Source organism: Onychomys torridus, chromosome 3 (genome assembly GCF_903995425.1).
Source record: "Onychomys torridus chromosome 3, mOncTor1.1, whole genome shotgun sequence".
Taxonomy (NCBI): Eukaryota; Metazoa; Chordata; class Mammalia; order Rodentia; family Cricetidae; genus Onychomys; species Onychomys torridus.
This window is the reverse complement of record NC_050445.1, coordinates 137,218,563-137,350,095: the sequence shown is the minus strand read 5'-3', so window position 1 is coordinate 137,350,095 and position 131,533 is coordinate 137,218,563. Positions and strand designations below refer to the sequence as shown.

The 131,533-nt window shown below is 42.8% G+C and overlaps 2 protein-coding genes, 1 long non-coding RNA gene, 1 other non-coding gene and 1 pseudogene across 5 annotated transcripts; 3 read left to right on the top strand and 2 right to left on the bottom strand.

The window, feature by feature from the left end:
* Window positions 1-11,715: 11,715 nt before the first annotated feature.
* Window positions 11,716-27,195, bottom strand: Mfap5 (microfibril associated protein 5). The gene is made up of 10 exons (XM_036182271.1): window positions 27,012-27,195; window positions 26,371-26,430; window positions 25,437-25,472; window positions 19,665-19,697; window positions 19,357-19,389; window positions 18,096-18,131; window positions 15,507-15,536; window positions 13,996-14,083; window positions 13,379-13,452; window positions 11,716-12,029 (listed from the first exon to the last, which is right to left on the bottom strand). The coding sequence occupies exons 2-10, from the start codon at window positions 26,426-26,428 to the stop codon at window positions 11,917-11,919; spliced, it is 501 nt and encodes a 166-aa protein (XP_036038164.1). The 5' UTR covers window positions 26,429-26,430; window positions 27,012-27,195; the 3' UTR covers window positions 11,716-11,916.
* Window positions 27,196-43,396: 16,201 nt separating this feature from the next.
* Window positions 43,397-43,503, bottom strand: LOC118581008. Its single transcript, XR_004944648.1, has one exon. It is a non-coding gene; the product is annotated as a U6 spliceosomal RNA (small nuclear RNA).
* A 19,010-nt stretch (window positions 43,504-62,513) lies between these two features.
* Window positions 62,514-95,397, top strand: Rimklb (ribosomal modification protein rimK like family member B). Of its 2 annotated transcripts, XM_036180833.1 has the most exons (7): window positions 62,514-62,832; window positions 75,044-75,100; window positions 77,799-78,024; window positions 84,758-84,988; window positions 86,134-86,220; window positions 89,241-89,444; window positions 93,055-95,397. In XM_036180833.1, exons 3-7 carry the CDS (start codon window positions 77,850-77,852, stop codon window positions 93,519-93,521), a joined length of 1,164 nt encoding a protein of 387 aa, XP_036036726.1. In that variant the 5' UTR covers window positions 62,514-62,832; window positions 75,044-75,100; window positions 77,799-77,849; the 3' UTR covers window positions 93,522-95,397. The 2 variants fall into 2 exon arrangements, with proteins under 2 accessions (XP_036036726.1, XP_036036725.1); XM_036180832.1 differs by lacking the exon at window positions 75,044-75,100 and having other exon boundaries at window positions 62,515-62,832.
* A 1,991-nt stretch (window positions 95,398-97,388) lies between these two features.
* On the top strand, window positions 97,389-104,549 carry LOC118579526. Its single transcript, XR_004944476.1, has 2 exons — window positions 97,389-100,111; window positions 104,393-104,549. It is a non-coding gene; the product is annotated as an uncharacterized LOC118579526 (long non-coding RNA).
* A 1,945-nt stretch (window positions 104,550-106,494) lies between these two features.
* LOC118580273 lies at window positions 106,495-123,469 on the top strand (annotated as a pseudogene).
* The last annotated feature ends 8,064 nt before the right edge of the window (window positions 123,470-131,533 follow it).

The following is a 131,533-nucleotide window of genomic DNA, read 5'->3' as shown; positions in this document are numbered from 1 at the left end:
ACATCAACTGGTGTGGTCTTTGTAGATCTGGTGCAGGAAGCCATATTGTTATGAGTTCATGAATGCAACAGGTCCCGTCCTGTCCAAGACACCATCTTGCAGCAGTCATCCTGGTCCTTAGGCTCTTACAATCTTTCTAGAATGTTCCCTGAATGTTAGGCACAGGGGTTTGTTGCAAATGTCCCATCTGGGGCTGGACTGTATAACTGTGGAGGCCAGTAAAGCAGAACGGGACTGTTAGAGGAGGGGGAGGTGCTGGGGTGGGGGAGGTGTTGGGGAGGGGGAGGTGCTGGGGTGGGGGAGCAGGTTCTATGAAGGGGAAAAGAGGAAATGGAGGGAGGGTTTAACTGGGGGGGGGGGAGGGAGGGTGGTATGGAGGAAGGAGAGAGGGATAAATAACATTCAGGGTGTTTGCAAAGGCCATAGAGACCTATTATTTTATAATTTTAAAATACACTATATACATATTATAAACCATAAAATTATAAAAAATTTAAAATGCACTGTATATGTGTACACACATGTACATATGCATATAGTGTATTTAAAATTATAATATGTTTATGTATGCATAAATGTATGTCTATGTATATATATTTGAAGTTACCCCACATAGTAACTTCAGGAGCCACAAATTATCTAACAAAAACCTCAGTGCCAGGCAAGGGAAGCCTTCCTTCAAGTTGTTGGTCTGGGAGAATCCAAAGAACCCTAAACAGTACAGGCTACTGCCATTGCTCTTGGCAATGAAAGTGAGACCCCATTGCTGAAGGCACCACACCCTTGACACAAGACTTGAAGCAATCAAGCTGGCACTGACCTGGAAGCCTCCTCCCTGAGGTCTAGCTCTCTCAATGTCAGGAGGTGCTGTGCAGGCTCCCAAGGGGTGGGGGAAAGTTATCAACAGTCCTACCCAGCTGTAAAGCCTGAAAACCACAACAATGACCAGACCACTGAGATAGCCCCAAAGGTGCATTAGTGGTCCTGCTGTCTTGGAGGTAACCAACAGCTTTCCGATTGAACACAAGCCCACTCAATTGGAAAGAACTCATATCTGGCATTGTAAATTTGGCCTGGGAAGGTCAAAAGCTGAAGAGGAGAACCTACTACTACCATATTACCGAGACAGTGTAGTTTCAACTGCCATTCAAACAAATGCTTATACCCACAGGTAAATGTGGTTCTCACCACACAAAAAAGAAGCTTCTTTTTGCTGAAGACAGAGGCAGATAGGCCTATATATAAATTAAAATTTGTTATTATTATTTTTAAACTTTGTGTGTATGTCTGGGTTTGTGTATGTGAGTACAGTATCATTTGAGGCCAGAACAGGGTATAGGATCCCCTAGAGCTGAAGTTGGAGGCAGCTGTGAGACATCCAATATGGGAACTAGACTCAGGTCCTCTTCAAGATCTGTATGTGCTCTTTACCTCCCTCCATTCCCCAAATCTAACTTAATGGGTGATATATTTAGGAGACAATATATTCAAAAACAAAAAACAAAAACCTAAATCACACTGGCACACTGGCAACATACCTGTAATCACTCAGAGGCAGGGAATTCTCAGATTTGAGGCCAGCTGGAGATTACACACCAAGACCCTGTTTTGTTTTGTTGGTTTTTTGGGGGAAGAGGTTTCTCTGTGTAGCCCTGGCTGTCACTGTGTAGACCAGGCTGTCCTCAAACTCAGAGATCTGTCCGCCTCTGTCTCCCAAGGGCTGGGATTAAAGGGATGCATCACCAGCACCTGACTAATTCAGTGAGTCTTTAATGTGTCCCAAACCCCACCTTTCTGACAATGAACTATTTCTACAAGTAATCATGTTAGAATGGAAGTTTGGTAAGTATTTGCTGGTAAGACTGCAAAGTCTCTCTCTGCTCTAGAAGTCCATGATTATCTTATCAAATATTTATTTAAGAAATCCTTGCAGTTACTGGTGTATTCTTTTTCTTTCTTAAATTATAAGTCATTGTATGTGGCAGTGTGGTATTCATGCAGGTTTCTTTCCTTGGAAACCAGGGCTTCAAATCCTCTGGAGCTAGGGTTACATATGTTTGTGAGCAGCTAAACACAGGTACTGGAAACCCAGCTCAGGTCCTCTGGAAGAGCAGTACATGCTCTTGACTGCTTAGCCATCCCTCCAGCCCTGGGGAGCTTTTACACTGGCTGAAATGTCAGGGGAAACTAGAGATGCTCCATATGTTCTGGGGTTTCCACAGGCCTTTGTTCTCTGTGTGGACAAGCGCAGGTCAACAGGCTCACTCTGTGCAGTGGTGTAGTGTAAAGGATAGTGGAATGACCGACTGACATAGTTTGGACAAAAATAGCTCCAGTGGAGATAAAGAGTGCTCCCTAGAGAAAGCATTGCATGGGAGAAATGTGTGGAGTTTCAGCCTGCACTCTAGGGATGTTGTTGCTTCAATTGTCCCCAACTGTCATTGAAATCAGGCCACCATCTGCCCAGGGAAGCTCACACTACATTGCAAATTCTTTTGCTGGGATTCTCTTTTCTAGACTCTGTGATGACCTCAGCCGTTCTTTTATGATAATCCACTCAATCACTGCTCATTAAAGCCACCGCTCTTACGTTTATTAATATCCAGTTTCCCTGGAGGGATTCGAGAAACAGCTGGTCAGTAACAGCAGTTTTAAATTCTCTTTCACAAGCTTGACCCTGGTTTCTCCTTTCTTCCCCTACAGCAGTCACTGAAAGCACCAAGGGGTTTTTAAACCTTTAACGTGTTACTGGAGCAGGAAGGAGCATCAGGAACCACAGCTTTAAAAAAAAAAAAAAGACACCACTAGCCCTTTTCAGCACATGCTAGCATCTTGCTATTTCACTCAAATGGGCCCACCCGTTCATATATACAAGTTATTTTATGCTTAAAGGGAGTAGAGCTGCATCATTAAAAAGAAATAAAAGCCAAATTCTCCTACTTGAAAGACTTGCCCCATAATCATTGCTTTTGTTTCAATCATTGCTTTTTTTTTTGGGGGGGGGGTGTTAGGATATTTCAAGACAGGGTTTCTCTGTGTAGCTTTGCGCCTTTGCTAGATCTCACTCTGTAGACCAGGCTGGCCTTGAACTCCCACCTGGCTCCCGAGTGCTGGGATTACAGGACTGCGCCACCACTGCCCGTCTTCAAATGGATAATCCTTAGAGTGTGGTTGAAGAGGCACCAAAAAGCATATATGAAACACAGAATTACATTGATATGACGTATGCAGAGCAGTCCACAGAGCCAGGAAGGAGGTTAGGTTTACCCAGGAGGGCAAGAAAGGCAAGGCTAGGGAGTAACTGCTTAATTGGTATGAGGTTTTCTTTTGGGATAAAGAAACTGTTTTCTTTAGCTCAAGGTGGTAGCTACACATTAATGTGTATTTACTTGTAGTGGTTAGTTTGAGTCACTGTAACCAAAATGCTTGGTAGAAACAACTTAGGAAGGAAGATGTTTTGGGTCATGATTTCAGAGATCAGTCTGTCCTGGCAATGAAGGCGTGGTGGAGCGTTTCAGTTCATAGTGGCTGGATGGTGCGGAGGGTGTAATGCTGTGACTAACCCTTCTGTGCACTGTAATTATGTATTACTCTCATTGGTTAAGAAAAAGCTGCTGGGCAGTGGTGGCGCACGCTTGTAATCCCAGCACTCAGGAGGCAGAGGCAGGTGGATCTCTGTGAGCTCGAGGCCAGCCTGGTCTACAGAGCTAGTCCAGGACAGGCTCCAAAGCTACAGAGAAACCCTGTCTTGAAAAACAAAAAAACAAAAAGAAAAAGAAAGAAAGAAAGAAAGAAAGAAAGAAAGAAAGAAAGAAAGAAAGAAAGAAAGAAAAAGCTGACAGGCCAGTAGCCAGGCAGGAAGTATAGGTGGGACAGCCAGACACAGAGGACTCTGGGAGGAGGAAGGGTGGAGTCAGGGAGATGCCAGCCGAAGATGCAGAACATGAACAAAATGAGTTAACAAGCCATAGCCATGTGGTAGTACATAGATTAATAGAAATGGGTTAATTTAAGTTTTAAGAGCTAGCTAAAAACAAGCCTGAGCTACTGGTCGAGCATTTATAAATAACATTAAGCCTCTCTGTCTATTATTTGGACAGGACAACTCTGCCTACAGTTTGTGGCCCAGGAGGTTCACATCACAAGTCAATCAGGATCAGAGAACAAGACAGGAAGTGGGCAGGGATAACACCCTCAAAGACCTACCCCTTCAATCCACCTCCTCTGGCTAAGCTCCACCTCCCAACATTCCAACACCTCCCCAAATAGCAGCATTGGCTGGAGACATGAGCTTGTGAGGGATATTCCAGGTTCAAGCCACTGCATTATGAGTTTCAAAATGTTTCATTTTGCTAAGCATGTGGCACGCTCCTATAATCCTAACCCTCAGAAGTCTAAAGCAGGTCCACTGCAAATTTGAAGCCTGGGTTATACCATCAGACTTTATAACTCCCTCTCCACAAAGAGATTTATTATAGATTATGTGAATAAATAATAACTTTTTTTTTTTATTAAAAGGGATGGGAAATCCGTGGTGGAGCACCTGCCTAGCATTCACAAGGCTCAGAGTCCATTCCAGGCACTGCGTTAGGCACATGGTATTCAAAGACTGTTTGTTGTCAAGTGTGGGGTACACACCTATAATTACAATACTCATGTACTATATATACTTTCTGAAGGGACCAGTCAAAGTATTCAGTACTGGGGATTGAACTCAGGACTTCACATACACTCGCCAATTACTATACTGACCAGACTCTCCCTCTAGATTCTTCCTTTATGTAAGGTAGGCTGGCCTCAAAGAATCCCCTCCACCTCAGACTTCCAAGGGCTGGGGTTATAGGCATGAGCTGCCACGAAAAGACAGGTCATAACTTTTCAACCTCAGCTACTTCACACTGTGACAACACACACAAGCACTTGTTTGATTTTATCCAAACAGAAATTACCTTCTGACAAACTAGTTGCTCTTTTTTGAGGGGGAGGGAAGGAGTTAAGACTGGGTTTCTCTGTGTAGCCCTGGCTGTCCTAGAACTCGCTCTGTGTACCAGGCTGGCCTCAAACTCAGAGATCCAGCCGCCTCTGCCTCCCTGGTGCTGGGATTTAAGATGTGCCAGTTGCTCTTTCTTAAAAAACAAAACAAAATAAAACACCTTTTTCCTCCATTTGTGATTTATTAATTTTTACGTCTGTGGGTGTTTGGCCTGCATGTACGTGTCTGTGCACCACATGCTTTCAGTGCCCACAGAATCCCGAAGAATGCACTGGATCCCTTGGAACTGGAGTTACAGTGAGTTAGTTGTGAGGCACTGTATGGGGTGGTACTGGGACTTGAACCAAGGTCCTCTGGAAGAGCAGGCGGTGCACCTAACCACAGTTGTCTTTCCAGCACAAACTATTTGCTCTTCAAGTTAAACTGCTGCCAAACATGATTTCATTTTTTTCTCCCTTTCTAAAATACACTCTGGATCATACATGAATCCTTCATACTTTTATATGAACATTTAGAAAAGTCTTTGTTTTCCATAAAATATTGATTTGATGCTAATATTGTATGTTATTTCATAAGTTTTATTTGCATTAATTCTACTTTATTTACTTTCCCCTCTAACATCTTGTGCTGTTTTTCTTTTTTTTAAAGATGTATTTATTTATTATGGCTACAGTGTTCTGCCTGCATGTATGTCTGCAGGCCAGAAGAGGGCGCCAGATCTCATTGCAGATGGTTATGAGCCACTATGTAGTTGAAGGGATTTGAACTCAGGACTCCTGGAAGGACAGTGCTCTTAACTGCTGAGCCATCACTTCAGCCTCCCTATCTTGTGCATTTTTAAGAACAAATGAGCAGCTGGGGAGACACTTAGTGAGGAAAGTGCCCTCTGCAGGCATGGGTTCAGATCCCCAGCACCCATGTGAAAGCCGGCTGTGGCAACACATACCTGTGGCCTAGTGCTGGCAGATCAGAACTAGGTGGGTCCCTGGAGCTCACTGACCAGCCAGTCTAGGTCACACGGTGAGCTCCAGGCTCAGAGAGAGACCCTGCCTCAAAAACTAATGTGGAGAAAGACAGAGAATAACACCCAAAGTTGATCTTTGACCTCTACACATGGACAGGCAAGTGTGTACACACACACACACACACACACACACACACACACACACACACACACACACACAAAAGCATAATATGTATGTGTGTAACTTTATATAAATAGAGGAAACAATGTTTTGTGCTGTCCTCACCGTAAGTCCTTATGTTTGTCTATTGAGACAGAAACATAGTATTAGGATATGGTCTATAATGGTGCACTCAATACCTTAATACCAACAATCTTTTAAGTTTAACTCAGGTTAATTTTTTAATTTGGAGGATGGTGGTAAGACAGGAGCTTATGTAGCCCAGGCTTGCCTCAAACTCAAGGATAACCTTGGACTTATGCATGACCCTTCTCTTCCACCTCCTAAACACTGGGGTTACAGGCCTGCACCTCTATGCTCAGTTCAACCCAGGCTGTTTAGCATGAGGGGTTGTTTAGGAATGTCAAAGATAGGGAAACTGCAGGACCTAGGCCAGACTCTAACTCAAAGTGATTGGCCAAATTGAAAAAAAGCACATCCCATCATGAGCCACTTATAAAAGAACGTGAGGGCTTGAGGTAAAGTGAGGCTCAATTTGTTAACAGGAAGCTATGGGGCCTGCACGTCTATTTATATAAACAACATTTGCTTCTTCCTTCTTGCTTTCTGCCCAGAAGTCGTCGTCCGAGTGCCACGTTGGCTATGCTTGACTGGTTTTTAAAAAGGAAGCGGGGGCGGGAGGGGGGGGCAAAAGGAGGGGTAAGAGACTCAAAACTACCATGGCCACCTGTCACTCTCTCACAGAGAAACTTAACGTGACACTTTCCCTGATGTTTGCTTAGTGAAAATACAAGGTATCCGTTTTTACCGAGATGTTCTTTTTCGATCCCAGGGCATTCCATTTACTGTGTCCCTAGGTCTCTTTTTACTTTTTTTTTTTTTTTTAAGTATAAATTTCGAGGTGGTTTGACTAAGTTGCCCAGACAAACCTTAAGCTGGTGGTCCTCCTGTCTCAGCTCCCTGAGGAGCTGGGATTACAGGCTATGCCACCAGCCCTAGCTAAATGGCTGAACCTTCTGCCAGTGGTGCCACTGGGCTGCCTAAACCACACAGACAGGCCTGCCTCCTCTCGCCCGCGCTTCTGATCGCTCCCCATTTCGCCCTAAGTTTCCCGGTCTCTCAGGGAAACTCGGTATGCTTTCTCTGAGGCTACCATCACTCTGAAGTCAAGTGGGGAGGAGCTGGTGGTTAACAGCATGCACAGCTTGAGTCATCACAAGTTAAGTGGCATGGCAGGGAAACCAGCTGGCTTTGAACCAGCTTCCTCTGAGACAAAAAAACACCCAGGGAAAGTGTGCACAGAGCTCCAGTGAACAGAGTCCTCACTTGAGTTTCGAGACCGTGAACATTCGAGAGGAAAAGAGAATGTTCTTGAATCTCAGGCATGACAATGAGAAAGTTGTTAGGCACAGAGAAGGATCAGCTCAATTTGGGATGAGGAAGTAAGAGGGAACTGTATGGGAGCCGGAGGAGGCTGTCTCTAGTCACCAGGAAGCATCCCACCTCTAAAGGACATTTTTGGCAATCCTTTTAATTCCAACATTCATGTCCCGGATGAAAGTAAGAGTTCAGGGCTGGAGATGTAGCTCAGAGGTAGAGTGCTCTCCCAACATGCATAAGGCCATGGATTCCATCTTCATGACCACCAAAATGTGTAGAGAGCACTGGAGAGATGGCTCAGTGGTAAGAGCCCTTGCTGTACAAGCCTGGGGACCTGAGTGCAGATCCTCAGTACCCACACACAACGATGGGTGTTGTCACCCTTACGCTTGCAACCCCAGTGCTGTTAGGGTTCAGAGTCACGATGGCCAAGCCTGGCTCCAGGTGCAGGATACAGTGATAGAGAAGGACATCTCATGTTCTCTTCTGGCCTTTGTATGAGCCCACAGGTGCATTCCTTCACCCAAGTGTGTGCACAAACCACACAGAGACATCACATGTTCAATGCACACATACTCACAGAAAGCATAGAGAACACAAGAACACTAAGAAATGACAAAACACAGGCATTTGGTCATGCAAAAGGAAAATGAGAGGAAAGTGTGGAACTTTACAGACTGTTGGACCCAAAGACTGCCAAAGAGAAAAGGGCCTATCTGGAGGCAAGCTAGGGAATTTGGAATGTTGAAGGTGTGGAGTGAAGGGGAGGACAGACGGGCAGAATGGAGACATTTGATCAGTACTGAATCTGTGTCTTCCTCCTCCTCCTCCTCCTCCTCCTCCACTTCGACTTCTTCTCCCCCCCCCCCCCCCACAGAGTTTCTCTGTGTAGCCCTGGCTATCCTGGAACTCACTATGGACCAGGCTGGCCTCACAAAGATTCTCCTGCCTCTGCCTCCAGAGTGCTGGGATTCAAGTCGTGTACTACCTCCAACCAAACAGCTAGAATCTGTTTTCGAAGAGTGACAAAGGAACTTCTTTTGTTGTTTTTTGTTTGTTTGTTTGTTTTTGTTTTTTTCTGTTTGCTTTGTGTTTTTCAAACACAGGAGAAAAGATAAAAATCAGTTGCCAGGGGTTGGAGGTGTAGCTCAGCTGGTAGAGTGCTTGTCTAGTGTGAAGGAACTCCTGGCTTTGATCTCTGGAGGAGCATAAAATAGGGCACGGTCACACATGAATTAGTTCCAGATGGAAGCATCCATGAGAACTTACCTCAAAAATAAAACAAACAAAACAGGGGCTGGAGAGATGGCTAGAGGTTAAGAGCACTGGCTGCTCTTCCAGAGATCCTGAGTTCAATTCCCAGCAACCACATGGTGGCTCACAACCATCTGTAATGAAGTCTAGTGCTCTCTTCCAGCCTGTAGGGATGCAGGCAGAACACTGTATGCATAATAAATAAATATTTGGTCGGGCGGTGGTGGCGCACGCCTTTAATCCCAGCACTCGGGAGGCAGAGCCAGGCGGATCTTTGTGAGTTCGAAGCCAGCCTGGGCTACCAAGTGAGTTCCAGGAAAGGTGCAAAGCTACACAGAGAAACCCTGTCTCGAAAAACAAACAAACAAACAAATAAATATTTGAAAATAAACAACAAAAATCTTCCACGTATTCAAGGGTAGCCCAGTCTTACACAGTGAGTCCCGGCCAAGACTACACAGTGAGACCCTGTATCAAATAAATAAAAAGAAATAAAGAAAAGTAAACAAAGCAATAACCAGATCAAAACCAAACCCACTTTATTCTGAGAAATTCGATAAAAATTTATTTTTAAAATGCTTAGTTTGCAATAGATACAACACTGGGATGGAGGAGCCGACAGGCGGGGGAGGGCACAGCTCTTGAAGAGACCCCCCCAAAAAGACATTTCCAAAATCCCAGGAGCAAGATGAATTTTTGAATGTCTTCTAAACTAAAGACTAAATATTGACCCTTTGTATTATTACTTATACGCATTTGTGGAGTATAACATGGTAACTGATTCAGAAGTGCAGTGTGAGTGACATACCAAACAGTTGGTACAGCCCTGTCTTCAAACATGCTTCTAAAAGTTTCCGGCAAAAATATAGTAATTGTACACATTTATGAAGAACAAGTGATATTTCCTTCTAAAAATATTTGTTTATTTATTGTGTGTGTGCATGCACACACACGCACCCCAGTTGGAGGCCAGGGTATGACTTGAGGAAGTCAGTTCTCTCTCTCCAGCATATGAGCTCTGGGGATTGAACTCAGGTCTTCAGGCTAGGCAGCAAACTCCTTTACTGGCTGAGCCATCTCACCGGCCCACATCTGATATTTCAATACATGTACACAATATGCACCGATCAAACCAGTGTAACGGTAACTAGCTGGGCAGTGGTGGCCCATACCTTTAATTCCAGCACTCGGGAGGCAGAGGCAGGTAGATTTCTGTGAGTTTGAGGCCAGCCTGTTCTATAGAGTGAGTTCTAGGATAACCAAAGCTATACAGAGACATCCTGTCTCAAAAAACCAAACCAACCAACCAACCAAACAAACAAACAAAAAACCAAAACAGGATAATGGCTGTACCATAACTTTGTATTTAAAAGCCTTATGAAAAGATTCTAATGTTTAAGAATTATTTTATTTATGTGTATGCCAAGTGTGTCCAGGTGCCTGCAGTGGCCACAAGAGGGTGTCAGGAGCTGGAACTGAACTCAGAGAGGAAGAAGTGCCCTTGACCCTGCACTTGTTTTATTATTTTATGTGTATAAATGTTTACCTGTACACCATGTGAGTGGTTGGTGCCTGCAGAGGCCAGAGGAGGGCGCTGGATCACCTGGAACTGGAGTTACAAATGGTTGCGAGCCCCCGTGGTGGAAGCTGGAAATTGAACCTGGAGCCTTGGGAGGAACAGCCAGTGCTCTTAACCAGTCCCAGGAAGAGATACTTAAGAGGCCCAGTTGAATCTCTGAGCTTGTGAGGTTTCCATTGTGGCTGCAATGGGCTTTTTGTTTATCTATCCGCACATCAGTGTATTGAACTCTAGAGGAGGAGGGGAAGAATGTGAATGTTTTGGGGTCCCCCCCCCAGCTCTTCTCTTGAATCAGTTTTGCAGATCCCATTGGCGTCTATTGTTTCCTAATAGCAAGCACCTGGCCCCACTTAGCTGCTTTCCCAGCGTCTTGTGAGGAATCCAGCCCCTGTGGTGATGCGTATTGACATTGCCTGACTCTCACTAGAACTCTGTTGGGTCTTGCAGAAAGGAGTTGAGTTTTTCAGACAAAAGTGTTCGTGATACACAATTAGTCGCTTATTTAAGATGGAATGGGGGAGGCTATGGCCCGGTAGTACAGGTTGTGCCCAGCCAGCAGGGGGCTGTGCTAGCAGATATCCAAGGGGAAAGGGGTGCATTTTGGTCTGGTGTGACTGTGGCCACAGTGTCACATTAGGGTGTGTAGTTCGCTTTGTGGAGATGGGCTGGCCCCCATGCTGCCAGAGATGGGTGAGAAAATGAGGTTTGCTTTCCAGCTCTACTTCCGGATTAGACAGCTTGCCCGAGAAATGATATAGGAAATTATGGGTCAAGTTCCGTACCTGATAGAGCTCTCTCATTTCTTCCCCAGACTCTGAGCTTAGCAGAAGACAACATTTTACATATGTAAATGATGAGGCATTAATCTAGGAAACACCTAGAAGGCTACTGAGTGAAGCTCTGTGGCTAGCCAAAACTGAGGAGCCTGTTCCATGCTCCTATCACCGACATATTTAATAATTACAATTACTAACTTAGGGGGTAGCAGTGTAACTTAATGGTAGAGCACTTGACTAGCATGTACAAGGCCCCGAGTTTGATCCATAGCACCATTAAAAAACAAAAACAAAGAATATTAACCTAAAGTTATCTTCTGAGATGTGGGCCTCACGTAGCCCAGGCTGCCCTCAAACTTGATATGTAGCCCAAGATGACCTTAAAATTCTGATCTTCCTGCACGACGGTGCCCAGCTTTATACCATCAGACCTAGGGCTTCTCACATGTTAGGGAAATTCTCTGCCAACTGAGTTATGCTCCCCAGAACCCTTTCTTCTGTGAGGGCGGAATGCAGAATGTACCTAAATTGTGTGGTCATCATTGCTCTACCTTGTCTACGATACTAGAAATCAGCAAAACCACACAACAATATAGACACTGTATTGCCAGTACTGCAAAATGAGACGAAGTTGCTGGTGCCAGTGGAAAGTAGAGAGCAGGGTCAAAGTCTGGACATTGCAAAGGGCAAAGGGCTTAGTTTAAGAAATACATGTCTACGGGACAGATGACGTTGGGTGGAGGAGAAGGAATGTCTGATTCCTCTCACCCATACTTTCTTCCTTGATGATCACAGGCCATTGGGTCTCTGCAAACTCATGTTTTCACAGGGAGGAAGTCGGAAGTAGCTGGAGCGACGGAGTCGTCTTGGAGGCAGGCCTGCCAGCTGCCGGCAAAGCTCATCTAGAGGAAAAGCAGAGCATTATGGGAGGATGCCGGGCTGCAACAAGGGCTCTTGTTTTAAGGGAAAGAGAAAATGCTTCCACGTGGGATAATAAAAACACAAAGGAGGAGACGATCCAGATTAGGGCATTCAGCTTTGCCACTTCTGGAGACTTGTAACTTACTAGGAAGTTTCTAACTGTAATATGAACCTCAGATCCTTTCTGGAAGTAAGCATTAATACCTGCCTCGACGGTGTATTTGTGAGGACTGAATAGAAACGATGTGTACAAAATTAGTTTCCTTTATCCTCCCAACTCCCAGTTCTCATGATGGACCTACTAAATAGAAAAACGAAGTCCAGTCCTTCAGCCCACATTTAGGTGTTTACTAACTGCAGTAAATCCCCCGAGGTACTTGAAAGCCTTGAGTTCCAAAAGCTCATAGTCAGTGTCAAGGTGTTTCCCTTGCAGGTGGCTTGCACAGAGCCAGTGGGGGCAAGCAGTGAGTTTCCTTCTGCGAAGTCAACTACAGCTCTTACTCACCAACCCAGGGCAAAGCTGGCTGCTGAGTCAAAAGGGACCGTGTCTGGTGTTGACACCAACCACAGCCACTGTTTGGGACTGTCCATGGGGAAGGTGAGAAGTGTGTTTGTTCCCATCATGCATGATCTACAGCCACGTATTTTGGAGCCTCAAAAATTATTCTTTTAACATCTTCCCACCTTCTTCTACTTTGGCAATTTCATAATATGCAACACAAACGGTTTCTTGAATTGGCGGAATGTTTATAATGTAGCCACCCTCGAAATATCGTGCCTATTTTTTAGGGTTCCTATCTAAACCCTACTGTCTCCAAACATGTGTGCTTGTGTCTGTGTTCTTGTTAGAGCTGTGAACATGGCTGGTGATCAACCTGGCCTCTGAATCTATTATTTGCAGTGATGACTTGGCTATTCCCCAGAACTTCTAAAAGATCACTTAGAACAGCCCAAGAAAGGCTGGAGAGACAGCTCAGCAGTTAAGAGCACTGGCTGCTCAGAGAACCCAGATTCAGTTCCCAGCATCCACCTGGTAGCTTCCAACCATTAGGAACTTTCAGGGTCCCTAATGCCTGCCTCTGACTCCCACAAGCTGTATGCATATGTGTACATACATACATATGAACAAAACACTCATACACTAAAGATTTCTTCTTTTATCTGAAAAGTAAAGTTTAGAAACAGCTTCAGAAAATTCTCACTGTAGGAGAGATGGGGGTTGCAGTCTAGCTGGGAAGGGACCTCGGCGTACTTGGTTGGGATATAGACAGTTTGTTTAGTGCCAGTTCCAATAGGGACTGATGGAAAGCCAAAGAGTAGATCATCTTACCTTTCATAGCTTCGTGTTCTTTACAGACAAGTCGGGAACAGATCTCATTGTTGATGATGTACATGCGCCGTAAACTGTCACAGTGCCAAAGTCACGGTCAAGGAAGGAGACGGAGAAGGTATGAGAGGGTCTAGCCAGGGTCTCTCTTCAATCCCTTATTCCCCACTGGCCTTACTCTGTCTAGATTTTCTTAAAAATCTTTCCCTCAGCAGAATGCAGGGGATGGAAATGGTTTTCATAATAAAAACAAAACAAAAAGAAATGATATTAATTACTGTTCTCAATGGCACTTTGCATCTCTCCCTAATGCGCCTGTCCATTGCTTTCCATTTCGGAGCTGGGTCTCTGGCTTCAGCTTTCAGTCAGCTAACTCAACACCCAAGTGTCTCTCGTGATCTTCCTTCCTATGTGGCCCTCACCTCCACTGGAATCTATCAGACTGTTTTGTGGATAAACCCAGACGCCCAGTTCTAGGCAGCACCTTCAGAACTGGCTGGCTAGGTTATGCTAACCACCTCTGCCCCGTCAAAGACTGGGGCTCTGTGGTGAGGGCAAACAGTTACAGGCACAAGCATCCCATCACTGAAGGTGCTCTCGGCCGTTCTAGGGTCTCTTACCTGGTGAAACAGACCTGATGAACGCACTGCTTTACTGGCCGATGGACAGAGTACAGTCTCGTACATGCAAATTTCTCATCCCGGCACTCTGCCCAACACATGGAAAAATAGGGAAGTCCAAAAAGAAACAGTTAATAAGCAAAGAGTTAAAGGGGTGGCAGGAGGGGACAGAATGGAGGGAGATGGAGCAGTCTGCACAAAAATCACTGTATTTGGGGGCACGTCCTTCTTGCTTACCAAAAACAGAGCAAGAGGAAATTGACTCAGATGAAATTCAGGTGCTTCCCTGCCTGGAAGCAGAAGTAAGTAAAATAATCTCTGAGGACTCATCTAGGAAAAAAAAAAAAGGTCTTTCTAGGACTATTCAGGTAGCCATGTGAACTGTGACACTGCAAGCTGATGGCTTCTTTCTGAAGAATGAGAATTCTCGGGCAGCTGTAGCTGCAGATCAGAATTACCAGTACATTACAGGAACCGATGTCAGCCATCTTGTCCATGGTAACATGGAGTCTACAGTCAAGCTGATTACATCCTACTTCATTAACTACCAAATAAGGTCCAAAGGTAGTTTAGGCAAAAGGTGGTTTGAGGACCAAAGATAGTCATGTCTTTCCCCGTGGCTTTTAGGATAGAAGATCATTTTGAAAAGAAGGAAAATGAACTTGGGGAGATGAAGAACCCCGAAATTACTCTCTGATGGGGAACTGGAAAGAAACTAGAAATGAGCCTAATACTCTTCAAAGAACGAGGGGTAAATTATCTATAGGGAGAAAAGCTTAAGAAAAGACATGTACAAAAATAATCATAGCACTGGCTGCTCTTCCAAAGGTCCTGAGTTCAATTCCCAGCACCCACATGTTGGCTCACAACCATCTATAATGACATCTGGTGCCCTCTTCTGGTGTGCAGATATACATGCAGACAATGCACACAAAACACCCATATACATAAAGTACATGAATAAATGAATCTTAAAAAGAAAGAAAGAGAGGAAGGAAGGAAGGAAGGAAGGAAGGAAGGAAGGGAGGGAGGGAGGGAGGGAGGGAGGGAAGGAGGGAGGGAGGAAAGACACTGATGACAGTGGTGGTGGCGCACGCCTTTAATCCTGGTCCTCAGGAGACAGGCAGGCAGATCTCTGAGTTCAAGGCCAGCCTGGTCTACAGAGCAAGTTCCAGGACAGCCAGAGATACACAGAGAAACCTTGTCTTAAAAACCCCAAAACCAACAAGCCAAACAAACAAAACAAAGCAAAAAATATATAATTAATTAATTTGAGAAGCCCAAAGTCATGGGTGGAGTGAATATCTGCTACAAAGAAGAGATATGTAAAACAAAAAATATAATCAGAAGGCCCTGCACCCACACCATCTATAACTACAGTTCTCTGATGCCCACTGCATGCATGTGGTGCACAGACCAACCCGCAGGCAAAACACCCATACAGATAAAATAATAACAACAACAACAACAACAAAAAACCCAAAAAAACAAAAAACAAAAAAAAACCATACCTGCTGTAGCATTCCTGTCACCGGCTGAGGCTGGAAGGCAGAAATTTCATTCCACTATTAACAATTTTAGAAGTCACCACCTCTGTAACTACCATGTGGTTCCCTCAGACCCAGTCAAGATAAGAACCAATGAATTGATGTCTCTTGGTAACTCTGCAAGGGAAACCCTCACAGGCTGATTTCAGCCACACAAGCAGAGAGACTTAGGAATGAAGAGACAATCCTGGCTTTCTCCTTTCTCTCATGGAGAGTTGAGGAATTTGTTGAATTAAAGGTATCGTTATCTTAATTGATGAAAAGAAATCACAGTGGTGCATGTCTAAACTTAACCCCAGCACCTGGAGGCAAGGGCAGGCAGATTACTGGGTGTTCAAGACCAGTTTGGTCTGTATAGAGTACCAGGGCAGGCAGGGCTACATAGTAAGACCCTGTCTCAACAACAACAACAACCCAAAACTTTTCTAGAGAGTTGGGAGGTCTCCCTATGTGGCCCAGGTTGGTTTCAAACCTCTGAGCTTAAGTGATTCTCCTGCCTCAGCCTCTCAGGTGGCTGGGATTGCAAGCATATACCACCATACTCAGCAGTAACTAGCAAATTACTGGAAGCACAGACAAAGGGCCCTGTTACTCAGACGACCCGTACCACTGCCCAGTAGGAGCCTCTCCCAGACAAGGTCTCTTCGATCTCAGAGGAGGTTCCTAACTATAGCTTCTTTGATGAGAGGTTTGGAGTAAAGAACAGGAGGGGCCAGCCTCATAGCCCACATTGACCTAGGTGCAAGGTTTTTTGTTTGTTTGTGTTTATTTATTTTATTTTTCAAGACAGGGTTTCTATGTGTAGCTTTGTGCCTTTCCTAGAACTCACTTTGGAAACCAGGCTGGCCTCTAACTCACAGAGATCCGCCTGCCTCTGCCTCCCGAGTGCTGGGATTACAGGCGTGTGCCGCCACCACCCGGCTTTGTTTTTTAAAGATTTATTATAAGTCTGGAGAGTTATCTGGGATGATGTCATTGGAAGAGTTCTTGATAGAAAGAAGAGCAGGGAGAGGCTAGATAACCTCATCTACTACATGCTTTCTCTCCTTTGGAAAAAAAAAATTAAACTTTGTTTTTATTCTATGGGTATAGGTGTGTCTGTCTGCATGTATATCCCACATGTGCAGTGCCTGAGGAGGCCAGAAGAGGGCACTGTATTCCCTAGGACTGGAGTTAGAGATGGTTGGGAGGTCCATCCCTGTGCTGATTAATTCCCAGTCCCCTGTTTCTCATTCAGATCTCATTCCTGCAGCTCAGAATACACAGGTCTAACTGGTATCTTATGCAGGTATTTTTTTTAAAAAAAATATTATTCAAATTCAACAAGCCGTTACCAGTTTGGGTTGCTCTTCAGGTGAATGGCATCACCAGCCACCCAGCATGGCTGGGGACTGACCATTGCCCCTCTGCCCTGCAGCTGACATTTCAATTTCCATTTCCTTGGCCTCTGTTCGGGCCATCCTTCAGTGGGATGACTGTTCCAGGCTGCTCTTGGTTAAACCCCTGCTCTTTCTGGGTTCACAAATTGGGGAGCAGCCGGGGGCTGGAGTAGTGAAAGTGGGGGTGATCTTCCCAGTGCACAAACCTGACTAACACCTTTCCTTAGGGAAGGCTTCCCTCAGGCTCTCCTTCCTACCCTAAGCCTCTTACACTCATGGTCTCCCCCTGTAAGGAGACCCCTCCTTCTCACTTGACTCACCCACTCGCCTTTCAAGAAAAGCATCCAGTCAATGGAACCCTGCAGAAAACCCTTCACCGACCCCCACACTGAGCACAGTCAGGAACACCGCTAGTCTCTCACAGTGGCCTTTTGATTACCCCACTGACAGCATTTTGTGGAGCCAGATAACAACACACAACCTATTGTCTACTGGGCAAAAGATACCTGGTAGAAGAAATTCACTTTTGCTTATTTTTACATGTACGGCACATAGCAGCTGGCTTTCAAAACTATTTGTTAAAAAATAACCTAGACATCTGGGTGTGGTGGCACACACCTTCAACCTCAGCCTTCAGGAGGCCGAGGCAGACAGATCTCTGAGCATCTGAAGCCAGCCTGGTCTGTGGAGTGGGTTCCAGGCCAGCCAGGGCTACAGAGAAAGATCCTGTCTCAAAACAAAACAAAAAAGAAAAAAAACCAGGATAGGGGTGCGGTTCAGTGTGGGAGCACTCGCCTAGCCTGTGCGAGGGTCAGCTCCATCCCTAGGAACAGCAGAAATGGAGCCATCTCCTTTCCCTCCCTCCTAGTTCCTTCTCTAAAAAGCCCCATTTCCCCTTTCACATTGGCTTGCACATTTATCTCACCTTTACCCACCGAGTCTTGGAAACACTGAAAGACCTCGTCTCTGTATTTCGTATATTAAACTGCACAATTCCTGCTTGCCAGGGCTCAAAACTACCATTAATTTTGTTTTAAAAAAAAATGGCTGGAAGGATATATTACAGACTGTAGTTCTGTTTAGGAGACTTCAGCAGCTGCCTTGCCTTCTGTATGGGCTCTGGGGAAAGCCCAGGATGGCCCTGGTGGCCTTGGGATCCCAGATCTGAACTCACCCAGGTCATCTGTGGAAGGTGTGATATCAGCCAGAACTGAAAAGGCACAAAATAGTAGGTGTGAGAATTGAGGGCCTTGAATTGCGGGGTGAAGGAAGAGAAGGACAAGGGAGTGTCCTGAGATCAAAGCAAGGTGTACATCTAAAGAATGATTTCAAGTAACTGGGAATGTTTGGATGAATATTGGTGCTCTCAACATATTTATCTTTGGATATATGTAGCATACAGGTCTTTTTTGTTTTTTGTTTTTTTGAGCTGAGGATCGAGCCCAGGGCCTTGCAATTGCTAGGCAAGCGCTCTACCACTGAGCTAAACCCCCAAACCCCCCCCCCTTTTTTTAATGTGCACTGGTGTTTTGCCTGCACGTATGTCTGTGTGAAGGTGGCAGAACCCCTGGAACTAGAGTTACAGACAGTTGTGAGCTGCCATGTGGGTGCTGGGAATTGAACCTGAGTCTTCTGGAAGAGCAGCCAGTGCTCCTAACTGCTGAACCATGTTAGCATTTAGGGTTCTGACAGGATACATCCTCAGCTGCAGTCACTAAGAGCACCCCCTGTGTGCACTTGCTAGGTTCCCTTATGAAAGGCAGGCCCTGCCTAGCTCTTGTCTCTTCCTCTTCCTTTGCTCTCATCCCCAGGGACCGGCTTGTTTCTGTCCCTTCCTCTCCCCTCTCCCCAATAAAACTCCCATGTGGGCCCTGTTGTGTGGTGTGACTCCTTCTTGCCATTTTAAAAATGCAACAAACCATCTCTCCAGCACCATGCAGGTCTTTTGTTTTGTTTTTCAAGATAGAGTCTCTCTGTGTAGCCTTGATTGCCCTGGAACTCGCTCTGTAGACCAGGCTGGCCTTGAACTCACAGAGATCTGCATGCCTCTGCCTCCTAAGTACTGGGATTAAAGGCGTGCGCCATATAGGTCTTATTTTAGCTATCGATCTATATTGTTCCTTCTTTTTTTCACATTTGTTCATTTAATTTGTGTATGTATGTGCCCACATGTGCACAGATTTGTATGTACATATTGCAGCACATGTGTATGGAGGTCAGAGGACAATTTTGGGGAGTTTGTTCTCTCTTCTTACCTTTTACTTTACAGGTCAGCCCTGTTCCTTCCTTTCAGAGGACTAGCAAGCTTCTCTCTCCTTTTAAAACACTGTCAGTCACTGAATGACATGCCCACAACCCCCTTTTTCCAGAGCTAAAAATAGGAGATTAACTCTCCAGGAGCTGGAAAGAATATTGTGAACGTTAGCAAAGGCCACCTGTTTCGTCGGTAGAAGGGTCGTCCACCAGGTCTGCAGAGACACAAAACAGACGGAAAGTGAGAGGAGGAAAGGGCTTCGGGACGAACGTGGGGAAGCCATGTGGGCCAGTCAAACCCACGGCAGGGACATCACGGAGAGGAAGGGAGGGTACCAAGGCTGGGCGAGTCTGGAGTGGTGGCGGCCACAGAGAGACAAAAGGGTGCTGTGGGAGCTGCCGCTGGCCCCTCTGCTCTGGACGGACCCCACTCTCAGCCCTCCCCATCCCCAGTAGCCGTAGGTAAACACCCCAATCCGGGCTGACTTACTAGGGTCGTCTGTGAATGATTCGATCACATCATCTGAAAACACAAACAGAACAGATGTTTCCTGAGCATCCCACCCTTGCGCTTCCAGTACTGAAACTGTCGGGCACAACACCCAGTACTACAAAGACCCTGTGGCTGGCTGCTTTTCTTTGCCTGCCTATAGTAATTTAAATTGATACCCTTGGGTTGGGGATTTAGCTCAGTGGTAGAGCACTTGCCTAGCGAGTGCAAGGCCCTGGGTTCGATCCTCAGCTCAAAAATAAATAAATAAATAAATAAATAAATAAATAAATAAATAAATAAATAAATAAAAAAAAATCTAAATTGATACCCTCTTTGTGCTTTTTTTCCCCCCACCCCACCCCCCTTTTTTTTTGAGACAGAGTCTCAGGTAGTCCAGACTGGTGTGCAGCTCACTATGTAACTGAGAATGGTCTTGAACTCCTACTCTTCAAGTCTCTGACTCCTAAGTGCTGGGATAATAAGCATGAGTGGCCATACCTGGTTATATGGAGTTGGGGGTTGGGGGTCAACCCAGGACTTTACAAATTTGGTGACCACATTACCAACTGAGCTACATCTTCAGCCCTGAAGGATCTATTTAAGGCAAAAATATTAATGGCAAAATTGTCTCTTTTATTTTGAGATAAGGTCTTGCTTGGTATCCCAGGCTCACCTGGAATTCAGAATCCTTCTGTCTTAGGCTCTCAAATGCTGGGATTATAGGTGTGAATTCACTCAGGCTTGGCTAACATTGTAATTTGTGCATGTATGTATGTACGTACTTATATATATCATACTTGGGAATAACCCAGAGCCTTACACATGCTAAGCACAGCTTCTCAAGTGCTAATGTGTATATTCTAATGTGTCTGACTCAAAAAGTGTATTTTTTTAAAAAAATTTTTGAGACAGGGTTTCTTTGTGTAGCCCTGGAGATCCCAGAACTCACTCTGTAGACCAGGCTGGCCTTTGATTCACAGAGATCTACCTGGCTCTGCCTCCAAAGTGCTGGGATTAAAGGCGTGCGCCACTGCCACCTGGCAAAAAGTGTATATTTTTATTATACATGCTTTAAGGCGTACAACATGATGGTTTTTTTTTTTTTTCTTGTTTTTTGTTTTTCAAGACAGGGTTTCCCTGTGTAGCTTTGCACCTTTCCTAGAACTCACTTGGTAGCCCAGGCTGGCCTTGAACTCACAGAGATCCACCTGCCTCTGCTTCTGGAGTGCTGGGATTACAGGCGTGTGCCACCACCGCCCAGCCAACATGATGTTTTGATACACATGTGCAAAGTGAAATGATTACTGATAGATAATTACATGTTCACACGGTTGGGCTTGCCCGGCGGACCGCCTAACTATTTCCGGTGTAGAATAGCCATCTCCGGGTCAGACATCTCGCGGGACCGGGACTCTGGCCTTACGTGGTTGCGTAAAGCGCAAGCGCAGCCATGTAATCTACACGCATGCGTGGAGTACCCACAGGAGTCCCTGTACGCATGCGCGGCCCAACCTTTAAAAAGCCGGCGCCATCTTGCGCGAGGCTCTCAGTCTCTCTCTCTCTCTCTCTCTCCTCCTCCTCCTCCCCTCTCCCTTCTCTCCTCACCCACGTGTGTTTCACACAGGCCTGTCACCTCTATCCTCTTTAATAAAACTCTCCCGTGGTCTTGTCGTGTTCGGACGTGTTCCTAGCGCCTCATAACTACTAACAATTACTGCAGCCAAGTAGTCACATTAACATACTATCTCCTCACATAGTGCACGGGGGTAATAACGTTTAAACCTTCCACTGTGGCCTACAGTCAAAATCCACTCTCCCCACTAGAGGTCAGCAAATTCACGTAGTTTGCCTTCGCGCCGCCCCCCCCCCCCCCCCTTCATTTTCTCAAGCTTCAGATTGTAAATTAGATTTAAATCCCTAAGAACAGCTCTCCCCGGGAGCCAGGCACAGGGAGACTCACACGAGAACTGCACAGTAAAAACTTGTCATTCTGAGCCAGGAGTGGCAACCCACACCTTAAATCCCAGCACCCAGGAGGCAGAAGCAGGCAGGCAGATCTCTGTGAGCTGGAGGCCAGCCTGGTCTACAAAGCAAACCAAAAAGCAAGCAAACAAACAAAACAAAACCAGCCAACCAGACAAACAAAAACCATCACCAACAAGAAAACCCTGTCTCTCATCTTGTAGATTTTTTTTTTCTTTTTTGAAGCTGAGGATCGAACCCAGGGCCTTGTGCTTGCTAAGCAAGCGCTCTGCCACTGAGCTAAATCTCCAACCCCATGTTTTTTTGTTTGTTTGTTTTGTTTTTTTAAGTCAGGATCTCAGTGTGTATGTAGCTCTAGGTATCCTGGAACTCATTATATAGATTAGGCAAGCTGGCCTTGAACCGAAATCCTCCTGCCTCTGACTCCTGGATGCTGGTATCAAAAGTGTGTGCCCGCCGGTCGGTGGTGGCGCACGCCTGTAATCCCAGCACTCCGGAGGCAGAGGCAGGTGGATCTCTGTGAGTTCGAGGCCAGCCTGGGCTACAAAGCAAGTTCCAGGATAGCCTCCAAAGCTGCAGAAACCCTATCTTGGGGGGGGGAAAAAAAAAGTGTGTGCCACCAAGTCTGGTGTCAGAATGTTTTTGAAAAGCAAAAGGTTACAAACTCCTAAAAAGCAAAAACACGATAAAATAGCCATGCTGCCCTAGTCAGACCCCATCTCAGAACCAGAGTCCTTTTCAGAGGGGATTTTTTTGGCTATGGCAAAGCCTCAGCCCATTCCCTGGTTCTTCTGGGAAGGCAACACTGGACCCTGGGAGTATCTGCGTCTCCACCTGCCCTTGCTGTGTGGCTCACGTCTATAATCTCAGCAATCGGGTAGTGAAGATCTGAAGTTCAATGTCAGTTTACATGAGACATTGTGTAAAAGAAAAAAAGAGAGGAGGCGGGTATGGTGGCACACACCTTTAATCCCAGCACTCAGGAGGAAGAGGAGGGTGGATCCCTGTGAGTTCGAGGCCAGACAGGCAGGACTGATACACAGAAAAAACCCTGTTTCAAAAAAAAAAAAAAAAAAAAAAAAAAAAAAGGAAGGGGGAGAAGAACTCTGTGGGCCTGAGGCACACACTTGGTGCATGAACATACATGCAGGCAAAACATTCATACACATAAATAAATCTTAAAAAATTTAGGGAGAAAGGGTTTCTTTTATTTTATTTTAAATTACCTTATTTGTATGAGTGTTGTGCTTGCATATATGACTGTGTGCCACATTGTGCCCCATGCCCGAGAGAGGCCAGAAGAAAGCTCTGGATTCCCTAGAACTCATGCATCCCAGGCTGGCTTTGAAATCCCCATTTATCCCTCAAAGGCTGACCGCCACATCCAGCTCAGAACACATTTTTTTGTTTGTTTGTTTGGTTTTTTTGTTTTTCTCTGTAGCTCTGGCTGTTCTGGAAGTCACTCCGTTGCCCAGGCTGGCCTTGAACTCACAGAGACCCACCTACCTCTGCCTCCAGAGTGCTGGGATTAAAGGCGTGTACCACCACTGCCCAGCACAAAGTTTCGATAAAAAGGAATCCATGCCTGTTCTATTTCAAGAGGATATTTGACAAATTATGGACTGAGATCATTGTAATGGCTGGGAAGGGGTGGTAGAGCTTCCTCAGGGTGGACCTCGGTCCCTCCCTATTCAGCCTCTAGAGGCTAGCCCACATTCCAGTCTACCCACACAGAAAAGAGTGAGGTCACGGTGGAGCAGCTGGGCGTGTGTGGTGTCTGGCTGTGGGACTGCAGGGCCGATTCCCCAGTGTCCGGATCAATTTCAGTTTGAAGAAGTCTGTAAGAACAGCCACCATCTAAATGCTTCCTTTAGTGCTGGAAAGTCATGGAAAGGAAATCTCAGGACAGTTAAAGCAGAATGGCTGCTGGGAAACCAGAGCACAGGACAGGTCCTTAACCAGCTTTGAGGAGCCAGCTCAGGTGGTAAATTAGCTTTCACTACTGCTAAAACCTGTAGGTTCAGACACTCAGATCTGGGTATAACAGGAAAAGGAAAACAAGTTTTAGTCTCCTCCCCCTCCCCCCGCCTTTTTTTTCTTTTATTTTTCGACAAAGTCTCGCTTGGAACTCGATATGTAGACCAAGCTGGCCTGAAACTCAAAAATCTGCCTCCTGAGTGCTGGGATTAAAGGCACCACCATAACCCAGCTGACAGCTGGAATCTTTTAAAATGAATTAACATTAAATATATCAGAAGGAGGCTGGGCAGTGGTGGCACATGCCTTTAATCTCAGCACTCGGGAGGCAGAGGCAGGTGGATCCCTGTGAGTTCGAGGCCAGCCTGGTCTACAAAGCGAGTTCCAGGACAGCCTCCAAAGCTACAGAGAAACCCTGTCTCAGGAAAAAACCAAAAAACCAAAAACCAAATATATCAGAAGGCATTGTGCTTTATAAGTGTAAAGCATTATTTTATAATTTTTTTGTTTTACATATGTCTCTAATATATATTTATTGCTGTAGATACTGGTACAGAAGATTAAAATATAGAAATATGATAGCTATAATTGTACATGCCTTTAATCCCAGCACTGGGGAGGCCGAGGTAGGAGGATCTATGAGTTCAAGGCCAGCCTGGTCTGTAGATGGAGTTCCAGGCCAGCTGAGGCTACACAGTGAGACCATGTCTCAAGAAAGAAAGAAAATAGAAAGGATGGAAGGAAGGAAGGAAGGAAGGAAGGAAGGAGGGAGGGAGGGAGGGAAGGAGGGAGGGAGGAAGGAAGGAAGGAAGGAAGGAAGGAAGGAAGGAAGGAAGGAAGGAAAAGAAAAGGACTCAAAAGGGGCTGGAGATAGAGCTCAGTGGTAGAATCCTTGCCTAGGACACATAAAACATGGTTCAGTTCTCAGCACCACATTAACCAAGTTTGTGTGTGTGTGTAGAAAAAGCCTAACAGGACTTCCTACCATGACTTTACATTTTAGTTTTCTGCTGTCCATGTGCATAGAATAGTGCTTTCTGGAGGCTGAGTGTGTAGGCCAGAGATCCACATTATCTTAGCTTTGTGTGTCCTTGGGTTTAATCCACAGCATCACAAAAAGTAACACAGAAATAAAGCAGAATCCCCTGGTCAGTAAGGAAAGAAAAAGTGGAATGAAACTCACTTGTAAGGCACTTGCCTAATACGTAAATACCTGGGTTCACTTTTCAAGATTGCCAAGCGTGGTAGCTCACACCTTTAGTCCCAGCACTGGGAGGCAGAGGTAGGTGGATGTCTGTGAGTTTGAGGCCAGCCTGGTCTATAGAGGGAGTTTCAAGACAGCCAGGGCTACACAGGCTACACAGAGAAACCCTGCCTCAAATACAAAAACAAAAACAAAAACAACCAAATGAACAAACAAGATTGCAGATAATAATATAATAATAATGCTTCCTATAAGGATTGATTGGTGTTTTCTTGCAGGAGGTAAAAGATGTGTGAAGGGCGAAAGGAAGAGGCTGGCACAGAGAGCATCTATGAACTGATGCTCCAATGAGATGACAGGACTGTGGGTGCTGCTGATCCTACTTTTCAGACCTTAGCACTGCAGCTCTGTCCTAGGACAGATTCCGGTCTGAGAGTCTCGTTATGTATCCCTGGCTGGCCTTGAACTCAGTCCACCTCCTCTCCCTGAGTGCTGGGATTAAGGCGTGTGCCACCTTGCCTGGCCGTAGGACAGAGCTCAGCTCTCCCTGTTCTACCTCACCCTGACAAGGACCCCATCGAACCCAGAAGACAAACTTCACCTACCTCCTCGTTGACCATGGACCCCTAGGGGTAGCCAGCCTGTCACAAAGAAAGAAAAGGGGTGTGAGCGACCCCAGCTCTCTCCACCATAACACTTTCATGAGAAAAATTGTATAGCTTTGTGATTTTTCCCTTTAGGTTTTGACACAAGACCACTAGGCTATGCACAAAACTAATCAATCATTAAAACAAAAAACACTCCAGAAAGACAAGTTCTCGAGAACAAAGCCCGCTTTTGTTCTGCCCTGACTCAGTTTCCTCTCTTGTCCTCCAATCCCAACCAGGAAGGGCCATGGGGCCTTTGTAGCGTGTCTTGCCCGGGCCCACAGCTCCTGAATCAGCTGCACCACTGGGCAAAGCAGAAGAATTGCTTTGTCAGCCTGCATCTGGCAGAAAGAGGGGGAAATACAGTAGCATTTCTTCAGAGTCCACTGTTGCTTTCTGGGGCCGATCCTTGAGCTGGATTCCACGGCCCTCGTGAATACTACTTTTCTTTCGTGTGGAGGTGCAGCAGCACTTCCTTCTTGTGTGTAAATACACTTGTGTGTCTGCCCAAGCAAGCGTTAGGTGTGTGTGTGTGTGTGTGTGTGCGTGCGTGCGTGCGTGCGTGCGCGCGCGTGTGTTTTTGCTGCTTTCCCTCAAGAATTTTTAAGGCGGTCCAATTTCCTAACAGGCGGTCTCTCTATGTTTGTGTAACTTCCTGTCCCTTTGGTGTTGGTTGCCACTCTCTTTGAGTGATTACTAAGCACCTGCGTTTTAAGCTCCCGTTAGTTTCTTAGGTACCCCACATCTAAGGTCATCTCTCATCATCACGCACTTGGGTCTTGGATGCAGCATTATCTCCTCCCAGGCCTCAGTCCTCTACCATCTAACCCACAGCCCCTGCACATGTAGAGCTGAGGAGCTGCCATGCTGAAGAATCAAAGCAGGGACTCACCAGAGGGAAGGAGGAGTGCCACGACAAGCAGCAGCGCCTTGGGCCCGAAGGACGGCATATCTAAGAGAGGGAGCGGGGAGAGCAAGACCATGATGCTGAGAGATGGCAGTGTCTCACTCTGGGGAAAGATGCCCTGTATCCCCTCTCCCTTCATCACCCCCGAAAGCTTCTTATTTTCTCTTTTCAGCTCAGGCCTTTCCTTATCTTTCATCCACCATTCATTTCCCTCAAATCTATTCTCTGACCACTTCTTCCTCTTCTACAGAGAATGTTTTTTAATGTGAGTCTCCTTATATCATCCAGGCTGGTCCTGAACTCTTGGGTCAAGCCACCCCCCTTTCTCAACCCAGTGGGTAGCTAGGAATACAGGCATGTGACCAGGAGGATCTTTCTATTCTAATTAAACCATACTTGGCCCTGTCCTGTAGCCTCTTTCTCTCTTAATACCTGATCCTCCTTTTGGGTGTCTGTGTCTTTTTAAGTACCATCCGTTCATGTCGGTGCACCCTCTCTTTTGAATTCCATGAATAACTGGAAGAGGGCTCAACTCTAAGTCAGGGACATTCTTTACCCTTAAGTGCACACATGCACATGCAGGCACACACAGACATTCCTTCTATATAGTTTGGTAAACAACTCACTGTCTACAAGTGCTCCGCTCTGTCCACCGTGTCCTCTGGCTGCTGAATGTGTCTGTCCTTCTCACGCTTTTCCGCTGTTCCACTTGGGCTGGGAAATGAGATGAACACAGCCACGCCCTTGGAAGGCCTTCAGATTTGGCCTATTCTGAAACAATGAGATGAGGGAGAGGAAGTGGGGAGAGAGAGAGAGAGAGAGAGAGAGAGAGAGAGAGAGAGAGAACGGGCCAGGCCAGAGGCTTAGAAAGCAGTGTTACAATGAGGTTGGAATGAGAAGGGAGATGGGAATTCAGTCACTCACACCCTCATTCCAAAGGTTATGACCACACTGGAGAGGGAGCTCAGTGCTCCCTCGGAGGGCTGGCCCAAGCCCACATCTGCCCTCCTTCCGTCAGCCCACTTTGCCTCTCGCTGTCTGGCCCAGCTTGCCTTTCCTCCTTGGGTTCCTGTTTATCGCTCGCCCTTGGCGTGTTTTCCTGAATCTCACCAGACTGTTTCTATCTCTCTGGCTTTCTTCTGTATTTAGAGCATCACTCCTTTCTCCTCCCCTCCTCTCTTTCCTTCTCGCCCCTCTTCTCCCTTCCTCCCCCCTCTTCTCCCTTCCTCCCCTCTCCCCTTCTCTCCACTCTCTTGCTTGAGTCAGGGTGGCCCAGGTCGATCAGGCTGACAGCAGACAACTCCCCGTGCTGCCTGTGGAAGGCAGGATGCGCTGAAATGTCTGCTCCTTCAGCCTCCACCTCCGGGCGTGTGCCACGATGCCTAGTTTGTGATGTGCTGGGGTTCCAACCCAAAGCTTCACGAATGCTAGACAAGCCTTCCACTGAGTTACATTCCCAGCCCCTGTCTTCCTGGCTGATCTGGAACTTATTATGTAGACCAAGTCAGCCTCCAACTTGGGGTTATCCTCCTACAGAAGCCTTCCAAGTGCTGGGATTACAGGCTTGCACTCCCATGTCTGGTCTTTGTTTGATGTTTTTATATCATACATATCTTGCAGATTTCTACTAATATAGCCTCACGTTACAAAGATTAAGATTAAGAATCTTCCTTTCCATATTTGAGTCATCTGAACAGTCCTTATCTTCTGGGGAAAAAAAAAAACAACTTCCATTTGGGGGAAAAAAAAAACCCAAAACTAAATAACCAAAACAAAATGTCATTTATACAGTTGAAGTGGAGACCCCAATTCACGTTTCTTCTTAAACACCTCTGAAGAAGCTTGGCACAGTGGCAGCACCAGGGAGGCAGAGGCAGGAGGATCTGCGTGAGTTCCAGGTCAGCTTGGTCTATAAAGGGAGCTCCAGGACAGCTAGGGCTACATAGAGAGAATTTTTCTCAAAAAATAAATAAGTAGATAAATAAAATAATAAACTCTGCTGATGGAGAAAAAAAAGCAGCTTACAATCTACCTAAGATGAACAAAAGTGTCACTTACTAAACCAGTGTCTCTGGCACCGTTCTCTGTCTCTTCTGTCTCTTGCTCTTTTCCTTGGTCCCCCACCACGGTCATCAACACCACAGCTTGCTCACCTTCCCTGGAACAAGCCCTCTTCCTTCAGCCCCAGCGCAGGCAGGGCTGTTTCCTTGAAATCTTGGACTGTTTGGCTTCCCTTTGTCAGGAGCTTCTTGCTGCTCCTCGTTGTTATTTTTTTATTTATTTTTTTATTGCTTCTTTCCCACACATTCTTCTAGCACTTTCCATGTCCCTTTTCTGTCCTTTAGTTGTAGGTACCCGTTCTCATGTATGGCTTTGCCTAGTGCTTCTTCTTCTTTTACGTTTTATAAAATCTTTATTGACAAATAACTCACATAGTATACAGCTTGCCTGTTTGCACAATTTGATAGACTTTAGTCCAGCATCCTCATAGGCCCATGACACCATCACCACTTTCTATTTTAGAACATCGCTGTCTTCAATTTCATACACACATGTAATGTGTGGTGGTTACATTCTACCTTTTTTAAAAAATAAGTTTAAACAAAATTTTTTTTAAGATTTATTTATTTATTATGTATACAACATGTATACCTGCAGGCCAGAGAGGGCGCCAGATCTCATTACACATGGCTGTGAGCCACCATGTGAGTGCTGGGAATTGAACTCAGGACCTCTGGAAGAGCAGTCAGTGCTCTTAACCTCTGAGCCATCTCTCCAGCCTTCTACCTTATTTTTTTAATGAACATAATATTTGCAATTGTAACCATTTTTAAGTTCACAATTCAGTGGCATGAATTACATTTAAGATATTAATTACACTCATGATATTAATTACATTTGTGGTATTCATTGATTACATTCCCAGTATTCATTCAATAAATATTTATGATATTCATTAATTACATTAATTGTATTGATTTATCACATTCATGATATTATGTCCTGATATTACTGTCCATTTGTGGGGCTTTTCCATCACACAAAACAGAGATTGTGTACTTAGGAAACCATTGCTCTGTATTCTTTCTTCTCCATCCTGAGATAACGTCTAATCTTTCTGTCTCTAGGAATTTGTATATTCTGTATATTTCATGTAATACAATTCTATAGTATTTGTCCTTTTTTGAATGTAAAAAACATTTTATGTATAACTGCAAGAGAAATAATTCTCAGCTAGCTTGAACATAAAAACAGGTTATAATTCAAAAGTCCAGGGTTATCTGAAACTGGAAAATATTTTTTTCTGTAGAAAATAGTAAAAATGATAACATTTCCCAATAAGCCGTTTTAAGCCAAATAACAGCTGAATTATACATATAAATATTGATTAGATTCTGGGATACAGAAGAAACCTACCTTCTCTGTTCAGAGAGCTATGTTTTACTTAAGTTGTATAAGTGAGGTTCCTATTCATCTTCCCCTTCACTGATTTACGGCAGACATTTTTCTATAGGTTAATCCATAATCTAAAAAGATTTTAGCCTCCCCTCCTGAAAGTACAGCCAGCATTTTCTTTCATCAGCTTGATATGTTACAAATTCTTGTCCTAATAGTGAAATGTTTCACTAAAGCTTGCCCAGTAATTAAGCAAAACCAAAACTTATTATAAGCCACAGTCATCCTAGGGTCCCCCCTGCTATATAGCCTCCCTGCTTCTGTGGGTTGCAGTCTGATTGTTCTTTGCTTTATATCTAGAATCCACTTATGAGTGAGTACATACCATGTTTGTCCTTCTGGGTTTGGGTTACCTCACTCAGGATGAAATTTTTTAGCTCCATCCCTTTGCCTGCAAACCTCATGATGTCATTGCTTTTCTCTGCTGAGTAGTACTCCATTGTGTATATGTACCACATTTTCTTAATCCATTCTTCAGCTGACAGGCATCTAGGTTGTTTCCAGGTTCTGGCTATTAACAATAGTGCTGCTATGAACATAGTGGATACCTGGTGCTTCTAAACATTTTCTTTAAAGGGCTTGTTCCCTCTGCTCCTCTGGGAAAGCCAGCCCTTTTCATTTCACTGTGATCTGAGGGGAGCATGTAGATCTTCTCCAGGTGTCACAAGAAACCTTCAGGAAGCACCTTGTCTTTCCTTCAGATCTGGCCTTGTTTAGCTTAACTTAGCTTCTGTTTCCCTTTTTTTCCTCAAAGGAGCACTATCAGGTCATATCTCTCTGCTTCTGGCCAGGGACTCTATAGACTTCTTTGCAGACTGGATGCTATCAGACACAAAAAAATTATTTTATTTTATTTTATTTTTGAAACAGGGTCTCTCTATGTAGCGCCGGCTGTCCTGGAACGCTCTATGTCAGATGTTCTCAACATTGGGTCATGACCCATGACCCCTCTGGGAGTCTAATGACTCTTTCACAGGGGTCGCCTAAGACCATCAGAAAGCACAGACATTTGCATTATGATTCATAACAGCAAAACTACAGTTATGAAGTAGCAATGAAAATAATTGCATGGTTGGGGGCCACCACAGCATGAGGAACTGTATTAAAGAGTCGCAGCATTAGGACGATTGAGAACCACTGCTCTGTGTAGACCCGACTCTCTTTGAACTCACAGAGATCCTCCTGCCTCTGCTTCCCAAGTACTGGGACCCAAGGTGTGCGCCCCAGTGACATCACAGCAGATACTGATCTCTTAACTGCTCTGTGCAAAGTTGCTCTCAACTGAATATTGGTATTTGCCTTTATCATCTAGCTGCTCTATTATGTATATAGTGTTCTGCCTGTGCACCAGAAGAGGGCACCAGATCTCATTATAGATGACAGTGAACCACGATGAGGTTGCTGGGAATTGAACTTAGGACCTCTGGAAGAGCAGCCAGTGCTCTTAACCTCTGAGCCATCTCTTCAGCCCCCAAACATGTTTTTTATACACCACTTTTATACCTAGCAGTCTCCTCAGGGACTTCCATGAGTTTTGCCCTTGATTTGCTCAGTGCTTTTGTGAGAGTCAAAGTTTTAATCATCATGCCTTAGAGATCCATGAAACAAAAATAACTCTGATCTGCAGGACCCCTGCCCAAGGACAGAGAGTTCCTGAAAGGCTGGAGGCCATTGTTTGTGGGAGACAATAAGTCACAAGTTTCACTCCCTAGACAAGTTTGTTTGCCCCATCTGCACCGGATGTGCTTGATCACATGTGGGTGGGAAGTTCACAGGCAGGAAATGCATCAGGATGTATGCTTGCCCCTGATTGGATGTAGGCTGTAGGTACATCAGGATGTATGCTGGCCCCTGATTGGACTTGATGGGAAATGAAATGAACTATGGGTTTTCCTTCTTAAACTGCTACAAACTGTCTTGGGGCCATTTCCCAGGAACCTGGGTATGGATCTGGTGGACAGTGTTTAATTAAAGCTTGCTTCAGGGGTTGGGGATTTAGCTCAGTGGTAGTCCTCAGCTCTGGAAAAAAAAAATTTTTTTTGTCGGGCGGTGGTGGCACACGCCTTTAATCCCAGCACTTGGGAGGCAGAGCCAGGTGGATCTCTGTGAGTTCAAGACCAGCCTGGTCTACAGAGCGAGATCCAGGAAAGGCGCAAAGCTACACAGAGAAACCCAGTCTCAAAAACCAAAAAAAAAAAAAAAGCTTGCTTCAAATTTGATTTTAAACTGTGGTTGTGGTGGTAGTTTATTCTCAATTGGCAGGATTAATACTTGCAGATTAAAGTCTTTGTTGGGCCAGCTGGTCTCACCTGTGAATTTTGGCATTATTTCCAAAGGTATCCATCCCTTCCTCCAATTTGATCTGTCCTTTTAAAAATTAGTCCCCTGACAAATTTAAGTCTCCAAAATAATACTCAGTTTGATGATGGATTTTGGCCTCTAGAGCAGCCATTTTTTATTATCTCTAGTTTTAGATATTGTGGCTGTCTGTAAAATTTCTCACACTCAAAAGATCCTGACTCCACAGATGCTACAACTTCATGCACGTGTACTTCCAAGTGCTTGCCTTAGGACCAGCTAAAGTTTGTTTTTCTTTTCTTTGTTTTTGTTTTGTTTTTTGACACAGGGTTTCTCTGTGTAGCTTTGCTCCTTTCCTGGAATTCACTCTGTAGTCCAGGCTGGCCTCGAACTCACAGAGATCCACCTGCCTCTGCCTCCCGAGTGCTGGGATTAAAGGCGTGCGCCACCACTGCCCGGCTGTTGTTTGTTTCTTTAAGATAAGATACCAGCCGGGGCAGTGGTGGCACACAAATATGGAGGAGCTCCACGAGAGAAGGTAGCAGCCACCTCTGTCTTTGGCTCTATAGGTTTGTTGTTTACTTTTGGAGACAGGGTCTCACTATTGTAACTCTGCTAGCTTGAAACTTGCTTTTTTTGGGACAGGGTTTCTCTGTGTAACCCTTGCTAGCCTGGAATTTGCCTGATAGACCAGGCTGGCCTTGAACTCACAGAGGTCTGCCACCTGTTTCTGGTGTTGTTTATGCTCATGTTATGAATCTCGGGCTTTGGAATATCAATGACAAAATGTCGTAGGAAGCCCTCCAAAACTGAGAGGTGGCTCTCCTTGATTTAGTGTCTGCCCATGCTTTCCCTCAGATCATGTGATATGCAGGCAGCGCTTTCTCTGATCCAGGAATTTGGACTGCTTTACAGCTGCAGTCTGTGCTGGTTAGGGACACATCAGCTTGACACCAGCTAGGGTGGTCTGGGAAAAGGGACTCTCAACTGAGGAACACCCCCCCCCCCAAGTGCCGCCCATAGACAAGCCTGTAGTGCATTTTCTTAATTTGTGATTGATGTGGGAGGGGCCAATGTGTCCAGGATAGCACCGCACCTGGGCTGGTGGTCCTGGGCGCTATAAGAAAGCAGGCTGGCCGGGCAGTGGTGGCACAAGCCTGTAATCCCAGCACTCGGGAAGCAGAGGCAGGTGGATCTTTGTGAGTTCTAGACCAGCCTAGTCTACAGACAGAGCTAGTCCAGGACGGGCTCCAAAGCTACAGAGAAACCCTGTCTCGAAAAACCAAAAAAAAAAAAAAAAAAAAAGAAAGAAAGAAAGAAAGCAGGCTGAGTGGTCCAGCAATCAGCACCCCTCCATGGCTTCTGCATCAGCTCCTGCCTCCAGGTACCTGCTTTGCTAGAGTTCCTGCCCTGACTTCCCTCTTGAGGGACTATTTATTACCTGAAGTGTAACCTTTTCTCCCCCAGTTGCTTCTGGCCATTGTGCTTCCTCACGACAATAGAAGCCCTGACCAAGACACTCCCTGCCATAAAGGAACTGCTTACAGGACGCACGCACACCAACTTTGAAGAGATAAACTGGGCTTCCAGAAAGCCTGGTCTAAGAAAGATGCACATTGACAGCTTATCTTTGCACACCTCATGTGTATGTTGAGGACTTCCTGGTAAGATAAATTAGAGATGAGGGGAGCAGAGACCAGGAGGAAGAAGGAAGAAATGACGGAAGGGAGGGAAGGAGACAGGCAGGTCAGCCTGGTTGGGAGAAAGGGAAACAATGGGAATCTATGGCACTTTGTGAGCCCCTGCGTGCCTCCTAGGGCTCTAAGGCACCCCAGGTTTGGTGCCTCTAGGAAGCCTGCTTTTTCAGACCCAGTTCCTGATGGCTGTCTGGCCTGGAGCTCCCATTGGCTGTGTTGTAGAAGGCAGCCGCAGGACAACAGATGTGCCTGATTCTAGTTTAGAGAAAGTCAGGGAGGGAAGAGGTGGGGGTGAGAAAGAAACTGGAGGAGACTCGAAACAGAACTCAGGCAAGGCGCTGGGCAGAGCCTCCTGCGGCCCTCCTGTTTTCCCTCAGACAGAGGAGAAAACTGAACCCAAGCCAGTCACCTGGCAGAGACGGCGATGACCTCAATGTGCTGGCCTCCCCAGACAGTGGGAGGGGGTGCTGTCCCCAGGTCCCCGAAGGAAGTCTGAGGCTGGGGCAGCGAAAACAAGAACAGAATGTTCAGAGCAAGGCTGTGGGAGAGGGCTCACAGAGAGGAGCACCTTAGAAGAGAGGAGAGGGGCCCAGGCAGAGACAGTGGGCAGAGGTAGCCACGTGCTCGCCGTTGGGCTGTATAGACATTCTGGAATCCAGTCTGTGAGCTGGCGAGAGGGCAAGGCCCAAGAGCATGTGTTGCCGTGCCTGAATACCCGAGTCAGATCCTAGGACCCATATTGTGAAAGCACAGAACCAACTCCTGAAAATTGTCCTGTATATGCACACACTTCTGTGCTCTTACACACACACACACACACACACACACACACACACACACACACACACACACACACTTAAAAAACGTTTTTGGGAGGCAGGGTCTCATCACTATGCTGACCTGGGTACCCTGGAACTATATTGTAGTCCAGGCTGGCCTCAAACCCACCAAGATCCACCTGCCTCTACCTGCAGAGTTCTGGGATCAAAGGCCTGGGCCACCACACCCAACTCTAAAGATTTTTTTGAATCCATTTTGTTTGGAACCAGGCCTTTGATCCCGCCACACAAAAGACAGAGGCAGGTGGATCTTGAGGGGATCTGAGGCCATCGAGGTGGTCTACATAGAGAGTTCCAGGCTAGGCTGGCCAAGACTATATAGTGAGACCCTATCTTATCAAGAAAACAAACAAAAATCCACTTTGTCCCTGGACTCCATAGCAAGCCTCTGTCTAAGTTAAAAAACAAACAAACAAAGAATGTAAAAATACAGTTTTAAGTTTGTTTTCTTCTGTTCTTTCTTTTGTTCGTTCTTTCTTTCTTTTCAATTTATTTGTATTTCATGTACATTGGTGTTTTGCCATGGGTGTTGAGTCTCTAGGAACTGGAGTTACAGACAGTTGTGAACTACCATGTGGGTGCTAGGAATTGAACCAGCGTCCTCTGGAAAAGCAGTCGGTGCTCTTGACCGCTGAGCCATCTCTCCAGGCTCCCCCGCCCCCCACATCTGTTTTCTAAACCTAAGCTCCATTCTCTAGATTTGGGAACATCAGATTTGCTCTTCTCGGGGCGACTGTACCAGCTCTGTTTTATTATGCCACCAATTTATCACTTGATTATGCCGAGTCAGTTGTCTTGTCTTGTTTATTTAAATTTGCTGTTACATTTTTTAGTAATTTTGCCTTTGTGTGTGTGTGTGTGTGTGTGTGTGTGTGTGTGTGAACACAGGTACACTCTTGACACAGCACTCATCTGGGAGTTAAAGGACAATTTTCAGGCATCTCCTTCTAGCCTATTCCAGAGATCAAACTCAGATCAAGAAGCTTGCTCGGAAGTTCTCCTACCCAGAGTCACCTCACTGGAACAAGTCCCTTTCCAGTCTTAAAGGTCCACATTCTTAGCTGGGGATGGAGCCACTTGGGAGGCAGAGCCAGAAGGATCACCACCAATTTAAGGCCAGCCTGGGCTACAAAGTGAGATTTTGTCTCACAGCAATGACAAAGAACTCCACATTATTATAGAGATGCCCCTGGGTCTGGTAGTAGGTTTCCCAGCAGGAGCATGGGGACCAGGACTCTCTAAGCTTTGGGGATTGTGGGAGAGGATGGTAGGGTAGCGTCAGTCTGGATTTCCTTCTTAGAAGCTTCATCTACAGATTTCTGGTAATAAACTACCAGGGTTTGTAGATGGGCTCTCAGGTGGTAGGCATCTGGACATCATAACATCTGGATCACATACAGATACTCACACACTAACAACTCCCACCCCAGAAACAGAACAGACTTGTAGTGTAGTGTGGCTTTCGACCGCATGCGTGGTCTCCTTGCAGAGGCTGGTTCTCTGGGGGCAACTGTAGTCTGCATCTGAAAATCTGAACAGACTGCATGGTTGCAGTGGTACTTGGACCACATGACTGCCAGCGTGAGGCTACAGCCAGAAACAGTTTTTTGTTTTGTTGTTTGTTTGTTTCTTTAAGACTAGTTTTTACTACCAAGCCCAGGGTGGCTTGTCAATCAGGACCCTCCTGCCTCAGCTTCCCAAATGCCAGGATTCCTGTCACATGCTACCACACCCAGTATAAGCCTATACTGCTCTGAGGTTCTCTCTGGCCCTGAGGAAGAAATCCTTGGACATCAGATCATCTTTCCATCTCACACTGGCAGGCTCTCCATCTGGGAGGGAACATTTTCCAGTAAAAATGAACCCTCCATTGAATGGACTAGCTGGTGTAATGATGGCTTAATAAAGGCCATCTCTGTTTGAGTCACGCAGGAAATGTTTCATTGTAAAGGAAGTGCCATAGAGGATGGGTAAAACGCAACAAAAGAAAAGGGAGGCAGAAATGGGGGTGGACCTGCAAGCTGGCTGTATTCATCTGTTATAAAGAATACACCCATTAGCTGAGGGCCGCTGGGCAAATGTACAGAAACATTACTACAGTCCAATCCAATGAAATTAAATCCAGGGGCTAAATACACAAAAAATTCCCTTAAAAGGCAGGGGAAGACGGGAGAATTATGTGAGGCGGGGTGCAGGGGAGGGAGAGGAGTGGTATGTGTCCAGCGATGAAGTAACGGCCAAATGCAAAACTGGGAATTGGTCGCCAGCAGACATATGTCCTCAGAAAACCTGGGCTACAGAAAATTTTTATTTGTCCATCAAAGCTCAGCCTAGATGCTGTCTCATCACCCAAACCAAACCTGGTCCCCTCTGTATCTCTGCCAAGCTAGCTTTATTTATGTAACCTCCCCCTTTTCATGAAATTCTTTCCCATATCTCTAATCTCCATTAGGCTGAGAGTTCCTTGATGGCAGAGGCTGAGTCTTACTCATTACTAGCTGACATAATGGTTAGCACATGAGAACCCGAACTTTGACTAATTGGATTAAGTTGAGCTGGAGGCTTGAAACAATAACTTCAAATACTCAAAATCTTAGGCAAATGCAGAGGGTGGAGGCTAACATTTTAGGGGAGTCAATGGTTTGAGAATGCACAGGGAGATCTCGGATGAAATAAGCAGCTAATGTATGGAGCAATAGGAAGCCAGCAGAGCAGGAGAGCGGTGGAGAGGTTAGAAAGCAGCCACACCGGAAGCAGAGGAGTTTTTCAGTGGGGATGCAGCATCACTGCACATAAAACGTACAACTAAAGAGATAGGATAATGTCGGCTACAATCCCAGCACTACAGACAATGACTCAAGAGGATCTTGGGTTCTAGGTCACTCAGACCCAGCCTCAAATAAAACAAAACAATGTAGACCGGATCAACCAACCAACCAACTCCTGAACTCTCAACAACATTAAAAAAAAAAAAAAAAGGAGCTGGGCGGTGGTGGAGCATGCCTTTAATCCCAGCACTCAGGAGGCAAAGGCACACGGATCTCTGTGAGTTCCAGGCCAGCCTGGTCTATAGAGTGAGGTTCCAGGAAAGGCACAAAGCTGCACAGAGAAACCCTGTCTCGAAAAAACAAAAACAAAAAAACCTGACAACTTACACAAAATAAATTAAAATAAAATAACCACATTAGGCAAAAAAAAACCAAAAACAAAAACCTGACCATTTTACAAAATAGAACAAGTCCTAGAAATTTGTTGATGAAAGGGAGACATCCAGGGGCTGGAGAGATGGCTCAGCAGTTAAGAGCACTGGCTGCTCTTCCAGAGGACCTGGGTTCAATTCCCAGCACTCACCATTATGTGGGTTCTAGGAATCAAGTTCAGGCACACAACCACCTACAACTCCAACCCCAGGGGATCTGATGTTCTCTTCTGGCCTCCAAGGGCACTGCACACACATGGTCCACAGACATACATTCAGGCAAACACTCATACACATAAAATAAAAATCTCAAAAAAAAAAAAAAAAAGGCTTTTGAAAAAGATGAACCTCCAATTTCTTATTCCCACCTGCCCAATACTCAAAAGCACCAGAGATGGAGAAATTGGAATTTGAAAAAATGGGAGAGAAGTCCTCAGTGTATATAATTAATAAATAATACTAGCTTTCAAAATCAATGACATCAGGACATTTACATAATTAATATGCAAATTTTCTATGTGCTAGGCAGCCTCTAAGATGGTACCCCAGTGCTTCTGCCCTCTCTCTCTGTGAGAGCCTTTCCTGTAGAGTGCACCTGCTTTTAAGGAAAAAAGGACAGCCGGAGCAATTCACCCTCCCCAGCCAGAGCACTGTGGCTTTGCCCAGCCAAGGTTACCGAGGCACCGTGGCTTCCGCTCTCTTTTTCTTTTCTGGCATTTAGAAAAATTACATGGGCCTGTGCGTGCGTGCATGCGTGTGTTTCTGTGTGTGTGTGTGTGTGTGTGTGTGTGTGTGTGTGTGTGTGTGTGTGTGTAGGCATGCCACCGTGCATGTGTGGAAATCGAAGGACAGCTTTCAGTGGTGGTGTTCACTTTCCACTATGTGGGTCCTCCAGCTTGGTGGCAGGTGCCCCTACCCACTGAGCCATTTCTGACCTTCTCTGGTGGTTTGAGGTAGGGTCTTGCTTTGGAAGTCAGGCTGGTCTTAGATTTGTTATCCTCTGATATGGCATGCCCTCCAAATAAATAACATAAATGTAGTAAGAATTAAAAACAAAAGCAAATGAATCAGGTCTGGTGGTACATGGCTATAATCTCAGTACTTGGAACACTGGGGCAGGAGGAGCGCAAGTCTGAGGCCAGCCTGGACCACATGGCGGAGACCCTCTAAATAAATGAAGGAAAAACAGACACCCAACAAACACCGAATGCTGTGAAGGGCTACTAAAATATGCTGTGAATAAATGAGATTGTTTTAAAAGATTTGTGGTGGTATATTGTGCACCCCAATATATTGTGTACCCTAATAGTGTACCCTAATAAACTTATCTGGGGATCAGAGGACAGAGCCAGCCACTAGATTAGACATAGAGGCCAGAAAGTGGCAGCACAAACCTTTAAATCCTATCACCCGGAGGCAGAGATCTGTCTGGATCTCTGTGAGTTCAAAGCCACATTGGGAACAGAGCCAGGCCGTGGTGGCACATAGCTTTAATCCCAGCACTTGAGATCTAACATCTTTGCTTGGGAAGGACACTCGCCTTTAATCCCAGGAAGTGATGGCAGGAAGCAGAAAGGTATATAAGGCATGAATGAGAACCAGGAACTAGAGGCTTTTTTTTTTTTCTTTTGGAGCTGAGGACTGAACCCAAGCCCTCGTGCTTGCTAGGCAAGTGCTCTACCACTTAATGATTTATTTATTTTATGTGCATTGCTATTTTGCCTGCATGTGAAACTGCCACGTGGATGCTGGGAATTGAACCCAGGTCCCCTGGAAGAACAGCCAGTGCTCTTAACTTCTGAGCCATCTCTCCAGCCCCGGAACTAGAGGCTTTTAGCGGCAGTTCAGTTGAGATTCATTTGGGTGAGGACTCAGAGGCTTCCAGTCTGAGGATTCGTGGAAACAGAATCATCTGAGGAGTTTTCGAGGTAAGGTTGGCTGTAGCTTGTTCTATCTCTCTGATCTTTCAGAATTTACCCCAATATCTGGCTATTTTTTTTTTATTAATAAGATCTTTTAAACTTTGTGTTACAAAGATTCATTTTTTAAAAAAAGATTTATTGATTTATTATGTATATAGAAGAGGGTGCCAGATCTCATTACAGATGATTGTGAGCCACCACGTGGGTGCTGGAATTGAATTCAGGACCTCTGGAAGAACAGTCGGTGTTCTTAACCTCTGAGCCATCTCTCCAGCCCCAAAGATTCATTTTTAATAAATTATTCATAGGAGTATGTGTCTGTGTTGGGATAGGGTGACCTTGAAGGCCAGACAGAGGTGTTGGGTCCTCTGAAGCTGGAACCATGGAGTTGTGAGATAGCTGATGTGGTGCTGGGGATCAAACTGGGGGTCTCTGCAAGAGCAGCAAGTGTTCTTAACCACCAAGCTGTCTCTCCAGCCCTCCCAATGACAGGCTAATAACCCAGCTAGTGTTGATGGGTTTTGTAGTAGCCATTTTTATGTGTTGCTGGTTGAGTTAGGGCAAACACTTTATCACTGAGACACACTCTCAGACCTAATAACAGGCAGGATTTATGGAGCATTAATTATATTCTGGACTATGCTAATTTTAATCAGTTTCCAGAAGGTCAAAAGGAAGGGGAACACAGATAACAAGAAGGAAAAAAGAGGAAAGAATATGGCAGAGTTTATTTTAGAGTAGACTTTGGATCTTTAAGTTCCCAAGTAATTACTATGGATAATTAAAAGTATTTTGTTCATTTAATAAACAAGAGGATTTCTGTACACTAGCCCTATTGGAATATAGAAGAAATAAGACACAAAGTTTGGTTTACATTGCTTGCAGTTTTTTTTTTTTTAAATGATTTTCATGTATTTGTTATTATTGTGTGTTATATATGCATGCCACAGTTTTCCTGTTGGGGTCAGAAGCAAACTTGCAGTTGGTTCTCTCCTACCTTTTACCTGGGTCATGGGGAATTGAACTCAGAACTTTAGGCTCCTGGGTCAAGCATCTTTATACCCCATTGAGCCCATCTCCCTATTCCCAGCTCCTTTTAGACAGGACTCCATACATCCCAAGCTAGCTGTACAATTTATAGAATAACTGAGACTGACTTTGAACCCCTGACCCTCCTGTCTTTACATATCTTGTAGTGGGATTCTAGGTGTAAGCAGCCATTTCCAGCGTTGCTTACATTCTGTCATGAAAGCTGTGGAAATTCTTTTTATGATACACACTACTATTCTAATGACTTGGCCTAGATATATTTCTAGAGGAACAACGGGTTGGAGGGTTAATAAAGGTTAGGAGCTGGGTCTTGGGTTCAGCACCACAATAACAAAACAAAAAAGTTGAACTGCGGGTGGTGGCGGCAGTGGCGCATGCCTTTAACCCCAGCACTTGTGAGGCAGAGGCAGGCAGATCTCTGTGAGTTCAAGGCCAGCCTACTCTACAGAGCAAGATCTAGGACAGGCAGAACTGTTACACAGAGAAACCTTATTTCAAAGAAAAAAAATTAAAGTCTAGTTGGTACTAGCCTGTGGAGCTTTCCTGGTTGGCAGAAGCCTTGCTCTCTTCCATGTGGTATCTCCTGCCAGTCCCCCGGCAGACATCTGATAGCATCACTGCATTAAAGGGAACACTGTGAATGAGACTAAGATGCTTCTGAGGCTTGGCCCCTGAGATTCCACTGCCCAAGATAAGTCACAGAGTCCAGTTCAATGAAAGGGAAAGAGGGGCATATTCTAGCCCTTCCTGGGAGAAAGGGTCAAAACCACACAGGCATCTTTGGTCCATCAGAGTGCCTCTTAGGTTACGTTGACTCTTTCAACAGGCTAGGGTTAAGTGCCAAACAAGGAATATCTGTATTTTGCCTGTTCCCTGAAACCAAATTCACCTCTTTCCATAATTCCAAAGAAAACTGTTAACAAGGACCTCTTTGTTTTTCAATAAAAGGAACATTTCAGTACTCTTTTCTTTAGTGTTAGGCACTGCTGGCTGCAATCCATGTCTTGAAATAACCTCTTCTCTTGATATCTGTATCAATTATGTCTTCTGACAAAAATACCTAGTATAAACTTATTTTTTTCCTTTCTCTTTTTTTCACCTTTTCCCTGGCTGTCTTAGAACTCTATGTGGACCAGTCTGGCCTTGAACTCCCAGAGATCTGTCTGAGCTCTGGGATCTAAGGCTTGTGCCCTCATGCCCAGCTGCCATTAAAAAAACTTAATGGATGCTGGGAATGGTGGAGCACACCTTTAATCTCAGCACTCAAGAGGCAGAGGTAGGCGGCTCTCTGTGAATTTGAAGCCAGCCTGGTCTATGCAGTAAATTCCAAGACAGGCAGGCCTGTTACCCAGAGAAACTATCTCGAAAAACAAAGAATTTGATGGAGGGAAATTTATTTTGCTCACACTTTTTTTGTTTGTTTTGATTTTTTGCTGGAGCTGAGGACCAAACCCAGGGCCTTGTGCTTGCTAGGCAAGCGCTCTACCACTGAGCTAAATCCCCAACCCCTTTGCTCACAGTTTTGCTCAGAGGTAAAAGCCCATCATTGCTGGTAGAACAGTTGCTCCCTGCCTGGTGGCCAGGACATAGAGAAAAAGATACAGTGTAGACAGACCCCAGAGACACATTCTAGAACCCTTCTTCCTGCCAACAGGCCCCTCCTACTTTCTAGCACACTCCTTTGTCTCCATCCATCACACTGAGGACTGTGGCACAAACCTGTGACCCTGGCACTTGGGAGGTAGAGGCTGGAGGATCAAGAGTTCAAGGTCATCCTCTGCAATATATGGAGCTTAAGACCAGACTGAATGACATGAGACCCTGTTTCAAAAAATAAATAAAAAAGGCTAGAGTGATATCCCAGTGGTTAAGATCACTGGCTGCTCTTCCACAGACTCCAAGTTCAATTCCCTTCCTGTCCCAGGGATCCAGTGCCCTCTTCAGGCCTCTGTGGGCACTACATGTACATGATGTACAGATAGATACACATTCAGGCAACCATTCCTATGCATAAAGGAATAAAATCTCAAAATTAAAAATACCCAAGACAACAACACAAATCACTGTAATTATGACATCCCATGATTTGCTTTTCTCTTAATTCCTCCTTGTATTCCTTTTACATTTCCTTTGATTTTTCTCTCATCTATTTCCATTTCTGCTTTGTTTTCAAGATAGGGTTTCTCAGGGTTGGGGATTTAGCTCAGTGGTAGAACACTTGCCTAGCGAGCACAAGGTCCTGGGTTCGGTCCTCAGCCCTCCCCCCAAAAAAGATAGGGTTTCTCTCTGTTTGTCCTACAACTCCCTCTGTAGACCAGGCTGGCCTTGAATTTACAGATCTGCCTGCTTCTGCCTCCTGAGTGCTAGGATTAAAGGTGTGTGCCACCACCACCACCACCACCACCATCTCTTTCTTTCTTTCTTTCTTTCTTTTTTTTTTTTTTTTTTTTTTTGCCAGAGCTGAGGATCGAACCCAGGACCTTGCACTTGCTAGGCAAGCACTCTACCACTGAGCTAAATCCTCAACCCCATTTTTTTTCTTAAAAAAAAAAAAATATGGAAAACTTCACGAATTTGTGTGTCATCCTTGTGCAGGGGCCGTGCTGATCTTCTCTGTATCGTTCCAATTTTTGTATATGTGCTGCTGAAGTGAGCACTCTTTCTTTTTTTTTAATTTTAATTTTTTTATGTATATGAGTACTCTATCTGCATGTATGCCTTTATGCCAGAAGAGGACATCAGATCCCATTATAGATGGTCGTAAGCCACCATGTAGTTGCTGGGAATTGAACTCAGGACCTCTAGACGAACATCCAGTGCTCTTAACCACTCTGTCTCTGGTGCAGCAGACCCAGCTCCAAGCCTCGCACACGCTAAGCCTGCCTTCCAGCACTGAGTTACATCCCGGTCTTCTCTCACTTGGGTGGTCCCATCCCCAACCTCTTCTTGTGCTTTATCATTAGTCTGCTCCCGCGGCTCCACTTGTCCCTGGGGCTTTGGCACCCAGCCAGCTAGCCTCCAGTCTAATCTCCTGGCTTTGAGCTGAATGTACTGTGGTACTTCCTGACCATGAGCAGGATCCCTGAAGCAGAGAGGGGAAAGCTACAGAAGCATGTTCTATGCTGAGCTTCCAGTGAGACATACCAGGAAAATAAATTACCCCCTCCTCCTGGAGGTTACCCTCCAAATCAGGATGTCATCACCTGGGCTCTAGAACCTTGGTCTGCTAAAACCGACACTAAGAAAATGGAGTCCCTGGGTTGGGGATTTAGCTCAGTGGTAGAGCGCTTGCCTAGCAAGTACAAGGCCCTGGGTTCAGTCCTCAGCTCCGGAAAAAAAGAAAAAAAAAAAAAAAAAAAAAGAAAGAAAGAAAATGGAGTCCCAGGCTGGAGAGATTGCTCAGTGGTTAAGAGCACTGGCTGCTTTTCCAAAGGACCAGGTTTGGTTCCCAGCACCCATATAGTAGTTCACAACCACCTAACAGAGTTCCAAACTATCTCCCAATTCCCAACCTTCCCCAACTTTGCTCCTAATACAAAGCAGAAATCTTTCAATTCTCTTTAAGCACTAATTCGATTAAGTTACTCTCTGGTTTAAAATCCGTGAAGACAGCTGGGTATGGGGGTACACATTCAAAATTTAAAACTATCTACCTCAAAGCCCTAAGCTCAGGGGCTGCAGCGATGGCTCAGCCATTAAAAGTATTGGCTGCTTTTTGAAATAACCTCTGTTCGATTCCCTGCACCCACATGGTGGCTCACAACCATCCCTGACCCCAGTTCCAGGGGATCCAACAGACATACACATGGTGTACATACAGGCATGTAGGCAAAGATTTCTAAAGTAAAAAATAAATCTAAAAATATTTTAAAAGAAAGTTCGGAGCTTCCTCCTCCTTATTTAACCATACCTTCCTAAATTTCCTGCCTTATCGGCTTCACTAGCACCACCTTAACTCCCTGTCTCAACTGCCACCTAGTTAATTTATTCACATCTCTTCTCCCATCCCCTCACTTCTAAACTTCTAACTCTTTTTTTCTCCCTTAGAGACAGGGGTTTTTTTTTTTGCGCCTTTCCTGGAACTCTCTTTGGAGACCAGGCTGGCCTCAAACTCACAAAGATCCACCTGGCTCTGCCTCCCGAGTGCTGGGATTAAAGGTGTGGGCCACCACCACCACCCAGCTCTTCTAATTCTTATATAGACAAAAATAACCTTGAGTTCTTTTTTTTTTTTTTTTTTTTTTTTTAAAGATAGGGCTTTTACTGTTTAGCCCAGACCTTTGTTAGCCTGGAACTCTCTATGAGACCAATCTGGCCTTGAACTCACAGGTACCTAGCTGCCTCTGCTTGGATTAAAGGACTGGCTACCAAATCGTGCTGCTCTCGAATTCCTGATATATTATCCCCCACCCCCCTCCGCTTCTCCAGTGCTTACAGGAATGAATCTCCTCCCTTACTAAATCTCAACCTCCCATTCTCTCTCTGTGCTGGGAATTAAAGCCTGAGAGGCAGATGTGCTGTGACTGATCACATCCTAGCCCAGGTAATTTCTACCTATTCTTTGTAACTCGTTTGGGCATTAGTATTTGTTGGATTATTTTCCTAAAAGTCTATCTACAGTATGAATTTACTGTAGAGAGGGTATCTTGTTCTATGTGGATGCTCCAAATGCAAAAGCTCAGAATTTTGTCTACCCAAAAGACACTGTGAAAGCTGGGTGTGATAGTGAACACTGGCAATCCCAGACATGGTATATTTTATCTTGGTTTTATTGCCTAAAATTCTTGAAGGTTCATAAATGTAACTAGTATTTTTTGTCATTTATGATACATTCCTTATCTTTCACAATGTTTACACCAGAATTTATGCTAGTAAGTTTAGATTAGTGACCTCTTTTTTGTTTTTTGCTTTTCAGTGTAGTTTTGCTGCCTGTCCTGGATCTCACTCTGTAGACCAGGCTGGCCTCCTGAGTGATGGGACTAAAGGCATGCGCCGCCCGCCCCCCCCCCCCCCCCCAGCAAGAAAGAATGAATTGCAGCAATAACGTGGAAATTACAGTTGGAATTTGCAGAACCACCCCCTGCTTTCCATTGAGTTGGTCTAGAACAACTCAGGAACAAATAAATTCTGGGTTAGTACTGTATCTGCTTTCAAAGAGGTTGGTGGGCACCAACATAAACCTGCCCTGCGTACCAACTCATCATCTTTGAAGGAACTGCAATCAACTGATAAGCAAAGACTTCTTTGTAAATTCTTCGAGAATGGTGGCAAATTCTCAAAGGCAGGGATTAAACTCAAATGCTGGGATTAAAGTTGTGCACTAACACGACCAGCTGTGATTAGCTTTTTTTTTTTTTTTTTTTCTCCCTTGGCTTTTCGAGACAGAGTTTCTTTGTGCAACAATCTTGGCTATCCTGGAGCTCCCTCTGGAGTCCAGGCTGGCCTCGAACTCACAGTGAATGGTGCATGCCTTAAATCCAAGCACTCAACCTGGAGGCAGAGCCAGGCAGATCTCTGTGAGTTCGAGACCATCCTGGTCTCCAGATTGAGATCCAGGACAGGCTCCAAAGCTACCTCCAAAGAAACCCTGTCTGGACAAACCAAACAAAAGCAAACAAACAAACAAACAAACAACCCCAAATCTGGTATCTTGCAACAAGAACAATGAGTTAGTGCTGTGGAGTATGACAGATGATTAAGAAAATGAACATCGAATGCACTGTTCAGTCCAATGTAGGTTTAACAGGGCTATATAGAGGACTTGTCGAGAATCAGTTAGTTCAAAAGTCCAGTTCCTCAAAGTTACCTAGTGTATAAAGAATCCTTTTTCTTTTTCCTCCTTCCTTTCCCTCTCTCTTTCCTTCCTTTTCATTGTGTTGTTTAAAAAAAAAAATTCCCCCCTTTTTTACATTAATCATTGTGATTGTAGAGATCAAAAGATAACCCATGGGACTGACTTCTCTCCTTCCACAGGGGTTCCAGAGGTACCTGAGTTCCAGAGGTACAACTCAGGTCCTCGGGCTCAGAGGCAAGTGCCCTTACCATCACCATCAGCCGACCTTGTTACTGTTTGAAGACAGTCTCACGTAGCCCAGCTCGGCTTCCCACACTTGGAGTTAAAGACCACCGGGAACTCCGGATCCTCCAGCCTCTCTCTTCCTTGTTCTGGGATTCCTCTTTGCATAAGGATTGTGGTCTTGCACCTCCATACCCAGTGCAAATGAAGGACCTTGAAATTTTCTCCTGGAGGGAGCAATTCCCTTTGTCTGGCAGGAACCCTCACTTAGCAGTTCTCTTTGGGTCCTGGCTCAGGCTTCCTACTTTACATCGTCCTTTCTCAGACATGAGCAGATGTCTGAATTCCCCAAGGGCATGACAAATACAGATCTTGCCAGACAAATACGAGACAATCAATTAAATGTGAATTTCAGGTAAACAAGTAATTTGGGGGGACCATGTCTCAAGTAGTGTAATAGTTGAGAAATCATCTTTATCTGAGACCAAATGTACCTTCCTGCAACGCATCGGTGAACACTTTCAGATTAGTGGTTTCAGTCTCCCTTGAGGCAGGTACTTTTGATGATTATCTATTTTGTCCTTTTAGGAAATTTCAAAAATACATAATCGTATTAGAGGGGTTTTCTCCATTACTAATTCTCCTATTAGCCTCACAGACAAAAAAAAAAAAGAAACCTCAGGAGAAATATTATAGTCTTTCATACGTTCTGCTCTTTTGTTTCTCTTTAATTTTTAAGCCTGCCTCTCCGGTTCCTTTTTTTAATCCTCAGCTAGTGAGCACCACCGTATGGACAGAAGTGGTAGCTCTCTTCTTCCAGATTTGAAGATTTCATTTTTTTTTTAACTATGTGTGTTTGTGTGAACGTATACCCTGTGTGTACAGTTGTGAGCTGACCAACATGGGTCCTGGGTACTGAACTCAGGTGCTCTACAAGAGCAGGAAATGCTCTTAACCCCAACCATCTCCAGCCCACCCCTTCCACGGTGCTGGAAGTTGAACTCAGGGCCTTGCATGTGAGGCAAATGGTCTATCACTATGTAACAGCTCTCCTCCCCTCTGACTTTGAAGACAGGGTCTTATGTCGTCTGGGCTGGCCTGGACCTTGCTCCATGGCTGAAGAGGACCTTGGATTTCTGGTTCTCTTGCCCCTACCTGTTATAGATAGGCATCATGGCTAGTGGTACAGCGCTGGGAACAGAACTCAGGGCCTCCTGAATGCTAAATAACCACTCTACTGAATGAACGACATCCTCCTTTTTGTATTTTTTAACTTTGAGATGGCAGTTTCACTAACTTGGCTTTGACCTCACTCTGCAACTCAGACACCTTGAATTTCTGGTCCTTTTCCCTCAGCCTCCTGAGCAGCTGGGATTACAGGCCGTCACCAGGTTGGTCTCCAGACCCAGTTGCTTTCCTGGTTTTATCCATAACCTCAATACAGTGAGCTTTCTATCAGCGCTCTCTCTGCCTCTCTGCTTTTATCTTACAGACTGCATTTCCTTCTGCTTTTTGTTCCCCAAGGGCTCTTTAATAAAAAAGAATTAAAAGCTGAAGAAATAAGCCAGAGCAGATTCTATTCGGACTGTCCTTTTGCTAGATTAAATTCCTGGTCCAGGCAAAAGGAACTTCAAGAAACTATTGCCTCGCTTGAGGATTTGTCAGGAGATTGATGGATGGCAGGCAGTTAGAACTTGCGGAGACTACAGGAAGGAAAGCAGAGCCCCGGCCAGGCAGCGGGAGGGGAGGGGGTGTCTGGAAGAAAGAGCCAGTCAGGACGGCTTAGGAAGGGGTGGAGAATGCGTCGCCTGTGTATGCAGCCGGCAAAGGCCTTTCTGTAGACATTGTGCCTTTGTGAGCTAACTGCAGAGGTCTTGTGTAGGCAACATGTATTCGAATGTATGCGCCGTTTCTTTCCGATCATGGATCTGTGCGAACTGCTGACCGCAAGAAACAGGAATGGATTGTTGAAAAGATTTTGCCGTCTGAGTGCTTGTTTGTGGTTCTGTGGTATGTGTGGCTGGCTTTTTGCCAAATGTGCTGTTTCTGGTTCCAGCTCTCTCTGAAAGTTTAGTGGACGGCTAACTGATTAAGCCAAGACACAAAGTCAGAATTTAGAAGAAAATACAGGGGCAGTGTGAGTGGGAACAGAAGTAGAGAAAGAAGGAAAGGAGATGTGGAGAAAGGGAATGAGAAGCAGAAGATAAATAACAAGTTCTTTCCTTAGGATCGGGAGAAATTTCTGAGTGGGAGGGTAATGAAAAGCATTACACACCAGATTCGGGTGACAGACAACTCCAGTTTCCTAGTCCTGGGGGGAGGGGTCTTCATCTCCCTCATTTCTGGGCATGCTTTATCTTGAAATGTAAGTGTTCTGTGTATATTTTGGTATAATAGGGCATCTATCACTGAGTTAAATCCCCAACCCCATGTTTAAAATCTTAATTATTCTGAGAAGAGCATGAACAGTTTTTCGGGATTCCAGATTGTGTTGCTGGTAGTGGTATAGGAGGGTGATGAGTCGTTGGTTCTGATCTGGGATTGGTGGAAGAGGATTAGAGAATTGTTTTGGTGATAATGTCTGAGGTACATAGCTAATTTCAAAAGCAGGGATACTGAAATCCCTCCACATTCCAAGAACTGACATTATGGCTAATTTATCTAAATTTAACAGGGGCCACCCACACCTGGAAGGAGATGTTTAAGGCAGTCTAACACGGACAGATAACCACAGGAAATGAATTTTGCATGGGTGAGGGTGGAAGAGAGTAGTTTGTTTTTGCAGACAAGGTTTCACTGTGTAGCCTTGGCTGGTCTGGAACTGCATATGTAGACCAATCTAGCCTCGAACTCACAGATCCACCTGCCTCTCCATCTCAAGTGCTAGAAATAAAGGTGAGCGCTATTGTGCCCAGCTAGCTCCCTTTTTTTTGGAGTGGGGAGGGTTTCGAGACAGGGTTTCTCTGTAGCTTTGGAGCCTGTCCTGGACCAGCTCTGTAGACCAGGCTGGCCTCGAACTCACAGAGACCCACCTGCCTCTGCCTCCCGAGTGCTGGGATTACAGGCGTGTGCCACCACTGCTCGGCCCGGTTTATATTCTTAATTACAAATTCCCAAAGTGTCTTTCTTTTCCAGCACTTTGTTCCCGTCAGTTAAACCTAGGAAACTAGAAAGCCTCACGGTGATACATGCAAGTTGACTTGCTCTGTCCATTAGTCTGCCATCATTTCCTACGCTGTTCCCTTCTAGTAGTCTCCTGCTGTCTGGGTTATCTGATTAATTCTTCTATTTTTTTTCTTCCTCTTTTCTAACCCAAACTCAGCTTTTGCAGTCCGTCTTTCTCCCATTGCTCTCAGGGTGTCTTTGTCTTAAGCAGACTGGATGCAGAGGCAGGGAACAGGAAGGCAGGAGGGGAAATTCTGCTGTCTCTTCCAGCAGCCTGCAAAGTCTATCTGAGAACGGTCCTGCACAGCCCTCTTTCTGTCACACAGTCCGGTGTGCAGAGTCTCCACTTCCCCACCTTAAATCCCACCCCTCCCCCACCCGCCTCGTGACATCACTCTCTGCCAGCTGTGACTGTCAGGGACGATGACCTACTTTCAGTCTGTCTGTAGGCACTAAATCCTGGTTTTTCTACTCAACTGGGTTTTCTGCTAAACCCTCTTTGTTTCCCACATGGCAGTGGGCCCCCTGACACCTTGAAATAGTTTATGGTCTCAGAAAATAGTTTTACTTTGCGTATCAGAAGAGCAAAAGCCGTAATGATAAACAAAAGCTTCTGTGACTTTAGCAAATCCACTTATGACTTTAAACGGATTTATTTATCATCCATCAAAACAGAGTCTAACCAGAGCTGAAGAATCATGCACCTATTAATTTTTGATGTTGTTAAATCTTTATAGGTGATGCTTGGCTAATGGGATTCTTAGGTCTTTTGGCAAATTTGAGCATACACCACTGTTTTTCATACATTTTTAAATGTCATTAAGGAATAGGCCTAAACAGTTAGCACAGATGAGACAAAGTTAAGAAGTGAAAAAATCCTAAGACATCAAGCCTACAGTCTTTCAGTGGATGGTAAGGAGAATTGGAATACGCTACAACGATACTTGGCTCTGCCACTTACTGCTGTGTGACTTTGGACAAGATCCTTAACTAACATCTCTGTGTCTTGGCTTCTTTATTTGCAAAAAGAAGGTACTCCAAACTCAGCAGAGTTGTTGGGAGACCTAAAGGGCTTAATGAATATGATAGATTCTTAGAAATGACCATGGGACAGGGATAACCATGCATTCCAAATATTTCTCTGGTTCTTTTGGTATGCTCTGAGGGAGCCCTTCAAGTGAAGTTACAGATAATTTTAGCCACTATGTGGGTGCTGGAAATTGAACCCTGGTTTTTTGGAAGAACAATCAGTGCTCTTAAACATGGAGCCTGGGACTCCCAAGAGGCTCTTGCCTCCGTTTCCTGAGTCCTGACATCACAGGCACATGACATTTCACTGGCTAATCCTATTTAGTTTTACTGCATTTATGAGTATTTTCCTTTTTTTGAGATAGGGTATCATGAAGTTTAGGCTAGCCTCCATTTGATAGGCAGCCGAAGAGGACCTTGAACTCACTCCAAACCCTGTTTTTCTCACTTTTCCTTCTTCCTTGTGATCTTATCTGGCTTTGTGTTTGCCTGTTTAGGATAAAACTCAAACTGAAAGAGAGGAAAAGCCAAGAAAAGGGGGTGTTCAGGGGTTCTGGAGCTGATGGAAGAGCAGAGGTGACAAATAAATAGCTCAGGGTGTTTTGAAGCCCAGCAAGTGGAAATGATCTAAAAACAAAATGAAGGAATAGAGCAGTAGCCAGAAGCTGGGCACATCTTCCGTCCTAGTACCTGGGAGGTAGAGGCACTCAGATCTACACAGTGAGACCCTCTCTCAAAAAAGAAAGGCTTTGGGCAGAACACATTTTCTTTGTGTGGAGGACAGGGACATGAACTTCAGCAGCTGCATTCCCTCGTTATATTCTTTTTTTTAAATTTATTGTTGTTGTTTATTCGGAACTGAGGATCAAACCCAGGGCCTTGTGCTTGCTAGGCAAGCACTCTACCAGTGAGCTAAATCTCCAACCCTATATTTTTGTTTGTGTTTTTTGAGACAGGGTTTCTCTGTGTAGCCCTGACTGTCCTGGAACTCACTCTGTAGACCAGGTTGGCCTCTGTAGACCAGAGGTCTACCTGCCTCTGCCTCCTGAGTGCTGGGAGTAAAGGTGTGTGCCACCACACCCGGCTACATTCTTTCATCATATATATATATTAAAATGACAAAGCAGACCTAATACAGAAAGTCCATGGATTACTGATAAAGGAACTATTTGTTAAAGGATTATATTGGGAGGAACAACTCACTAATGCAGGATATGGCAAATTCAGTAGCAGAGTCCTGGAAGGCTGAGAACTGGTCCCACGATGCTTCATGCTGCCTGATTTGTTCTCCACCCTCAGAGAGGAGAGAGAGAGACAGAGAAGGGACCCTTGTATGTGCTCCCCAGGTCTTAAGCTAAGCAAGAGGCCACACCTTGGGGGCTGATACCCCAAGGTCATAGGTAGAACAAATACCCACATTTCCCCTTTTTGTCTAAATAAGAAAGTTCTAAATCTAATACAAACTACATACAATAAGAATGATTATCGGCCGGGTGGTGGTGGTGCACGCTTATAATCCCAGCACTCAGAGTTCAAGGTCTACAGAGCTAGTCCAGGACAGGCTCCAAAGCTATAGAGAAACCCTGTCTCTTAGAAAAAAAAAAAAAAAGAATGATTATTATGTATTGTCTAAGAGAAGGAAAAGGTAATAACATAAACAAAAGTGGAAATACAACCAACAAGAACACCGATCAAAAAACACACGCTGGGGTTGGGGATTTATCTCAAGCGCAAGGCCCTGGATTTGAGCCTCAGCTCTGGCAAAAACAAACAAACAAACAAATACAAATACAAGCTAAATGTCCAGACTATAGGTAAATGGCAAATTACAGAGATTACTCCATTAGCTATCCTATCCTGAAGAATCTAACTCTTGTACCTGACATGTTCTTAACTAAGATATGAAAGGATTGTAACTGTAACTATCTAGCATTTACCCTATCAAAGACCTGAGAAAGAAACAATATTACCTGAGTAAACAGGAAATGTAAGCAAGCAACTTCCACAAAATGGCAAAAAATTACAGAGACAACTGGCAGCCTGGACAGTCACCCAAAGTTTCTCTGCAACGTTGGGGCATCCCTTTTTGGCTACAGGCCTAGAATATCTGACAGACCATCTTCAGAAACAGGGTATTTTGAAAGGCCATCTTACCTTGTCTTGGCAAGGTTCAGCAGTCACTTAGCCTTTGTCCTGCTCATCCGGATTGGATAGTGTGTTTCCTGTCAGTGGTCGAGGCAAGGGCAGTTCTTTGCCAACAGGCCATTTTTGCCAGGAAGAAGACAAACTCCACATGGAGTGTCTTTGATGCTCAACATCCTCTCAGGGGTAGATTGGAGCTGCCAGGAGCAATTGTATCTCATGTCAACAGAATTCTAAGTTATTAGAACATTTAAATGCCATATTCTCTAGGCCTATGAAGTGTTTGAAGATTACCTATCCACCTGACATATTTCTGTATATCTAGAAAACCTAATTAACATGACTATATATATGACATGGTGACTAATTAACCTGTAATTCTTTTTTTTTTTTTGGTTTTTTGAGACGGGGTTTCTCTGTGTAGCTTTGCGCCTCTCCTGGAACTCACTCTGCATCCCAGGCCGGTCTCGAACTCACAGAGATCCACCTGGCTCTGCCTCCCAAGTGCTGGGATTAAAGTCATGCGCCACCACCGCCCAGCTAACCTGTAATTCTTATCAACCTAAATAACTTAAAGACTAAGGCTTCACATTATATGAGAGTAAACAATCTGTAAACAGATATATAGTATAAGGACAATGACCTTGAAATTGTGACAATATCTTAATTGGAGGTAGAAATGTATAGTGCAATATGACAATATCCTTATTATGTATCAACATACAAAATATCCTAAATAGAGGTAGAACATACATACAGTATAATATAATTTTACATTGATATCAATATACAAAATATTTCAAACATATGTACAATATGGCAAATACAGTTTTGTATTTGTATTAATATGCAAATTATCTTAAACAGGAACAGAAAAATAATTTTACATTTGTATCAATATACAAGAATCCATACCAATGCAAATTAAATAAAGCTGATAGTTACTGATTTAGTTTACAAGTCTACCTTATTATCTTATCCTATCTTCCCCTTTTTTCTTTCCCAATAGAGAATCCTGATTCTAAAATTTATTGTTCCACCCCCAACCCTATTACAACTTAAATCCAACCCCTATCAGATGACAATTATCCATAAGCTTGAAAAAACAAAACCTTTTTGGAGAGGGAACATAGTTTTCTTAGAATTGCTTCTGCTGTCTGGGGGGGCGGGGGCAACAGTATCTCTGTGGGAGCCTGTGAAAAATAAAACAATGGTTAGGTCTCATAGGAACTGGCTGTAATATTTGTAGTACATCTCCAAGTTATAGGTAAAGCTTATCTGAAGTTCTGGCTAGAAGTGTAGTATGAAGGATCATCTCATCTTGGAACTGTCCTGAATAGTTTGCTGTCGAAAGTTGATCATTGAGTGGTGTTTACTGGCTCAATGGCATCATTATAAACCAGGTAGAATTTTTTGTTGTTGTTGTTGTTGTTGTGGGGCCCCAACTCCCTCAGCGATCGCAGTTAGGAGAATTTATTGTTCACTGTGGAAAACTTAAATAGTATTAATATCAAAATGGAAAGTTTAAATTTTAAGATGGAAGATATGTAAAGAAGGTTCCAAAGAAGCAAGAATAGGCATGGAGTGGAATAGAATCTTGACAACAATGGTCCCTAGATTATTTATTGGCTTTCTTCAGTCCCACACCAGTTGGCTCTTCTGATATGAGACAGAAACCTCTTAATTTTTTTTTTTTTTTTTTTTTTTTTTTTTTAGCAACATGCTAAAGCCAGCTTGATTTATAATTGAGTCGGGACCACAACTTTTGTAGAAGTAAAGAGATATTGATGTTAGGCAGTGAGATATTGCCCTGTAGAGTATGTTGGTACCAATAGGTCCAACGTTCTTTGCTTGTCAAGTTTTTCTATATAGCCTTTCCTTCTGCTTTAGACGTCTAGATGTCCAAGGCCTTTTGACTTCTTGAAGATGGGTATTTCTATTATCCTATAAAGACAAAAACCAGAACCCTGCCCAGAACCTTGTTTGTTGAGTGTTCCTTACAACTTACACAATTGTCACAGCGGTGGATGAGCTATCACTTTTTTTTTTTTTTTTTTTTTTTTTCTGGAGCTGAGGACTGAACCCAGGGCCTTGTGCTTGCTAGGCAAGCGCTCTACCACTGAGCTAAATCCCCAACCCCTGAGCTATATCACTTATCAAGATGTTTCTCCTGTTCAAATCGTATTTTTATTAATTTTGTTGGGATCCATAGCTTTTCTTCTGCAGAAACAAAAGCAAACCCCTTCCCCAGCACATATTCTGGTTTCCATTCTGAGATCAACACATCTTTGACCAGGTAATGCATAAAATCCACAAATTACTGATAAAGGAACTATTTGCTAAAGGATTGGGGGGGGGGGGCAACTCACCAATGCAGGATATGGCAACTCCGGTTGCAGAGTCCTGGGAGGCTGAGAACCAGTCCCGCGGATGCGTCAGCTGCTTCACACACTCCAAGAGCCTTGGAGAGAAGGGACCTGTGAACTCGCTCCCCAGGTCTTAAGCTGGTTTAGAGGCCACGCCCTAGGGGCTGGTATCCCAAGATCAAATTTAGAATACCCACTACACAGATCTGTACAATTACGGTGGTGCCAGCCCTTTTAGGATGCCTGAATAATGAAATCATTAGTCATTCCGGGTGCTGCTGGTGCCATAGATGGGTGACATCTGCAACAGCGTTGTGTGAGAAGAGTAGAATCACTTCTGTTCTTTTTCCCTTCCCCCTTTTAGTCGGCATTACCCTTACGAGGAGAGAAGACATTGTCTTTTCAAATTTCTTTACCCTATTGTTTCCCAAATTTCTTTACCCCATTGATTCCCTTGAGTCTTCCAAAATTGATGTACTTGAGAATACCCCGGATGAACAGGCAGTCAAGAGAACTGGAAATGATCACCAGTGATTTAATCTCTTTGTCTCACCTTTCGGCTGTGGGAGGGAGGCTAACAATGTTTACTCAACTTTATGAGGTTGCTGGAGGCTATAGTGAGTTTCTAAATGTTGAGTGCTTTAAATAAACGGCATTTTTGCAGATGGTTATCTAGATCTCTTTAGGAACTTTCATGTGCGCACTAATCATCTGGTGTGGTTATTTAAAAAATGCCGAGTTGGGGATAGTTTAAGAAGCCTTGTGGCTCAGGTCGGAGGTGGGGAACCACGCAGCCTGCATTTAAACAAGCGTCCCAGGTGATTGATCTCCCTGGGGGTGGGGGCGGCGGGGGGGGCGGCGGGGGGGGGGCGAATCTCACAACCAGATGAAATTAAGAAAGGGAGGGGGACTTGCCCCGTTAGATTTCCGTTCTGTCAACCGTATCATTCCGTGATTCTGCCGCTATGGGAGATTTCCTTCCCTTCCCGACCGCGTCTCCTTTGTGTCCGCTCTGAGCATTATCTTAGCAGAGAGAGGCACACAGTTTAACGTGTAGAAATGAAGAGCCGGGAAAGGAGGAGGGGTGTGGGTGGGGTAAGGCTTGACCAGTGTTTAGCTATTCTAACTGCGAAGTCTGTTGCCTGGCTGGTTCTAGCCGGCTGATTCTGGCAGTGGAAGCCGGGGAGAAGTAGATTCAGCAGTTCCTTGTTTGCCGATGGAGGTGCTGACACCAGACAGCGGCACCTTTTCACTAGCTGCATGAATTTTGCAGTTAGATGCACCCTAAAGAGCCCCGTTTTCGGTGCGGCTAACCACCCCGGGATTCGGAGATTGCATTCTACTTTGCAGTTCTCCTTTGCTATTTTGAGTCCTTCATTTTTAATCAGATCCCAGATTGTTTCCTTGTCTTGAACCTCGGAAGAAGATTCGCAACAGATGGTGCCTACAGGGCACTTTAAAGAATTTTACTCGTTTTACAATCTAGGGGAAAAACGAAAAGAAAGAAGAAGAAAACCCACAAATTTTACTGTTGCTGGGTGTGTGAACTGTGCTTTTTTGGGTGGGGGTAGGGGGGAGCTGATATCAGTAGACATCTATGCCGAGAAGTAGAAACAAGAGTTACCAGGATCTGGGCGTGGTGGTCCATGCCCGAAATTCTTCCCCTTCATAGAGAGTTCGAGGCCAGCCTAGGCTAGACCTTGTTCTTCTCCAGCCAAACCCAACCCAACCCAACCCAACCCAACCCAAACCAAACCAAATCAAACACACACACACACACACACACACACACACACACACACACACACACTTGAGCCTAGTGTATTGGGGCACCCCTGTGATTTCAGTGTTCAGGAGACTGAGGCTGGAGGACCATGAGTTCCAAGACCGCCTAGGTTACTCAGTAGTGAGACTAAAAACAAGCAGAATCATAGGGTTGGTTGGGTCTGGGCAGATAAATCTTATTTGCCATTGAAGAGAATCAAAGAGTTCCAACTCTTTGGGTAATCATCTTTCCCCTGACCAAGCATTTCCAAACTTACTCTACATAGATCCATTAAATCTAACTGGACAGAGATAGCATTTATTGGTTTCACACCCAAGGACACACATTCAAATATAATTATGTGTATTGCTGTCACACATATCTAAAAATATTTCCCTTTGCTACTCAGCTATTTTGGTATCAACTTGAATAATAGCCAATATTTACTGAACTCTTGCTATGTTTGAGTTATGTTAAACTGCATTAAGTTTGGGTAACTTTATTAATCCTCATAATTTAATAAATCAGTGCTAATAAGACATTTATCTTTTTTGGGGTTTTTTTGAGATATTTATCTTATTAAGGCAAAAAAAAAAAACAAAACCAAAAACACATTGAGGTTTGTGGAGTTAATAAGCAACAGTCCCGTGTAGCTAATAAGTAAAGCTAGGGTTTAAAATAAGATTTAGCTGACTCAAGTGTTGTAGTATTACCTGCATAGTATACCTTTCCAGGACATTCAGCTGACCTCCAACCTTCAGAACAACTAATTCACCAGAGAAAATTGAGTTGGGGGTCTGGAGATTATTGCTCAGCAGTTAAGAACACTGGCTGCTCCTCTAGAGAACCTAGGTTCAATTCCCAGCACTCACATGGTGGCTCACAAACATCTGCAGTCTCGTGGGATACTGGTGGTGCACAGACATGCAGGCAAAATCCAATACCAATAAAGTTAAAAATGCCGGGCAGTGGTGGCACATGCCCTTAATCCCAGCACTTGGGAGGCAGAGGCAGGCAGATCCCTGAGTTGAGGCCATCCTAGTCTACAGATGGAGTTCTAGGACAGCCAGGGCTACACAGAGAAACCCTGTCTTGAAAAAACTAAACCAAACCAAACCAGAACAAAACTGACCCCAGTGGGTGTATAATGAAGTCAAGACAAACTACCCCAAATACTTATACTAAAGCATATCTTGAAGGAAATCTGAGACACAGTTGTCTAAGCAAACCAACCATGAAGCCTCTGTCTTGTGACTGAATCTTTGTATGGCCATTCTTAGCCTTAGCCAGATGGGAATGGTGGAGATTTCAGCACCATTACTTTATTCTGAAAAGTTAAATGATTATTTGTTCATCTAAGTACTTTGGCAATATAACAGTTTAAAATGAGCCATATCCTTAGGCAAACCTGAAGCAGAGTTATCTTGAGTTCTCTCCAAAGTTCCATTAAGGAAACCAGTTTAAGAATTACCTGTTGTAGAAAGCTGGGAACCAGTTTGTGTGAAGTGTCCATTACTTTAAACTTGAGGCATACCTAAGAACTGGAAATGATCTCTTAACACTAGGTTTTTACTTGTAACTTGCTTACAACATTGAATATCCTACAGTTTATCATACTTGTTTTATCTACTCCTCAAGGGGTTTTTATGAACATAAAATATATTTTGCTGTTCAGATATGACTGAGAAAAAAATTCCAAATGATAGACCAGAATGCTGACATTACTTTTAGAACTAAGCTTGGAAATGGTCTTTGTTTTCCTTTTCAATCTTTTCCAGGTTCCTTATGTGCCTTGGTTTTTTGTTTTTTGTCTTTTTTTTTTATCATGCTAAATTGTAGGAGGAATCTCAAAAGTTCTTATTAATAAAATCAAACCTGAGGCCAGGTATTGGGGTGAATGCTGGAAGATCAGAGAAGCAGAACAAGCCACAGCCACCTCACCTCGCCAATTCCTCAGCTGATCCTGTTTCCTCAGACTGGAAGCCTCTGAGTCCTCATCCAGAATGGGTCTCAGCTGAACTGCTGCTAGAAGCCTGAAAGCTTAACCAGCCAAATGATTCTAGTTTCTGGCCCCCACACCTTATATACCTTTCTGCTTTCTACCTTCACTCCCTGGGATTAAAGGCATGAGTCAACATGCTTGGCTGTATCCTTGAACAGATAGATCTCTGCCTCTGAAATGCTAGGATTAAAGCGTGTGCTACCACTGCCTATCCTCTATGTTTAATATTATGGCTGTTCTGTCTCTGACCCCAGATAAGTTTATTAGGGCACACAATATTACCACACTAAATACATAAACACACTAAGTATTAAGACAAAGGCCATGCCATTGGCTTTGTTCTTTAAAACAGCATTGCTTTTTGCCCCCTTTCCATTAGCATACATCAAAACCAATACTATACACTCGGATAGTGCACAGGGAGTAGCAATATGGTAGCTAGTAGACAGCATTTTTTTCCCCCGTGGAGCTGAGGACCGAACCCAGGGCCTTGTGCTTGCTAGGCAAGCACTCTACCACTGAGCTAAATCCCCAATCCCTAGACAGCATTTTAAAATTGCTAGTGAACAGGGAGTTGATAGAAGACCCACAGCTTCACCTGCACAACCTACTTTTTCTGGAAGGTATATGGTTACTATTAATCGGCTTCTGTTACAGCAGAAGGAAGAAGCTACTCATGCTCTGTGTGACCTTTCTCTCTGACAATGTGTGTGTGTGTATACGTATGTGCACAGACCCACATGTATGCATGTACTTGCTAGATTTTCATTCTGACCAAGTTTCCCTTTATTACAAAATGCTTTAAGAAAGCACGATCTTTTGGTTAAACATGCTTTCTGTCCCAGGAAGCTATCAGAGTAGCCGTGTGTGTGTGTGTGTGTGTGTGTGTGTGTGTGTGTGTGTTTCTGAAGGCAGTATGCCATCCTGCACATTTGCTCCTCTAAATGTCCTCTGTGAAGAGGGTTCACTATCTTCAATTGCTCTCAATGGCACAACAAAGAATAGATATAACCACTCATAATAAGCAGCTGCTGTGTGTCAGGAGGCGTCATGTACAGTCAGACTTCTTTGGTGTCACCAACTGTAGAATGAAAACATCTGACACACGCATCAGGACTGAATCAGTATGTTCAGATGTTTTCTTCTGTCATTTGTTGTATTCAGTAAACCATCTATGATGGTTTAGGATGTGTGTAGGTTATATGCAACATTACCTACCGTTATAGATATATGGAACTTGAACATCCCCTAAGAGAGTCCTAGGTCCAGTTACCATGGATATTGAGGAACTGCTGTGCTCACTAGCTCCTTATGACAATTCTAAATAAAGGAGGTAACTTCATTTTAAAGCCCCTTTCTTTTTTCAGGCAAACAGGTTAAGAGACAGGGAGGTGAATTTACTTCAGAAAATCACATAGTTAGTGGAACCAGCAACCCAATGCCAGCAGTGTCCAGTGGTTCCCACGCTAGGTTATGGTACAGCTCTTAAAATATATCTACTCTCTGTATACACACCTATAGAGAGAAAGAGGTAGAGATAGGTCACACTTGTGGGAATTGGTCCTCTTGCTTGGCAGAGGGGTACAGGAGCCTTTACCCACTGAGCAATTTTGCCCACCCTCTAGGCCAATGATTCTCAACCTTCCTAATGCTATGACCCTTAATACAGTTCCTCAGGTTGTGGTGGCCCTCAACCACGAAATTATTTTCCTTGTTACTTCATAACTGTAGTTTTGCTTACTATTATGAATCATAATGTAAATTCGTGTTTTCATGTTTTCTGATGGTCTTAGGTGATCCCTGTGAAAGGGTCGTTTGCCCCGCAAAGGGTTAAACCCATGGGTTGAGAACCACTGCTGGGTCTTCAGGACTGATAAGACGATGAAATGATGGCGAGGCATAGAGAGAAGCTGTTGGCTGACATGATTTGAGACGGGGGATACAAGCTGCTTGGATTGTAGCTCATGTCTGGGATCTCTGGTGACTGAAGTTATTTGGGAACGAATTTTCAACGTAAGGAAGGGCGGTCACTCCTCACCCTCGGTTTCATTCATGGTGTAGAGAAGGGAGTTCAAGTAGTGGAGCATGGTCAAACGTCTAGCCTCTTTATTTTGGGTGGGGGGGAGAAACAATGATTTTCATAATGAAATGCTTCCAAACGTATGATCTGTTCATTCTGACATCAATTCAGGGAGACCCTTGTATGTTCATACTGGTTTCCAAGAGGCCGAGCTGGCTCGAGCGTCCCTGTCTCGTCTTTGAACCCGCGAAGCCCACAGACTTTTGCGACACCGTTTCTTTTGTGGCGCAGGGTCGCCTGTGACGCTCCTGCCTCAGCCTCCCTTCGCGTGGAAGCACGCTCCGCCGAGGCGGCTGCAGTGGACGGAGCGGTATTGTCCTGGGTGCCTTCGCAGATGGGGACGATCGCAGCGCCCATCATCTTTGTCCCCCCAAATCTCCGCCTTCTGGCGAGGCAGTGGCGCCAGGGAGGACCGCTGGCGCCACTGCCCGCCGCCCGAGCGCCCGGGGCCGGACGTGGCGCGGGAGGCTCGGCTCGGCGGGGTCGGCGAGCATCCAAGCGCGCACGGCCGGCCGCAGCCCCGAGCGGGGGGCTTGCGCGGGCGGGAGGGCGCACAACGGCAGGGCCTACTCTCGCGGTGCCGCCGAGCCCAACAAACCTCGCCCCTTACCCGTTTCCCCCCCGCCGGGCTCCGAGAGGACGGTTTGCGGGGCCGGGGAGAGGAGGGGGAGAGAACGAGGCGCGGCCTCGGAGCGCCCGCGTGCCCGCCCGCCTGCGTGCCCGCCCTCCATCCCCGACCCCCCGATGGGGAGCCGCGCGCGTGCGTGGCTCTCCTCGGGCCGCGGGGCGGGGCCTCCTCGCAGGTGTCAGTCCGCGCGGGGCGCGCTCGCCGCCCCGCCCCCTCCCCTGCCGCCCCCCGCCCGCTCGCTTGTGCGGCGCCGGGGGGCGGGGCCGCGCGGGTCCTCGGCGCGGGCGGGGGGCGCGCGGCGCCTCGGTCTGGGGTGGTGGTGGTGGTCGGGGGAGGGGGGGAAACGCGGGGCGGCCTGGCCGGCGTCGCGCGCCGAGTGTGTGAGTGAGTGAGTGAGGAGTGAGAGCGGGGTCGCGCGCGCGCGTCAGGCGAGGGAGTCGGGGGGAGCGAGCGAGCGAGCGGGCGGGCGGGCGGCGGCGGGGCGCGTGTGAGCGTGTGGGAACGAAGAGTGCGGGCGCGGGGGGCGGGTGGGGGAGGCGGGAGAGGCCGGCCGGCCGACCGACCGACCGACCGACCGACCCACCCACCCACGAGGCCGTGAGAAAGTGGGCGAGCGGGCGAGGACGCGCGGCCTGCTGCGGGAGCCGGCGGCGGCGGCGGCGGCGGCGAGGAGAAAGGAGGCGGCTCCCGGCATCCCGCCCCCCTCCCCCTGCTCAGCGGATTTCCCGCGGCCCGCGCTTGCTCCGAGGCGGCGGCCCCGGCCGGGCAGACTGAGGGAGGAGCCGGCGGCCAGGTGAGGGGCGGACGGGCCGGAGGCGGCGGCGGCGGCGGCGGTGGGGGGCGTGGGCCGGGGGCGCGCCCTCGAGCCCGAGGCTTCGGCCGCGGCGCGGGGGGCGCGGGGGCGCGGGGGCGGGCGCCGGAGGCCGGTGGTCGCTGGGAACCAGAGCCGGCGGGGAGCGAGGCGGAAGCTGGGAGTCGCCGGCGTGCGGGAGGCGGCGATCGCGGCGGCGTGAAATCGGTCCGGTTCCCCCGTGTCGCCGAGGGGGTGTGGTAAGCCTGGGAATGCTGGCGGTGCTCAGGGGTGTGGTTGTCGCCGCTGGCCCTGATGCCTTCGAAGAATTCGGTGTGACCGAGGCGGGAGGATGCTGTGAGCCTCACCCCATGGGACGGTGGCCCTCCCAGCGTGTAAAATTGAGAGTAGCGAGCTGCTGTTTCCAGTTGTATTTCCCCTTTAACAGCCATCTGAACAATAAGGGTGACCAGATAATTGGAGGGTTGACTGTAGTAGAAATACCCCCCCCCCCCAAATTCCCGATAGAGGACAACTTCAGCCTTAATAATTTGATGTTTCTCATCCCAGGTTTGTGATCCCCGTATTCTGTCCGGTTTGTATTTATGAATAGGATGAGTTGTTAATTCTGTTTTATCAATGGGTTTTTTTTTTTATACTAACCAAGCTGTGTGTAATTGAATGTAAATTCTTTCAGTGGAATTTTATTTTCCCAGAAATTGCCTACAGTTTTGTTTTCCTAGTGTTTCTGAAGTTGGGTTGAATTCCAAATCTATGTGGAAAGTATCAGTTTACTGTGGAAGGTTTTCTTTTTTTTTTTTTTTTTTGGTGCCTTTTTTTCTTTCTAGACATTCTTAATTACTAACCATAACCATGAAGATTTAAATGTCGTTTAAGTCTCTTCCTTTTCACAATGGGTAGCTTGAAGGTTATTTCTTCTGTTGTTTTAAAATAATCTCTTAAGCGATTAATTGACAATACCTTTTAGGATACTTGGACTAAAACAAGGGACTTTCAGTCATGGAGATTAGAGATTTAACCCTTTACTTTTTAAAGAAGCCATTGTTGATCTTTCTTAGTGGTTCCTTGGTTACTTGTGAGATGTTTGGAAGTAGCATGTTTATTCATTGTCTGCTCCCTCTTTGTGTGTCGTTTTTGTTGGTTTGCCAAACTTTCTCCTATGTCTCATTTCCTTCTGTTTGTTGATAGCCCCTTTAGGTGCTGAAGTCCATGTGCTTTGTCTGATTCTGACAAATAAGAGGTGAAGAGCAAGTCACATACAGTCCTCCACTCCGCCAAGAGCCGCTGCCACCGAACCGGCTAGGGAGCACCGTACCTAACCTAAATTCAGCCCATTGCCCACCAGCTCCCATCTGGCTTCTGTTAGTTTATACTGGACAGTGTTATGGGAAACCATTTTTGAGTCCCTATTGAATATACTCACTTCAGTAGTTGCGTGGAGGTTGAAATTACTCCCTCTCATTTCCTTGTTGACAGCTGGACCACTGGGCCCTGTTGAGGCAGGGGCTGAGGGCAGGGACAGAGTTTCTCCGCTTTCTTTGCTTGTAGGGAGTAGGCCTAGCAAACGAATGCTTGGGGGAGTGGGTGGAAGAAAAAGTCTGAAGAGTGAGGAAAGCCAAATATAAAGGGAATGAGTTATCTTGTAAGTTGTGATTGTTGTTTTGGGAGCTCTGTAATAATGTGGACTCCCGGGGAGCCTTATGGCAAGTGAGTTTACAGAGTATTCTGTAAATGGGATTAGGTCATAAACATTAAAAAATTACAATCGTTATTCTATTTTAAAATCTAAGGGGAAAACGTTATCTGTGCTGACATGCAGTTGTTCCAAGAGAAGCTGAGTAACATTAGGTGCAGATGTTAGAGAAACTGTCTTTCTTTCCTTAGTCATTTCCTCTTGTATTAAGATTAACGATAATAATACGGAACCTCCAAAACTATCTACATATGTATTGTAGACCTGTGTGCGACATGTATCTGTACAGTGTGGGTTTGTAGAAAGGACTTTATGCTAATGAATGCCAGGCTGTTCAACATTTCCAATGTTTCCTTCTCAAAATTGGCTTAGACACAAAAGCCGCAAATAAGCCGGCCATTCCCTTAGAGGCCGGGGTGCGTGGAACCCCATGTGCTTTTCCCTCCCCTACAAACATGTTTTTGTTCTTCCAACTTGAACTGCTAAGACATTTCAGGGGGCTGGAGAGATGGCTCAGAGGTTAAGAGCACTGGCTGCTCTTCCAGAGGTCCTGAGTGCAGTTCCCAGCAACCACATGGTGGCTCACAACCATCCATAATGAGATTTGGTGCCCTCATCTGGCCTGCAGGTATACATGCAGGCAGAACACTATACTAAATAAATAATTTTTTTTTTTTTTTTTTTTGTTTTTTGTTTTTTGTTTTTCGAGACAGGGTTTCCCTGTGTAGCTTTGCGCCTTTCCTGGAACTCACCTGGTAGCCCAGGCTGGCCTCGAACTCACAAGAGATCCGCCTACCTCTGCCTCCCTAGTGCTGGGATTAAAGGCGTGTGCCACCACCGCCCAGCAATAAATAATTCTTTAAAAAAAGAAGAAAAGAAAAAACTATTTCAGGATCAGATATATGATAATAGATAGTGGTATCAGGCTATTTAAGTAATTTTTTTTTTTTGAGACAGCCTCACTATACAACTCTGGAGTGAACTCATTATGTGGACCAGGTTGTACTTGAATTCTGCCTCACAGGTGCTAGGATAAAGGATGTGTGTCACCATGGCAGCTATATTAGGCTTTTTTTTTTCTCCCCCAGTGCTGAGGATTGTACCTGGGGCTTTGTGTATGTTAGGCGAACTATCACTCCCCCCCCCCCAGATAAATTGGAAAAATAAACTAAGAACATTGGCAGCATATTCTTTTTTTGTTGTTGTTAATGTAATACCTATGTGAAGCAATTTAAGGGAAGGATTTAATATGGTTTATAGTTCTAGATCAGTGGTTTTCGACCTTCCTTATGCTGTGACCTTTAATACAGGTTCCTCATGTTGCAACTCCAACCATAAAATTATTTGATTGCTACTTTGCAACTGTATTTTTGCTACTGTTTGAATCATAATGTGAATATCTAATATATGACCCCCAAAGGGGTCACGACCTACATGTCCAGAGCCGCTGTTCTAGGGGCACTGTCCCTCATGGTGGGGAGTCATGGGGGCATTGGGTCTGAAGTCAGGAAGCAGAGTACGATGAATGCTGGTGTTTATTCAGTCCTCATTCAGATCTGGACCCTAGCACTGTAGTTTTTCAGTTAAAACTTTTTGGAAACATCCTCATAGACATACTTAGATGCATTTCCAAGGAGATTCTAAATCGAAGTTGACAATGAAGGTTAACCATTTGTCGGGTATTTGATTTGTATTTCACATAGCCAACTCAAAACAGATTTATTTTCAGTTTTTATGTGTCTGTGGTTGCTCTTAGAGGCTTGAAAAAGTTCTCAGATCTGGAGCTGTAGTTACAGGTGAATGTGAGCCACACTCCTCCGCATGAATGCTGGGAACCCAAACTCTGGTCTTCTGTAAGAGCAACAAGCTCTCGAAACTGCTCAGCTGTGCACAGCCCCCAAACACAGAGCTCTTAAAATTTTATCCCTTACCTTGGCCATCTAATGTACTGTGCTCTATCACCCATTGGGGTAACAGCAGAGAATAAAACATGTGAGTTCTGTCTTTGCAGTTTGAGGTCTAGTTTCATTGATCACGGTACTTGTTTTTGAGACAGTTTCTCTGTGTAGCTGTGGCTGTCCTGGAACTCAGTCTGTAGTCTTTAGACCAGTCTGGCCTTGAACTCAGAGATCTGCCTGCCTTTGCCACCACTGTCTGGCTGATCATGGTACTTTTTAATCTGCCCGTTCTCCCATTAAAGTCAGTAGAGTATCAAATCCTCACAAGCTATACCGACTGAATCGAGTTGGCTAAACAGTCTTATGTTTATGTGCCTGATTAATTTACTCCCACAAAATGTCAGTATGCTATGGATTGTGACAAGAAGAATTAAAGCTACTCATCATCTAAATGCTTCCCACTATCTTCTGTACCTTTCCCTCCTTCTGATGCTTCATGCTCTTAACAGCCATAAAGTCTGAAACAGAACACACACACACACACACACACACTCTCTCTCTCTCTCTCTCAAAAAAAAACTGCATTTTGGAAGCTCTGTAAATTTCCCCCAATAGTATTGGTAATTCTTCCCTAGATGTTTTGGAGTGCTCATTTTTTAGCTTATTACTTTGACATATAATTTAGTCATCCTGTTGGACTCCAGTAAATCAATAGCTTTCACATTCCTTTATCAAGGCACAGTAATGTCTGGAAAGGAAATTTGGGGAGGAGGAAGTTTGGCAACTTTATTCAGCAAACACATTGGAATTTTTGTTTTGATTTTAGAGATCTTTTATAGTTGGCTATAGATAGATGATAGACCAAAGGCTGGGAATTTAGTAATGAAAGCTACATACAGTTTAAGTAAAAGGTAATGTTTTTTCTGATTATGGTTGGAAGTGTATAAAAACTTGTAGTTCGCTTAGGGTTTTTATTTCATTTTTTCTAAATTTCTTGTATTACAATAAACACTTTACCATTTTTACCAACTTTTTAAGTGTAAAGTTTGCTTAAGGGCACTAAGGACATTCATTGTTGTACACAATCACCATTTATTTTCAGGAACTTTACTGCAGAATTGAACCTCTACCCATTTGATGACAGTCCCTTGTAATGTAGCCCCTTGATAATTACCACTCTATGTTCTGCCTCATGATTTTGACTAGTGTGGGTATCTCATACAAGTAAAACCATGCCTTGTTCTGTAATTGTCATAGTTGATTTAACATAATGTCCTCAATGTTCATTCAAGTTGTAACATTTATCAAAGTTTCATTTTTTAAAAATTTTATTTATTTATTTAACCAGAGCTGAGGACCGAACCCAGGGCCTTACCGCTGAGCTAAATCCCCAGCCTCCAAAGTTTCATTTTTATAAAGATTATTTTTTTATCCTATGTGTATGATTTGTGTGGATATATGTACAGCATATGTGTGGTTCCCAATAGAGGCCAGAAGAGGGTGCCAGATCACCTGGAACTGGACTGAGCGGCAAGGGCTCTTAACTACTGAGCCTCCAAATTTAACTTCTTTTTAAGACTGAATGATTTTTTTGTATACATCCCCCCCCACACACACCCACCCCTACCCCTTTAGCCTACTTATTCTCATGTCAATGACATTTAGGTTGTTCCTACCATGTAGCTGTTATGAATAATGAATGCTACTGTGTGAGTGAAGGTGTATAGAGACTTATTTGGGATCTTGCTTTTTTTTCTGAGTTGTAGCCTAAGCTGGCCTCAAACTCATCATCCTTGTGCCTTAGCCTCCCTTGTGGTGGGAATACAGGTGTACATCACTCACTATACACACTGCTTCATTATGGTTTGGGCTTGCATTTCCCTTAAGTGATGTCCAGCTTCTTATTTATAGCATTTAAAAAATGTTTATTTTAGTTGTGTTTATGTGTTTATTCATGGGCTATTCAAAGGACAATTTTGGTTAGTACTCTCTTTCTATCCTTGGTTCCAGGAATGGAAGTTGGGTCATCAGGGTTATGGCAAGTGCTTTTATATGCCAAGCCCTTTTGCTGGCCCACTCAATGACAGTGTAACATCAGATTGTGTTAGTCTTTGTATGATGACACCATGTCTTGTTCTCTGTCTTCAGTTTAGTATTAGATAGATACTTAGTATCATAGATATTTAAATATTAATATATGTTGCTTAATTGACTCCTCACTCTTCCCACTTGTTTTCTTTTTAGTTTATTTGGAGTTGTGATTAATTTTTGAGATGGAAGTTTGTTTTGGTTTTTTGAGACAGGGTTTCTTTGTGTAAGCTTTGGAGTCTGTCCTGGAACTCACTCTGTAGCCCAGGCTGGCCTCGAATTCACAGAGATCCACCTGGCTCTGCCTCCCGATGGCTGGGATTAAAGGCGTGTGCCCCCACCGCCCGGCTGTTCTTTTTATTCTATACATATTTGTTCCTGCTTCTCACACACCTCCCCCTTCTCTGTCCCTGCTTTCATTATTAGCCCTCTTCTGCTTTTATGTCACATGCATTTATCACCCTCTCTTTTCCTCCCTACTCCTTTCAGATTTCATCCTCCCATATCTGCACACATAAAAATTAAAACCTGGGTCTTCATATGAGAGAAAACAATATTTGTCTTTTTGAGTCTGGTTTATTTTATATAACATTCTAATTTCCACTTCATTTTTTTTCAGTTTTTTTACAGCTGAATAAAATTCCATTGTGTGTGTATCATATTTCATTATTGATTCATCTAGACTTTGTTCCATTTCTTAGCTCCTGTGAATAATATAGTTAATAAACATGGATACCTCTGGTAGGATTTAGAGTTCCTTGGGTACATACATATCCAGAGTGATATAGCTAGGTCATATAGTACCATTTTTTTTTGTTTGGTGGGTTTTTTGTTGTTGTTGTTGTTTGTTTGTTTTTTGAAAACCTTCATACTGTTTTCTGTAATTGCTTCGCCAGTTTGTATACAATAGTATACAGTAGTGAATAACCATTTCTCTTTTCACCTTATTAGCATTATTTGTTGTTTCTTTACTTAATAACCATTCCAAGTGAGGTGAGCTAGAATCAAAAGTAATCTTTTTTTGTTAGTTTGTTTTGTTTTGTTTTTCGAGATGGTTTGTGTAGCTTTGCACCTTTCCTGGAGCTCACTTGGTAGCCCAGGCTGGCCTCGAACTCACAGAGATCCGCCTGGCTCTGCCTCCTGAGTGCGTGTGCCACCACTGCCTGGCTGTTTTGAGACAGGGTTTCTGTGTAGTCTGGAACTCTGTAGACCATAGTGGCCTTGAACTCAGATCAGCCTGCCTGCATCACCACTGCTCTGTCCTCAAAAGTAGTTTTAATTTGCATTTCCCTGATGACTCAGTATATTGGCCATTTTTGTTTCTTTTTGAGAACTGTCTTCAGTTCATTCATCCTCACAACCTCCCCCCCCCCCCCCCCCCGCCTTTTTTTTTTTTTTTTTTTTAGACAGGCCTCTCAGTCAATTTATTGATTGGAAAGTTTTTTTGTTTTTTGTTTTTTGTTTTTTGTTTTGTTTTGTTTTGGAGACAGGGGTTCTCTGTGTAGCTTTGCGCCTTTCCTGGAACTCACTTTGTAGACCAGGCTGACCTCGAGCTCACAGAGATCCACATCCACCTGCCTCTGCCTCCCGAGTGCTGGGATTAAAGGTGTATGCTACCACCACCCAGCAGAAAGTTCTTTTTGTTGTTGTTGTTTTTCTTTTCTTTTTTTTTTTTTTTTTTTTTTGAGCTGAGGATCGAACCCAGGGCCTTGTGCATGCTAGGCAAGCGCTCTACCTCTGAGCTAAATCCCCAGCCCCGTTGTTTTGTTTTTCAAGACAGGGTTTTTCTGTGAAGCCTTGGCTGTCCTGGAATTCATTCTGTAGACCAAAGTGCTGGGATTAAAGGTGTACCACTATTGCCTGGTGATTGGAAGCTTTTTTAAAAATTATTTTTATTTGTATTTATGAGTGCCTGCCTTTATATATATTACACCATGTGCATGCTTAATGCTGGTAGAGGCCAGAAGGCATCAGACCCTCTAGAACTAGAATTATGAATAGTTGTGAGGCACTGTGTGGGCATGGTTAACTGAACCCATGACTGCTGTAAGAAGCACATGCTGAGCCATCTCTGTGTGTAAAGAACTTTTGAAGTTCTTTATACAGTCTAGATATTATCATCTGAAATATAGTTGGCAAGGATTCTCTTCCATTTTGTAAGGCTGTCTTCACTTTGAATGTTTCTTTTGCTGTACTGCTTTCTAATTTCCATATAACCCTGTTTGTGCTACTTCTTGTGCTATTGGAATCCTTGTAAAATTTTAACTTAATTTTTTGTTGTGGTTGTTTTTTTGTCTTTTTCGAGACAGGGTTTCTCTGTGTAGCTTTGCACCTTTCCTGGAACTCGCTCTATTATAGACCAGGCTGGCCTCAGCATTCCAAGTGCTGGGATTAAAGGCGTGCACCACCACCACCACCACCACCACCACCACCACCACCACCACCGTGGCTTTTTTTTTTTTTTTTTTTGAGCTGAGGATCAAACCCAGGGTCATGTTCTTGCTAGGCAAGCACTCTACCACTGAGCTAAATCCCCAGCCCCTAACTTAATATTTTGAAGTGTTTCCCCTAACATAAGGCTCAAGAATTACTCTTAGAGCACTGGCAGACCCCAGTTTAAAGATGAATCTGCTGGCATGGTGGATACTGAGCTCTATCACCAACTCTGGAATTTTTTTCCTTAAATGTTTCCGGTCCTCAGTTGAATAGCCCGGCAGAGGGCTGATACATTAAGGAACATTTGCATAAATACAATAGACCATCTGACTTAGAGAGCCAGTGGAGGAGCCTGGCGTGGTGGCACATGCCTTTAATCCCAACCTGGTCTACATAGCAGTATCCAGGCCAGCCAGGCCTACATAGTGTGACCCTGTTTCCAGAAACAAAACAACAGCAAAAAACCATGGTTGGCATGATAAGTGAACAGGAAAGGGTGCTTGCTGCCAAGTCTAGCAACCTGAGTTTGATCAGAACCCACATGGTGGGAGGAGAAAACTGATTCTGTCACATTGTCCTCTGTATGAGTGCATCAGCACACAAGTATCCTTTCCAATCAATGTAATAAATACTCCCAAATTATAGTGTGGTAGTGCTAGAGTATGGGTATAAGAGTAAAGAGGAGACTGTAGCCGGTGGGTAGTTGCGCACGCCTGTAATCCCAGCACTGGGGGAGGCAGAGGCAGGTGGATCTCTGAGTTTGAGGCCAGCCTGGGCTACAGAGTGAGTTCCAGGAAAGGCGCAAAGCTATACAGAGAAACCTTGTCTCGGGGAAAAAAAACAAAAACAAACAAACAAACAAACAAAAAAGAGTAGACTGGGCATTTCTAGTATGGTATAGATTGCTAGAGGAAGGAGGAATCCAGAAAAACAGTTTTTCAAACCTCTCATCCCAGAATATACAGAATGGGTAGGTCTAGAGTATATTTTTCAAGTAACAGGAACTATAGGAGAATAGATTAACAGTCAGGTGGTGCCCAAGGGCAGTGCTAAAATATTCTGGGTGTATGATGAATGAAGAGACTAGTGAAATTCAGATATCACAAAAATAAAATTAACATTGTGTGCATGTGTGCCTTTGTGGAAGTAGCAAAGGAAAGATGGAGACAAATGGTGACTAAGCTTCTGAATTGAGTATCATAGTTAGGATAGGTGTATCAGCCAGGGCTGGCCAGAAGAAAAGAAGAATTATATGAATGGATGATTGTCATGGATCATCGTAAGGTTGGTAAATCCAAATCTGTAAAGATGGCTGGACAGTCCATAAACGTATGAGTGGAGCGTGCTGCCTTAAAGCACACTATGCATAAGGTTGGAGGTGTAGAGGAAATTTGGAGACTTTTTCTGTGAGACCCAAGTCTTGGCGCCGTGTTTGCACTTAAGGAAGGTCTTCTTCAGTGCAAAATTCTTAGTCCAGTTGATTGGATGAGGCTTTTCCACATTTTGGAAGATAATCTTTTAAATCAATAGATTATAGCTGTTAATCACTCATACAAAATAACTTGAACATACAGACCAGTATATGGTCAGACAGATGAACATTATTATAACCTAGCCAAGCTGGTCTGAAAATTTTAATGGTCACAATGGGTATGTGTGTGCAGAATATAGGTGCTAAAGCAGATATGTAAATTAAGAAATTATAAACTCAATGAGGCAAGAGAAGATGGCATTTAGTTAAGGAAGCCCAGTAACTTCATTTCAATGGGATTTGAAATTCAGTCATGAGCTCATAATTGGAATGAGATACTGAGGTCTGTATTTCAATAACTGCTGAAATCTGGATGAAAATGACATTTCTAGGTAGTAGGAAACGGATTTAGAATGAGAATCTGAGATTTATGGACAGGAGAGCTGTCAGAGAAAAAGGAGACTCTTGAAGGAATGCCTAAAACTCAGCAAGTCATTCGCTAATCTCCACAAACCAACCTAGCTCCCAATTCTCACATAAAAGTGGAGGGCGTCACTTGGACAAGACAGTAGCCATTTCTGGATTGTTTAAATGGTATTAGAATTTTATTGTAGATTATAGAAGAATGGCATACAAATTCTGTTCCATAATGTACGGTCATCCCTTTCTATCCAGTTGAGGACTGAAAACATTTGAATAAAAGTCTGCACTGAATGTGTTTGACATATATAAGCATTTGGATATTTGGTCCCTAATTGATGGCACTATTGGAGTATGTTTAGGAGGTGTGGCCTTGCTGAAGGAAGTATGTCACTAGGGCAGGCTCTTGGGAGTATTAGAGCCTTACTTTATTATTCTCAGTTTGCTCTCTCTGCCTGTGACCCAACATGTGAACTCCCAGCTTGCTACTCCAGATGCCATTTGACACTATGATGGACTCTTATCTCCCTGGAATCCTAAGCCCTAATGTGGTGTTGTGTTCCCAAAGATATTGTGCAGGCTAATAAACTTATCTGGGGTCAGAGAACAGGACAGCCACAATATTAAACTTGAGTATAGGCAGTTGTAGCACACGCCTTTAATCCTAGCATTCCAGAGACAAATCCCTCTGGATCTCTGATTTCAAGGCCACATTAGAAACAGCTAAGCAGGGTGACCCACGCCTTTAATCCCAGAAACCCAGCCTTTTAATCCCAGGGAGTGACAACAGAAAACAGAAAGGTATATGAGTCGTGAGGACCAGGAACTAAGTTAAGCATTTGGGTGGTTAAGCTTTTAGGCTTCTAGCAGTAGTTCAGCTGGGACCCATTCTGGATGAGGAAACAAGACCAGCTGAGAAACCTGAGAGGTGAGGTGGCTGTGGCTTGTTCTGCTTCTCTGATCTTCCAGCGTTCACTCCAATAACTGGCCTCAGGTTTGATTTTATTAATAAGACCATTTAAGATTCCTGCTACACCCTAATATACTCTTTCTTCTAAAGTTAGTTGCCTTGGTCATGGAGTTTCATCATAATGATAGAAATGCCTTTAATCCTATCACTTGGGAGGCAGAGATCCATCAGTATCTCTGACTTTAAAGCCACACTGGAAACTGCCAGGCATAGTGACTCACGCCTTTAATCCCAAGAAGTGATGGCAGAAAGCAGAAAGGTATATAAGGCGTGAGGACCAGGAACTAGAGCTGATTAAGCTTTCAGGCTTTCGAGAAGCAGTTCAGCTGAGATTCATTTGAATAAGGACTCAGAGGCTTCCAGTCTGAGGAAACAGGATCAGCTGAGGAACTGGCAAGGTGAGGTGGCTGTGGCTTGTTTTGGTTCTCTGATTTTCCAGCATTCACCCCAATACCTGACTCCAGGTTTGTTATTAATAAGACCATTTAAGATTCGTGCTACATTTATTAGATAACCAAGCTCCTTTAAATGCTAGGAAAAGTAACCATTTCATTTTACAGAGACTCCTATCTTTTTTTTTTTTTTTTGGTTTTTCGAGACACAGTTTCCCTGTGTAGCTTTGCGCCTTTCCTGGAACTCACAGAGATCCACCTGCCTCTGCCTCCCGAGTGCTGGGATTACAGGCGTGCGCCACCACTGCCTGGCCTGAGACTCTTACCTTATAAAATAGTAAATATTGTGGCTAGTGAGATGGCTTTAGCAGGTAAAGGCACTTTGCCATCAGTAAAAAATTAAATCTTGCCGGGCAGTGATGGTGCACGCCTTTAATCCCAGCACTCTGGGAGGCAGAGGCAAGCCAATCTTTGTGAGTTTGAGGCCAGCCTGGGCTACAGAGCAAGCTCCAGGGCAGCCAGGGTTATGAAGAGAAACCTTGTCTGGGGTGGGGGTGGAGTGAGGAAGATCCCGAGTGTCAGACCAGTTACTGACATGGCTCCAGAATTAGAAAAAAAACAAAAAAAAAACAAGTATTTGTTCTTTTCTCAAGGGAAGCTAAGACTTTCTTAGTTACTCTGTTGTGATTTTTCTTTGTGGCTTTGCCTTCTGAGTGAGACCTTCTTGTGTAACCTTGAAAGAAAGCTTCCAAGTGGTGCCATCTGCAGCAGATAGAGTGCCTGGTTGGGTACACACTTCGGCCTTCTGTGTTTTTTTTTCCACAGGGAAGAGAGTGCACCATAAGGCCTCAGAAAAACATCTTCAGTGAAGATGACAACAGTGTAGGTTTGCTTTGTTAAGTTTTCCACAGCTATGGTTAAGTACAAATCTTTATGCTTTGTAGCTGTGTGTGGTGGTGCATACCTTTAATCCTAGCATTCCAGAGGCAGAGGGAGGGAGAGGCAGCCTGATCCATAGAGTGAATTCTAGGACAGTCAGGGCTACACAGAGAAACAAAAACAGAACAAAACAAAAAACTTAAGAAAAGAAAATCTTGGTAGAAAAAGTGTTTTGGCTAGATAGGGTGGCATGCTTGTAATCCTAACTGGTGAAAAGTTCTGCAGGAGAGTTGTGTTTGAGGTCTCTAGGCTACATAGTGAGACCTTGTCTTAAAGCAAAAAAAAAAAAAAACAAAACAACAACAACAAAAAAACATATAAAAAAACCTTTCTGTTAAGGAAAGGGACATAAGTTTGTAACTTGTAGGTTGTATAGGATATCCCATATGGGGAAAATAAAAGTTTGTATTGTATTTCTATCATAATGAGTGGTTATCTTCTAATGAGATTTAAGTATCTTAAACTAACACACTCATTGTAATTTATAATTTGCCAAAATTGGGTATTGTTGGCTGGATTTCTTCTTAGCATAAATTGGATTATTACTGTATCTAGTGGAGATTAGAACAGTTGGCTTAGACTTTTGAGGAAATGGTTGGTGTAGGGGATTTAGGCATCAGTGGATGTGTCAGGATGGTAAATCTGGCAAGCCAGAGTACTGAGGGTGTACCCTTCAGTATCTGGGAGGTCATGAAGTTGCTGATCTGCCTTGCCTTGCTTACTTGTAAGCGTGACCACTGCTCTGGGTTGGTTTCCATGCCCACTGGACATGACACTGGAACAGTCATACTTCCTTATGTGTTCACACACTCTATCAGTGGCCTTACCTAACCAAGAATATTTATGGAACAGTTATAGGTTTTTCTCTTGCTCTTTGAACAGTACAAGTATTTACTAGCATTTCCACTGGATTTGATCTAGAAATGATTTAAAGTATACAAGACGATGTATGCAAGTTATACAGAATACTTCATACTTTATTACTATAAGGGCTTTGAACATCTGTAGATTTTGGTGTGCTCTGGATGGAAGTGAGGAATATGGCTGGGATTTGGGAGTCTAGAGGTAGCCCTCTCTCAGATCCAGGATGCTGTGGGCAAGGGATAGCTGTTCTCAAAGTTTTTTAGGGTTTTATTATTAAAACAAATTGGGTGTGTGAGGGAGACAGGATCTCACTTTGTAACCCAGGCTGGCCTGGAATTCACTGTGTAGCTCAGGCTGGCCTCAAACTCACAGAGATCTGTTTGACTAAAACTGACTTAAAACTTTCCCCCTCTTTATTATCAAACTCTGAGAGGTAAACTATTTTGCTTTTAATTAATTAATTAATTTTTTGGTTTTTCGAGACAGGTTTTCTCTGTGTAGCTTTGCGCCTTTCCTGGAACTCACTTTGGAGACCAGGCTGGCCTCGAACTCACAGAGATCCGCCTGGCTCTGCCTCCCGAGTGCTGGGATTAAAGGCATGCCCCACTACTGCCTGGCATAAAAAATAAACTTAATGAGTTATCTAGTGATGGGGAATTGGGATAAATATTGTCAATGACTTTTAATAATTTATTTATTTTTTTTTATTTTATGTGCATTGGTGTTTTGTCTACATTTATGTCTGTGAGGGTGTCAGATCTTGGAGTTACAGACAGTTGTTAGCTGTCATGTGGGTGCTGGGAATTGAATCCGGGTCCTGGGAGAGCTCTTAACCACTGAGCCATCTCTCCAGCCCCAAATATTGTCAATGATTTTAATATGACCCATTTTTATACGAGGAAGGGAGTTGGATTTTATATTATTAATTTTTTTAAAGATTTATTGTGCATATGAGTGTTTTGCTTGCATGTACATCCTTGTGCGTGTCTGTTGCCCACATGTGACACCCTTTCATAAAAGGGTATTGAGTGGCCGGTTGGTGGTGGCACACACCTTTAATGCCAGTACTGGGAGGCAGAGGCAGGTGGATCTCTGAGTTCGAGGCCAGCCTGGACTATAGAATGAATTCCAGGAGAGGCTCCAAAGCTACACAGAGAAACCCTGTCTCGAAAAACAGAAAAAGAAAAAAAAAAAGAGGTATTGAGTGGAATTGGAGTTATAGATGGTTGTGATCCAGCATGTGCATGCTGGGATTAAACTCAGGTCTTTAATGACATGTCAACTGTTGGAGCCATCTTTACTGCCCCTAAGAATTGGAATTTTAACAAGAGATGAAACAGTGGAACTAGAAATAAGCAGTCAGGTGAAGTGTATTCCTAGACAGAATATAATATTAATGTAGGGAAATTGTGATGGAAGTATGCTGTGTGCCCTGTTGTGCTGCTTGCTTCCCCAGCGGAGATGGAGAAATCTTTCTTGAGGATGTCCATATTTTTAGTGGTATACCAGCGGGGAGAAGGCATAGTATTTCTCCTTTGTTTTTGTTTGAAACAAGGTTACTTGGACTGGCCTTAAATTCTCTGTGCAGCTAAGGATGACACTGAGTTCCTGATTCTCCTGTGTCTGCCTCCCCCCCCCCCCCATCCCCCCAGTACTCAGGTTAGGTGGAAGTGTTTCTTTGCACTTGTTTGTTTAGTTAGCATAAAACTACATTTATTTGTGAAATCTAGAAATCTGTGATTTCATCAATCTCATGTGTATTTTCTTTTCCATCTAGATAAAATTTTATATTTAAATAATCCAGAAAAGGAAGAACAAGCAGATCGAGATGTGTAGCTCCGTGGCTGCCAAGCTGTGGTTTTTGACAGATCGACGAATCAGAGAAGACTATCCACAGAAAGAGATCTTACGAGCTCTGAAGGCCAAATGTTGTGAGGAAGAATTGGACTTTAGGGCTGTAGTGATGGACGAGGTGGTGCTGACAGTTGAGCAAGGAAATCTGGGTAAGACGATACCAGTGCTCTTTCAGACTTTGTTTAGAATGCTGTGAGTTGAAATTCTGGAATGAGGAGAAGTGAACTCATAGCAGCAGCCTTATTGTTGTCATTTCCGTCACTCCCAGGTAGTCTGTTTACAGAGGCACAGGAGCACTAGTATTTCCTAGCTCATAGTATGTATGCAAGAGTGGAAAGGAAGCGAAAAACCTTTGTAGTTTTATGAAAATTTAACTATCTTCCAGGCATGGTGGCACATGCTGTTTTGTTTTGTTTTTTTTTGTTTGTTGGAGCTGAGGACAGAACCCAGGGCCTTGCGCTTGTTAGCGAGTGCTCTACCACTGAGCTAAATCCCCAGCCCCAGCACATTCTTTTAATTCCTGTGTCTCTTTTTTCTCCTCGAGACAAGGTTTCTCTGTGTAGCCCTTGCTGTCTTGGCTCTATAGACCAGGCTTGCCTTGAACTCAGATCCACGTCTGCCTCTGCCTCCCCCGAATGCTGGGATTAAAGGAGTGTGCCACCACTGTCCAGCTAAGAAACCCTGTCTTAAAAAAGATAAATAAATTTTTTTTTATTTACTTATCTACAAAATTTAAAGTACTTGTAAGGAAATTTGTAATTCACTAATGGGAATTCTGTTGATTAACTAGTTTCCATGTGATTCTTATTTTTATTTTCCTTTAGATAATATCTGCAGCATTAATTGAAATAACTTATTACTTTAAAAATGCCAGTAGTGGTGTCTGCACACCTTTAATCCCAGCACTTGGGAGGCAGAGGCAGGTGGATCTCTGAGTTCAAGGCCAGCCTGGTATAAAAGAGAGTTCTAGGATGGCCAGAGCTGTTAGACAGAAACCCTGTCTCAAAAAAACAAGACAAAACAACAACAAAAAATTTGACTCAGCTGGTGATACATGTATTTCTATTGTTTCACATGTGTTCAGAAAATAACCTGGGCATGGTGGCTCATTAGAGATGAGGCCAGAGTTCAAGGCCAGTATGAGCTACAGAATAAGAAAGAACCTATCCCTTCAAACAAACAAAAAATTATAATAAATAAATAAATGAACCAGTTGGTAGCCTTTGGTTTTCTAACCTTTAAAAATGTCTGCTAAATAACCAAAATTTGGGAGGTAGACTTGGGCATCACTCTGATGGTTAATGTTGTTGGCTTCACAGGATCTAGACTTTCCCAGGAGATGTGCTTCTGTGCATTCCTGTGAGGCATCTTCTTAACTAGGTTAGTTCATCTGGCAAAGCCCACATTGACTGTGCGTAGGGCCATTCCTTGGGCAGGGATCCTTCATTTATGTAACTCTTATGGATCTAGTCGTGTAAACTTTTAATATTTTTAGATTATTTTATTTTATGTGCATGGGTGTTTTGTCTACATGTATGTATGTGTACCATGTGCATGCCTGGTGTCTACGGAGGTCAGAAGAGAGCATTGGATCCCATGTAGGTGCTGGAAATTGAACCCTGGTCCTCTGCAAGAGCAACAAGTGCGCTTCACTGCTGAGCATCTCTCCAGCCCTTTATACTATATTAAATGCCATCCTTTTGTAGCGAGGCTTTCACAGAACTCTTTTTTTTTTTAATTAAAAAATGTTTTACAAGATTTTCTCCTTTGGAACATTTTCCTCATTATATGCCTAATTACAAACCAACAAAACAAAAAACTATAGTGTAACCCTCAACTGGAGTTGGTTGGCCCATCTTGCCTGTGGGTTTCTGTCCTTGGACTGCCAGTTTTATATTTTCCCTGCTTATCTCTTAGTTTTACTGACTGTGGTTTGGATTTCAGGCTCCATGATTCATTTCAAAGCCACCCTGTTTGATAGCAAGTCTCCTTGTTTTCAAAATTGACACACTTGGGTCAGACTCTTGTGTCAGCTGACCTGTCAATAGAAAGGGGAATGAAAACAACCTTCATCAAACAAGTGGTAGATTTCCATTCTGCTTGCTTATGATGTAGCATATTGTAGACCAGGCTGTCCTCAAACATCTGATCCACTACTTTCACCCCTCAGTGCTGAGATTAGTGGGCATGGGTACCTCTTGTGGCCCTCCTAGATGTAATTTATATGGTATTAATATTTTTTTTATGAGTTTTCTGTTCTGAAATGGCACCTGACATTAATTTGAGGAAAAGTCATAGTTATTGTTTAAAATACTTAATGTTTATTTTTCACTTACATGTAATTTATGCTACATGTGAATTACACTTCTTGTTGCCATCCTGTAGTTTTTGGATAATCTCTTTAAAAAAAGAATGACTTTTTTTTAGATGATTGCCATGATTATCAAGTTCTGAGATTAATTTCTCTGTTAAGTCCAGTGTAGTGAAGTTTCTATCAAAGACTTTTTTTAAATTAGTGTTTTCCATCTGTACAACTTTTTGTTTGTTTCTGTCTGTTCCTGCGTGCTTTCTGCTTTTTCTGTAGAAAGTCTCATATTGGGGCTGGATTGATGGCTCAGTAGTTAAGAACACTGGCTGCTCTTCCAGAGGACTTGAGTTCAATTCCTGGCACCCACATGGCAGCTCACAACTGTCTGTAACCCCAATTCTAGGAGATCTGACACCTTCACACCAATGCACATAAAATAAAGTTAAATTATTTAAAAAGAAAGGAAGTCTTACACTGTCAGTCATAGTGCTTTCACTCTAGCCTAGGCTGACTTGGAACTCTGTGTAGCTCAAATTGGCCTAAAAATTGTGGTGATTCTCCTGTCTTAGCCTCCCATGTGCTGGGGTCATAGGTGTGAGCTACTGTGCCCAGCTTCTTAGTTAGTATTTTAAAATCTGACACTCCGTGGCACCTGACTCTGGTTCTGATGCCTGTTTGCTTTCTTCAGACTTTTTTATCCTTCTATTGGTGTACTAAAATACTCCAGCCAAGCTCAACTTAAGAGAGAAGTGGGCTCATTTTTAACCTGCTGTTCAGTACAGCTTTGGAGGCAAGTTAAGGCAGGAACTTCAAATTGCTAGTGGTATTCACAATCACAGGTAGAGTGAATGCATGGATGTTCAGTTTGCTTGTGCTCAGCTGGATTTCCATGCTCAGGAATTCTGGCTAGGGAATGGTGTTGCCTTTAGTAAGAGCTGGGTCTTTCTTCCTACACTGGTTAAGATAATCCAGACAGTTTTTCTCCACAGACATGCCCAGAGACAGTCCTAATTTGAGAAATCTACAGGAGTCTGTTTCAGGAGTATTAGGGAATTTATCAGGATATAATTTGAGGAAATACACTCAAGAATACAGAACCAAGTAGACAGCTGAAGTTGTCCTTTGTTCTGACCGAGAGTGAATCCATTCTAGGTTATTAGTGTTTGTCTGCAGGCGAAAATTCTGTAGAAATTCATCTTCAGATCTTATGATTGTCATCTCATTCTTTTAGTGGTGAGCTTCTAAGCCCCTTTCATGCTAGGGAGAAGTTAAAAAGTGGAGGTATGGGTTGTGAGCAGACAGCACTCAGTGTGAGCACTTGAAGGGCAGTGTGAACTCAGTAGTTTAGAAAATGTTACTTTGTGTTCTTTCTTCTTTGCCCTCAGTTATATTTTTATGTTTTTACTAATACAAATTACAGTTGAGGCACATGACCTGTTTGTGTTTTTGTTTGTGATTACTGGCTCTAACTTGTACCCACAGTATCTTTTTTATAGAATGAAAAGTTGTTCAGGAAAGGATTAATCATGACATTTCTTAAACCATTTTAAGAAAGAAGTGAGAATCTCTAGTGTAATTTTAAGCGATGGGAGATATTTATGTTAAACAATATGCAAAAATCTAGATTTTTTTTTTTTCTTTTTATAGAATGAGTTTTATATACACTTAGATGACCATGGAGAAAAGTAATAGTACCCAGGGTGGTGAGTGGAAGGTAAAATGTATCTTGACATATATATATATATATATTTGAGTGTTTTAAGCAACATATACTATTTTAAAATCAAAAGATTTTAAGGAGTAATTCATATAAAAATCTTTCCTGTTTGACTGACTTCTTAAATTCAGTTTAAAAATTCATCATAGAAGCAGATGATCTCAAAAACCCACACAGAACACAAAGTAGAAAGAAAATTGTATGGAGTACAGTGTTGAAATTCCCTATTCTACCTTATTCCTATTTTGTTGCCCAGTCACTGTTGAAGTCAGCCCAGTCATTTACTCTTTCAGAAATTTTGTATTTATCTATGTGCAAATAATAGTTCATTATATATTTGTACTTTTTCATTTCTGAATGTAAATATATTATACCATCTCTTTTAAATGGTAGTATATATTATACTGGTGTGTATAGTTTAGTTAATAAGTCAGTTGAGATTTTTGCTATTCTTAGAGAAGAATGTCTCTATCCCAATCTAGTATTAACAACACAATGCATTTGATTTTGAGATATAAGCTTTGGTATTTTATTTTAATTTATTTATTTTGTTTTCTTGAGACAATGTTTCTCTGTGTCACCTGACTGTCCTTGGACTCACTTTGTAGACTAGGCTGGCCTGAAACTCAGATTGGCCTCTGCCTCCCAAGTCATGGGATAAAAGGTGTGCATCACCACCTCCTGGCTTGCTTTGGTATTATATATTGTTTACTTTATATTATTTATATATATTACTTTATATTATTACTACTTTTTTTTACATTTAAAAATATTATTTAGATTTGAGATTATAATATAATCACATCATTCCTTTTTCTCTTTCCTCCCTCCAAACCTTCATATCCTTCCTTGATCTTTCAAATTCATGTCCTCTTCTCATTAAGTATTGATACATGAATGTGTGTGTGTGTGTGTACGTGTGTGTACGTGTGTACGTGTATACATACATATTCCTAAATACATAAAATACAACCTGCTCATTCTATATAATGCTAACTTGTATGTGTCTTTAGTGCTTACCATTGGTATTGGGAAACTAGTGTGCTCTTTTGGGGAAGACTATTTTTCCGGCTCTTAGCATTCCTAGTTGCCTATAGTTCTTTGTTTAGGGTTGAGGCCTCTTGGGCTTTCTCCTGTCCACATTAGCATGTCTATTGCTATTGTCCTTATTCAGCTCATGTTTAAACAGTCATGTTGGTGAAACTTGATGGGTGGCTTCTCACATTACTAGGAGACACAGTCTTACAGCAAACTCCTTGAGCCTTTGACCCTTAAAATCTCGTGGTCCCCTCACTTATAGTGATCCCTGAGTCTTAAATTAAGTGCTGCAGAGTTGTTTGTAGATATATCCTTTGGGACTGGGCTCCACAACTCTTTAATTTGATTGGTTGTGGTTTTCTATAATGGTCTGTCTGTTGCAAAGGGAAGTTCCCTGATGAAGGGTAAAGACTACATTTATCTGTGGGTGTAGAGACAAGTATTTATAAATTATTGTTAGTGATTATGCTGACTTAGTATAGACTGTAGGTTGTCCTGCAAGACCCATGAGTTCACTAGCCCGGGGTAGTTGGCTAGGTTTCTGATAGTGGGAATGACTTCCCCTTTGTTGAGTGACCTTAAGTTTATTTAACTAGAGAGCTGTTGTTACCCCCAGATTATACATGACATTCCTGCACTCTTAGCATTATTGTGCTGTGCTAGTCATTGTTGTTCATAGGTGTCTTGTCTGAGTAGAACTGTTTTGCTTCCCTCCCTTGGAAGCTTGCACGACACCTTCTGGTATCATGAAAGTTGGTCCTCAGGGAGGAAGCTTTCAGGTCTGTTCCAGTGTCTTCAGCAATAGGGAATGACTTGTACCTCTAGGAAACAACCAAGGGCAGTAACAATAGCCTATAATGATTTGGGGTCTCTTGGACAACCCTGGCTGGCAACTCAGAAGAGGGCTTCTCCTGTCTGGCCTTGGGCTTTTTGTTAGGTGAAGGGAGCATTGTCAGCTCAGGTAAGAAAATCTTATTTAAACTATATATGTATATTTATACCTAAATACATGTATCCTGTAGGTTTTCTTGGTCACTAATAGCATGTTCCTTACAGCTTTTTCAGACATCCTTAACCATTACCCCCCCCCTCTTTCTACTGTGACTGTCTTCCTTCTTCCCTAATTAGAGCCCTATCTTGTCCCAGACCCAGTCGTCTGTACTCTGCTGTTCCCCACTTTATTGCCCCCTTACACCACCCTCCACCCGGCAGAGAGCCCTTTTTACTTTCCTGATTTCTTGTAGTTACTCTAGAAAATGCAGTCCCATTTGGATTTGGAGCTAGAAGCCTCAGATAAGAGAGAAGATACAATGTTTTCTCAATATGATCTTTCCTAGTTTCATTATTTCCCCACAAAGTTCTGATTTCATTTTTGGTTTTCACAGCAGGAAAGCGTTCCTCAGTGTACACGTACCACATTTTCATTATCCATTTGTTGGTTGAAGGACATTCAGGTTATTTCTATTTCCTAACTGTTGTTTTGTTTTGTCCCTAATCGGTGGGGACGGTGAACATCTTTGTTGTTGTTTCATGGTTCCATAAGAGGTTTTGGATAGTTTTTTTTATTTTTGTGAAGGATGAGATGGGGATTTGGGTTGGAATTACATTGAATCTAACTTTTTTAAAATTATAAATAAATTACATAAAAGAACTTACAAAGAAAAGCCAGGATCTCGTTCTCTAGTCCTGGCCTTGAACTCCTAGAGATTCTCCTGTCTCAGTCTCAGGAGGGACAGAATTGCAGGACTGAGCCATCATGTCCTCTTTTGTATTGATACTCCTTCTAGTGATTTTAGCTTCTTTATTATTTTTTTTCCAGGTCTACGGATCAATGGAGAGCTAATCTCTGCCTACCCACAGGTGGTGGTAGTCAGAGTTCCAACCCCATGGGTGCAGAGTGATAGTGATATCACTGTTTTGCGCCACCTAGAGAAGATGGGGTGCCGATTGATGAACCGACCTCAAGCTATCCTGAACTGTGTTAATAAATTCTGGACATTTCAAGAGTTAGCAGGCCATGGTGTACCTCTGCCAGATACTTTTTCTTATGGTGAGATCACAAATGAGAATGTCTAATTGGGGGCGAGGGGGACTAGAGAGATGACTCGGCAGGTAAGAGTGCTTGTTTCACAAACGTGAGAATCTGCGTTCAGCTTGGACTACAGAGTGAGTTCAGGGCCAGCTTTGGACCACAGAGTGAGTTCAGCTTTGGACCACAGAGTGAGTTCAGGGCCAGCTTTGGACTACAGAGTGAGTTTAGCTTTGGACCACAGAGTGAGTTCAGGGCCAGCTTTGGACCACAGAGTGAGTTCAGGGCCAGCTTTGGCAACTTAGTGAAACTTTGTCTGGAGTAAGAAATGAAGAGGGCTGGAGATGGAGCTCAGTGTTGGTCTTTGCTTAGCGTAAATGAAACTGGGTTAAAGCCCTGCTGCTGCAAACAGAAGCCCGTACGGACAGTAGAACAGATACGCTCATGGGATACAACAGAGGACTCAGACTCATTCAGTACAGCCGTCTGACTCTCAACAGAAAGAATGGCTGAGGACATGCATTGGAGAAAAGACAGACCATTGCATGCTGGGAAATCTACATAGCCACAAGTAGAAGAAACTAAATGTCTATCTCACCCTGCAGAAAAATCATTTCAGAAGTGGTCAGAGTCTTAGTGTGAGACCTGAAACCATGTAACCATTAGAGGAAAACACTTTAGATAATTTCTTTCTCTCTCTCTCTCTCTCTCTCTCTCTCTCTCTCTCTCTCTCTCACACACACACACACACACACACACACACACACACACACACACACACACACACACGCCCGTGTGGTTCTTAATTTTTAAAAATTATTTTATGTGCATGTATGTCTGGGCACCAGGTGAGTGATGTCTGTGGAGCCCAGAAATGGGTGTGGGATCCTCTGCAGCTGGAGTTTTGGACAGCTGAGAACTGTCTTGTGGGTGCTGGAAATTGAACGAGGTCATCATAAAGAGTGGCTAGTGCTTTTAACTACTGAGCCACCTCTCTAGCCCCCAGAGGTGTTGTTTTCAATGGATAGTCATTTATATATAATTTCTTCAAGACAAACAGAAATTAGCCATCAGTCTTTTACTTTCACCTCCCTTGTCCTGTGCTTTAAAATTGATCCCAGCATACTTTTGCTATTAGTCTTGAATTTATTTTGTCCTCAAACCAGGTGGCCACGAAAACTTTGCTAAAATGATTGACGAAGCCGAAGTGCTGGAATTCCCAATGGTGGTGAAGAACACACGGGGTCATAGAGGTGCGTAAATTTGTGGATATGGTACATGTTAGTGTTTCATTTCAGTAGTACATAGTCTCTTAATTTCCTCAACACAAGCTCATTTGACACTCTCCAAGGCACAATGACATTAAAAGCATTTTAGCCTGGCAGTGGTGGCGCATGCTTTTAATCCCAGCACTCGGGAGGCAGAGGCAGTCGGATCTCTGAGTTCCAGGCCAGCCTGGTCTACAGAGTGAGTTCCGGGAAAGGCGCAAAGCTACACAGAGAAACCCTGTCTCGAAAAACAACAACAACAACATATATATATATATATATATATATATATATATTCATATATTTCTGTCCTGAGTGCAATTTTAGATCATAAAAAAAATGAAACTTAGTTGGCTGAACTTTGAGTCTACCTGTATCATAAAACTGAGGTTAGGAATTTGTGCAGAGAGTCAATCATTGTCCTTGGTTGTCAGCCAGATCTAATGAGAGACAGCAATTAGGTTGCTTTGCACCTTAACCTTGGTTCAACAAATCAGACAGCTGGCTAGTCTGTCCTTGTGAACTAGACTGCTTTTTCTAGGAATAGTTTATCTTAAAAACTATTAGCAAGGCACCTGGTCTAATCTAAAGCTACTTTGAAGCTAGTACCACTTAATTGTGTCCAAGAAACCTTTGACTTTATATCTTAGCATAAAGACTAAAGACATTTGAGCCAGCCTGGCTCCTGGTTAATCAAAAATTTGAGCTGTGATTAAAGCAGCTTCTTAGTGGAACTCAATAGGCCCTGACTGTGCCAAAATTATACAGTGTCTCCCTGAAAATCCACTGATATAAATATGTCCAGTAGATAAAATGTAATAATGAGATAGCTACATTCCAGTACAGATAGTGGGGGACTCTCCACATATAAATGCATCGTATCAGATACCAGAGAAGAGCATGCAGCAGCAACAATATGAAATCGCAGGATAAGCAAAAGACATTCTGGAGTCTTTATTCTCATAAGCTTTGCTTGAACCAGACATTCCCATCAGAGTTGAACTTCTGGTGGACTGACACCTGGATTTTAATTGCCACCTGCTGTTCCTCTAACGTGTCTATCGGCTACCAGCATATTCCAGTTCCCAGTAGTCTTTATTGCTATCTGAAACCTCATGAGCATTATCAGTCTGCTTTTGAGTTCCTAGACCTAATGAGCTTATCTCTAGCGTATGTCTTCCTGTGTTTCCAAACTTTTCCACAGAACAATCCAGAGGGTTTCTGAACCACTCACTTCATCAGGCGCAGTCACAGCAGTGAGCAAATGCTTGGTACCAGTTTCTGTATTACTCACTTCCCCATTACTGTGATAAATTCTTGACCCCAACATCCAAAATCTGAATAATATTTGTGTGTGTTTTTACCCTCAGGCTCTGAGTGTTCCTCTATCAGCAGTCCATCCAGCCTTCCTCCCTCCCTTCCTCCCTCCCTTCCTCCCTCCCTCCCTCCCTTTCAGTTTTTTTCAAGACAGGGTCTCTCTGTGTAGCCCTGGCTGTCCTGAAACTCTCAGTTTGTAGACCAGGTTGGCCTTGACCTCAGATCTGCCTGACTCTGCCTCCCAAGTCCTGGGATTAAAGGTGTGCACCACCACCTGGCAAACAATACATCTTTCTTTATTCATCATTTTGAGAATACTATTTTGCTGGGTCTTTTCTCTGGATCTCTGTCTGGTTGTCGTTTCCCAATATTTATCAGTATATTGTATAACTCTTTATTATCTTTGAAGAACATAGTTTTTAGAAGCTTGTGCTGTGATAAGAGACTGCCAAAGTAGGTTGGCTAAACTAAAGTTTGTTACCTTAAGATGTCTGAGCTAAAAGTGTTAGCTCTGGACCATTTTATACATACCCTACTTTGCCTTTCTACAGCCCCCAGTTGTTGGCCATGCTCCATGTTCAGGACTCACCAAACATCCATCACTGCTGCAATGTTTGCAGTACCTTTCTACTCGGTGTTTTCCAAAGCTGGCCTCCGTTCCTAGCACAGCTGTCTCATAGCCAGAATGCTTCCTGTCCTTGCATTTGCAGCCACTCTTGAGCCAGTGTGATTCCTGTTGCTGTGAGAGGCACTTCTTTAGAAGTTTAGCAGAGACTGTAATGAATTCAAGGATAAGACATACATGCCATTGTACCTTTACTGGGACACATGGATCAAAGTTCAGCTAGAGCCATTGGCTTTGTTTTTTATTTGGCTTCTCTAGTGTGACAGCTAAGGATCTGGGGAGACTTATGGTGAATGCTCAATAAACAAAGAAGCTGCATAACCTTCTGTGACTTAGTGCTGGAAGGCAGCAAAAAGGAACATAGAGTCAGTCCTCCAAAGAAACACTTACAGCATATGTCAGAAAGAGGTACCTCTGGGACCCGAGGAGAGATGGCTCAGTGGTTAAGAGCACTGGCTGCTCTAACAAAGGACCTGGGTTCAATTCTCAACACCCACATGCAGCTCACAACAGTCTTTTACTCCAGTTCCAGTGTCACCTTCACACAAACATATATGTAGGTAAAACACCAGTGACATAAAAAATAAATTAAAAAAAAGACATACCCCCATTGGAATAAAAATAAATAGAGCAAGGGACAGAGTAGAGAATTCAGAAACAAATTAAGTCTGTGATACTGCTGTTACTGTATTGTAATAATAGAATGTTAATATGTAATAATTTATGTGTATTTTAACTCAGAGGAAAGGGGTTTGCTAAAGAATGAGGTTAACGTTGGCTAACCTTTGGATGAATACAATGTAGATCCTCTTCCTCATAACCCAAATAGAATAGTTAGCCACAAGAATTTGTTTGGGGAAATAATAGATGATTATTAAGTTTGACCCTATATATTTTTCATATTATCTTACTAATTACAACTAAATCACTTTAAATACTTTAAAAACATACAAGTATAATTGCTTCTAAAAGAGTATATTGGGACCCAAGAATGTGTATTTATCACTATCCACAATTTCATGACTTGCATGTGTTGTATATTTTTATTCTTTTTAAATCCTAGGCAAAGCTGTTTTCTTGGCACGAGATAAACATCATCTAGCTGATCTAAGCCATCTTATTCGGCATGAAGCTCCATATCTGTTCCAGAAATACATTAAAGAGTCTCATGGAAGGGATGTGCGAGTCATTGTTGTGGGAGGCCGTGTTGTTGGCACCATGTTACGTTGTTCGACAGATGGAAGGATGCAGAGCAATTGTTCACTAGGTAAAGACGAACGCAGCAGACCCTTGCTGTTGGCGTGTAGAGTGAAGGTGCTTTCCTCATGGGAGTGTAGCCCTGCCGTCATTGTCAGTTTTCTCCTTAGTGAATTAGATTTCACTGATTATAACTTAAATTTCTCCATTTCTGTTCAAGCTTTTCCTGCTTGTACATGCTGTATTTAGCATATTCCTCACACACAGCTTTCCTTGCCTCCCTTCTTCCATTGGTGACAAGTGCTTTAAACTACTGAGCCGTCAAAGTGGGCCAGGGCTGGGCTTAAAGATCCCACACCTGGCTGCCATTCCCACTGTTAACTTTACAAGTTCTAGAAATGTTCTCTTTTTCGTTATAAAGTGTTTTTTGTTTGTTTGATTTGGTGTTTGGAGACAGAGGTTTTTTTGTGTGTGTAGCCCTGGCTGTCCTGGAGCTCACTCTGTAGATAAGGCTGGCCCTGACCTCACAGAGGAGATCCCTCTGCTTCCTAAGTCCTGGGATTAAATGTGTGCACCACCACCACCTGGCTCTGTGTGTGTGTGTGTGTGTGTGTGTGTGTGTGTGTGTGTGTGTTTTGTCTGTGCACCATGTGCCCACAGAGGCCTGAAAAGGGCATTGGACCCCCTAGAGATGCAGTTACAATTGTGAGCTACCATGTGGGTGCTGGGAATTGAATCCAGGCTCTCTGTCAGAGCAGTCAGTGTTCCCAGCTGCTGAGACATCCTTCCAGTGTCTCCTCCCCATTTCTCTCTTTGTTACCTCCTCTCATCCATCTATTTATTTTCCTCTGGAAGATTTATTTTCTGATTTAATTCCCAGATTTCCTACTTTGTTTTATGATTTCATTTTAAGTTTTTTTGTCTGTGCTCTAAAAATATTCCCTATATGTGATTAATTCTGCTTTTCTTTTGGTTGCTTGGTTTTTGTTGTTGTTCTGTTTTGAGATAGGGTCTTGATGGATTGCTCAGGCTGGCCTTGAACTTTCCTTCTGCCTCAACCTCTAGACTGCCTTTTACCACACCCTGCTCCTCTGAGCGAACATTCACAAACAACTGTAAGTTTTGGGATATTCAATCATACTGTGAACCCTGAGTTTGCATTTGCATTAATTAAATAAAATCAGCCTTGGAGGTTAGGAGGAAGAGCTAGCAACTAGTTGACAGAAAGTAATCAGAGTTAGGGGTGTCTGGAAGATGGACAGAGAAATGCACAGGAAGTAGTAGGGAGGGACTTAGCATGGAATGGTCTTTTTTGGTTTGGTGGATTGAAAGGATGCTCTCTTTCTGAGATACCAGTGAAGAGGGAAGGTCAGTTAGTTATTCCTCAACCTCTCTGAGCTAGTAGGTTTTCACCCTAGGCTCTGACTCCTATTATTTAAATAGAACAATAGAGGTTTAGTTAAAACTACATTTGGTGGCAGTGGCAGGAGGCAGATCCAGCAGAACATGAAAGTGACGTTGGAGCCACAGTGACTGCTGAAACAGCAGTAGGTTCAGGTGCGACACTGCCAACAGAAAAACAACCCTGCTGTCCTTCATTTCCTCTGTGGAGTGTTGAGTTGCTGATCAGTTTTGTTTTAGCTTCAGAAAATCTCTTTGGCTGGGTGGTGGTGAAAGCCTTTAATTCCAGCACTTCAGAGGCAAGTGGATCTCTGAGTTCGAGTCTAGCCTGGTCTGAGTTCCAGGACAGCCAGAGCTTCACAGGGAAACCTTGTCTTGAAAAACAAAAAACAAAACAATTTTTTTTTTTTTTTTCCGAGACAGGGTTTCTCTGTGTAGTTTTGCACCTTTCAAAAACCCTTTTTGTTATTGTTGTTGAACTCTAATTTCTTTAGGGTATTCTTTCTTGTATTAGGTATGTATCGTGTCACACCTGGGCTAATTCAGATTTGTTTTTTTGGAGCATGTTGTGTTGCTTTAGTCTCCAGGTGTTGGGAAACCATACTGGTTCCTGTACTCTTCTTACCTTTCCAGCCTCTGGGTAATGAGGACTCCGCTTCATTTGCCTAGCTGTTTTGGCCACTATACATGACATTCCTGTGGATGCTCAGAGCTGCTATGCCCAGTCTTGTCAGGCTTCTTTCTTTTCTTTCTAGTCTTCTTGAAGCTAGTCTCCCGCGTGAGGACGCTGTTGTGTTTCTTTACTCCCACCCTGTGCTAGCAAAGCTCACTCCTACCTGTATGTTTGGCTAGTGATCTGAAGACTCAGAAGCTTTTTTCTTAGGAATAGAACCCATAAAGAAAGAGTGCCATATGTGGATTGCCATATTCCTAGTATGCACCCCATCCCTTGTCCCTGTTTTATGTCAGTATTAAATAATTTTTGAGACAGAGTCTCACTATGAAGCCTTGGCTAGCCTGGAACTTGCTCTATATTCCAGGCTGCTTCAAACTCACGAATTTGCTAGGCTTCTCCACTTGCTATATATAAAATCAGCTCGTGGACTGGGGAGATGGCTCAGTGGTTAAGATCACTGGCTGTTCTTCTACAGGACCTGGGTCCAATCCCAGCCCCCACATGGCAGCTCATAACTGTCTTAACTCCAGTTTCAGGGAGTCCAACACCTTCACAGACATACATGAAGGCAAAATACAAATGTGAATGAAATAAAAATAAGTAAATTATTTTTAAAAAATCAGATGTTCTAATTATACAAACATTTTAAACACAATCTTTCATATTTGCAGATTGAAACGATTCAACTGAGCACTTAAAATATTAAAAAACAAACAAATAACCACAGTCCAGAGTTGGTGACTAAAGCCCAGTGTGTATGTTACTTCCTAAAGGTTCATGAAAGCAGAACTTGGCAGAAGCCAAATACTGTGCTAAGTTGGCAGGAATCAAGTACTATTCAGTCCTTCTCTACTTCAGTCTTGTGGGATCCTCACCCTCTCCCTGGCACTCTTTGAGTGTTGTTTGAATTGAGTTTATGGATGGAAAGTTAAGCCTACGATGGTTGCATCTATATTGAACATACATTACCATTGTTCTTAATCAGTAACATTTTAACAACTCTTGCGTGTTTCCACTGTATCAGGTATTGTACTATAGAGCTGATTTAAAATGCGTAGCAGGTTGTAGGCACTACAAACTCTGTTAAGGGCTTGTGATCATTTGTAGATTTTGGTGTCGGTGGTGGGGATGGGAGGTTCTGGAAACCCTTGTGATGTTGAGGGACACTGTTTGGTCCATCTTATCATAGACAGGATAGACCTTAAGGGAAGTTTAATGTTTTTCTCAGACGTTCTCCTTTGGTTCTTTCTCACTTTTCTTTCATCTCTGTTCTGGCAGGCTTAAAACTTCAATTTTAAGCCAGTGGTGGTAGTGAATGCCTATAGTGCCAGCAGGAGGCTGAGGCAAAGGACCATGAGTGTGAGGCAGTCCAGATTAAATAAATAAGCTTTAGTCTCAATAGGACAAAACAAAAACCAGTTTTACACTAGCGTTGCTTTGTTGTTTCATTACCCATTTAGAAGAGGCCTGGGGTTGGGGATTGAGCTCAGTGGTAAGGCCCTGGGTTCGGTCCTCAGCTCCAAAAAAAAAAAAAAAAGAAGAGGCCTGTGTTAATGCTACTCCAGAAGTTGATAACCCTCTCTACCTCTTCTTTTCTTTACAGGAGGTGTGGGGATGATGTGCTCATTGAGTGAACAAGGGAAGCAGCTAGCCATCCAGGTGTCTAATATCCTGGGGATGGATGTCTGTGGCATTGACCTGTTGATGAAAGATGACGGCTCCTTCTGTGTCTGCGAGGCCAATGCAAATGTAGGTTTCATCGCCTTTGATAAGGCTTGTAATCTAGATGTAGCTGGTATCATAGCAGACTATGCTGCCTCCCTTCTGCCCGCTGGCCGGCTCACCCGGCGCATGTCCCTGCTCTCTGTGGTGTCCACGGCCAGTGAGACTAGTGAGCCGGAGCTCGGTCCCCCCGCCAGCACTGCTGTCGACAACATGAGCGCAAGTTCCAGCTCTGTCGATAGCGACCCTGAAAGTACCACCGAGCGAGAGCTGCTCCCCAAGCTCCCAGCGGGGCTGTTCAACATGAACCAGCTGCTAGCCAATGAGATCAAACTCCTGGTGGAGTGACCCCACCGGTAAATAACTCACCAGCAAACCCTCGTAAAACTGTCCCCCACCCATCCCTCCCCTTAACCAACTTGCAATGCTGTTCATGGAGAATGCTCAGGAGGTTGAGAGAAAGGTACAGTAAGATTGGTTAGAAGAAGGGAAACTAGATGAGACCTGATAGTGACACGTACCTGATTCATTTCCAGAGTCTACAGAAAGGAAGAATAGGTGATATACAGAGAAATGGCAGGCTCTCTTGCTAACATTTTCAGTGACTTAAAAAAAAAACCCTGCTCTTAGGCCATGAGGAACATGAAAGTTTCTTTTTCCGTGGTCTCTTGCTTTTGTTTTTATGTAGAATGGTTTTGATTCAAGTACTTGGTAGCATGACTTCACACAGTTTCAAGATTTGTAAAGAGGAAACATCTTAAAAATAGAAATGTTCTAGTAGCAATCTGAAAATTCTGCCGTTTCTCTCAGCTAGCATTTAAATGCACATAATTGTTTATGAACTCTTAAGGGGCTCTGACTGGGATTTCTTATTTTCGTGTTCATCCTTGTTTTTTTTCCCCCTTAATTTGGGTGGGAGGGTAATGTGACTATAATCCAATAAAGATTTTTAATAACAAAATTGGCATGTTTGCATGATGAAAGGGAAATGAACAGTATTGCAATGTCTGGTATACAAAGTAACATTTACTCAATGTAGATAAAGTTATACTAGTTGAAGTTTGTGCATTGCCTTGTATTTGTTAGTGTTTTAGTCTTTTGAAAGATAATATGCTCTGTTAATGTTGCATTTTTAATACATGCTGGTAACATCCCTTGCTCTATGACTTCATCTTTAACAATGGCCAAAGTAAACAAAATGCTACTTTTTTTGGTTAACAAGACACTGACTCAACATACACATTTAAAAGTCTTCGTGCCCTCCTTTTCTTTTGAGAGTTGAACATTTAAAGGATAAGTACAGGGACATCATTTTGGGGAGGCAAGTAAAGGTCATTAGGTATAAAGCTGAAATGATTTTTAATGCTATTTTTTTTGTATTTGCATTTTTCACATTTTAGGAGGGTTTATATATATGTCGCATGCAAGTGTATGTGTTTTATTTTTTGTTTACACCAAACAAAGAATAGATTCTAGAGAATGGCATGATGGGAAGCAGTTTTCCTTAAAACAAAAGAAAACATTGAATTGCTTTAGACTCCAATAGTATAGAGATACTCCCCTAAGGACAATAGGAAAGTAGATGTTTCTTAGGCTGTGTGTGTGTGTGTGTGTGTGTGTGTGTGTGTGTGTGTGTGTGTGTATGTGTGTGTTTGTGTTTGTTTTTATTTGTAGGCTGTTTGGCATATGACTTATTCAAGGCTACATGCTTTTATTTAATGTTATGGCTGTGCATTTTCTCTTTATACACTTAAGATTTGGAGGGAGGTGGACTGGATGTTTTAATGCGATTTATTTAACATATTGAGTCTCATATAGCCCTATCCTTAAGCCTTCAGTACTGACCACGTTATATTCCTTTTCTGAATTGATGAAAGCCCCCAATCTGCATATAATATGAGCCTTTAAGACAAGGATAAAGCTATTCCAGCGATTGAGTCTGGAAGATGTGTTAAGAGATGGCGATGCTACAGGGTTCAACATACTTTTTAAACAGCAAGCTCCATCTCCCTGCAAATTCTCTGCAGCTTCCCCAAGCTTTTCATACCTCTCCAGTGCTGCTTTCCTTCAGATGGACTGTAACATAATTTCTTGGACACTACTTAGAGACTTGAAGGTGATAATAAAACATCAGTATTATCCAGCTCCAACAGAGGTCTGATCATGATTAACTGTACAGTTTCCCCCTTTGAAAAAGGAATGTAATAAAACTTGGTTTCCTTTATAGAATTAAATAATATTAAAATGGAGTGAAAGGTTGATTGTTGACAAATAGAATAGTACCTATAATCTGTGAACTCTCTCATTTCATCTCAGAAAAAGGATACATAAGGAGTTCTAATTTATCTTTAGGATACTCCAATTGCATTTGCACGATTTGATTTGCACAGGGTCCTTGGGAGTCATAAGTACCTCTGATTCACTAACAGAATAAAAGTACTTGGTACTTTGCTGAATGATCATATTTTGGAGGGTGCATACTATTTGGTATAGAGAAATAAATGGACAGTCAAGTAATCAGATCCTAAAATCAGATCTGGTTGCCACATGCATTATGATACACATGTAAGTCCATGTATTTAAAAACAAATAGAACATCTTCATTTGGAAAGTTCATCTTGTTATGGTGGGATAAGAAAGAGGAAAACTAGAGTTATCCATTCTAAACCAAGCACTCTAAGGGGTTTTCACTGGCAGCTCCACTCCCTGTTCATGCAGCCACTGTGCACCAGCCAGTGTCGAAATGTAGCTCTTCACCAGCCACCTTCTGGATATCACACTCACACAGTAGATGAAATTAACAGGGTTGCTCATCTTGAACTCTCTCAAGTAAGGTAAGGATAAGAGCATTAAGGTAAGAAGGAGGACTCAAAGGAAATGAGTGATAGTTGACTTATTCTCGTAATTGTTTTCATAACTTTTGTACAATCTTCACCTGTGAGATAAAATGTATTTACCAAATCCATGGAATCATGCCAAAATCTGAATTACTGTAAATTTTTTGTATGCTGTTAAAATTGTAATTGTTAATTGTATTTTTAATAATTCTCATGTTTTTATGTTATCTGTGATGAAAATTGGACTTTATAGATGATCTATCTATACATATGAACTATGCCACTTAAAATTTCTAATAAGTATTTTTTCTTTTGATACTTATAATTGGTCATTTCTGCTGGCTTTTCTCCAATGAACTTTGAAATCTTTCTTTATGCTGTCAATAAGAAACTACCCTGGAACATTAGAAAAAAATCCAACAAGAGACTTGCTTTCGTCAAGCACTCCTCAGACTTTAAGAAAAAGCACTGACGGCAATGGAGACGGCCACTGACTATCAATCACCTCCTTTTTCTCAAGAAGGAAAACATGGAAAAGCAAACCTGTTTTCAGTGAACCCCAAGTTGGGGTTGGGGGTGTTAGAGACATTGTGAAATCAAATCTTGTGTTATATTTTCCTCCTGGTTCGCTGTTTTGAGAAGGTTTGTGGGCTATTTGGCTGGTGAGACACGCTCCCTCCTAAGAAAATGTAGGTGCTCAGACAGGTAACCTCTGCCGCTGTTTGTCTGTCTGTCTGTTCGCTTTATTTACATTGGCTTCTGTTGTGCTAGGATGTAAGACGTAATACATCGTAGGATTTATAACCAGGTTCACTGCTTTCTTTTGTTTCTTAAAAAGAAAAAGTTTCACCTAAAATACAGGCTAGGTGCCTTGGATTTGGAATGTTTAATGACGGACAGAAGTCTGCTGTTGGAATCATCTAGTCTTCCAGATTAGATTGGAAATGTTTTCATTTTGTTTCGGTTTGGGGGTTTGTGTGGTGTTTTATTTCCTTTATCCCAATGCACTTTGCCATGCCTCCTAGGATGGCTGCCTAACTCTAGTGACATTTTTTTCCATGTTAACAAAAGTGTGGTTTTAAAAAATTCCTTAATGTTTTACATTTTAAAAATTGTTTTTGAAGAAATATTCTAATTGCTTGCACTGTTACTGTTCTTTGCCAGCCTTTTCAGGAGCCAAAATATACAAATACAAACAAACAAAAAATACTCAGAGAAAACACTTTCCTTCTTCCCCCTTCCTGATGATGAGTGAGAAGTTTTGAGAGCTTTGGGGTCAGTGCCCTTGTAAACTTCCCCTCCCCCATAATGCAGCTGTGCAGTGGTGCTAAGTGCAGCGGCTCGGACCAGGCCCAGCCCAGCCTGCTGGCAGGTAATTGGATCTCCTTTATTTCCATCAGAAGGCTAACATTTTGCTTTCTTAAGTTTTCTTTCTGTAACACTTTAAAGGCAAATATGAATTTATCATAACTTGATTTTTACAAATAATGCATACATATGGTAGCAAATAATTTAAAGAAGAGTTTGTGGGATAAAGCTTGAATGATTAGGATGAACTCAGCACTTGGGATTTCATTTAGCTGTTTAGATATTCCATTTCTTGCATATATGTCTATAATAAGTTCTCAGAGTGTGACTTTGGCTTTGTTTTGTTGTGGGTTTGTTTGTCTCTTCCATTGTGCTACTCTGGCTTAAGCTTTTTCAGGGGTTGGTGTTCCGAATACACAGTGAGCTCACACTTTAAAGACATCAATTAGGAGTTGACAGGTATGGAAAACTAGAGTTGTGTAAAGTAAACTAGGTTCTAGGTTCTATATATGGTTTAAAGTACACTGCGTTCAGTTGGCCTTAGTGACATGCACGGGGCTTGTGAAACCAATAGAGCTTTTTAGTCACCTTAGAAGTGATCACTAGAGCCTAACAGATGTATGTGAATAGCCAAAGACTATCAAATTCTAAAGAGTACACATTATATAGATTGGAACATATAGGGTAGCATTTCTGAAGCACAGCATGGTTAACCAGATTAGCCAGGGTCATAAAACAAAGTTAGTGGCAGAATGGAAATAGTCTGTACAGTTTGGTAGTCTTCTGTTAGGTACCACGTTTCTTTATGTCCACCCCAGTTTGCTTACTGTTTCCTCCTTCCCTGTCCTTTCTAAGGTTTTCACTCTGAAAGCTAGCCTTATATTTTACATTACAGCAGCAATCTCTCTCTAATTAATGGTTTCAGAGACAGTAGCCAGCACCTTCCCTTCATTTTTATTTTTGCATCGTTTTCTCTGGTAGCTTGTAATGTCCTACACAAAGAATGTATACATTCAGCAGACCTGGTCAGTGAATAAGAAACCCTGCCTCAGCTAGAGGCATGTAATAAATGATTAGCCTATTCTGTGCTTCAGTTGACACGTGAGATAGGGATATCCTCTGGCATCTTAAGATAATTATTTGTTGAATTGAACTGAAATTTACTTGACCAAGAATTCCACCTGCACTCCTACAGGGATGTATGAGGTGTTCTGAGAAGGACTCCTTCAGGAGACTTCTGTTCTCTGGCCTATGAGAATGGCCACCGGTAGAATGTTTGCATTGTGCAGGCTGTAGAGAGTTTAAACAACCCCTATTCTGATGCCCCATTAAATATTGCTGACTTGTAAGGAATCTTGATTTTATTGTATTCAAAACTTAGGTGGACCTTATATAGTATATTTACCTGGCTGCTATTTGGGATTTGGGGAACATGAGGGGTGGGGTGAACTGTTGTTGTTTTAGGTTTCAGTCAGACAGACATCCCTGTGCCTCAGTTCCCAGAAGCACAGCAGGCCTCTAGGAGCATCCGTGGGAACGGCGCAGTCCTGACATCTCCAACTTCTCCTGCTCAGGCTCATCCCATATGCAGAGGTCAAAAGGGTGGGGTTTGAGATGGGGGAAGGAATGAGAAAGTGGAAGTGATGTCATTGCAGGTCTGCTGTTGACCAGCTCTTTGGTGCTTATGTCAGTGTGCGTTTATTTTAAGTTGCCAAGTCTGTACATACATCTATTTGGGGAGAAGGTAATGGGAGGGTGGAAAAAGTAAGCTGTTATTATTGCTAGGCTCTTCTTGGATGTAGTTCCTTAGTGTCTAATAGAAAATTTCAGACGTAGGCTCCAGTGACAAAGAATGGGGATAGAGGTGAATCTTAGATTTTTAAAACGCATTAGACATTATGCTGTGTTAATTCCCAGTTCTCTTAGAACTATTATTTTTGTCATTCTTTCCCTTCCCCCTAGTTTTTCTAGGTATGTGTTAGTTTAAGGAAATGTACATTCATGATCAGCCCTTTCTAAGGGACTTAATGAATATTAACTCTTTTGCAAAAAAAAAAAATACCCAATGCTTATATGGGCATACAAATGCTACCCTATTTTAAATGTAGGTGGCGTATGTGTTCGTGTTTTATTGTATTCAGAGCCATTGGGCAATAAGCAGTCCAGAACATTGAAATCTCAAGCAGGTAAAGCACCTAATACCCTTAGTTTCTAGAATTACTTTAAAGGCTTTGCATTGATGTGTCTTCCATGGTTCTTTGGATAGTCTCTGAGTTTGGAATTTGTAGGAGTTGTAGACTACCTAGTTAATTTAAATCATGTACTTATTTATAGCTCATAGGGATACATAGGGAAGGAGAACAGTGAAACAGAACACCGCTCTTTGAGATAACGACCATTGAGTGTATAATCGTTCCTCTTCCTTTCTTTCTGTTTTTAATTTTCCTAGCTTAGCATGAACATTGATCATACGTTATTTGGTTTTCTATGATTGGGTTTTTCTCTCCTGATTATTGAGGTGGGATGGCAATATTTGAAAATGTTGAGTCACATGTTAAACTATGAACTGTTAAAGCATTGTTTTATTTGAACAATAAGCAAGGCCCTTTTCTATATGCCCTTCTGCTGCAGCAGAGAGATAAACGGGTAGGTGGCAGCAGAGAAAAGAATCTTGAGAGTGGCTGTTGACCTTAAACCTGCATAGCAGAAGAAACGGCATGTGACGTGCCTAGTGGAGCGAGGAAGGGCAGAGACGCAAGCTGGACTTAGGACGCCTGCCTCCTTATTCTGAGGGTGAGTTACTTCCCACCTGGGATGTGCTTTTGGTTTGACGCCAGTGTTGTGTGAGGTGCATTGTTGTAGCCTGTATGTAAACATGGGTGTCTGTCATTCTCTACTTTAGGTTAAATCTGATCTTACTGGTGCATTATCATTCCCTTATTTGAAAAATTACTAACACTGTGCAAAATCCCCAACATTGAAACATCGACCTTTAATGATGGCAAAAATTATGTTGAATGTAAACTTTCTTTTAAAACTACTTTATGGAGATAAGACCTCCCCCTTTAGTAGGAATGCTGGAGGGGTAGATAAAGAATGTAATATTTAAGCAGGGTGGTGGTAGTGCAGTCCTTTAGTCCCAGCACTTGGGTTGCAGAGGCAGGGGGATCTCTCTACATATCTACCAGTTCTTCTCTCCTGCTCATGTTTCTGAGTCTTTTCCTCTATTTTTATTTCTCATTTCAGTGTTTGTGTGTGTGTATGTGTCTCTCTCTCCTCCCCATTTCTTTTTCCCCTCTCATTCTCCCTGTTGCCTCAAGATTTTTTTTTTTTTATCCAGTGTTGCCCTGATGATTTTTTGTTTGTTTTGTGACAGGCTCTCTCTACATAGCCCTGGCTGTCCTGGAACTCACTATGTAGACCGGGCTGGCCTTAAGCTCAGAGATCAACCTGCCTCTGCTTCCAGAGTGCTGGGATTAAAAGCATGTAATCTTTTGTTTGTGGGTGGTTTGTTTTCTTGCTTTGAGATATAGGTATATAGACCTAGATGACTCACCCCTATGGATCAGGTTGATGTCATTCACAGAAGAGCCCAACTGCCTTCCTCTGCCATCACATCTATGTCTGTCTGTTTTTCCTTTTTTTTTTTTTTTTTTTTTTTTTTAATTAAGGTTTAAGGCATTAACACTATGGCACTGCATTTCTGTAATCCTAGCACTTGGGAAACAGAAGCAGGAGCAGGGATTTAGGGTCATCCTTGGCTGCATTGTGAGTTGAGGCTAGCATTAGCTATATGAGAGAAAAGAGGGAAGAGAAGAAGGGAAGGAAGACAAGAATTTGGCTAGGCTAAGTAGAAGAAAGTAAATGGGATTTTGAAGTCTGCAAGAATTAAAGAGTAAAAAAATCAAATCTTAATAAGCAGACCTATTTACTTAAACAAGTATTTAAATGGACTATCTTGATTTCTAGCAACCAAATTGCTTACAATGATTTTAACAGAAATGAAAGGACACTGCATCATTATTCATATGCACACAGGCCTCATTGCTGACCCAGTGCTCTACCACTGAGGTAAAGCCCAGCCTTGTTTAGACTTTGGCTTCAACCTAACTTTGTTTTGGTAGGGGCAGGGGTGTTGAGAACGGGTCTCTATGCAGCCCTGACTCATGAGCCACCACCCCAGCTTACCATCCTGATTTTTAAATCTAAAGGAGCTCTGCTCATTGAGAAACCTATGTACTAGAGATGAAGTTTTAGTCTTTCGGATAAAACTTTGTTTTTTTGTCTTTGTTTCATTTTTTGTTTTGTTTTATGTCAGGCTGGCATTGAACTCCTAGACCTTCTGCTCTCTCATCAAATACAGACATGTGCATGATGAATGGCACAGAAAAATGGTGACACTAAGGGACCTCCCTGTTTCCATAGAGAATGTTTCTCAGAAGCACATTCATTGGGTGCCTTATATGTGATATGGAATTAATGTTCTCAAGTCATACAACAATAAAGATAGGATATCCAGAGATGAGTGATTGGTGATGGCTCCCACTAATCTAATAGAATGAGTTCCTGGTCTACAAATACTTACTATAGGCATTTGCAAAGATTAGTTACTTAATGTAGTCTTGAATTCAAACTCAGGTTAGTCAGGCTTGCACCTTTACATATTGAGCCATATCTCAAGTCTTTAGGCAAGTCTTCTAACTCCTGAACTTGAACTTTATCCCTGGAACCCGTGGTGGAAGGAGAGAACCAGCTCTCTAAAGTTGTCCTTTGATTTCTGCATGTTCATGTGCTTGCATAATGAACACAATAGTAATTTAAATAGATTAGAAAAAGATTTCCCAAGATTACAGAGCCAGAGCTAAAACCCAACTCTTGTACTTGAAAGTGTTGTTTTTGTTTACATTATATACCACTCACTCCTTCATCAGTAGTTACTGGATATATGCCCTGCATGGATGGGAGCTGGACTTACCCAGTGTAAGCATCAGGGGTGCTTTTCAGAAAGCTTGTTGAGATGACCTGTAGGAACCACCTTTGGGTGTTTGCATTCATATTTACTGTTGACATTTGAGTTTACTTGGCTCACCAATTCTTCCCAGACCCGAGTGTGGTTCTTACTCAGTTCCCAGCATCCATGTCAGGTAGCTCTCAACCACCTGTAACTCTAGCTCCAGAGGACTCAACTTCTGCAGGCATTGCCAGCACATGCGCGTGTGCGTACACACATACACAACACACACACAACATACACACACAACACACACACACAACACACACACACAATCTTTTTTTTTGGGTAAGGAAAGATACAAAGATGCTTTTGTGCTCTCTGGAATTTCTGTTCTAAGGAGAAAGCATTCCTACTCTGAAACCTGCCTCTCTTGCACATTCCATTCTATTCCAGAAAATGATTCAGACTGTCACAGAGATGAAGTCTCTATTCTCTGGTTCCTTCTTTTCCTTGTAGGTTGTAGAAGCAGAAGAGGGACAAGCAGAGTCAGTAGGATGAGTAACAACACAACAGTGGAACAGCTGTCTAAATACGCAGTGAATTTTGTTGTCTTCAAATGTGTTAAAATAATACCACCTGTATTTAGAAAAATTGTCCGAAGGTTGAAAAATATTTTACTGCCCTAATCAGTAATTTTGGCTAGTATATAGAAATGTTAAAAAGTTCAAGGCTAAAAAACTTCACTATTAATCTGAAATGAAATTTATTGTCCATATAATAAATTATTGAAAATTTAGGGGACAAGAGTAAGAGAATTAAAGTTGAATTTTGTTTGGGGCCTTGTACAGTAATCTTATTTAATCTGTAAGAAAACTCCCGCATCAGTTTCTTTTTTTTTCCCCCCCTTCGGAGCTGAGGATCGAACCCAGGGCCTTGCACTTGCTAGGCAAGTGCTCTACCAACTGAGCTAAATCCCCAACACTCCCTCCATCCCACACCCCACCCCCGCTGGCATAGTTCTGACTGCAGCCACACTTTCCTCTCTAACAACACTGTTAAGAAATAATACTAGGCTAGGCAGTGCTGGTTCACACCTTTAATCCCAGCACTCGGGAGACAGAGCCAGGCGGATCTCTGAGTTTGAGGCCAGCCAGAGGGAGATCCAAGACAGGCTCAAAAGCTACACAGAGAAACCCTGTCTCAAAACAAAACAAAACAAAACAAACCAAAAAGAATACTAATAAGACTATGATGCTAGTTTTAAAATATTATGACCATTCAGTGCCTCAGATTGGATTTGAGTTTTATAAAATATAAATTATTCCTGTTGGGTATCTTTTTTAAAAACAATTTATTTTTATTTTTGTACATTGGTGTTTTGCCTACATGTATTCTATGTGAAGGTGTGGCATCCCCTGCAACTGGAGGTACAGATACTTGTGAGCTCCCATATGGATGCTGAGAATTGATCCCGGGTCCTCCGGAAGAGTAGTCAGTGTTCTTAACCATGGAGCTAGCTCTCTAGCTTCCCTCCCTGTTGGGTATCTTAATATCCGAGAAAACATACTTGACTAGATAATCTGCTTAAAATAAGTTATAAACTGTAGGAAAGGAAAAAAGCGAAGTTTAAAAAAAAAAAAAAAGCTCCAGTACTGTGCTTTTGGTAGCGTCTCGGTTTTGAGCTGGAATCTTCTGTGTAGCCCGGGTGGCCGGCCAGTCACTCATTGTGTTGCTTAGGTGCCTGGAGCTTGCAGGCCATCCTGCCTCAGCATCCAAGTGCTGAGATGGAAGGTACAGCCCGTTGGCAATACTGTGGATCCATGTGCGTATTTGGGGATTTAGAAGAGTTTCTTCTGGAGAAAATAAAATAAATGTATTTATAGTAATAGTTATGCTTACTAAAATGTTAGGAACGTAAAATATTTTCCAAGTTATAATTAGAGTATATGTCTTTGTTAACTCAGATCACCAAGTCAAAGAATGGAAATAATAAAAAAATTGTAGTACAATTTATATATATTGTAATGTTGGTTTGCTTCCTGTCCTTCCTTTTTCTTTTTTCCCATATCCCCGTGACAGAGACTTAATCTGTGATTTCGGTGAATTTTGTTTTTCCCCAGGTTCTCTTGAAACAACCAGTGCTATTCTGGATGAAGACAGATTGGAGTTCACTTTTTAAAGTGGAAGAACAACACAGAATAAGAAGTCGATAGTTGTACCTTGTTGGATTCAGTGTGGTTTCTTTTTCTAAAATAAAAGCACTGAATGGAAGTAACACATGGAGTGTGCCTTGCTCTTTTAGCAGCTATTATCTCTACCCACTCCATCATATGTGCTGTTCACATTAGTCCAGGATGCTAGGCTCAACTAACTACCCACTCCATCATATGTGCTGTTCACATTAGTCCAGGATGCTAGGCTCAACCGAGTTCTTTTATTCTTCCCTCTAGTTGTCTTCTGCAAATGAAGTCTTACATTCTTTACTTCTGATGGGGATGCTCCTTTTGGCACATAGGCAGGTACTACCGCGGTGTTGGATAATTTCCTCTGGGTCCCTTTCCTTCAACACTGAATGACATGCTGAATTGCTGCTGTGGTTGGTTAATCTCTGAAAGGATTGGTCATATTGTCTCAGATTTCAATTCTAACTAACACTTAATGGTTACATGGCCTTTGGACACATCTCTCTCCATGATGTAGAGTATTTATTTCAAAAGAAAGTAAATGAATTTAGTTAGATTAATATGTAAGGATTACTAGAATATGGTATATAGCACCTTACCTATTGTTGAATATTTAACACTGTCAATCTTACACATTTGATTATTGATAACTGAATTATTTAATTTGCTGAACTTCAACATGGGGTCTTGCCCATATTGGCAAGCACTCTACCACTGAAATAAATGTATTCCTAAGATTGGTGTTTCTGTTTCAGTTCTTAGAATCTTAAGTACATGCCAACAGGTCAGACATTGGCTTCAAAGTGAGAGTTATTAAGAGTGGAACAAGGTATTTCAAAAGTTAATGACAGAAGCAAATTTACTGTTCTGGAAAAACAAACATTACCTTTCTCATTGCTGTAACAGAACACCCAAGCAAGGGAGGGTTTTAGGGTGTGTGTATGTTCAAAGGGGTGCGGTTCAGCACCACAAGGAAGGTGAAGTGCTGGGTACGCTTGCTTTTGCTTCACTCAAGGACTGTTGGAATGGTGCTGCCCTCGTTTAGTACATGGGGGAAGAGGGGTGCTTCCCACCTCAGCTCACAGGCATGCCCCGATGTTTAACTGTCTGGTTAACAATACAGCAATACAGATCAGTGGAATCCTAAAGTTAACAGTCCAGTGAGAAGTATTACAGAACCAGCAATATCACAGCACTGAAATTATTTCTCATGTAGATGCTGTAACTTTAATTGTCTGAGCCTGGGGTTGCCATGATTTTAAGGAGTAAAAGTCATTTTTGGATCCTGTTTTGTAGAAAACATTTCTGTTGAAGATTAAGTAGATTGAATGTCGTATGAAATTACCCATGGTTTGAGACTCTGGTAACACAGCACAGTCCAAAAGGAGTAGGAGTTGATAGTTTATAAAGTTAGCCTAATTAAACCAGTAAATAGAAAGCCACCCTTCATGGTAAGATACTTGAGTATAACAAAAAACACTAAAGGCATCAGATTTCTTCAGAGTCCTTTATTACAGGTGACCTTTGACAGGTTCAGGAGGATTTTTGTTTGTTTTTGTTTTTTTCAAGTTAGGGTTTCTTGGTGTAGCTTTGCACCTTTCCTGGAACTCGCTTTGGAGACCAGGCTGGCCTTGAACTCACAGAGATCTGCCTGCCTCTGCCTCCTGAGTGCTGGGATTACAGGCGTGCGCCACCACCGCCCAGTGAGCGGTTCAGGAGTTTTGCTTGTTCATGGCAGTTCCCTGTAGTCATCTCCAGTTTCACAGGAGGACTGTAGATTGAGGGCAAGGCCTCATTAGGGTAGGTGGCAGCAGCTCTGGGCTTGTTTATGACATTTGTATGGATAGGAGAGTGCTAATGAAACCCTGGGTGGTCAAGAGAGTTTTGAGGAAAAGATACAAGGGAAAGGAAAAAGGAGTAGATAGGAATGCTTTTGGAGAGCAGAGAGAACAGACTTCATGTGCAGGTAAGCCCACCAACCTGAGCAGGTTGCCCTTTAGATGCTCCAGCACTGCTTGGGTAGAAGTGGCCTGATTAGTATGCGGTAGGAATCCTTATCGGACCCGTGCAAAGGGTCAGGAGTGCTAGAGGCTGTAAGCCACATGTACTAGTTGCATCCACTTTCCTTTGAAGGCACTGGGTATCATCCCCATGGCAACCATGTTCCACTCCTTAACTGGACACAGACCTACTTTACACATTTAAGGAACCTCTTCATGATTTCATGGTTCGCGGAAATTCCCTATGTCATTACCACTGACATGTTTTGTGCTTTTAGGATTTGCCGCATACAGTTCCATTTGTAAGGCCTACTCAGATTTAGCAATGTCTCCCAATCATTGAATATAAAGAAATGTTGAAGCAGTGTTTCTGGCTGGGTTGTGGTACCTTCACCAGGTAGTGTTAGCTTCCTAATAACAAGTGATGACAAGTGTAGGCACATTTACTTTATAGGGTGTGTTTTAGCATACCTTGACCACTGGCCTCCTAAAAATAGAGGAATGGCGGAATCCTACGTCTTTGCAGACTTTACATCTACAAAGAACACATCTCAGCAGGGTTTCCATTTGTGTTAGCTACTTCATGCTCATTCTACCCAGTTAGCACATCACAGAATGGATTTTGAAATTCATCCAAGGAGCTTAAAGTCCCAAGAACAGTAGATTCCTGAAACAACAGACAGTACTGATTCCTGTAGATTCTGGTCTTTCCAGAATTGGTCTCTCCGAATTTTGTGTCTTGGTGCACCTCCTTGCATCATTCTTGTGCTTTGGGCGATTATCAGTGAAATGAAGGTCACTGAGACACAGCACTGAGTGATACAGCAGTAAAGCAAGAGAACTACCCTCTCGAGGAAACAGGTAGTATGCACAGCATTGGTGTGCAACTGAGAGGGGTCGCTGGGGTTGGGCAGCCGGATAGCACAAGATTTTGTCTTGATACACAGACGTGTGCAACTTGAAACTTATGAGATGGAGTGTAGTTCTATGGTAAAGTGCATACTTCACTTGTACAAGGGCTTCCATCCCCAGCGTTACAAAACTAAAATTCAGGAACTGTTGACTCCTGGGATATTCCATTTAATACTTTCAGACCAGTTGATTGTGGTTAACTGAAACTAGATGGTTGAGGGATGTTTTGTGGGACATACTTGAATATCACTGATGTAAAGATAACCAGGACAAAACTAAATATTGTCTATGCCCCAGGTGTGGGAACATTTCTGGTTCTCTTTCTTGATAGGAAAAACAAATCCCAGATTTACTAAATCAAAGGCTATATGTGTATTGTATAACTGGGACCTAATATTACCCTGTTTTGTGCAGTTTCTGGCTCTGAGCCAATCAACAAATTGGCTTTTAGGTACTGAAGTGGATCCAAAAAGTAGAGGCTAGAAGCCAGCTACCCAACTACATTCCTTATCATTTATTTTATTTTTGAGATAGAGTATCATTGTGTATCTCGGGCTGGTCTGGATCTGGTTCAAAGACCAAGCTGGCTTCAAACTCACAGAGATCTGCCTCCAGAGTGCTGGGATTAAAGGCAGGCACCAACATACCTGGCATAATTTTATTTTTTGTCAAGATTTTTAAAATAAAGGGGTTGGGAAAACTCAGTGGATAAGAGCAACTGCTGCTCTTGCGGAGGACCTGAGTTGTGTTTCTAGCAGACATAGGTGGTTTACAACCACCTGTAACTCCTAATCCATAGAATCAGATGACACCTACTTCTGGCCTTCACAGGCTCGCTCTCTCTGTCTCTGTCTGTCTCTGTCTGTCTCTCTCTGTCTGTCTCTCTCTCTCTCTCTCTCTCTCTCTCTCTCTCTCTCACACACACACACACACACACACACACACACACACACACACACACAGATCGATTAATTTTTCAAGACAGTATTTCTGTGTAACAGCCCTGGCTGTCCTGGAACTCTTAGCCACTGAGTCATTTCTGCAGCCCTGGGAACAGAGCTCTTTAAAAGATCCAATTTCTGTTCTTTTTGATAAATACCTTAACATGCAATTGCTGGACTACTTAGTAGCTGTATTTTTAATATGGGAGTGGGGAAGTGTAGTGGATAGCCATCCCAGCATTGGCCTGGAAGTTCCAACCCCCATTGAGGCTTTGGTAATGGTCACACCCACAAGGCAGGGCGGAGGAGGAAGCGGAAGACCAAGAATCGGGAAGAGGTCACTCTCTTGGTTCCCGGACTCTGGACGCTGGAGGTAGACCGAGCAGAGTTCTCCAGAGAACACGGCTGGACTGTACTATACCCTTGTCAGACCCTGTAACCTACCCCCTCATTTGTAAGTACCCCACAAAATAAACCTCCCTTTTAACTACGTGGAGCGGCCTTAATAATTTCACCAATAGGGGAGGGGGCTATTATGGTTTCTACACTGTAGCCCTACTGTTTCTCACTGAGCTTTCTTGTTTTTGTTTTTCTTTTTTTCTTTCTTTCTTTTTTGCCAGAGCTGAGGACCAAACCCAGGGCCTTGCGCTTGCTAGGCAAGCACTCTACCACTGAGCTAAATCCCCAACCCCTGTTTTTAGTTTTCAAGACAGTTCCTTTGTGTAGTCCTGACTTTCCTGGCCTCAAACTCACAGAGATCCACCTGCCTCTGCCTCCTGAGAGCTGGGATTAAAGGTGTGCACCACCACTGCCTGGCATCAATGAGTTTTCTTACAGGATGCTTTAGGACTTACATAGACACTATTTTCAGTAGAAGAGACTATATTAAAGTATATTGCTGTTGCTTGCCTTCTGTTGGCCTTACTTTAGAGCAGAGATTTTCAACCTATGGGTCGCGACCCCACAACATTTCCACAAAGGTCACCTAAGACCATCAGAAAATACAGATACTTAGATTACAACTCATAACAATAACAAAATTACAGTTATGAAGTAACAAAGTAATTTTATGGTTGGGGAATCACCACAACATGAGGAACTGTATTAAAGGATCGTAGCATTAGGAAGGTTGAGAGCCACAATCTAGAGGAAATCACTGTTTAGCATTTTCTTTTATATTTTCAGCATATTTATGTTTCTTTATCTTTCTAAGACAATGTCTCATGCATCCTACATAGCAGAGGCTGGCTTTGAACACAGTCTAATTGGCTTCACCTCTCAGATGCTTGTGTTACATGTGTAGCACTAGGCTGGATTGTTTAGTATTTCTTCCTTGTATGTGTGGGTGTTTTTGAGGTAGGGTCTAAGGTAGCCAAAACTGGCCTCAAATTCCCCACATAGTTGAGGATGCGCTTGAACTTCTTCTTTCCTACTTCCATCTCCTGAGAGCTGGGGTGCAGGTGTGCACCCCACACCTGTGTGGAGTATGTAAGCCAATTGAATCATTAAAAAGCAGGTGTTCTGTAGCTTGTCTCTTGAATATTTTGTCATACAAGCAGGTATACTGCTCTCTCAAGCATTTGATGGTCATATTTGCTTCCATTACAATGTACCTTGTCTTAGCTACATGTAGTATCCTGATATTCTTTTAGTAAAACTCCCTCTTTGCTTATATATGTTTGTTATTTTTAGATGCATCCAAATAATTCTAATATAAGAACATTAGCTTTGCTTAGAATCTTTAGAGTGACCAATTGAAAGTTATTTGAGCACATTACCATTCCTGGAGAAAGAAGGAATCCTTGTGGTTAGGACTCTGTGGAGAGTAACAGGGACCATACCATAGTGAGGTTCCAACTTGAAAGTGGTCATGTGGTTAGTTATCAGAATCAGCAGAAAAGATAGGAGTTAGAAAAAGATTGCTGCCTTTCTCAACACAGTCAGGAATTGTCCTGGGATCTGGCCCAAGACAGCTGGAGGAGAATGGATGTGCCAGGATAAGAACTGCCACGTCTAATTACTATCTAGTGGCTGCAAAGTGCCAACAGAAAGAGCAAAGTCATTTGCACTTGTTTAATAAAATCAGTTGAATATTTGAACACACACTTGGGAAATATAATCCAACCTCATATTCAGGGTAACTATAGGATATGAGATCATAACGAAAGCCTGAAGGAAATAAAGGCTGCCAAGAATTCAATGCAATTTAGTTCCAAAGCCATTTTGATAGTCTTAAATATTTTCACTCCATTCCCCTATTTCATCCCTAACTCTACAAGATAATCCATTTGAGTGAGAACACAATGCTAAGATTAGCCAGACAAAAGCAACATGTGTAAATATTTGTTGGCCACAATGAACAAATTCAGTTTATGTTTCAGCTTGTGGGGGTTACAATAATTTTGGACCACTTCATGTATAGAATCTCTGAGAAGGAACCTGAAGTCTAATTCTAAGTGGTTCTCGGTCTGACTGAGCAGAGCCAACTCTTGGTAGCATAAATACAGTGTTCTTGGGGTTCCCAGCTGGACGAGTTCCTAATGAAGCCAGTAAATGCTTCAGTTGTCTCTGTACTCTGTCTTGGTTAAACTGACCTGTAGCATGAATCTTAGAAGGTCTTATTAATAAAATCAAACCTGAGGCCAGTTATTGGGGTGAATGCTGGAAGATCAGAGAACCAGAACAAACCACAGCTTCCTCACCTTGCCAGTTCCTTAGCTGGTCCTGTTTCCTCAGACTGGAAGCCTCTGAGTCCTTATCCAAATGGATCTCAGCTGAACTGCTGCTCCAAAGCCTGAAAGCTTAACCAGCCAAATGCTTCTAGTTTCTGGTCCTCACACCTTATATACCTTTCTGCTTTCTACCATCACTCCCTGGGATTAAAGGCATGAGCCACCATGCTTGGCTGTATCCTTGAACAGATGGATTTCTGCCTCTGGAGTGCTAGGATTAAAGGCGTGTGCTACCACTGCCTATCCTCATGTTTAATATTGTGGCTGTTCTGTCTCTGACCCCAGATAAGTTCATTAGCGTGCACAATATTTCAGGGAATACAATACTACCACACTGACCTAACTATTTGACAGATCTAGTGGGAAAATTCCAGTTAGAGCTGAGTCTAAATTTCAGCTTTTTAGCTGGGCAAGGTTGTGCACACCTTTAATTCCAGCACTCAGAGGCAAAAAGATCCCTGAGTTCAAAGCCAGCCTGGTCCACAATAGTAAGTTTCTGGACAGCCAAAGCTACATAGTGAGACCTTAACTAAAATGAAGTAAGGGTTGGGGATTTAGCTCAGTGGTAGAGTGCTTGCCTAGCAAGCGCAAGGCCCTGGGTTCGATCTTCAGCTCAAAATAAAATGGTGAAATGGAATTTTGCCTGTGTCGGTATACACCCACACACATATAAAAAATAATAAAAACAAAGACATTTTGCAGGATAAATGGACCTGGCTACATGATAACTGACATATAGAGAGTTAACAAATGTTAGAAAGCTGGGCACATGTTTGTAGAACTGTGGGAAACTTGCTGTATTCTGTAGTTAAGGGGATGTAGACAGGGAAGTGCAGTTTTGCAGAGGCAAGGACAAGAAAATTCAGTTTGGATTGTACTAACGATTAGTTACCAAGATGTCCTTCCTCCCTTTTTCTATATTAAAATTTTATTACAAAAAAATAAATTATTTTATTTTTATATGTGTGGACGTTTTGACTGCATGCATATGTCTGTACACCTCATGTATGCTCTGTCTGAGAAGGCCAGAAGAGGGCGTCAGGTCCCCTGGAACTGGAGTTACAGATGGTTCTGCCTAGCCATGTGGGTGCTGGGAGGGATCAAGACCATTACTTACTCATGATTAAGGGACCTAGAGGGTGCTTTGCCCTAATCTATGCTGAAATCAACAGACTGAGAAAGTAAACAGATGTAGGGATGCCCCAGTGTCTGTTCATGGGCAAAATTGGCCTCATTCTGCACCTTCCAGTCCTGAAGCAACCCTGCATCCTGTATGTTTGTTTCCCAGGAGCTTCAGGAGAAGCCTGGCTAGAGAAAGGGGGAGAAACTTTCCTGTGGTGACTTAAGAGTCCCGTCACTGGAAAGTGGGATCAGAGGCCAAAGCAGAAGCCACTTCCTCTGCCCAGTGCTTTCTCTTTGCTCACGGTACAAACTTAAGGGTGGAATGAAGGCATGCCCTCAAACTGGGAGCAGCAGACATTACCCATGTGCTACCCCATGCCTACAGAGAATAAACTTCCCGGAAGTCTGAGGGCCAGCTATTTTGTTGACTCCCACGGCCTATCGGCCAGGTCAGGAGGCAGCTTCTAGCATGATACTTGTGATGACTCTTAACATTGGAAGTTTTCTACAGCCCCCGTGGTTCTTTTCTCAGCAGTCCACCCATCTCAGTCCTGCTCTAAGGACTACCATTGGTCTGATAAACTAATAGAGTTTGTCCCAAGAAAACAAATGCATTTCAGAGAGTGTAACAAAGACTTAAATTCAAGGGTATATGAAAGCACAGGAAGCTACTATAGACTCTGGGAGAAGGTCAGAGCTGGGACATTTGAGGGCATTCCAGGTAGACAAAGTAATGAACCCAGGGCTAGGTTAAGGGGGCGCACAGGCTGGGTTTTCAAAACTCGGGGAAAGTCGGAGACTCAAGGAAGTAGGTAATATGCTTAGGCATATCTGGAGTTCTACAGATAAAAGAGGCATATGGATCGAAGGTCATAGTAAAGCTGACTAAAGAATCATGTCAGAATCCAGTGGATGAGAAGACCAGGTTTGTGCTGACAATGGAAAGTGGCAGTGGACTCACAAGAGATGAACTTACAACTCTTAGTTACTAGTCACACAGAAGAAAATACCATCTCAGCCACCCTACAATTTGGTCCTCTCCTAAACATTGTAGACATCCTCCATTGAAAGAAGGGATGTGAGGGGCTGGAGAGATGGCTCATAGTTAACAGCATGTACTGCTCTTGCAGAGGACTTGATTTGGGTTGCCAGCACCCATGTTGGGTGCCTCATATCAGCCTGTAACTCCAGCTACAGGGTTTCTGACACACTGTCTGACCTCTGATAACACATGCAAATGATCAAAAGTTTTAAAATCTTAAAAACAACAACAGTGGCCAGGCATCGGTGGTGCATGCCTTTAATCCCAGCACTTGAGAGGTAGAACCAGTGATCTCTGTGAGTTCAAGGCCAGCCTTGTCTACAGATCGAGTTCTAGGACAGGCACCAAAACTACACAGAGAAACCCTGTCTCGAAAAAACACAACAAAACAAAACAAAAAACAAAACCAAAACAAACAACAGTGGTTTGAACAAAAGGACTCAGCCAACCAAGTGCCCCAGATGTGCAAATTCCAGCATAGAAACATAAGCAACATGGAAAACAACAGTAACATGTCCCTCCCCCAAATTACTAACTCTGTAGTAATGCACTCAATGAAAATGACCTGGAAGAACTTCTGAAGAATTTAAAAAAATGACTACAACTGTGTTCAAACAACTCAAAGAAGATATGAATATACACCAGAGAACAAAGCTCAAGCTGAATGAAATAAGGTGGTCCATTCAAGATACATAAATAGCCAGGCAGTGGCACTCAGGAGGGGAGACAGCCAGATCTCTGAGTTTGAGGCCAGCTTCGTCTACAGAGCAAGTTCCAGGACAGCCAGGGTTACATGGAGAAGCCCTGTCTTGAAGGAAAAAAAAAAAAAAAAGAAAAGAAAAAGAAACAAACAAAAAAACCCCAAACAAAGACACAAAAATAGAGTTTAATAAAGAGAATTGGTGGAGTAAAGCTGGCGTGATGCTGGAAATGAAAAACTCAATAAAACAAACACAGGCCTCATTGGGCAGCTTCATATATAATAGATCATGTGGAAACAGTGTTAGGGGTGGAAGATAAAACAGAGGAATTGGATCACTTGACCTTCAATCATTGACCTTCACCAAGTGATCCAAAATGATAAATTTACAAAGAAATGTGAACAGAACATAGAGAGGTTTGGGATATAGTTTAAAATAAAACAGCAACAAACTTTCAACTTATGGGCATAGATGAAGAAGATAACATTAAAGGCATACAGAATATTTTCAATAAAACCATGGAAGAAAACTTCTCACACCTAAAAGAAAGAGCTGTCTATCTGTGGTAGTTTGAATGTAATTGGCCCCCATAATCTCATAGGGAGTGAGAGAGTGAGCACTATTAGGAGGTGGGGCTTTGTTGGAGTGGCTATGGCCTTGGAGGAAATGTGTCACTATGAGGGTGGGCTTTGAGGTTTCCCATGCTTAGGACACTGCTGAGTTTGTTGGTTGACATCCTGTTGCCTGTAAGATGTAGGACTTTCAGCTCTAGCATCATGTCTGCCTGCACGCTTGCCATGCATCCCCACCATGATGACAATGGACTGAACCACTGAAACTGTTATCAAGCTTCTGTGGAACAGTCTTTGTACACTGTATATATGTATTACTCTCATTGGTTAATAAAGAGCTGACTGGCCTATAGCTGGGCAGGAAGAGACTGGGTGGGAGAGCTAGACTAGGAGAATGCTGGGAAGAAGGGCAGAGTCTCAGGAGTCTTGAGGAGATGCAGATAATGCAGGAGATAAACATGCCATACTGAGATAAAGTACCGAGCCATGTGTTAAAACATAGATAAAATATGAGTTAATAGGTAAAATAGTCGGTAACAAGCCTAAGCTACTGGCCAAGCATTTATAATTAATAATAAGTCTCTGGGTGGTTATTTGGGAACAGCTGGCATGACCCTTATCTTGAGCACTGTTTCTAAGTCAAAAGAACTCATCCTCTAGGCTGCAGAGATGGCTCAGAGGTTAAGAGCACTGACTGTTCTTCCAGAGGTCCCTAGTTTAATTCCCAGTAACCACATGGTGGCTCACAACCATCTGTAATGAGATCTGGTACCCTCTTCTGTATACATAATAAATAAATAAATCTTAAAAAAAATTAGAAAACAATATTCTGAGTGAATGGAAGCAAGAATGCAGGAATGGCTAGTCTAATGTCTGATAAAATAGACCAGCAGAGAAAAGGAAGGTTATTATATATTCATTAGAGGAATGATAAACCAAGATGATATTACAGTTCTAAACACATATGCAATAAACACAGGTGTACCATAAAACAATAACTACTTGTAAAACCACAGATTAACCTCAACACAGCAGTAGTGGATGACTTCAATACTCCTTTTCACTAACAGACAGCGTGTCCAGACAAAAACAAAATAGAGAAATACTGCAGTTAAATGACATCATAAACCAAATGAACCTAACAGAAATGCATAGAACCTTCCACCAAAATACTGAAGAATACACATTATTTTCAGCAGCAAATTTGGAACTTTCTCCAAAATTGACCACATATTAGGGTACAAAGAAAACCTCAACAAATACATGGAAATTGAAATAACTTCCTATATTCTATTTGATCAAAACAGACAGAAATAGAAACCACCAAAAGTTGAAAAAATGAAAATTGGGTCACTGAAGAAATAAAAAAATTCCTGGATGAAATGAAATGAAAATGAAGAGCATACCAACATCTTTGGAAAACAGTGAAAGCAGTTCTAAGACGAAAGCCTACATAAAAAATTCAGATATGTAAAATGAATAACTTAATGATACACCTAAGGCCTTGGAAAAGCAAGAACAAACCCAAACCCAAAGCAACAAATGGGAAAGCATCATCAGAATCAGTGCACAAATTAGTGAGTGACATTACAAAAGATATCGATGAAATTCGGGAAATCATAAAGACATACCTCAAAAACCTTTATTCCACGAATTGGGAAAGCTAAAAGAAGTAGATGAACTTCTACAACATAGAACATACCAAAGTTACAACAAGAAGAAATAAATGATCTAAGCAAATCCATAACCACAACAAGATTGAAGCAGCAATGAAAGTTTCCAAACTAATAAAAGCCTGTGAACAGATGGATTCTCTATAGCATTTTATCAGCACTTCAAAGAATTAATACCAATACTATCTGAGTTACTCCATGAAACAGAAAAAGAAGGAAGGTGCCCCAGTTCTCATTAACATAATACCAAAAACAGATAAAGACATAACAATGGCCGGGCGTTGGTGGCGCATGCCTTTCATCCCAGCACTCAGGAGGCAGAGGCAGGTGGATCTCTGTGAGTTCAAGGCCAGCCTGGTCTACAGAGTGAGATCTAGGAAAGGAGCAAAGCTACACAGAGAAACCCTGTCTCGACAAACCAAAAAAAAAGATATAACAATGAAAGAAAATTCCAGACCAAGCTCCTTGATAAATGCAGATGCAAAAATTCTCAATAAAATACTGGCAAACCTAATTTAAGATCACCAAAAAAGATTACTCATCACAACCAAGTTGACTTTATTCCTGAAAAGCAAGGATGACTTAATTAATATATGTGTCTTAGGGTTTTTTATTACTATGAAGAGATACCATGACCACAGCAAATCTTATAAAGTAAAACATTCAGTTGGGGTGGCTTGCTTACAGTTTGAGAGGTTCAGTCCATTATTATCATGACAGGAAGCATGGTGGCGTGCAGGCAGACATGATGCTGGAGCTGAGAGTCCTACATCTTGTAGGCAATAGGAAGTCGACTGGCTGTTACACTGTGAGGGAAGCTTGAACAAAAAGACATCAAATCCCACAGTGACACACACATTTCCTTCAACAAGGCCACACCTCCTAATAATGCCACTTCCTTTGGGGGCTATTTTCTTTCAAACCACTACAATATGTAAATCAATAAATGTTGTTCATCATGTAAATATAATCAAACACAGAAATCACATGGTTATTTCAATAGATACAGAAAAGTCCTTTGACAAAATTCAAGATTCCTCTGCAATAAAAGTCATGGATGGGGCTGGAGAGATGGCTTAGATGTAAGAGCACTGGCTGCTCTTCCAGAGGTCCTGAGTTCAATTCCCAGGAACCACATGGTGGGTCACAACCATCTATAATGAGATCTGGCACCCTCTTCTGGTGGGCAGGGATACATTCAGACAGAATACTGTATACATAATAAATAAATCTTTTTTAAAAAGTCATGGAGAAGCTAGGAATGAGGGGAGCATATCTCAACATAATAAAGGTTATATATGAGCAGGCTATAGACAATATTATGCTAAATGGAGAAGAATTCAAAGCATTCTCACTAAAGTCAGGAATAAGACAAGAGTGTCCACTCTCCTCCACTCCTATTAAATACAGTGCTTGAAGTCTGAGCTAGAGCATTAAAGAACAAGAAGGGAAAGTATCCCCATTTGCAGATGTTATAATTCTACATATAAGAGATCATAAGACTCAACCAAAAACTCTAAGAGCTAATAAACACTCTCAGCAAAGTGGCAAGATACAGAATTAATACACATAACCAGTAGCCTTCCTATATACCTATTGTCAAACACACTGAAAGCTATATCAGGGGAACAATCCCGTTCACAATAGCTACACAATTAATGAAATGCATAGGAATAAACCTAACTAAGGAAACAAAGACCTCTACAGTGAAAACCTTGAGACACTAAAGAAAGAAATGGAGAAAGACACTAGAAGATGGAAAGGACTTCCGTGCTCATGGATTGGAAAAATTAATACTGTAAAAATGACCATTCTAGCTGTGTGGTGGTGGCACATGCCTTTAATCCCAGCACTCGGGAGGCAGAGGCAGGTGGATCTCTGTGAGTTCGAGGCCAGCCTGGGCTACCAAGTGAGTTCCAGGAAAGGCGCAAAGCTACACAGAGAAACCCTGTCTCGAAAAACCAAAAAAAAAAAAAAAAAAAAAGGACCATTCTACCTAAAGCAATCTGCAAATGCAATGCAACCCCAATAAAAATTCCAGGGTGATATTTTACAGATGTAGGAGAAATAATCTCAAAATGTGTATGGAGACACAAAAAGTCAGGCTGCAGCACAAGCTGCCAGGCTGAACCCACCTGCAGATATAGTTGTACTTTAAGATAGCTGTGGGTTAGGATTCAGCGTGGATTTGTAGAAGGAAACATAATTTAACCCACAACACTGTTCAAGAAATATATATTGACAAAGTATCTTTCTCTTATAGAGAGCACATGATCTCTCTGCTTTGCTTTCCATCTTCTAACACAAACTTTCTTTTCTTTCTTACTTTAGGGATTGAACTGTGTGTTCTCATACCACCATCTAAGCTTGGGTAGAGTCAATACCCATCTCATTAGCCTTCACACATTCATTTGTGAGCTTTGGCACATTGCAAAGGAAAGAGAATAGAGTCATCTCTGTAATTAGTCAAGGGTGGAGAGGACCCAGAGGGATCAGGGAGTGGCCAAGCTTCACTGACTCTTCCTTATATTGTAATTGGTCATAACTCCAGTTCTCCAGGTGTAGTTTTGAGTCAGCATTTCTAGAGTGAGACAGAAAAAGGCCTCTCTTCTCTGGTCTCCTCTGGAATGAAGAGAATAAAAACCTAGCTGCCAAGAATTTCACCCCACCCAAGGCAGAAGGTACCAGGATGTTCTTGGGGTGTCCCTAAGTGACGTGGATTAGGAACCTTTTTGACACCACATCACAGAGAATGAAAACAGTTACAATATATATTTGCAAGTATGAGACCAAAGGTATATGTGAAAAATGGAAATCATCTGGAGAAAATGAGGAAATAATACTCAAGCAGAATGCTCTAGAACAAAGCATAAAATGCACAGCAGTCTGGTGATGTGGCTTAGTTGGTAGAGTGGATGCAGAAGTCTCTGGGTTTGACCCCCAGCACTACACAAAACTGGGTGTGATGTTACCTGCCTGCATATCATCACTCAGGAAATGGAGCAGGCGGATCAGGAAATCCACGCCATCCTCAGTGGAAAGGAAGCTGGGGTGATACAAAGATAGAAGAATACATCAGAACAAAGCCATTTTATTTTAGCTGTATTGGTTGATAAGGGTTAGTGCCACTGGGCTGGGAGTGCAGCTGGGTGGTGGAGCCCTTTCTTAGGATGCACAAGACACTGAGTTCAAATCCCAGCTCTCTCTCTCTCTCTCTCTCTCTCACACACACACACACACACACACACACACACACACACACACACACACACACACACACACATACACACACAGGACACTGTACATGCACACATGTACCATTCACTTTTTCTTTTTGAAAAGGAAGGTCACTATTATTTTTATTTATTTATCTATCATCTATCTGTCTGTCCATTTGTCCATTCACTATCCATCCATCCATCCATCCATCCATCCATCCATCCATCCATCCATCCATCCATCCATCCATCTATCTACCTACCTACCTACCTACCTACCTACCTACCTACCTACCTATTTATCTGAGTATTTATCTGAGTGTTGAACCCAGGGCTTTGTGCATATTATGCAAGCACTCCATCATGGAGATTTAGTTTCAGGCCAGGAAGACCACTTTAAGCAAGAAAAAAATTTAGCGTCTCTCTCTCCTTACCTCCCTCCCTTCTTTCTTCTCTCCCTTCCTCCCTTTCTCCCTCCCCCTCCCCCTTCTCTCTAGGGCCTTTCCTGATTCCATTTTTCAAGTACTAGAATTATAGCTATGACTTACCATATCAGCAAAAATTAATCTCTTTCTTATCATTATTTCATTGTCTTTGTTATTGTGCAGCTGTATTTGAATATAACTTGATCCTTTGAGTAACCCCATGAAACAGGTATTATAATCAACATTATTAATAAGGCTCTTTTCCCTTGAATACTTATACAGTATTTTGTGTTCCAGGATTGGAATTAGGCCTCCTAACTTTAGACCTGGTTTTATTTCTTTTTTTAAAAAATATTATTTTGTTTTATAATTAATTTAATTATAAAAACTAATCTCTTAAGGGACTATAGTTGATGTCTGGTACTAATTTCAAGAGTCTGAAGAGTAAATAAGTCTCCATCCATGCTCCACACACACCACCTCAATTAAATGCAAACACACACACACACACACACACACACACACACACACACACACACACCATGTTAGTAGAAGGATGAAGGATGTGCTGGTTGCTGGTTAGTTTTTGTCAGTTTTGCACAAAGGCCTTTTCCACACCTGTTATGATGATCATGTGATTTCTTGTTGTTAGTGTACTCTGGTGTCATTTCACATTTATTAATTTGAATATGTTGAGCCATCTTTGGATTCCTAGAATGAGAACTACTTAATCATAGTGTATGATTTCTCAATATGTTGTTGAATTTGTTTGTAAGTATTTATTGAGAATTTTGTGTCTATGTTCATCAGGAGAATTATTATGGCTTTCTATGGCTTTGGAATTGAGGCAACACTGGCTTCATTAAATGTTTTCTAGTGCCTTTCTATTTCTCTTTTGTGGAAAAGTTTAAGAATCATTGGTATTTGTTCTTTAAAGCATGGCAGCATTTGGCTTTATCCATACAGCCTCGGCTTTTCTTTTTGTACTGTTCCATCTCATTCCAGATCTGCTTATATGCTTTTGATTGATTTTGTAGACAATATGTATTTTAGAATTTATCCCGTTCTTCTAGATTTTCTGTCTTTTTGTAATACAGCTTTCAAAATATTCCCTAATAACCCTCTAAATGTCACTGGTGTCTGTTGTAATGTCCTGTGAGGAGTGGATGAAGTCCTAAGTGAATCTGTATTATTGACATGTCAAAGATCCCAATGCCTCAGACCCATGGGCAACAAAGTACAGATGTTGATGTGTGTAGAAATATGAGCTACAGCTTTCTCCTGTAGTGAATAACTACAGCCTGAGACTGCTCTCCTACAGTGACCCCTACTAAAATTGGCTAATTCGCCTCCTCCTTCAGCTGTATCTAAGAGTTTCTGGGGTGCTGGTGTGTTCCCATCAGAGTACACAGTCCACCTGACCCCAGCCTTCTTTGTATGTATGTCTGTGGTGTCTTCATCCCCAGTGCCCCAGACAGTCAATCCCAAAGCCATGCAGGTCATGGCAACGTTCCATTTCCCATCTCTACTTTCATTAATTTGGCTCTTTCCTCTCTTTTGGTTAGTTTGGTTAAGGGTTTGTTCATCTTGCTTAGTTTTTCAAAGAACTGATTCTGTTTCATTCTTTGTCTCTATATAATTAATTCATGCCCTGGCCATTTTTTAAAAAGTTGTTTTTTTTTAATCAAAAAAATTAATTAAAAAAAGTTTTTGTTTTTTTTTTTTAGCCAGGCAGTGGTGGCACATGCCTTTAATCCCAGGTAGATCTCTGTGAGTTCGAGGCCAGCCTGGTCTGCAGAGTGAGATCCAGGCCAGGCACCAAAACTACACAGAGAAACCCTGTCTTGAAAAAAAAGTTTTTTGTTTTTGTTTTTGTTTTTGTCGTGTGTATGGGAATGTGTGTGAGAATGCGGGGGCCACTTAGGCCAGAGGCATTGGTAGTTGTGAGCTGCCTGATACGAGTGTTACAAATCAACCCGGTCCTCTGGAAAAGCAATGCATACTTGTAACCCCTGAGCTGTCTCTCTAGGCCAACTTTCTAAGACTAATGCTGCCTTTGGCTTGCTCTTGTTTTTCTAAGGTCTTGGGGGTATATCCTCACATTGTTAACTTGAGATCTGATTTTCTAATGTAAGCACTCACAGCCATAAACTTTTCTATTAGCGCTCTCTGTCATCATTGCGACAGATTACCTGAAAGAGGCGACTTAAGGGAGAAAGGGCTTGTCTTTGACTCACGGTTCCGGGGTATAGTCTATCATGGCAGGAATGTGTTCATATTTCTTTTACATTCTAAACTGTGATCTGTTTTAGAGGAAGTTCCCTAACCAGCTGATAAGAATGTGGGTTCCATAGCTATAGGATAGAATATTCTGTAGGTTAGGTATTTGTTATGATTCATAGTTCAAATTAACTAGATTTTAGTTTGTTAACTGGTTGGTTTTTTTTTTTTTTTTTTTTTTGCACATATTATCTATTATAGAGAGTGGAATATTAAAACCACCACTATAATTTTTATGGCACCATCTGTCCCTTTATGTCAAATAATGTTTGTTTTATGATATTAGGTACATAAAATTTTGCTGAATATGTATTTATAATCATTATTCTTTAGACAGGGTTTCACTATGTAGCCCTGGCTGGCCTGGAACTCACTATGTGGACCGGGATGGCATTGAACTCACAGAGATCCACCTACCTCTGCCTCCTGAGTGCTCATGATCCCCAAGCTGAGGAGAAATTCCAGGATCTGGGTAATAAATGCTCCTGAGGTTCTGCCAAACAATGAAACATGGAAACAGCATGACACTTACAGTGAAGAAGGCTTGAAAGATGGTAGTCAGAGCTCCCAAGGACATATTTCCTGCCCACTCTTTGGAGGTTTTGGCTTTACACTTGGAGGAACCTCTTGTCAGCAGGACAGAAAAAAAAAAAAAATCTAAGAGGAAATGACGTCATCATAGATGGAGAAGGAACTTTGGAAGAAGTGTATGCAGGAAATTTTGTAGAACTAGTTAGAAACAGGACTGTAGCCAGAAAGGCTCCTGGGAAATGGAAATGCAACCTTTGACAGGAGGGAGATGTGAACCACACAGCTGGGCCTGGGGTGCTTCCAAATGACCCAAGAGCTGGGTTGTAATGAGTCCTCTCAAGTCAAACCAGTGAATGAAGAACACACACTTGAAGTAGAAATAGAATCTGGGGGGTAGAGATGGCACGGAGTACTCCACGGTGGAAGAGGGTAAGCCTCATGTGGATGGAGAATCTGGAGTACCCCTCTGTTGGAGAAGGTGAGCCTCATGTGGATGGAGAATACAGAGACCAATGGCTCCAAATCAAAGTTGTCAAGCATGGGATATTTGAGAGGAAAGGGGATGATCGTACACAAATGTACTCTCACTAGAGGGGGCTGTGGTTGCCTTTGAGGTGTATGTTACTTACTTGGATAGTCACAAGTACATATTTCCCAGGATAAGCTTACCAGTCAGGAGCCAGGGTATGGAGAAAGGGGAAGGCTCCTCACCTTGAGTGCAATAACATCAAGGGTCCCTTGATAATTGCTTTCAATGCGGATTTTCCAAAGGGACAGCTGACAGGAAGTAAATGAAGGTGTCAAGCAGCTGCTCAAACAGTGCAGAAAGTCAAAATGGACTGGAGGGTTATTAGCAGTGAATTAAACTGGACCTGGTTGAAACAGGTAGCTCAGAGATATTGATTATTTATAGGGTTTTTGTGTGTTTTCATCATTTCAGTATGCAAGTTTGACTTAAACTCCCTGCCCCCTGTAATCGTCATGACGTGAATAATAAAGAGGCTTAAGAATCTGTGTATTGCATTCAGAATGAGCAGCAGCAGGTTAGCTAACACCTCTCCCTCTGGAGATTTAATGCTTGGTGCTGCACTCCCTCCTCCAGGTTCAAGGAGTAAAGTCTCAAGGGATGCCAGAGGAAGGAAACCAGATGACGGTTAGAGACCATTGTTAGCTGTTTCAGAATGTCAACTGGAGAGGTCTGTTTTTAAATATACCCTAGTTATTTTTCCCCCTTAATTCCTGGTTCTTTTTCCTGTGAGCTGGATGGGTAGGCCTCCCATCAAGCCAGATGCACATACAGCAATGCAAAGGAATGATGGGAGTCCAGACCCCAGGCCCTGCTGAACACACACAGTGTCCAACAACCAAGAGCTCAGTGCACTGATTAGATTACAGATGGAGCTACATGAACTAAGGTTACAAAAGATCTCATTGTCTTTGGGAGAATGCATTTTCTCATTTTCTTTGGTAATAATAAAATCCGATATGGGTATTTTGCTGTGAAAAACATAACTCATGGACTTGGATGTTGATTTCTTTCTCTAGACTTAGGAATATGTTCATTATAACTTCATTGAATAGTTTTTTTTTTTCTATGACTTTAGTTTGCATTTTAATTTCTTCTTCTACTCTGGGGATTCAAGATTTTATCTCTTAATCATGTCCCAGAGTTTTTGAAAATTATGATCACACTTGCTTATTATTTTTCATATATAATTTTATTTTATATTTATGAATGTTTTTTCCTGCATGTATGCCTGTTTACCACATGTGTGTCTGATGCCTGTGGAGGCCAGAAGAGGGTTTTAGACCCCCTGGATCTAGAGTTACAGACAGTTGTGAGCTGCCACACGGGTATTAGGAAGTGAACATGGGTCAGCCAGTGCTAACTACTGAGCCATCTCTCCAGCCCCAAATGCACTTTCCAAAACTATCTATTTGTTGTTGTCCTGACTCTTCTCAACCAGCATGCCACATGGAGGCACCTTCTAATCTACCATTTTATTCCAGAAATCCCAAGTTTTGAATAACACTAAGGGTAAATTGGAAATGTACTGAATAATGATTACAGATTGAATGGATACAACAGTTATACCTAAGGCAATATACAGTATATGTTAGTGTTCTATCACCATAACAAAACATCTGAGATAGTTGATGTTTAAAAAAAAAGAAAATTTTCATTTTTGCTGATAGTTTTGGAGCTTTTTGTCCAAGACTAGGGAGTCTTATTCTTTGGGCATCTGGTAGACCTACTGGATGGAAATGACAGAGAACATGTAGTAAAATAAACTGCTTATCTCATGGCCAGAAACAAAAGAAGAAAAGAGCAAGGGTCCTACAGATATCTTCAAGAGCACACACCCCAGTGACTTAAGGACCTCCTACTCAGACCCACTTCTCAAAAGTTTCATCACCTTTAAGCACAGACTCTTGGGGAACTTGATGGTTCATAATGCTTGTCAACTTGACAGGATCTAGAGTCGTATTAGAAAAAAATCTTTTGCCGTATCCATGAGTGAGTTGGTAACCAGGTGAATGGAGATGGAAGAACCCACCCTAAATATGGATAAAATCTATAGGTGGAGTTTCTCTGTGTCCCAGCAGCTGCTCCCAAATAATCACAGAGACTTAATATTAATTATAAGTGCTTGGCCAATAGCTCAGGATTATTACTAACTAGCTCTTACAACTTAAATTAGCACATTTATATTAATCTATATTCTGCCATGTGGCATTACCTCTCTTTCATCTTGCACCTCCTGTTTCCTCTCTGTGTCTCGCTAGTGACTCCTCTGATTCTCCCCTTCTTCTTCCCAGTATCCTTAGTCTGGTTCTCCCACCTAACCTTATCCTGTCCAGCTATTGGCCAGTTAGCTTCTTTATTAAATCAATCACAGAGACATATATTTACATAGTGTAAAGGAATAATCCACATTTTTCCCTTTTTGTCTAATTAAAAAGGAAGGTTTTAACTTTAACATAGTAAAATTATATACAACAAAAATAGTTATTAAGTAAGAATTATAGTTCCAATATTGAGTCTATTTATGGTTAGTAAATTTAGAGAAAATATTCTATATTTATTTTATCTTTGTGACTTGAAAGTTTTATATCTAATTTATCTTTTGTCATAACTAAGGAAAACATTAACTATGACTCTTTAATCTTCAACTCCACCAAAGCCCCCAGAAGGGTGAAATGTTACCTAATGACAGGGACATCTGGCTTTCTGGACAGTCACTCAAAGTTCTTCTGTAATGTTGGGGCATCCATCTTTGGCCTACAGGCCTAGTATATCTGACAGACTTTTTTGAGAAGCAGAGAATTTTGAAGGACTGTCCTACCTTGTCTTGGAAAAGTTTGATAGTCACTTTCTTTTGCATCCTTCTGGTCCAGTTTGGACAGTATATTGTCAGCAATTGAGGCAAGGGCAGTTTTTTGCCTAAATGACTAATTTTTGCCATAAGGAAAGCAAACTCCATATGAAGTTTCTTTGATGCCCATTATCTTCTCTGAAATAAATTGGTCCTGCCAGGAGCAGACCTTTTTTGTGGGATGACTCATCCCTAACAGGGATAGCTGGTCCAAACCAGTAATAAAATACTTTCTGAGAGACAATCTGGGTCTGCCTAAGGGCCTTAGCAACAGCAGCTGAGACATGATCTGGAGATGACCTGGACCAATGAGAGGCAGCCGTGTCACACCAGCAGATACGTATTCATCAGACCTTCCCCCAGGGTGGAGTGGAGGGTATATAAGGCTTGCCTCTTCCTGAATAAACTGAGCCTGTTGTTTCCACATTCTCCCAGAGTCTGTGTCACTGACTCTGTGCCTACCTGGCCCCCTCCCACAATGGGAACAACAGCACAGGACCCTGGCACACTGTCCCACTATCAAGACAAGTCTTATGTCATTAAAACATTTTAAATGCCACATTCTATAGGTCTTTGAAGTGTTTGAAGACCACCTATCTATCTAAATATATCTGTTTAACCTTGAAAACATACCTAATATGACTACAAGTTTGATTATTATAGATGACTAACTACTAACCTTATTAAAGACTACTGGGGTTCAGCCTCTAATAGTCTTTTTCCCAGAGTTCCAGAAGAGACACTACTAGCGGTGAGAATTAGTCTGAGGATACTCGAATGAATCTAGGTACACCAAGCTCTTTAGTCTTACACTTTATTCTTCTGAGTCAGAATCCATCTACACAGCTTCAGTCCTGTTCTCACACTCAGTTCCTCTCTGCCCCTGTCCCTCCTGCCCTCTCATTGTTCTGCCTCTGTTCCTTCCATCTTCCTTCCTCATCTTAGCTTTTTTTTTTCTTTTCTTTGTTTGGTTTTTGGAGACAGCGTTTCTCTGTGTAGCTTTGCACCTTTCCTGGAACTCACTCTGTAGCCCAGGCTGGCCTCGAACTCGCAGAGATCCGCCTGCCTCTGCCTCCCGAGTGCTGGGATTGAAGGCGTGCGCCACCACCGCCCGGCTTTAGTTCATTCTTCTGGTCCTCCCTCTCTGAGGTTCTCAGTTATAGACCCACACAAAGCAGCAATTCTCTGGCCAAAGCAAAGTCACAAGGCTTGACTTCCTACAGGGTCATAGAGGCAGACAAGAGTTTACCTCAGGCAGTGACTGTCAAGCTTTCTTTTAAAACAACCCAAAAGGGGAGTGGTTAAGGGAGGAGGTCAACTAAGAGCTTAAATCAGTTAATATATCAGAAAAGGGGAATTTATGTGCTCAAACTACATTCCTAGAAGTGGTTAGGTAAAATGTTAAAAGTCTAACATTTATAATGTTAATATAAATCATGAGTAAAATAAAACTGCCTATTTCTCTTTAGAAGCCATAACTGTCTCTGTAAAACTCAACTGTGTCATTGTCTGGCAGGGTGGGGGTAGGCAGGCAGCCTGTGTTATAGCTTGATGTACCTGGTATACAAAAAGTCCTTTTGTTCTAAGTTAATGTCAAAATGGAAGTCTATAGATACCACCAAGGCTGTGTAAGAATGGAAGGTCTGAGCTTAATTTGCACAAGAAACAAAGCTATGTACTAATGTCCACCTGCCTGGCCTAGGCAGTGTCTCCTTATGGATATTTACCTTAATTCAGGAGACTAGCAGGTGGTCTGGAATGTTTATTCTGTCTACCATTTGTCCTAGGATGTTTGATAGGTGTCTCAGATAAAATGTTTAGACCTGGCCCTAACCTTGAATGCTAGCTAAAGGAGATAGTTACAAAAGGCAGTTATCTGATTCTAATGCTAAAAAAGAGAAACAAAAAGCTTGGAAGAAGGAAGCTTTGCCTGTGTGACTGTTATCCAAATTCCTTAATTGTATAGGGGAAAGCTATGCCCAAAGAATCATTAATCCACAATATTAGTTCTAAGGAAGAAGAATTAATTGGGGAAGCTATGATAGTGCACATGAAATTCATAGCAGAAAGCAACTGATATATTCGATAGCCAAATAACACCAATACTCCTTGAGCTTTGGCTTCCTCTGGAAAAGCCCTTGACTCTTCCAGGTAATAGCTTTACCATAGTCAGCTGAATTCCTACTACATATTTCTGTGGCTTGGAGCATAACCTGTATTTCTTAATTATATATTGCATTTTTAAAAGAATTGCATAAGTACAATACCCAAAACAAGAGTAGAAACATACATACAGTATAGCAAAAATAATTTCAAATTTGTATCAACAAACCAAAATCCACATCAATGTAAATATTTAAGACTGGGTTGGGGATTTAGCTCAGTGGTAGAGCACTTGCCTAGCAAGCACAAGGCCCTGAGTGTTCGATCCTCAGCTCAAAAAAAAAAAAAAAAAAAAAAAAAGAAGTTGCTCTTTTAGTTTAAAAGTAGATTCAATAATCTACTCTTTTACCCTATCATTTCTATATCCCCTTTTTCCTTTTCTGAACAAGATCACTGAATCTAACCTTTGCTTAGCTTTTTTTTCCTATTACCAATAACAACTTGTAAACAACACCCCTCCCCAAGTGATACTAAATATCAATAACCTAACTTTTGGGAATGTAGGTGTCGAGGTGTTATTTTCTAGACTACTTCTTGTTGTTTGGGGATTATTGGTATCTTTGGACCCTGAGAAAAATTAGGATAATGGTTAAGTCTTGGCTGAAGTAGTTTGTGAGGCTGGATCATCTCAGCTAGCAGCCTTGAAGCTGTTCTGGATGCAAAACTCTGAGGAAACTGCAACAGAGACCTTTTGAGATGCTGGGTCATCTGCTCCATTTATTTTTATTGGTGTCTGGTCCCCTTGCTCTGAAAATACATAAACTTTTAAAGGTAACATACATATATGCATTAGTGTAAGTATAGACTATGTATGGTACACAAGTTAGCCAAAGATGACTTTCTGTTTTATGTTTGAGCAGGTAAAATATACATCATGTGTTTTGTAGTTTTTTTTAGGGTTTTTTTTTTTATGTTTGTAGTCAGGATTTTTTTGGGTGTCTTCCTTGATCAAACCTGATCATCTTTAGCTTGGAATCAATCCACAACCTCTCATTTCCTGTGGAAATAAAAGCATAACCTCTCTCCTAAAGCAACACACCTTTTGACTTTCATTTTGAAGTCAAGATATTTTTAAAATATATAGGTTGGTTTAATCTAGCAACTTTTATAATCCAATGTCTTTTGCAGCCAAAAAAATTAAAGAAAAGAGAATAACATATAGGATCCAGACTCTGTGTATTTTCCATCTTTATGTGGCTTTCTATATATGTATATATTACTTTCCTCCCTTTTTGAGGATTTTATTATTTTAAAACTATATTTTTTATGACTGTCTATACTCTTTTCCTTTCCTCTCCCAAGGCTTTGCACATTTTTAAACATACTGTAACCTGTTTAGAGGGTTTTTTTTTTTTTCCCAATCTGGATCTGTCTTTACTGAGCATCTGTAACCTTTTATGTCTGCTGAAGAAAACACCAAACCTACCATGTAGCTTGCTAGGGGAGCTCACCCTGGTGGTTCAAGCCCACAGGCAGCCTCTGAAAGGCACTTCTCTGTACTGCAGCCCATGTAAGAGACTGAGGGAACCCAACATACAGCTTAGCTCATGGTGTACTGGCAGCTGTCAGGAGATTGTGTCTGTACTGTGGCTGGTATATGAGACATGAGACTAGGAAGCCATGTTTGGCTGTTTTGTGTCTTTAGAGCCTTTTAAAAGCTTTTTAAGGTCTTATGTGGGTGTAGGTGCTGGACATTTGGGCATTATTTTGTGAATATATGTCACTGATTGGTTTAATAAAGAAGCTGACTGGCCAATAGCTGGACAGGATAAGGTTAGGTGGGAGAACTAGACTAGGTGTAGTGGGTAGCCATTCCAGCTTGGATCTGGAAGTTCCAACTCCCATTGAGGCTTTGGTAACTGTCATGCCTACAAGGCAGAGCCAAGAGATGACTTTGAAGACCAGAGATCTGGATGCACCAGCTCTCTTGGTTCCTGGACCCTTGATGCTGGAGGAGACCAAGCAGAGTTCTCCAGAGAACACCGCTGGACTGACTGTGCCACACCTTTCCCAGACCCTGTTACCTATCCCTTCACTTATGAGTTACCCCACAAAATAAACCTCCCTTTTAACTACATGGAGTTGCCTTAATAATTTCACCAATACTAAAGACACTGGTAAGAAGAAAGGTGGAGTCAGAGGAGTCACCAGCAAGACATGGAAAGAAAGCAGGAGGTGCAAGATGAAAGAGAGGTAACGCCACATGGCAGAATGTAGATTAATATAAATATGCTAATTTAAGTTGTAAGAGCTAGTTAGTAATAATCTTGAGCTATTGGCCAAGCACTTATAATTAATTTTAAGTCTCTGTGATTATTTGGGAGCAGTTGCTGGGACACAGAGAAACTCAACCTACAGGCATCATTCCATAAACTGGGGAGATTAGATTGGACTATATAAAAAATAGAAAGCATGCTAAGGACCAGATAAGCACTGTCCCCTATCTACAGATACAATGTAATTGGTTGTCTCAAGCTTCTGCCATCATGGTGTCCCATCTGTGATGACCACATCTGGAACCTCTGCCCCCATGATGTCCCTGCAGTGATGACTGCATCTGAATCTTCAGCCAAAACCCTCTTTCCTTCAGTTGCTTTTGTTATGGCAACAAGAAAAGTGACTACTATAGACAAACTTACCCACCACAACATAAGACAGTATACTATTATGATAATATATGATTGATGTAATTTTATTCTGAAAATACATTTTTACAATAAAGGTCCAAGTGAAAAGGCCTTCCAGATAATATGCTGTCTACATATGCTATATATGTTAAAACTCCTAAGCCAGAAATCTGTTGTTCTCTCTATCTCTCTGTCTCTCTCTGTCTCTCTCTGTTTCTCTCTGTCTCTCTCTGTCTCTCTCTGTGTCTCTGTCTCTGTCTCTGTCTCTCTCTCTCTCCTTTTTCAAGACAGGGTTTCTCTGTGTAGCCATGGATATCCTGGAATTCGCTCTGTAGACCAGGCTGGCCTCAAACTCAGGCTGGCTGAACTCAGAGATCTGCCTGTCTCCCCTCCTGAGTGCTGGGATTAAAGGTGTGCACCACCACCACCGCCCATCTAAAATGAGAATTCTGACATTCACAACAAAACCATGTGAACCAACTCCTTTACAGAACATCTCTTGACATTGCTCAGTATTTTATTCAAAATTAAAATTGATAGATGAAACTAGGCATACTATTGGGTTGCCATGTAATTCCCATTGATTTCTACATTCTGAAATGCTTATATCATGTTGACACATCTGTGTCTTAAAACATCTATGACTCTTTAATAGTGAAGCTCTAGGAAACTTTTAGCTTTTTGTCATCTGAGTTACTGTATGGTTGTTTATTTGTATTTATGTATTTCTTTCTTTCTTTCTTTGTTTAGTTTTTGAGACAG

Bases quoted from the DNA above. Each gene is read 5' to 3' on its own strand.
- Mfap5 (XM_036182271.1), bottom strand. From the start codon at position 26,428: ATGCCGTCCTTCGGGCCCAAGGCGCTGCTGCTTGTCGTGGCACTCCTC. The intron at 13,453-13,995 runs GTAAGAGACCCT...GCACTGTGACAG, and splicing joins CATCAGGTCTGTTTCACCAG to TTTACGGCGCATGTACATCA. The intron at 12,030-13,378 runs GTAAGATGATCT...CTTTTCCTCTAG, and splicing joins AGAACACGAAGCTATGAAAG to ATGAGCTTTGCCGGCAGCTG.
- Rimklb (XM_036180833.1), top strand. From the start codon at position 77,850: ATGTGTAGCTCCGTGGCTGCCAAGCTGTGGTTTTTGACAGATCGACGA. The intron at 78,025-84,757 runs GTAAGACGATAC...TTTTTTTTCCAG, and splicing joins AGTTGAGCAAGGAAATCTGG to GTCTACGGATCAATGGAGAG. The intron at 84,989-86,133 runs GTGAGATCACAA...TCCTCAAACCAG, and splicing joins GCCAGATACTTTTTCTTATG to GTGGCCACGAAAACTTTGCT.